Raw genomic sequence first — 144,179 nt, forward strand, 5'->3', positions numbered from 1 at the left:
TGAAATGGTCATTAATCATTGGTTCACAGCCACCCGATTGATTCGCTCAAGACACAGAATCATTAAGTAACAAAACACTGCTGTGTGTTGATCGTGTGGCTATGAGTGGCAAATTGGTTCTGCTCTGGCTAAAAATGAGCAAAATCAAACAATATTCTAAGATAACACAATTTTTAACTGCTCTATAAAATCATTATCACACTTCTACTCATTCCGCTCATGTTTTGTTAAATTGCTTAACTAAGGTCTATTATATAAATATGAGACACAATCTTATACAGGGTCATTTTTGTCCTGATATCTTGAATTTTAGGGAACTGCCTCATCACCAGTGTTGGGGAGTAATTTGTCTACATGTAACAGTGCTAAGTAATTTAAATAGAAAATAAAAGTAGCTACCCCGTTACAGTTACTGAGAAAAAAATGTGTAATTAAATCACAGTAGCTACTTATGAAAATGTTAACGATTACAAAGGTTTCTGAAAAGAATAGGATATGTTGAATAATGTGTGTTGCTTTGCCTGTTTTTGATGTGCACGTCTGCACGATGCCTGCGATTTAAAGGCCGTTTTGTTACTCTGACTCTTGTTTAAATTTGCAGCCATGGCGAGTGACAATGCGTTCCTTCCAGGAAGTTCCAGAGCTGGAAATGTAAAAATAATTTCATTCAGATATCTGTATTTAACCTCAGAACAATATCTTATAATATATTTTTTTGGTGGCTGCATGTGCTTTAAAATTAAATTAGTAGGCTATCCACAAGTTTCTTACGCCCCATGAGGCCTTGCGTCAAAAGTGGGCGCGTCTTCCGGTTCGAGTAAGCGCGACTTGACATGCTTGACACTCGTTCATTCAGCAGTTGACAGTCATTCAAGTTATAGCGATCCAAACTAGCTAACGATGTGGGAACATAACCTCAACGAAATTAAAAAGGGTGAAATAACAGTGTTGGTTGGAAGAATTATAATAACATTATTAATAGCTACTCATCAAGGCAACACAGGCTGGTCCTGAGTTTAGGTGTAACATCAGTAGCGAACAGCCAATCACATGCTGATAGAGCTCGTTCAGATTAATAATCCTCCGGGGTCCTTGAACACCTGCTGTAAGAACACCCAGAACCCAAAACAAACCACTGTGACCCCTCCAACACTGATTGCTTATAAATGTTCACACAAACCTATTAAAATAATGAAATATTTAATTAATAAACTTTTTTTATGACAGAAATAACATGCAGCCTGATAGATTTAATTACTTTATTATAAACACTTTAATAATCTCTCCTCTCCTTTCAGAGCCCGTGGGGGGTTTGGAGGGTTTGGTGCTTTATCGGGGAGCAGGACAATGTCCCGTCTTGGAGAGTGGTGGCTAGCCAGCCTAATGAGACAGAACAGGCTAAATTCCTTTCAGGATAAATCTCTCGATGTGTCCAAATAGCCCTATCTTATTAAATTATAAACATTTTTGCTAATGTGTTAAAAGGTTTTTTATAAATGTATTTCATAATGTACACTTGTGATGCTTATAGCAAAGACTATTAATAAGGATGAGTTGTGTGCGTGTGCGAAACAGATGATGAATACAAATGTCAAGGTTTGTGTGAACAAAAGCAATCAGTGTTGGAGGGGTCACAGTGGTTTGTTTTGGGTTCTGGGTGTTCTTACAGCAGGTGTTCAAGGACCCCGGAGGATTATTAATCTGAACGAGATCACAGCATCTGTTCATTCTCATGTGTTTACTAATGACACGTACACAAGCACCATTTCATTTAATGAAGTGTGAAAACATCATCAGGGACTCAAAATATACTGGTCATCTCATGGCCTTTTATCATTAGATGGTAGATGGTTTTAATGGAAATGCTGCAATAAGGGATGAGTCATGTCATTTTGTTTACTAGTTTGTAATAATATTAATACTGTTTACATATTTTGTCTCCTTTATTCCACATAATTAGCCTATCTCTTCCCTTTTTTCTGTCCCTCACATCAGTTTTTAACAGTCATCTTCCTCTGCAAACATCAAAGCTCCTGATCAAACACTGGAACATGTATCAGGTGGAGTAGTATCTTATATTTACAAGACTTTTTTTAAATCCAACAAAAGAGCAATAAAGAGGTCGGTCAAGACAGTGTTTCACTCTATAAATATAAAACTATATTCTACCAGTTTTAACGTACCAACTCAACTATCAGGGAATATCAGGGACTTGGCCTATCTTCTGAATATGCTTAAATATGCTTATATATACAGGGGTTGGACAAAAAAACTGAAACACCTGGTTTTACTATACACAATAATTTGTTAGAATGGTGAGGGCCTCATTTTGCATCCAAATACAGCACCAATTGACAGATAGAAGTCCTTCACAGTGACCAGAGGGAATATGAGCCGTTCCTCTTCCAGAACAGTGTCCAGGTCACTATATAATGCTGGTGGACTCACTTCTCCAAAACACCTCAATAATATTCAGATCTGGTGACTGTCAGACCATGGGAGATGTTCAACGTCACTTTCATCTTCATCAAACCCTTCTGTCACAAGTCTTGCTGTGTGTGTTGGTGCATGATCATGCTGATACACGGTTTGAGCATCAGGGGCTCATGATCCTCCAGAAGGGTTTGGTAGTCCTCGGCAGTGTCGTGTCCATCAAATACAATCAGGATTGTCATGATATTGGAGCTCAAACCATCACTGATCCACCCGTGCTTCACTCTGAAGATTGGCCGCCAGGCATATAGATGTGAAACCTCCAACATTGGCCAGTGTTTCAGTTTCATTGTCCAACCCCTGTATATATATATAAATGTTTATTATCCAAACCCATAATAACAAAGAAAATGCATTCTTAGAAGTCAGTTATTGTTACCATATTAATAAATATCATACTAAAATGCGACCACCGACTCCCATGATGCACTGGAAATTAAACAAGTCTCTCACCCTCAAAGTATTTATGTTGATTTATAAATCCCTTTAATAATATCAGGTTAACACTGACCTCTACTGGTCACGGTAGTTATCGCATATAATTTGTCTTTCTATGTTGCCTATAGAGGGCGCACATTGACCGATAATGTCTGTTCATCACTCCTCATGTGGTTTTTGACAACTTGCAGAGAGCGTGTCAGACTCAGCACAAAACCTGTTATTTCCCGTTGTAAAGAGTCGTTTCTAAACAACTGTTTGTATGTTTTCATTTGCTCATCTATCTATCTATCTATCTATCTATCTATCTATCTATCTATCTATCTATCTATCTATCTATCTATCTATCTATCTATCTATCTATCTATCTATCTATCTATCTATCTATCTATCTATCATTATTATTATTATTATTATTATTATTATTATTATTATTATTATTACGGACATTTGATCTGAAAACAGGCCTTCCTGCTTCTGATGCTGCTAATCACAACCAGTTTACAGGTCAATGTTTAACTTCTGTCACACCTGGTTTGTCCTCTGCATGTCTCACAAGGACATTTAACACAAAGCAGTCTGTGTTTACTCGCATACTACAGATATCGAGACACACACACACACACACACACCGATACTTCATTTGGGTAACCTTGACAATCAGATTACTGAAACAAAATATTTCTATGTTCCTCTTACTGGACACCACAGATCCAGTAATAGGAGCTGAGGAATGTGGTTTCTCCTCGAATACAAAAACACATAGACAACATGAGGAGTTCACAGGAAACCCCAGGTCATTTAGGAAAATATCTGATCACAGAAGATATTGAATACATCTGGTGAAAATACATGGTCAGCCTCAGAGTGGAACATCTGAGAGAGAGAGAGAAAGAGAAAGAGAGAGAGAGAGAGAGAGAGAGAGAGAGAGAGAGAGAGAGAGAGAGAGAGAGAGAGAGAGAGAGAGAGAGAGGGAGAGGGAGAGGGGGAGAAAGGGAGAGGGAGAGAGAGAAACTTTATGACTCATTTCCCACGTAGCAATTTTGCTGGGCTGGTGCTAGTCAGGATGAGATAATCTCTGGAGTCAGTTTGTTTGTAACAGACTCCTGCTCTGGAGTTTAACACACGGCAGGAGTGATGTAGTCTCAATTACATCATGTGTCTGGCATCTCCAAATAATCACAGAAACTGGATTTGATTCTACGGAGCCCTCCCTGGTCCCACTTTGTCAAAAAAAAAAAAACTCATTATAAATATCTTGTGGCCTCAAGATAGTACGTGGTGGCCTCAAGATACTAACTGGTGGCCTCAAGATAATATCTGGTTGCCTCAAGATAGTAATGGTGGCTTAAAGATAATATCTGGTGGCCTCAAGATAATAATGGTGGCCTCAAGATAATATCTGGTTGCCTCAAGATAGTAACTGGTGGCCTCAAGATAGTATCTGGTTGCCTCAGATAATAACTGGTGGCCTCAAGATAATATCTGGTGGCCTCAAGATAGTATCTGGTTGCCTCAGATAATATCTGGTGGCCTCAAGATAATCTCTTGTTGCCTCAAGATAGTAACTGGTGGCTTAAAGATAATATCTGGTGGCCTCAAGATAGTAACTGTATCTACTATTCTAACTGCATCTACTCCGTATTGAGGATACTAACTCCTCAATACGGAGCCCCCCTAGTCCCACTTTGGCAAAAAAAAAAAAAAAAAAAAAAAAAAAATCATTATAAATATGTAACTCGTGGCCTCAAGATAGTATCTCTATACCTCCGTTATATGACTGATAGACACGAACGGTTTGACCTAAAAATATCAAAATTGAAAATACTGTGGAAACAAAAACACCTACATCTTGGATACCCTTGAGGCAAGCTAAAACATACCAAAAATTAATTTCAAAGTGAACTGTCCCTTTAAGTTGTAGAACTGGGATACATGTCAATCACACTTTAAATAGACTACATACTAATTGGCAATTAATATATAATTTTTTTACAAGTTGATATTTTACAAATAAATAAAAAGCTTATATTAAACCTTTCTCTTGCTAGTTTATATATCATATATATATAAACTAGTCATTTAAACTGGTGAGATGAACGCATTTCACAATCAATTGTCAACTCACAGCAGGATTAGAGAAAGAAAATGAACAGACAAATCTGTAAAAACATACATTTTATTGAGGACATCTGATACTTTACAGAGATGTGTTATTAACATTACATAAGATTTCCTCTTCTGGAATCCAGACATGTAGTATCAACATACAAAATTGCGGCAATATAAGAGGCATTTACGATACATGATATTTATATGCATATCTTTATATTTGTCTTCTGAAGAGGATTTGAGATGGATATTTCAAATAAACTCATGGTAAGACTGCAGAGCTCCTCCTTACAAGCATAAGATTTTAGCAAAAAATAATGAACCTTTAACCCATAATTAAACAATGATGGAATAAAACATGAAATCTAACCTGAAAAAAAAACCCCTACAATTTCATACACACAATTCAGCATTTGTTCAAAAAGAAAAATAACGGACAAACAAACTCAAAGTCAATTGATACACAAGGCTCTTACAAAACAGAACAGTACAAAACAATAAAACACAACGTCAATGTTGAGAAAAGGAAAACTTCAAACTTGGTCCTATAGCTTTTGCATTTAAAAAAAAACAAACAATGTTCCCCTGTGTAATCCAGCTATATATCCATACCAGCCAAGCTCAGTCCGAGATGCCATACTTTTGCACTAAAGGTCCATTCACCACATTCCACAAAATCCTGCCAAAGCATCTGTGCTTTACAACATATACCACAATCAATGAACCTTGTAAGAAGTACAAGCTCACAAAACATGGCAAGCAATATAAAGGTTAATACAGTATTTTATTTTACACGGTTATTTCTATTAGTGAAAAGATAAAGCTTTGCTTTACATTGCAAACATGCATACGATCACAAACGTGCATGTGTGTGTGTGTGTGTGTGTGTGTGTTTCGGGGCTCTGGCTGCACCGGGACAACTAAATGCTCCCAGAATTGGTTGCCATTTAAGATGAAACCTTTTCTCATCCCTCTCATTTAACTAGTTCCCCAATTTCATCCTCAGCACAGACCATGTGCTTTAAAGGGATACTCCACTTTTTTTGGAAATAGGCTCATTTTACAACTCCCCCAAAGTTAAATAGTCAAGTTTAACCGTTTTTGAATCCATTCAGCCGATTTTCGGATATTTAGAAGAATATCAGTTACCAGACAGTTTCTGGTCTCATTGACTTCCATAGTAGGAAAAAAAAATACTATGGAAGTCAATGAGACCAGAACTGATATTCTTCTAAATATCAGAAAATCGGCTGAATGGATTCAAAAACGGTTAAACTCAACTATTTATCTCTGGGGGAGTTGTAAAATGAGCCTATTTCCAAAAAAAGTGAAGAATCCATTTAAAAATATTCTTCTAGATGCAGAGTTTACATAAACTAAACCCATAATCCACCCCAAACTGAGCATTTTGTCATTTCCTCGCGCTCATGTTGTTCCAAACCCATAGCCAGATGTGCTTTTTCCCCCAATGGAACACAAAAGAGAACTTTTGAAGGATCTTCATGCAGCTCTTTTCCATACAAAGTCTGTAGTGACTATAGTGAGCTACATTCCAAGCTATAAAGCGGTAAAGCAATGATTTGACATGCAACCTTGATATGACATGAACATTAAAGGGGATTATGACAATAGGTTTGCACCAGACACAATTACTAAACTAATGATCAACAGCATAAGGGTTTGAAACAAATCGGTGCAAGAAAACAATGACAGATTTTTCTTTTTAGAGTGAACTATTGCTTTAATAAACTCAAAAGAAATCCAAACTCGTATATCCTGTCTGACCTCAGCTAGAGTCCTGAAAATGAGAGTATTTAGGTGTTAGTCTTTGGCATGGTATTAGAAAAGCCATTTCAGATTAATCTACAGGAATCTAAATCTATAATTGACAACTATATAACATAAATGCTTACTTGTGCAGAAATAAAAGAAAATATCCCTTAGTGCATTGCTTGGTGAAAAGGAATCCTCTTACAAATCTAGTTAACGGGTCAAACCTTTGACCTTCATTTTACACGCCCAAAGTTGTCATTAGTGCTGATCTAGAACAAGTTTTTCCATCGGCAATGACTGGATGAAAATGGGGCGCTGATCTTAAATTAGCTCTGCAATTCTTCAGACACTGTATCAGCTGGTGTGTCTTGGGAATGGCGGTGAATTTTAACCATACGAAATGTCTCAACGTATGAGGGTGCAGTGTGGAAGTAGAGTGTTTTTAAGACGACCAAGCTGCCCAATGACATCCACGCTATTCCCCTCACGGTGAAGCCAACAGCAAGAGTATAGAGGACTTATTAAGGAGTGTCCATAACGATCAGCGCGACTCGTTGGGTAACCCAGCCCTCTTCAAACCTGTGCTCCAAACCCAGACTCGACAAATCTAGATTTAGCTCACATTTAGCGGGGAACACAGCAGATCCAGTCCAGTTGAGTCTAGATTTGTTCAGAGGCGACAGGTTCCGATCCAGCCGATCCGTGAAGAGATCACTATAAGACTTGTGTGCGTGTAACTGTCGTAACCTGTTCTGTTTATAAAAGAACTTTTATAAAGAAAAGAGCAGAAAAGGTTTTACATGAGCAAAAAAAACTAAACGACAACAAAAAAAGCTGCAAAACAGTTGCAGCCATAAAAACAAACAGCAATTAACAATAATAATCCACAAAAATATCATTGAGTATTAACATAAGGGAGGGAAAGTATCCAGTTGTGTCCCTTCTTCAGGTGAAGCGGCTCCCTCAGAGGGTTTGGCACAAGAGTCTGATCAGAGAGCGAGAGTAGAATATGCTCTACACATCCCTCTCGACTCGTCTCTGCCGCACTGAAAGAGAAAACGGAGACGTGTTGGTAATCGGATACGGTCACAGTCCTCTATCAACATGCCGTGAGAACATGCTGTGAGATGCGTGAAACTTTAATGAGATCTGCTCATTTAAGAGGCTTGATAAATCAAAGGTGTGTTAGTCAATCCTTTATCCTGTTTCAGAGCTACACAAGATTACCCAATTCAGCCAAAAAAAAAAAAATGCTGTCATGAACAATCAGGTCCCCCTTGGGTCTGCACTAGGATCCATGGTATAGTCGATTCAAATTGTGTCAGGTTTGCTATCCGGTCTCTTTCACAGTGCGCTAGCACTACTTTAGCCTGCTTTGGCTTGTATAAAAGTGTTTACTTTTTTTTATTGTTTCGCATTTTAGTATCGACATCTTTCCAGATGTTTAAAGGGTTAGTTCACCCAAAAATAAAAATTAAGTCATTAATTACTCACCCCCATGCTGTACCAACCCCGTAAGACCTTTGTTCGTCTTCGGAGCACAAATGAAGATATTTTTGATTAAATTTGAGAGCTGTCTCACTACCACATTGGCTGCCTAAAGGACTGGCTCTTGAAGGCCCAGAAAGTCAATGAAGAAAATGTTTAAATATCCCATGTGACTACAGTGGCTCAACTATAAGTTTATCAAGCGACGAGAATACATTTTGTGCGAAAAAACACAAAAACGCAAAACAACTATAAGTTTATCAAGCGAAGAGAATACTTTTTGTGCGAAAAAACAAACAAAAATAACGAATTTATTCGACTATTCCTTTTCTTCATTGTTGGCCTGAAACGAGACTTCCTTAGATTTCCACGACGCATGCGCGAGAACTGAACTGAAGTAGTTGAAGGACATCGCAATTCTCGCGCATGCGTCGTGGAAATCTAAGGAAGTCTCGTTTCAGTCTCGTAAAGGAATAGTCGAATAAAGTCGTTATTTTTGTTTGTTTTTTCGCACAAAAAGTATTCTCGTCGCTTGATACTTATAGTTGAGCCACTATAGTTGTAAACTCTGTCATGGGGAATACACGCATGCATTTGTTGACAAGCTATACCCTCGAACTCTGCAGAAGGAAGGAGTTCTCACATCTTGGGCAGACTCCAGTGTTGCGTGTGAAATGTCTTCATCCCAGGTACATTGGGATATATTTCAGCATGTCTTATGAATATAGTGTCATATTTATTAAATTTTTTTTCAAACGTCAAAAGATCGGGTAGCTCAGCGTCTTTATAGTAACGTTAGCCTATAGACCTTATTCAGAGCAGCGCCATGACCGGTATGAAAGTGAGGCTGTGAGGGATAGACTTACCATGTTTCCAATGGCATCCGCTGTAAAAAGCTGAATACACTCCTAGATTACTTTGTCGGGAGTTTTTTGTCAACTAAAATTTCTTGGAAAGATATTTTTCGAGTGCTTCATGAGCAGAACAAAACAGAAACACATTAAATAATAGTACAGCCCATTGAAGAGATGCATGTCTATCCCTCACAGCCTCACTTTCATTCTCATTAAAAATCAAAGATGGCGCTGCCGTGAATAAGGCGTATTGGCTACTGTTTTACATAATGGATATGATAATTCAATTCAATGTTTGCTGGTAGATAATAGCCATGTCGTCAATATTATAATATCAAGCTACCATAGATGAATCTGCAAATTTGAAAAATCGAGCCTGAGGCAAGACACTTTCACCAGAAAAACAAGGCCCTGTTTACACGAGAACGCTCGCAGGTGAATACGTAAAAATATTTAATCAGATGTGCCTTTCGTTTACATGGCGACAGCGTTTTTGGGACTTACAAAGGCAAAAGAGTGAAACCACCCTCCAGAGTAGAAATCTTAAAAACGTTCCACCGTTGCGTTCCTGTGTAAAGGGTAAAAACACAAGTCGGCTTGACAGTGAAGGTTGTACGCAGGCGTGCGGACTTGGTATTGTTGTGTGGCAGTGCTCCACATTACCACCTAGTTGCCTGGAGTGTATACTACATTGTATTTCACACACTTTTGCGTCACCATATGCACACGGTTTTCCCACCCAAAACGTTCGTCTAAACACAGAATAAAAAGTGATAACGCAACGCCACTTTCGCGTTTTCTCTTCAGAATTGTTTCCGTGTAAACATAGCCTTAGTAACAAACATGACTTATCAGCCTGCAGACATAGGATAGTTATCCTGATCGATTATTTTGTTCGTCTAATCATGTATTATTTACTTGCAAGAATGCAGCCCCTACCAAACTCAATAATCAGTATAGAGAGCCTAAGTCCCGCCCCTCCGCTTCCGGCTCATGGCACCTTATTTCGTAAAAAAAATATGTGTGGCAGTCAATGGCGAGAGACAACTTATCTTTTTATTCCGTCTGAACTGTGCCCTGAATTACACATATGATGTTTGTCAATTTAAAAATAATTCTGAAAGTCAAAAACGTCACCGTTTGTCATAAAACAGAAGAGTAACTTTTAGCTTTATGTGAAAATCGCTCAATGAACTACATCTCCCGGGAAGCGAAACAACGAGCAAGATCCGCTGCTTGTGTGTGTGCAGTCTGGTACAAAACACTCAGGCATGACGGCGTAACATTATGATTATAACGTAAGACTATAGAAACAATGACAGACATTAGCCTCAGTAAAGTTAGCTTCATTCATTGAGAGAAAATGTGCACCTTTGGGGTTTGTAGTCTTTGTAATTACGTATTTTCACAGTCTTATACCTCAACGGTTTCACATCAAACGGCGACTTTCTTTGCTTTAAAATGTATCTTTTAAATTTACAAACATCATATGTGCAATTCAATGTACCTGGGATTTCAAACGAGATCAAAATATTTGTTGTCTCTCGCCATCGACTACCATTCAATATTTTTCCGAAATAAGGTCCCATGGTGGTCGACCGGAAGGGGAGGGACTTAGGCTTTCTATACTTTCACGTCTCGAGCTGCCCTCGAGAGTCTGGATCTGAGAGTCCGTTTACAGAATGCATGTTGCAGTCAAAATTATCCAATTAGATTTCCGACTGCTACGCAATGTCCGGGAGTCAGGACACACGTTTTAAATCAGATTGATGGGTGATGTATAAAGGTACTTTTCATCCCCCCAAAAATCAAACATAAAGTTTATAAACCAGCTATGACAATTATTTTTGGATTTTAAGTCCCAATTGGTAAGCACATTTCATGCTAATCTCTACATGGTCCTGTCTGAGCGGGCGATTCTTGGAGAGGATAAGCAGCAAAGTGGACCAGACTATGCTGAAAATCAGATAACTGCAGTCTGCATACACAAGACTACTGCTCTGAACTGTAGCATATTAGTGTTCTTATGCATTTACACAAGTGGATCGTGTGTTTGGTTAATCAGTGTTGTTCACATCTGTATATAAGGTCTGAATTCACAACAGTGAGGATCTGATACCTTATCACACTGTACAATGTACAGGTGGGTCAAACAAACTCACATAACGTCTAATATGTGCTGTTAGCATTCATGCCAAAGGGTAAATGTCAAACCCATGCACTCACACATAATACCTAATTGAAATAGAGCTCGGTGCATGACATCATCTCACGCACGTGTAAAGCACACTGTGTGTGCGTGGTATCATTATAAGACTGGCGAACAGGAGACAGATCCAGACTTCATCCAGGAAACAGAGAAAGGAAGAGAAAGTCCCATGAATAAAATACCAATTTAAAGCCCCTTAACTTTACTTCACTATATTACTATTAAATCCTAATCTAGTCATAACAAACTATTTATCGTTGGAAAGGTCTAAGACTCCTAAAAAGATATTTTAGGTCTGTTTTTTTCTTACAAATTATGAATGAACAGTAATATATGAATATATGACAAGAGTGCGCCTCAAATAAATCGACGTCATTACAGGAGTTTCTGACCTTTGTCACAAAGGTCGATGCACACACTTTTAATAATCGAAACTGGCTTTTAGTGCTAAAAGTTCATAATAAAACATAATTAGTATTTGTCAATAAAAAAAGATAAAATTATATTTTAAAAAGTAAGGTAAGAAGTCCTCTAAAAAGTAAAATATATTATACATATATACATTTATTTATTTAATTATTATCATATAATATTTTAGTAGTTATCATAAATCAGGTATCATTTGAAAGCTTACGAACTCAGAATTCATCCTGTGAAAACCGTTTTGAAATTGGACGTTGCGTTACCATAGAAACGGTATTTTTTATTAGGCCCCTCCCCTTTTGGGCATCATCTTTCATAATTTATTATAAAATCTTTTCTAATCTTGACAAAACACATATTATCAGAAAGTTCTGAGTCTCAAGGTTCCATATTTAGTGACAGGATAGATAGTTTAGGATAGAAATGTATTAATTTGTTATGGAAAAAAGCATACAATTAAATTCAATGGAATTCAATGGCACCCGGTGGCTATTTTTGGTACTACGCCTTAACAAAATCTCATGGGAACTTCAATTTTTGTGATATCAACTTCAAATTTGGAACACAACTTGGTTAGATATTAGCTTTCATTTTATAGTAAAACATATTTTGTAAAATATATATTTCATATTAAAAAAAATATATTAATAAAGTATATTTGATTTACTGTAAATTATAACTTACATAAGTTTTTCATAACTTAATTTTTTGAAGTGCTTTCAATTTAGTAATAATCTGCTGATTGTTTTCTTTAAAACAAGACCAAACTTAGGTCTATATTCCAAAGCATTCTTGAATTACAACCATTTGAGTTTGTTCTTTGTATAGTGCATTTTAATGCCAATTTTCAAAAAGGGGGGACAGGTAAAGGGTTAAAGGACCTTATTCTACAGTTTTGTAGTGGTTAGACCGATATTTTGCATTGGACGATAACTTTCTGGACCCGTTTACACCTGGTATTAAGATGTGTTTTGGTCAATAGGATCACAAGTAGATAAAAGAAACACATTCCCTTTTAGAACAGGTGTTTTAATCCGTCTTGTCTGCTTTCAACCACTTCTGTCCTAATTTCTTCAAAGATGAATAAGTAAATTACAGATGTGCATCAGTAATGAACTCGTGTCCTTGTTCTTAACCAACAAGTTTCTTAACCAAGTCTCACTGTTTTCCATCTTAGAACCACTTCAAGGCTTTACCATGGTAATAGCAGATTTTGTGAGCAGAGTTCTGAGAAAGCAATATTGCATTGCAGAATGGCAAATGCCCAATGACTCATAGCAAGCCCCTCCTCCCAGTGTATCCGTCCATCAGTGTATATGTGTAACAGGTCATGTTCTCACCCAGGTCGTTGTTTTTTGTGATTGCAGCAGCGGCGCGGGATCTGGGACCCTGCTGGGTAAACTGGTACCCAAACTTCACGACGGTTGTATTTTGCTCCAGCATCTTGGCGATCTCCATCTCTGTCGACGTGCCGAGCTGCTGCCGCTGAAAGCCAACATCACACACATTCTATTAGATGTGCTTATGTAAGCCCACACTCGCAGACATTTCACTATGACTAATGTTCGCATTCATTTTGCATAGTGGCTGAAAATAGCAAAGTTTCAACAACAATTTAGTACCCACACCAGTGTAGTGGCCTACTAAACACTAAATCCTGTTTTATTTTTCTAATGAACTACAAGCTCAGGTTTGGAATTAACTACAAGCCGGTCTCTTTGAATCCATCGTCTACTTTTGTTGAAAGTTGACTAAAGTTTTGTCGCTCGAGTTGTCTTCGCTGATACGGAGAATGGCGGCGAACACACAAACCTGCCAGACATAGCCAGGCGAGCGTGAATGCTCTGCACTGGTAGCACCTGTCTGACAGTCTGCAGAGTAGAAAATAGTTGGCTGGCTTTAGAAAAGGATGTGGTTGTGTCCGTGTGGTGGTACCTGGTTGTCAATCTTGATCTCGGAGAGCGTGTCATTGTCCCGCAGAGCTTCTACCAGAGCCTGAACTCCTGCACCAGTGATGAAATTAGACTCCAGATTCAAACTCCTTAGCGTCTTATTCTCTCGTAGCATGTCTGAGAAGGCCTGGGGTGAACAGAGAAACACACATGGAAGAGATGCGGTTCTCTTGTTAAGCTATGATCATATTAGTTTATCAGAATGTCACTTGGTTCAAATTCTTGTTGCTTATGCTGGATAGTCTATATATTACACATAAAATATGTTTTGATTGAATGCGATCATCACTTCAAGATGCGTTTCATTTAAGGGTGAATAATTACTTGAAACACCAGTAACTACAGCTATAAGGAATGACCTTGTAATGTATTATTTTGAGTTCAATATTCACTAAACTGGTTATACACAATTTTCAGAGGTTTAACAAATCGTGAGCTTAGAATTATAAGGTTCTATCTCCACTTTTGGTCGAAATTGAGTTTTTGACATAATCTGATCCATTAGGTGTTTATTAATGCCTGTGTGGTCTTATTTTTGTAAAAAAAAAGATTAATAGATAAAGCTATAATAGAAAATTTTACTACATTACAGTTTTGCCAGGTGGGATGTAAAAACTTTGATGCTCAATATCTCAGAACTACCCTAAACGGAGATAGAACCTTATAATTCTAAGCTCACGAAATGCTGCCTATTTGAAATGAATTGTTTGGCGAATGAAAGCACCAGCAATGATGGAGAAACAACATCAGACATTCAGCACTGGACTGTACATGGAAGAGTCAATGCACAATGCTTCAAGGTCTATCCAATCTCAACCTAGAACACACAAACATCTCAAGCGAATGAATGATGTCCCTAACCACGGCAACAGGGTCATTGCTCCTGGTGGCAGCCAGACTGAACTTCTTCACATGAGTGTTCCTCTCCATGGCTTTGGCTAACTCCTTTAGAGTCGGGATTGGAATGTTCTGGAACAAAAGAGAAAGGAAACATTAAAACAGGACAACTAAATGTTGACACTTGTATGTTGTATAGACTTCAGGTTATACAACATACTCTCCATTTTGGGGGTTTGGAGTTAATGTGTGCCATATGTAAATTTATATAACCAAATAACATTCCTCCCAGTGAAAGAGATAACCAAAATGATAAGCCATAATTTAATTAAAAGGAAAAATGTTGGGCTGGGAGCAGTAAAAGAATATTTATTGCAGTTGTGGTTTGTGTGTCTGTTTATTGCATAGTTATTTAATAGCAAATATTTTAAAGATTTTAAAGACTTTAAAGCAGCTAAACCAAATGGGTTTTATATTTAAGTAAGTCCAACAGAGTCCGAAATTCTGAGACCACTAAAAATGCTTGCATAAATTAGATTATCAATTCATTTAAGAGAAAAAGTGTTGTAGTATTCTCAGCATATTTGGAGCATGTCCAGTCCTTAAGTGGAAGCAAGAAAACCAGGTCGTCTTTACAAATGAGTCTTTTTAATTTTTACATTTAATTAGTGACCAGTAAATAATGCACAATATTATCAATATTTTTTAAATGTATTTTATGCATTTTTATTTCCAATCTTAAATAACTTTTTTTTTTAAATCCCAGATTGTCAATGTGGCATCAGATGTTTGGACTAAATTATTTAGCTGGTAATATAAATGCAATTTTTATTTAGCCATTCAATTTCATAAGGTTTTTTTGTAAGGGGGCCTCAATTTAAAGGGATAGTTCACTTTGAAATTAATTTTTGGTATGTTTTAGCTTACCTCAAGGGCATTCAAGATGTAGGTGTCTTTGTTTCCACAGTAGTTTCAATTTTGATATTTTTAGGTCAAACTGTTCTTGTCTGTCAGTCATATAATGGTGGTCTATGGGGTCTTCCTCAAAGAGCATGCACAGAGAAGTCCAAATTAAACGTGACTTAATGACTCATAAATTAAGTACACATTGATGGCTGTAATTACAAGAGGTAAAATGGAAAAAAAATCGTGTTTTAGGCCATCAATGTGTACTTACATTTACGAGTCATCAATTCATGTTTAATTTGGACTTCTCTGTGCATGCTCTTTGAGGTGGTGACCATAGACCTCCATTATATGACCGACAGACAAGAACGGTTTGACCTAAAAATATCAAAATTGAAAATACTTTGGAAACAAAGACACCTACATCTTGGATGTCCTTGAGGTAAGCTAAAACATGTCAAAAAATAATTTCAAAGTGAACTATCCCTTTAACATATAGAGTGGTGCAGGTATGACATCACTTAATGGGCCAAAACGTGGAAGCTGAGTTAGCATTTTAGCACTTCCGGTTTCATCGTCCCAAAATCATTTTTTTTTTTTTTAAATGGGTTTTGGTTAAATGGCTGAAATAAGGTCTGAGGTGAACGTAAGCTCAGGACACTTTCACATTTTATTTTACGACATAAAATACAACTCATTTGTGAATTTTTAAGCTGTTAAGTGTCTTGAAAAAGGCGGTTGCTAACAAGTAGCTAAATGAGACTACAGAAGCTGTCGAGTGGGAGTAAACGCCATCAGGACGAACAGGTAAACTCAGGCCGATTATAATTGTACACTTATAAACAATTCCAACTCAAACTTTGTGGGAAAATGTTTTTACATAAAAACTGAAAGAGTTATCGGAAGCTTAATGATGGTGACGTTGCATTCGTGGGACCGTGGTGTATTTTGTTTATAGCCTACCTTTAGCTTTTTACTTCTGGCAGCTGCATTTAGGATTCAAAATTCATAAAAGTTGTGTTCATCTGTGAGAATTATCTTGATGGACAAAATGTGCAAGTATCATAAACTTTTGTTGATCGCAGTGCTCGTTTTTTGCGATAATCCAAAAGCCTCCTGCACCACTCTATTCTGTGCGCTAAACTGATTCGTATTACCTTTATGTTGTTGAGATTAACTTCGGTCAGTGAGGAATCATTGGACTTTATTCGCTGTAGAGTTTCCTCCACGTTTGTAGGGTTCGGTGGTTCATCGAAAACTGGCTTTACCTTTTCTCCTTTAATAACATCTATGACAGAAACACAAAAATCAACAAATGAGCCATCACTAGGTATGTTTGCAAGCACTCATTTTCATCAATCCAATCTAATTTCAGATTCTGAAAGTTCTGTTTATATGAACATAATTGCATAGGTATTTTTGAATCAGATTTAAATAGCAGATTATACAAGTAAAAAAAAAGCAGACGAAAGAATTTACATGTCATTACATTTCCACATTACTATGGAAATAACATTGTTTACATGAAGGCTTTTTAGTTCAACTGAGTGATCAATCCCATCATAAACAGATTTTTACACAGCCATTTCACAAACTAGTTTTTATATAGTTATCGTCTCATTTTTTGTCAGTGAAAAAAATGACGGAAATTATTTGTCAACGTAATTAGCACTGCACAAATGCAGCTACCGTCACATATACTAGGCATTTACAACTCATTTCATAATTAACATTCTGAAAGATATAAAGCATTGAAAAGAAAATGAATAGAATATCTGTAGAAAGATGACATCAACTTATCACCAATACATCAACAATAGAATAAACTCACTGTTATAACCGTCTTTGCAGGAGCTGTCATAACTCTGCGTGCTCGTCACCAGTGTGTTCACTCCAAGAATAGCTAGACAACACAACACAAAACTGTAATTATAAAATATACACAAACAACAAGTGCTTGAAAGAGCCTGTGATAGGATTAAAATATTATAACATTGTATGAAGTATTGTAATTCGCAATGCAATTAAAAATAAATGCTCGAACACTTATTTCACCACTATTTTCTATGTTTGTATGCATGTTACAGCATGAAACCACTTTCACATTCCTGATTTTCAACACAGCTGACCAAAACATGTTCATCACATGTTTATAATGAAACCAGACAGAGACAATCTCTCAAAGCAGCGTGCTAAAAGAGGCTGAATGTTTGCTGTTGTATTCTGGAGCTGTGATGGATGCATTGTGGGCGTTCATACCCACAGAATCACAGAGGAAATTTATTCTAGAGAGAGTGATAGAAAACCACTAGACACCACAGAGCTATTCATTCAGTATTCATTAGAGCAATAAAACAAACCCTAGTGATATTAGCATTCGCATGTTGATCTCCCATCATCCCTCTATTTACCTGCCAGGTCATGCAGTTCTGTGTCAGTAGCACTGGACAGTGCCTCTTCCAATTCCGGGTCAAGGGTCGTGACTTCCTCTTTAAGCAACTCGATTGGTTTCTGTTTGGGAATCCATACTTTTCCTGTAGAATGAAAAGACAAAAAGTGATTAGTAAATTGTATGGCTTGTTTCTTGAATTAAATTGAAAACTTGTGACCAAGTTTGTCATGACATTTAAGCAAACTATTCCATGTACGTAGTTTCTTAATAAATAAAATTTTTTAAATGGGCCGTACACAGCGCGTTATTCGCCAGCATTTTTCAATGCGTTTTTTGTGTTCACATCCAAGCGATTTTTGGTGACGTTGAGCCGAGGGAATATGCATATTCATTCTCTGAGATTAGATGGCGCCAATTTGCTCTGCATTACCACTCCATATCAGTTCGTTCATCAAGATGTTTGTAGTCGCTGTCGCGTTTGTCATATTGTTCTTTATGTTCTAACACCAACGAGACGACCAGCAGCTTTACATTCATCTTGCCTTGCGACCTAGGCAAGGCGACGCTACTTGGCGCATATCTTCTTTGCCGTTGCATACTTGTGCTTGGCAAGACCGTTTTGTGTTTGAGTGCGCCCAAGTTGTTTTTTACTGTAACTTCGGAAGCTCCAAACACGTGAGCAAAAGCGCCAATCTCATTGTTCGGATAGTTGTTGACGCAGCACGTCAAACTAGAAAAACAGGAACCCGAGGCGTTTAAAAAAAAATTACGCTTTTACATGTGCCGTTTTTACGCGTCGGTGTGCACATTCATATTGGCGCCCTTTGTTTAGTTACGAGGCGTTAAATTGTCCCCGTGAAATCAAAATTGAACCTATTTACTTTGTTAGCGCATATTACTAGTCTTGTGGTGAACAATTAATCCGTGCAAGTGAATATATATTAAAAAAATGTTTTACCTTAGTAATCTTTAATCAAAATCTGAAAAGTTACTTCCGGTCTGGAACGGTTTCTTTTTCTGATGACGTAGGTTTCACAGTTTGGGTGGGGAAACGCTTAACCACTCCCCTCAAACCGTTAGTTTGCTATGAGCGAGAGATGGAGAGGAGGAGCGCTAGAGTAAAACCCTGCCCTCTGTTCAATATTCCGTTTCACTTGGAAATACGTCACAGCACTGGAGAAAAATCGTTTGCAACTTCCGGTTCACGGGGACTTTAAACGTCGGCGAATATCGCGCACGAAATTTGTCCCTGCGTGAACAGGCCTTTAGATGTTGAGAATGTCACGTCACAGGACATGTCAAGGTATAATGTTATTTTGAGACATGGTTTCTAACAGTTAAGGGGCTTTCACACAGGACGCGGTATGCGCTGCGCGGCGCTATGAAACCCATTCATTTCAATGGCTTGCGTCGCGCGAAGACGTTTTGTTGCTGCGTCGACAAAAGCGCAAGCGCAGCGGTGCGCACCATTGACTTGCTCGCGAGCATGCCGCGGTCAAAGTTCAAAATAGGTTAACTTTTGCCGCTGCGCTCTGTGACGATTATCAGCGCGGCCAATAGAAACAGGACATGGAAACAAACACGGAAATCAAAATGGATGAACAGCTTGTACTGTCGGAATTTCCTGAGCTGTACGATACAATTTTGACATCGTCAGAAAAGCTGTGTCATGCAGACATATTGCCATTCAAGTTGGCTTGTCAGGTGTGTTTTAATAGTATAATTTCTTCGTTTGTTATTTAAATAAATGTTTTATTCTAAAAAAGAACTGAGCTCATGATTCGTGTGTTGATTTCGATGTTATATGTGTAGATGCACACACATATATACATACATATACACTCACCGGCCACTTTATTAGGTACACCTGTCCAACTGCGCGTTAACACTTAATTTCTAAGCAGCCAATCACATGGCGGCAACTCAGTGCATTTAGGCATGTAGACATGGTCAAGACAATCTCCTGCAGTTCAAACCGAGCATCAGTATGGGGAAGAAAGGTGATTTGAGTGACTTTGAACGTGGCATGATTGTTGGTGCCAGAAGGGCTGGTCTGAGTATTTCAGAAACTGCTAATCTACTGGGATTTTCACGCACAACCATCTCTAGGGTTTACAGAGAATGGTCCGAAAAAGAAAAAAACATCCAGTGAGCGGCAGTTCTGTGGGCGGAAATGCCTTGTTGATGCCAGAGGTCAGAGGAGAATGGCCAGACTGGTTCGAGCTGATAGAAGGGCAACAGTGACTCAAATAACCACCCGTTACAACCAAGGTGGGCAGAAGAGCATCTCTGAACGCACAGTACGTCGAACTTTGAGGCAGATGGGCTACAGCAGCAGAAGACCACACCGGGTGCCACTCCTTTCAGCTAAGAACAGGAAACTGAGGCTACAATTTGCACAAGCTCATCAAAATTGGACAATAGAAGATTGGAAAAACGTTGCCTGGTCTGATGAGTCTCGATTTCTGCTGCGACATTCGGATGGTAGGGTCAGAATTTGGCGTCTACAACATGAAAGCATGGATCCATCCTGCCTTGTATCAACGGTTCAGGCTGGTGGTGGTGGTGTCATGGTGTGGGGAATATTTTCTTGGCACTCTTTGGACCCCTTGGTACCAATTGAGCATCGTTGCAACGCCACAGCCTACCTGAGTATTGTTGCTGACCATGTCCATCCCTTTATGACCACAATGTACCCAACTTCTGATGGCTACTTTCAGCAGGATAATGCGCCATGTCATAAAGCTGGAATCATCTCAGACTGGTTTCTTGAACATGACAATGAGTTCGCTGTACTCAAATGGCCTCCACAGTCACCAGATCTCAATCCAATAGAGCATCTTTGGGATGTGGTGGAACGGGAGATTCGCATCATGGATGTGCAGCCGACAAATCTGCGGCAACTGTGTGATGCCATCATGTCAATATGGACCAAACTCCCTGAGGAATGCTTCCAGCACCTTGTTGAATCTATGCCACGAAGAATTGAGGCAGTTCTGAACGCAAAAGGGGGTCCAACCCGTTACTAGCATGGGGTACCTAATAAAGTGGCCGGTGAGTGTATATATATACATACAGGGGTTGGACAATGAAACTGAAACACTGGCCAATGTTGGAGGTTTCACATCTATATGCCTGGCGGACAATCTTCAGAGTGAAGCACGGGTGGATCAGTGATGGTTTGAGCTCCAATATTATGACAATCCTGATTGTATTTGATGGACACGACACTGCCGAGGACTACCAAACCCTTCTGGAGGATCATGAGCACCTGATGCTCAAACCGTGTATCAGCATGATCATGCACCAACACACACAGCAAGACTTGTGACAGAAGGGTTTGATGAAGATGAAAGTGACGTTGAACATCTCCCATGGTCTGACAGTCACCAGATCTGAATATTATTGAGGTGTTTTGGAGGAGCGAGTCCACCAGCATCATATAGTGACCTGGACACTGTTCTGGAAGAGGAACGGCTCATAATCCCTCTGGTCACTGTGAAGGACTTCTATCTGTCAATTGGTGCTGTATTTGGATGCAAAATGAGGCCCTCACCATTCTAACAAATTATTGTGTAGTAAAACCAGGTGTTTCAGTTTTTTTTGTCCAACCCCTGTATATATATATATATAATATCATACGGCATGGCGCAGCGCAAATCACGTTGTATCTGAAGGGCAACGCTCAACCCAGCGGCCAGCGCAGCGCATACCACGTCCTGTGTGAAAGCCCCTTTAGACTATTTTTTATGCCAGGTTCTGATTGCACAATTTTTTTGTCTGTTACGATAGTCACGGTGTCAGATTTTTGACTCCTAAAATCTTGTCGTGGACATGTCCGACTACACGTTGCTTTCCGACCAGTCATCGCGAGCCATCTCACACGCACACATTCACTCTTACACTTATATGCTTGTTCACTCTTGACAAAAACCGACATGGAGGACCAAAATTTTTTTTTTCTAAACATGCTAGTCTTTTTATCGTGAAGCATCGCAGACGCGACATAGGTTGTCCCGACACCCGTTGCCGTTTACGAATCCGCATGACACCCTACGTCAAACGGATCGGGATAAAATAGTGTAATCTGAAACAGGCATTAATGTCACTCACATAAATACATTAAGATTCAACTTATATTTTAAAAAGTTTCGGTTCGGTGAGATGTTTTTAAATGTTAGTGAAATAAGTTGTATGTTCAACAATGCTGCAAAATACAGTAAAAACAGTATTACTATGTAAAATATTTTTAATTCTAGATAACAGTTTTCTATTTTAATATACTTTGAAACATAATTTTTTAATTTTCCACTTAAACATTTGTTTAAGTTTAATAAATACTAGAACTCAGCCTCTTCCTACCATAAAATAAAATTATTTCTTCGCAGCTCAGCCAAAACATTAAAAAGTGAACAACCCTTTACTACATTGATTATTGCCAAAAGACTACATCACTACCAAAGAAGACCACAGCAGAAAGAGAGGGTTAGTGGTCAAACATAATGTCCAGCTATATAAATGGCTAACATTTATGAACGACAGATATAGACGGCGTACAGCAGGCCTATCATGATAACTCACCGCTTGACCTCAACCCAACTCCAGTCAGACTATCTGACTCTCTGACACTGATAATGAGTTTGGGTAATATGATGCTGGTCTTGTGATGAGCTCTTTCTTTCTGGACAGTGAAAAACACACTCTACGCTCTTTATTCAGGACATGTGACTGCTGAGAGGGAGAGAGGATGTTCTGCTAAGCTGATTCAGCTCGTGTTTCAATAAAACCCCACATATGAATTAAACTTTTCTCATAGAATATAAAGACTACAGGAAATTCATTATTCAATGTCCATCAAAATTTGTTCCACTCCTCAGCGCATTACAACATGGAATATTCCAACTCATGCTGATTCTGAGACACATTTAAAGGAACAGTTTCCCCCCCCCAAAAAAATTAACAACCTGTCATCATTAGTCGCTTGAACCACTTTTTAATGGCCCTGGTCACTATCTGCTTACATTGTATGTAAAAGAGCAGCGTTAACCTTTCTGAAACATCTCTTTTCATGCCCTATTAAAAAAAAAAAAAAAAAAAATAGAGATTGTTCTTTCTTTCCTTTAATGCCATTCTAGATTCTACGGATATGTTTATGGCAAGAGCCAGGTATAGTTATTGGAAAAAATAAAATGTTTAGGATTAGTTTTTTTCTAAAATCTTTAAAACTAACTCTGGATTATACTCAAAAGTATCCTTCAAGGTTGTTAATCGATTTTATGCTATTGTTGAAGCGGACAGTCCATATTATATCAAATATTTTTTTAATAGAGGTCTTCCTGGAAAGAAAAAAACTACATTACCCATGATTATGCTGAAAAAATCTCCAATAATCAGAGAACCACAACAAGTAAATCGAGCCAAAAGAGCACTTTAGCACCCACTTAATCCCATGAAGAACTGTGAATGATGTAAAATCCTATGCTCTCAAACTACATACAGTAATGATGCGAAATATGCATGCAAATATTTAAGTACACAATCATGTACCTTTGTCTTTTTGTCCAATTTTCAAATACTTTTTTGCTTCAAATCAAAGTTTGTAATATTGTGGTTTACAACAAGTGAATTCAGACCCCTACGGGTCTTAAAAAACTTTCTGAACCAAGGCCACTGAAAAAGTGAAAAGGCATTGTTGCACTCTAAAAATAATAAGAGGTTTGAAACATGGCATATTTAATTTATTGCTGAAGTATTCCTTTAAGTACCCATGAAATGATGATTCTAGACCTTCATGTATGACAGAATATTTCCAACAGTCATAAAAGCAGCTGGCAGCTCAGAAACCTCTCATTACACACAGCTCTAGGACTAGAACTATCTACTTAGTACACATTCGTAGTTTCTTTCCCCTCCATAAAGGACGGCAACAGTACGTCACTCAGGCCTGTGAGGTTTGGAAACACACACCATGCAGTTCAAAGATACTTTTTTTTCTTATTCTCCTGTTTTATTCCATATAGCCAGGCTGTGCATTACAGCGATTTTACCACTTTTAAGGGGTGCTGTTAGGCACAGGATGGATTATTGTTTAGTTTTTTTTAGTTTTTAGTTTGTTTGGTTCTCTAGAGCTCCTAACAGGAACAGGCTGAGGATCCTAAGACCTTTTTCACTGCTCTGGACACAAGAACAGGCTTTGTGTTTGAGGTGTGGCTGAATTCCAAACACATGTTATCAGTGCAAAAAAATTATTAATGTGAACCAGGAAATAAAACAAAAGAACACTGATTGAGAATAACTATTTGCAGAGTCACTACTGGGGAAATTATAGACTGCTGAGTTCTAAAAGAGTATTTTTGCCATTAACAGATGATTTCATGTGTTCAGAGGATATCTACCATACACACAGTCAACTACAATAACATGTTTGATAATATTCAGTTATTTCCAATGACAGATATATACAGTATAATGTTTTCTATGTCCTACACACATACACAAAGTCAATGCCTTCAAGGCTCTGTGATTTAAATGAACAACACAAGTTAAAACCGTACTGGTGGAACAGGGGGGAGAAGTGAAAACAGCAGGACAGGTTAGATCACTCCTCAACTATTTTAACAAGAACAAATTAAAACATGCTTCATGCTTGAAATTAGCGAATTCTCTTCTGCTGTAGTAATGGAGAATGTGCTCTTGTATTGTTATGATCTCTTCATGTCAATGCAGTAAAGCAGGACTGGGTTATTCAATGTGACACAGACACAGTATAACATTAGCAGCACAGCTTCTCTTAGTAACCTACTTACTCATTCCTAGGTCACCTTTATCTGGGCTCCTCTCTTTTTTTTTTGCTTTTGTTTAAGAAGCCCTGATCATCAACCAATAGGCTTGCATTTGACTAACCTACACTACACTACACTACCATTAAAAATTTAGCAGTCAGTAAGATTTGTTTTTCTAAAAGAAACTACTCTTATAATTATTATTATAAATTTTTTGGCATGGATGCCTTATTTTGAATATCAATTTAAAAAAGTTAGAGTAAAGATTTATAATGTTAGAAAACAGGGTCGTCAGTTTGTGATTTATAATTATTAAGATTATTTTCACATACCCTGCTGTGTATGATTGAACATAGCTGTTCCTCAATTTGTGTTTTCCATTTGAACGGTCAGCGTATGAGGCGCTGCTGCTTGCGCTGGGACTATAACGTTAGGCTTTAACTTCAATTTGTAAGAAATTATTCTCTAATCGGTTGCATATAATGTCGTGAATATATCCCACGAATGCATACTGTAGTCCCTTTTGTCTTGCTCTCTCAGATATTTCACTTAAAATATATTTCACTTGTTCGCCGAAAATTACTAATTATCTCATTGGGAATGTCTGACACCAGGTGCATCCACACACTATAATAGATGGGCCAGCCGCGAAAGCTTGACAGGCGTAGCAACAGTAACTAGGGAGGGCGGGGCTTAGCAAAGGGTCAATTAGGCCGATTCTAGCCCCGATTCACCCCTTCCGACAATCTTGAGGATATATGCTTTGTATGCTTTATTTTAGCAGCTTCCAAATTATTTATCCCATCTATGAAAGTTGGGGGGGAAAGTTGTACACCTTACACAAAAATTAATAAAACATGTCCATTTACTAGCAGAGCATTCATTTAGTTTGCTATTAATAAGATATCTAGCGCTAAAATCTGTTGTTTTTTAAATCAAGCAGAGGCTTTGCGCAGTCGCACACAATCTTCACTCGGACGCGCGCTTCAATCTATCGCAGTTGCGGAGACTATTCTGCACAGTTTGACCAACGGGAAGAAGGCGCATACCAGGTCGCCGGATGATGTTGCTAAGAACTTGCAATGTATAACTATCAGACCGGCCCTCACAGCCTCGAAAAGCTATCGTCCCACCGGAAAAAGTCCAGACTCTCCGGATTGCCACTCCGCTACTGACCGGGAGCCACAGTATCACTTGTGCTCGCGCATGCAGCCGTCTCACTGTAGTGTTTGTCTCATGGCAGCTGTAGCTTCTTTGCTACGTGCGTGAGGAGAAACACAGATGTCCATTGGGAGACTAGAAGCATGCGTTGCACACACCAACATAAAATGCGTCTCATACAAACTGGAACGCGGTCATTCATAAAAGTATCGATACTAATCAATGTAGGTATCGTGAGGTTTTTAATTTCCGAGAATCGCGAAACTTTTGAAGTATAGGTCCACCGTGCAACACTATTCCAGGATAACAAAAATTAGGTGCTTTAGGATGCAACTCTTATTTCATGTACTAGATCTACTGACTAACGTCACTCATCCCACAACTACCATATTGTTCATACACATTTCCAGACCTGTTCAGTACAGTAATGTTGCTTCCTACGATCTTACTGTAACACTAATATAGTTCAGTCTAGTTTACTAACCATTTTCATTATCACACTATACATTCACCTACTATGTTGAAACTGCTAATTGTGAAAGACACACGAATAGTTAGTTAAATGCCTTATGCTAGATAACACCACAAATGTAAAGTTATCATGGTACGAGCTGGAGCATTAGTTCAATGTCAAGCTGATAAAAGTAGCCTATTATTGTAACGTCGCAGTGGGAGTTTACATGAGTTTCCAGCATGTTGTGTGATGCTTTCTCCAGTGTGTAGAAAGTCTCAGTGTGGCCGGTACCATGAGTGCTCGCTCTTGTGTTCGAGCACGCGCAAGAACACGAGCACTCTTGTAAAAATTGGTTACAATCTGGAACATCACCGATAGAGGTCGCTAATAAAATACATATAGCACCTTTAAAGGAATAGTTCACCAAAACAAATTTAAATGATTCCATAATTTTTCTTACACAAACCCATCGTTTCACTAGATAGTTATACACCTAGGATGGCTTGAGGGCAAGTAAATTTTTATGTGATCATTTTCATTTTGGGGGGGGATTGGAACCATTCCTATAAGTGAACTGGTTGCTTAAAACTGCTGGTTTCTCAGAAGAAATCACATATGTTAGAGGCTATGGAGTGCAATAAAGTCCTCAGCATTAAGGCATCCAAAACAACAGCAACATGAGGGTATTTACACTGGGCATTGGGACACGTGCGTTATCTGTAAAAGCATCTGCTTACATGTAAACTGTATTCCTTCCAAACTGATCTTTCAGCATACAGTTGGTTTGGGAGCCTAACGAAAACCATGTGTGCATTCATAATACTCCCTACAGTTTTTAAATCCAAAACAGCTACGTTTTAAACTTAGAGTCGTGGTTTATTCTGAACTGCACAGACAATGATTCTGAATCTGAAGGCCAGATATGAACAGAGCAGTTCTGTACTGGATCTGAAGGAGCATCTTTGTTAAGCAGACCTCACACAGAGAAAAGAGGGAAAGCTTTATTTAAGCCCTTTATTTAGCAGTTGTTTTGTTCTTTTCATATAAAACACTGTGGTTCAGAGAAAAGCCTACAACACAAAACCAGTCAGAACCAGAAGAGAGGAGCTCAGTGGGTCTCTTGGGCTCAGCTGTGACGCTGGGCTGATCTTGGCTGACCTCTACCTCCCAAACTACTTCCTGTCCTTTCCCGACCCAATCACAGTGTCCTCCCCTGTGGACCAGTACAGTCGAGTCTTTCTGCTAAGGCTGTCGCAGCCAGCTGTACTCTGAAGGCTCCAGCAGGACAGGACAGCAAACAGAGGAAATCCATGCCGTCAAGTTTTCCATTCCAATTCACTATCAAGTCAAGTAACAGATATGGCCACAGAGGTGGATCCCATGATGCCTCAACAACAAACTTTGTGTCTCATGTGTACCCTCTCTGACAACATTACCATGGAAATATACAAAGAAAGAGATAGGCGTCTCTCCCAAGTACTGTGTATCTCTTAAATTCTCTCTCTGTTGCTAAGGGCCATTTAGATTTCATCCCAGAGGAATTCCAGCACTTCCTGTTTCCTCATTTGTCCTCAGACATTGTGATTGAACAAACAATCTCAAATTCCAAACTAGAAGTTGTGAAATCACTTGTTCTTTAATTGTCGATGATCAGGTTTAAGGAATTTTATGCAGATACAAGGTGAAAAAGGCCGTGAACATATTACAATAACCATTTGTTGTACAATAACTGGTTGTTACTAATAAACACTACCACTATCAAACATTGGAGGGGGAAAAACAAACAAACTCTTATGCTCACCAAAGCTGCATTTAGATGATTAGAAATATAGTAAAACAATAATATTGTGAAATAAATAAATTTTTGTATGTTTCTTTTTGAAAATATAATTTAGCCTTGAGTGTCAAATGATCCTTCAGATATCTAATTTTCTTATTTGGTGTTAAAAAAAATTAATAATTGCTTAATACTTTTTTGGTAAGCAAAATACTTCTTTTAGAATTCTTGAAGAGTTGAAACCACATTTATTTGAAAAAAAAATTGAAACAATACCTTTAGCATTAAAGACATGCAATATGTAATTTATTCAGCCGCTAGGGGTGGCTAACCTAGTTACAATAACAAAGATGTAGGTTGATGATGCAAAATTCCAGTGGAATTATGGAACTTGCCGTCAAGCCAATGGATCTAATGATGCTTATGGGTGAGTGAATACTTTTTATTTTTTTTCATGACTGTGGTATGAAGTAGGGTGTGATGCTAATAAGAGACAGTCAGATATCAGTGCCACACGCGAGTCCCAGGGATATAAAGGAATAATAACATTTAATTCTACCTTCTAAATGTTGTATTAATACTCACAGGTCAGCGCGATTTCACTTGCTCTACACTATCACACTAAACTGCATTTGAGTGTGGTGAAAGTTTATAATGTTATTCTGTGTGTTATTTGGTAGCTGTATGCTACAAGCAGTACAGTACTAGAAACCCGGACTTGAGTAAAAGTGCAAGTGCTCTATCAAAAAGTGACTTGAGTGGAAGTTGAAGTGCTCTTTAAGCACCACACTTAAGAAGTACTAAAGTATTCAACATTTTTTGTACTTAAGTATTGCAAGTAGTTTATTTTAAAAGTCACTTCTTAAGTACTAAAAGTAAAAGTACAAGTATTGTGTCATGTAATTATTAAAGAAAGCAGTCAAAAGTTTGAACTAGCAATCAAATAAGGTGCTTTGGCGGGATACAAATTTGCTTTGGCGGCCGCCAAAAAAAAAAAAAATGTCATTGCAGGACAACCCCTGCATTAGTTGTCAATGTGTGTGTCAATCAATACCATTACCCTATAAAACTGGCGAGTGATTTAGGCAGCATGAAAGCTAACTTGCAAAGAATGATTCGTAAAATTTTTATAATTGTAACGAGTAACTAGCAAAACATTAAAAAAAAAAATATCGAAGTAAAAGTATTAAATTCATCGAAAATATCTACTGAAGTAAAAGTAGAAGTATGAGAAAAACATGCTCTAGTAGAGTACAGATACAGCATTTTAGTACTTAAGTACAATACTTAAGTAGTTCTACTTTGTTACTATACATCTCTGGCAGTAAGCCAGATCAACATTAGAATGACATACAGATCATATTCTAACATTTCATCATGTTGAACTATATAACATCGATTAGTTTTATGTACATTTGCTCATCTGTCTTATAAAGTACATGCAAGAGTCACTGTCATGTCAAAGTTTGTCACGGACGTGGAGCTTTTGGCATCTTCGAAAACGCCACGCTGATATTGATCCTTGTTTTAGTTCTCCTTTTTTCCTCAAAGTCTGCTTGCAAAAATGGGAATTTCTCTGAAATTAAAAATCTTTTGGGGTATTGTAAGTACACAACTACAGGGAATATAGTTGTATATATAGTTTTGGATATTTTATAAATATAGTTTTGGATATTTTATTACAAAATACTTACATATTGTACCTTTAATTTTATGGCATGAAAAAAAAAAAAAATCCACATCATAGATCTTACTGACCCAAAACTTTTGAATGGTATACAATTTCTCCAAATAAGTATTTTTGTCCTGCACAATTTTGCTTTGTTTTACACACACACACACACACACAAAAAAATAATCCTTACAACAAGGCCAAGACTAATTTGTCAAAGGTGGACAATGAACAGGTGACTTAAATGTGTACAAAAGCTTTATAAACTGTTGTTTGTGTTTCTACTGTATCCGTGTTTCGGATGAGAGACTTTAAACAGAGGTCCTGACTCTCTGTGGTCATGGATGTCCTCAGAGAATGGGTGTAACCCCGGCATCGTGGCCTAACTTGCCGAATTGGCCTCTATCCACCATCATAGCCTCATAATCATCCCCATAAAAATACTGAATGGCTTCATCAGTCCGTCTCCTCTCCTTCAGTAAGCTGGTGACTATCTGGCTCACTATGGCTGCCGTCTTGTCATCCATGAGGATGCTGCTCATTGGTGGTGGTTGAGGAGATTCCCCCTTCAATATAAAGCACTTTGAGTGCAGAGAGAAGCGCTATATATATGTAACAAATTATTACTGTAGACACTTAATTTAATGAACATTCAGTGACCCAAAGAACATTACGTATTGCAAATGAACCATGACTAACAGGACAAGGGTGTGTGTGTCAGTGATTTTTACAGGTCTGAGCTGTAAACAACTGAATTTGAATTCATTGCAACACTAATATACACACTACTGTTGACACTAATGCTAAAAGCGTAGTGTTTTAAACCATTACAGGCTAATCTGGTGTGTGTGTAATAAGATATTGAACCCATCTGAGATGGATTTAGCAGACGATGCCAGGGTGGGAACCACATACTCTAAAGATCTTTATATTTCATCCTGACAGCCCAGAAAATGGCTGGAAACATCCCCAGTCATAAAGTCATATACTCAAATCAATCAGCTGACAAAGACCACAGGTGACCAATACATTCATTAACATTATCTCCATGGTTTGTTGTATTTGAAAATGGCTATAAAGTGTTCAGGAAAAACATTTCTCAGGTAAATAATACTGCTATTTAGTAACCGGTTTACTGAGTTTAGTAGGGTTTTCTGCTGAAATACTGATTTTCCGCAGAACCGGTTTGTCATCTCAATAGAATAAGAAGCAATACCAGTTTCACATACAAAACACACACACTGCCATTTATACAGGAGGTGTTCTACATTATTTTAAATAGGATTCCAAACAATAAAAAGGCTTAAAGTGGCCATTGAAGCAGTCAGTCAAGTCAACATTTAGTAACTTTCACCTCTAATCAGAAATTACATACATGTAATAATTTAAAGCAAAAAAAAACAACATGTTTTGTTATAGCATTTGTAGCAAATCTTTACAGTACTACTATTTTTGTAGATCTCTTGCGCCGATCTAAAACGTGATATGCAGGGTTGGATTTTAGAATTATTTTGTTAATTTTAGTTCCTTTAAACAACCTTTACAAATTCTCCACACCTCTCATGTGTATCTTATATATCTGCTGAATCAGGCTAGTTATCTTACAACCTTTGGCTAATATTTCCTCATGCTGTATATATTTTAGACACACAGTTTTATTGTTTCGACACTTAACGCACCCGCGATAACATGAAACTGATGATGAATTCTTAAAGTAGGCCCACATCTTGTTGAAATGTGATCAATTTGTGTGATTTGCCCAGTTAAGAGATTAACAGTCGAGTCACAGGAAATTATCATCAAATCATTCATTGACTGATTGAATGGAAGACACCTAGCAAGAACAAACAACTTAAGTTGGGCTGGGCACAACAAGAGAGGTGAGTAAACTCACATGAATCTAAATTTAGGACGTACCATATAAACTAGAGTTTTTATTAAATAAAGCTAAGTAATAACTACACACTAACCTTAAAGTGCTATTATGTTATTTTAAAGGCTTCCAATTTTGTTTTGGAGGTCTCCCACAACAGGATGGCATGTAAAAAACTGTTTCATTTGTTCATCACAACATTTTTCAATTATTCTCAAATGACAAATCAGTCACTGTATATCCCTTCTTTCTGCAAGCTACTCTGCTCTGATTGGCCAGATGGTCTGTTGTGATTGGTCTACCGCTTATACATGTCAGAAGCCAAACGCCTATAACCAAAACTAAACTTCAGCTCTGTTCGTGATTTGTGTGAATGAAAATGCAGTTTGGGGCTCTGACAGTAGGTGGCGTTTATAGAAAAGCAGAAACACCCTGGTTACTCCAAGACACAAAACGGAGAAGAACGGAAGTCGAACACTGTTTTTAAACAGCCATTCATTTTTATGTATTCACTATAATGTTTCTCAATCAACACCCAATACAGGAGTACAGAGAATGAGAGCCTATTCCGGATTCTTCCTCTGCTATTCACGGTCATTTAGCAAAACTTAAGAGCACCACCAATTCTTAGTTTGATGGTTCTGCGGGCATGTGACCAAAAGCACAAATGCTATAGAGTGCCGAAGTGATGACGTCACTTTGTAGGACAACTTGGAAGCTAGCGGCGCATGGGTTCCGTCGGTCGAAAAGCTATGCATTTTCCCCATAGACTTTTGGAAAATCGCAAAAAATAAGATCCGTCTTTAACAAAGGGTTGTGACCCTCACACGTTTTGTTTAGCAAGATAATCTTTACAAGTTAATCCAAAATTTATAGATTTTGAAGCCTGTATAAAAGATTTTAAAAAACACAATCAGACACAATAAAGTTTAAAAAACCACAAGCAGGTTATAACTGTGTGTTCTATGTCATAGATCAAAACGTGAAAATATTTAGAGGTTTTGTTCACCACAGACCTTATTTCAGGCGATTTAGCAAAAACCCATTCAAGCGAAGGGAACCCGGAGTGCTAAAATGCGAATCGCTTCCGCGTTTTGCCTTACAGAGTGACGTCGTAACTTCGGCACTCTATTGGCTGGCCAGTTTTCTTAACACAGCAAAGACAGAGGCAGAGTAACAGCCGTTCATTCAAATTAAGATGTTTATCACAGAATCGTCGCACCAAATATTCGTCATGGTGTGAACAGGCCTTAAATCTACAGGGGTTGGACAAAAAAACTGAAACACCTGGTTTTACTACACAATAATTTGTTAGAATGGTGAGGGCCTCATTTTGCATCCAAATACAGCACCAATTGACAGATAGAAGTCCTTCACAGTGACCAGAGGGATTATGAGCCGTTCCTCTTCCAGAACAGTGTCCAGGTCACTATATGATGCTGGTGGACTCGCTCCTCCAAAACACCTCAATAATATTCAGATCTGGTGACTGTCAGACCATGGGAGATGTTCAACGTCACTTTCATCTTCATCAAACCCTTCTGTCACAAGTCTTGCTGTGTGTTTTGGTGCATGATCATGCTGTTACACGGTTTCAGCATCAGGTGCTCATGATCCTCCAGAAGGGTTTGGTAGTCCTCGGCAGTGTCGTGTCCATCAAATACAATCAGGATTGTCATGATATTGGAGCTCAAACCATCACTGATCCACCCGTGCTTCACTCTGAAGATTGTCCGCCAGGCATATAGATGTGAAACCTCCAACATTGGCCAGTGTTTCAGTTTCATTGTCCAACCCCTGTACATGCACATACTTAGACACTATAATTTATTATTAAACATCTGTCTCTCTCAACACTATCGGCATCATGGAGCTGTGAATGAGTGCATGTATCTCAGCAGCTTCAGTAGATAAAAAGCAGTGTGCATTTACTAAATGGGGCATTCACGTGCCAAGCCAACATGTTAATACACACACAGACAATCCCACAAACACATACAGATATCGGGCATCCAAGCCTCAGTGTGTGTGGTTATGTACTGTAAGTACAGACAGTATTAACTAATCATACATGCAGAGATAGCAGAATTTAAATCACTACAGGAGCTGATACAGCACTCTCACTAACACACACACACACACACACACACAGCAGGAGGATATGGAAGAGCCAAGGCCCCGATATTCTTCAAACCAAATAAAAGAAACAAATGTGGTGTGATATAAATTCAAACTATCAGGGCAAAACTTTCGAGTTCATTTGCTTTCTTAACTGTTGTTTTCTTACTGCTGTAACTTTTACGGTGCGTTTATTTTGATCTTGAGAGGAAAGTGTGCAGCAGATTTACATATTCATCTAAACGCAGCTCTCACCAGTGCAGGCGGCGTCGAGATAGAGTACTGTATATTCCTGAAGCGATTTCAAACTTTTTTTTACCCCCAAGCAAATAACCTTGTCCTGAGTATATCAGGGCTTTCACACACGTGCAGTGAGTCACAATAACAACCAGGCTCTAAAAGCTTCAGCAAAACTTGACCAACACTGAGCCCAAAACATAGAATAACCCCTTACGGTCCCCTAACCAATCATCTCAATGGCTGGATCTAAATAAGCCTAAATACTCCCCAATATAGCACTATAGTAGACGAAACACACTGGGAGATTAGTAGTATGTCCAAATTCACAAAAAGTTCCTGGATGACCTACTACTTCTGGTGATATTCTGAAGTGCGCATTCAGCAGGCAGTTTACTATCCCAAGAGACCAGGGGAGAGGAGTTGTGAATGGGAGTGAAGAGGGAGGAGGTCACATGACAACATGACGAATGTAGTACATTCATACTATACAGAACATACTGTGTGACTGTTTAAACATAAAAATATGTACTTTTTTCAAAATAAGAACCCAATCAGAGTGTATGTGATTTTGGATGCAGCATTATTAGAACCGGTTTACTCAAAGTAATGAAAATGTTATTTATTAACACTAAACCTGTATAACTTTTCCTTTTCATATAAACAAAAAAGGACAGTGATGTATATGGTCAAGCTCCAAAAGGACAAATAAACATATAGACATATCATAACCAGGGTCACTTTAAAAGGGACATATCATGCAAAATCCACTTTTTTAGCCCTTAAATGCATTTTGTTGTATATTTGGAGTGTTTATAAGTACAGAAAAGATGAAATTATTCTCTTCAGGTGCTTCGTTTATATCATTATATTCTGTTTTGGTAATATTTTTCAACCTGTTCAGATTTTTATCACATCATCGTATTTGCAGCGGAACTGACAAATAAGGACATTGACTACCGGCCCAACACTTCAAGCAATCCGCCATTATTATTTCTCGCTCTGATTTTGTAGTCCAAGCTCAATGATGCAGAAGTTACAAGAGGGCAAGTCAAAATGTTCGGTTCTTGGATGTAGTGACCGGAAGCACTTCAAGGATCCCCACTTCAACAACCTCCACCAGTATACAAAAGGGTTTGCCGATCGACTTCGTCTGAATGAGGGGTAAATTCCTTCTATCATTTAGCTGCTGTGTTTTCTGATGCTTTTCTACACGCAAGTTATTATATCATTATTAATACAGATTTTTAGTGGTAAGATTGGACCGTAGTCATTTATCTTGTCAGTGTGCTTGTTTTAACAAGAGAAATAGTCGACTTTCACTAATAACACAACATAGTTAACTTAACGTTACATACCCCTGCATCCATATGAAGACATTCTACAGGTTCGTCGTCATCTTTTTCGTCGTCGTCTTTTTCAATTCACTCGCTCTGGCTCGAATATGTAAGGCTTGATGGACAAGTCTTCCGTTGTTGACATTTTGTTAACGAGTGACTAAAAATGTTCTTTGAAGCTATAGTACATAATCGTATATCTCTAATCAAACTACAATAATGGCCGAACGCGGGGAGTTGAACCGAGTGTGAACTCAGCGACCTGGAGAGCGTTTTTATTCCATTTTATTTAAAGGGGCCGCTTTGAAACAGGTCGCTCACAGACGCACATCAGAAAAGGGGTAGAAAAGGGGCCTGTGGAGCTATAATAATGAGGAATTCAGACCCAAGCATTGCAGTTATGCTTTATATAGACCACAAATGTATGATTTATAAGTAAAAATGAATGATTTAAAAGCATGATATGTACCCTTTAAGGCAAGCCACCAATGTTACTGTAGCAAAAAATAAATGTAAAGCTGCGATACAATGGGTCATATTTTGGTAACGCTTCTTTTTACAGTCCTGTTATTATAGTAATTGCATTTACTAACCTAGCCCTAACCCATGTACTTATTTTATATTAGCTAGTACTTTCTCACTTTAAGTACACATAAGTACTGTACTGTAAAAGGAAGTGTTACCCATTTTTTCAAAGGAGAAGAGGCTTCAGTACACAGAATAAACTGCTTTAGTTAGGAAACAGCTTATTTAATCGACAGCATAACATTATTTTCTAACATTATTTATAGTCTTTAAACATTATTTTGTATTGATCTTTTTTAAATTTACACCAAAAAAATGTTGTTTTATGAGAGAAGACAGACAATTAGGATTCAGTGTACAGCATTTCTCAGTCATTTTTATGATTTCATATGATTTATGAAATTGTCGCAAAATTCTGACAGAAATTAAATGATGACTGAACAATTCAGATCTTCAATGAAACAGATTCTTTTAAACCCTCAACTGTACCGAGTCATACAAACTCTGATTCTAAGAAACTCTACTAATAAGTTAATGCAGCAAATCTTCAAGACCTGGACCCTTATGGATATTTCACGAGTGGCATTTCTGATAAAGTAATGTTTATTGCTGTATCAAAAATCAGACTGATATCAAACACGTCTCATCTCATTCTTGTACCTTTCCTTTCTCCGGTGAAGGGGACGCAATCTTCACGGTCTTTATGGTCCATAGCTTCCTTCTCCAGATACTGCAGGAGTTTGTCACGGTTAAAACCACCGGTGGCCCGTTTTGTGGTCTGGTCCTTCTGCCTGAGTCCGGCTGGCAGTAGAGCATTCTGGGTAATGGATTCAGAACAGATGTACCAATTATAGTATGGAACAGAAATGTACAGAATTTTTTTTGTTTACTGACACATATTTGCTTAATAGGGAAAGAAAACAACAACAACTGCTGAGATATTTTTGCTGAAGAGTGTTTGGCTCTTGTGTTTGGGAGCAAACTTGAACTCTGTTTATTCGTAAACAAACAGATAGAGAGTTGTTTATCAGAGGTCTTAACAGAAACTCCAGAAAGGCAGAATTACACCGTTTGGAAAATGGCTATTTTCACAAGTTTGATAAACAAATGATTTCTCAACACTATCACAGCAGTGCAAACATATGACCACACCCATATTCACAATAACATTATTGTGAATTACATCACCACCATGTTACTGGCAATTTACCAGAAATGAAAGGCTGATTGTTTGTGTCTGATTTTTTCTAAGCTTTTTTGCTCTGCGTGCATACAACATCAAATTATTAAATTCCCAACTTTAGGACTGATTTTCCACACAAGTGCTTCAGGAAGGGATAATACATTTTCAAAAATGAACATTCTGTCATTATTTACTCAACTTGTAGCTTTCTTCTGTGGAACAAGATATTTTGAGAAATGTCTCAGTGTTTTTCAAGTCAATGGTCACCAAAACTGATACCAACGTTCTTCAAAATATCTTCTTTAAGCTATGTTCCACAAAGGATGAAAAGGTCATTCAGATTTTGGGGTGATAAACATTAATAACTGATCCCTTTGTTTTGAGCAGTGCAATCAAATTCTGGTATATCTCCATCCACTGCTGTAACAATGATGTAGACATCAACACAAATGCATGGAAATATATATGGAGTTCATAATTTTGACTCTAGTGCTGAAGCCATCAAACATGTCCAAAATCAAATTAAAGTGTCATGAACTCAATCTTTATGATTTGCTATATGAAATGTGGCCATTCAAACAAACACTTATTTCTGTCCGGATGTGAACTATGACCCACGTTGCAAGTTGCACGTTGCTAAATGGGTAACGCTTCCTTTTACAGTACAGTACTTGCAGTGTACTTACCTAGAAAGTACAGTCCTGGCTAATATAAGGTAAGTACATGGAACATGGGTAGGTTCAGGGTTAGTACTAGTTATTACCTAGTAATTGTAGTTACTAAAATAAGTACATAGTATTTACATGGGTAACTGGACTGTAAAAGGAAGTGTTACCGTTAAATGAAGTTTAGATAGATTTTGTCAAACTGTCTGAAAGAGTGAATAAAAGTGTCTCACCTCTGGGTCGATCTCATCTAGAGCACTCTCCAGCTGCTTGAGCTCCTCCTCTGAAAGCTTGTCCAAAATCTCATCCTCATCGATCTCCTTATACTTCTCCAGATCTTTCTTAAAAGGAAGAGCCATGATTCACACTGTCCGTCAGAGAAAGACTGTGGTCCAGTTTGATTGAGTGTCTGCAAACAGAAAAACATGTTATTCAGTTAACTAACTATATAAATGTCAACAGTTCAACTAATGTGCACAGCAAGATATTCTTCAAACTGTTATCATGATAGAAGACCTGAGAAAGAAAACTGATCGTAAAAGACTGACGTCTGGTGTAGCGCCCGTTGTGGCAACTCTGAGAGTTACACATTTTGGAGCGCAACAATGCAGAACAATTCATGATGTTGACTAACTAATGAAATATTAATTTAATAAATATGCAAATGTCCTCCCATCAGAATAAAGGCTTTTTCGCATGCAATGAACTATGTATGCTAAATACATATTTATTGCTGTTAAAATCTCCAGTATATGGTTCTCCCATAACAAACTGTGGTAGTAGCAAGCAAAAGTCGCTCACTATAATATTTCGTTGGACCGCCTTTAGCTTTGATTACAGAATGCATTCGTCATAGTTGAATTCATTTTTGTCAGAGATTTTGTATTGACTACAGAAGATCTGCTCGTTCTACTTCAGTACATCGTAAAGACTTTCAATGGGGTTAAGGTCAGGACTCTGAGGTGGCTAAATCATGCTCACTGATCCACTCTTTTACAATTTGAGCCCGATGAATCTTGGCATTGTCATCCTGGATTATGGCCATGGGATACATCATCCGAAATAAAAGAAATAAAAAGCTACAGTGCATCAGTTACGGGTTAAATAATTGTTGCCAAACATATAATAATACGAAAACAAATCACTGAAATAACGACCCAATTATAGACTTTTGAGTATTTGCTTGTTTAAATACAAACAGCGACTTTTTTATTTTTGGCCAAGCAGTGTATTATTAACAAATAACACATAACATTAATATTATATTAAACCATAACATTTTAGTAATGAGTTCCAGAAGGTTTAAAATCCTTTAGTGTTAAGGTGGATTAGATCATTTTTGCTTTGTTCTGTTGCGTAACGCCTCCAGATTTAATTTTGTACTTCATTTTTTACAATTTCCATACACTGCGCTCCACCAGAAGTTGAAGCGGACACTAAAGGGGCTGTCACACACTACAAATGCAGGAGACAAGAACTACTTACAGACTTACATTACATAACTCAATTTACAAACACAAGCAGATTTTTCCACTAATCAATGAGCGAGAGAGAGAGCGAGTTTACTGAACTGATAATACGTGTCCTCGGTGTGATATCCGGCAAATGTTCCCCATGTAAGCCTCCCCCTCATGACCTTTAACCTCAGGCTAGAACTTAATTTTCTTAACTCTCATTCCCATATGGAAACACCTTGACCTTTGAACTTCACTCCCATGCAGAACTGCACCATCTCCAAATTCCTCAGCTACTTCATCAGGCTATTTCAGTGAAGATATGAGTCATCATTGCTAAATGGAACATAAGTCAAAAAGTCTTGATTTTGGGTTGTGAATTGTGATTAAGGTTATGGTTTTAGACAGGGAACCCTAAATAAAGCCTTGCCAGCTCAAGTCAGCCATCAGACCCATAAAACATGAGGAAATTCCAGCAGCCACAAATATAGCAGGAATAACTGATATAATTTATTCATCAATTCATGAATAAATAGTCATTTTTGCCCATGACTCAGAGACTAAAAACAGGGCATCCTAAAGAAAAAATGATATGTTGCCAAAGTATATAATAACAAACCCTGGGGCATACCACATCACAAGATTATAGTTTGTTCACAGACCCTGCAATTACAGAATTTCTTCGTTTCAATTACAACTCATTTACTTGAGCTCTTGACTGAGTAATGAAACTAAACCTACAGTAGCAGTCAACGTTGTTGAAGAGTTTAGAGTAAATGTGTCATTGGGAATGAAACGCTGTATTAATGTTGGACGGAGCTGTATTTAACCGGCGCTGGTGCCAAAGCTGTGAGAGAATTCAAGCTCGACATCAATGCATCAAACAACTAACATTTTAAAATCAGTGCAACTATTGCATTGAGCCAAATGCAAGAACAAATCACAGCAAGACTTTATGTACAACTCAGTCTAACTTATGAGTGCTTAATGGAGAAGTAAAGACTTTCGCTAATGCTAAGAAAACCAGTGGTAAATCCGGTAAAAGACCATTGGGCTTCTCAGCAGGATTGGTGTCAGCTTATTCACCTCATCTTAAGACTGTGTTAAGACCCTCACAAGGTCAACGTCCATAATGTTCACATTAACTCTCAATTAAGCAAGCAAAAGCTGCATTAAGGACATTACATACTAGCAGCAGCTGACCGAAGAGCTCCCCACTCACAATTTTTCTTGTTACTGTAGGAGACAAAGGAACAGTTGAACCAGGGGTTAATGTGGCTTAATGGCTAAAACTGGAACAAATTCAGGATCCCTTTTGACCCCTCAGATCAAACCAGCCAAGATCCTTAACCACAAGCTTCTTTCCATTTCCTCAACACCTCCAAATCCAAAATGACTCAAAGTGAGGATACTCATAATTAACCAGTTAACCGACAGTAAGAATATTGATCGATTAATACTATCGGTAAAACGGTTTAAAAAGTAATTTTTCAAGAAAGATTTGCTGCATGGTTAAAAATATATATGCTATACATATAAAATTCAGGTTTTGAGAGTCCATTTGAACCCATTTTAAACCAGTCACATTTTATTATTATATATTAGCTTATGTAAAATACCAGTAAATAAAGGAAAATCATCAACATCATCCTTTCAAATATGCTTGGAGAAAAGTGTAACTTTTAGTTTGGTTGCCTTTTTTAGGCTGAGATCACTTGAATTGTTTACTAATAACAGTGGAAACTACTTAAATGGCTCTACTTAAATGGGTCAAATAGAATTGGTCATACAGATAATGTTTACTTTTATAAAATAAAGAAAACAACCAACCACTTTCTGCCACCTCAGTTTCCTTTTAGTGAACTTCACGAAGCACGTCACAAATGATCCAAACTCAGCATATAGGCTGCTACTCGTCGTCGTATAATTTTTTTCCCTTCCGTTTTGTTAATCGGTTAATTAAGTGAAATACATGTTGCATAGTTATTCCTGTGACAATGAATCCTCACTTATTATTCAAACTTATTTGAATTTAAAGGGTCATGAAACCGCCCTCTTTTCAGCTCATGTCTAGTTCACAATCTTTTTGAAAAATGCAATTTAAATGGGTGTGGATGGCTGTGAAAAGAAGGGAGGTATGGGAGTGGGTATGGCCATCACTGTCATCGCCAATAGAGAGCCCAAGTCCCGCCCCTCCGCTTCCGGCTCATGGGACCTTATTTCGGAAAAAATATGTATGGTAGTCAATGGCGAGAGACAACTTATCTTTTTATTCCGTCTGAACTGTGCCCTGAATTACACATATGATGTTTGTCAATTTAAAAGATAATTCTGCAAGTCGAAAACGTCGCCATTTGTCATAAAACAGAAGAGTAACTTTTAGTTGTATGTGAAAATCGCTCAATGAACTACATCTCCCGGGAAGCGAAACGAGATCCTCTGCTCATGTGTGTGCAGTCTGGTATAAAACACTCAGGTATGACGGCGTAACGTTACGATTATACCGTAAGACTATAGAAACAATGACAATTAGCCTCAGCAAAGTTAGCTTCATTCATTGAGAGAAAATGTGCGCCTTTGGGGTTTGTAGTCTTTGTAATTACGTATTTTCACAGTCTTATACCTCAACGGTTTCACATCAAACTGTGACTTTCTTTACTTTAAAATGTATCTTATAAATTGACAAAGATCATATGTGCAATTCAGGGCACAATTCAAACAAGATCAAAATATTTGTTGTCTCTCGCCATTGACTACCATACAATTTTTTCCGAAATAAGGTCCCATGGTGGTCGACCGGAAGGGGAGGGACTTAGGCTCTCTATGTCCCATGCATATCGACTGTCACTAAAAAGCAGTGGCAAAATGTGAAGAAATGATAGATTTTTTTATATAGCTGGCTAAGTTAAAGTCTTATGAAAGACACTGACACTTTATTATTGTCCTTTCAAATGTAGAATGCCCTGCTACTATATTAGCCTACAGTAATCGTAATTCTATTTAAAACATATTAATGTAGGCTACATGTACAATTATGTCATTATAAAATATATAGTGGTTTATATACCAATAAATGCATTCAAAAATTATTAATTTTCTGCTTAAAAAAATCGTTCTGTGCATAGCCTAGATCTACGCGCCCCATGAACCTTCATAATAAAGAGAGCTCTGCGGAGGTGGATGACTTCTCATTTTAGACACACACACACACCTCTGAAGGGATAGAAAAGTCCTTGGGACTTGGTAGAGCATCACTCACAACTTGAATTTGTTGTCAACAAGGCAAGAAGTCCACCATTCTCCACTTTTCGCAGCTCTCTCTTGAAAATGTTTGCGGCACACACTACAGTTTAGGTCATAGACTCTTTAGATGTGTCCGTGGTTGTATTGCAGGGAAACCTATTCAACCCACTTCCTCTCTCATCTACTAGGCGATTACGGTATGTTAGTTATTCTCTGTGATGGTCCATCAGACAAACCTCATCAACGCCTCTTAATCCGGCACACAGACAAAATACAGACGAAGCCAGTCCTGCTCTTTAAGTGCATTATGGGACAAATCCATAATAAGGATTGAAAAGACACAGGGTAAAAGGTCAGAACCACGACACAGACGAACAGTTCTGGAGCTCAAATTCAGACACTTCCTCCAGATTATTATTTTTTTTTTTATCAGCTCAAATCTTGAAAATACATAACCACATAATTACATAACCTTTACTTAATGTTTCTTTCAAAGTCACATTGTCTTTATTTACAGACAACATTTCTATTGTTTTGATGTCTATTGTTGTAGAGTTGTAGGTAACACTCCACAGTCCACACGAAACCTTGCATTGCGATTTATTAAAATATATTTAGCGATTTATTAAAGAATCCTTATTAGGTTAAAATAATTTGATGCAAATAAGTTCCTGAGGCACATTAAATTGTATCATTCAAGTAATTTACTTTCGCCCTACAATGATCTTAGTTTGGAGTTTATCAAACTGAACATCTAAAATGGCACAAGCAATTTGAGTTTCCAACTGTCCTTTTTTTTTTTATCAAAATAAACCATGAAAAAAGCTTGCAGAAAATACAGTTTTGTGAGAATCATCCTTCAACCTGAAAGTTTACTTTGCTGGATGTAATTTTCAGCATCATTACTCCAGTCTTCAGTGTCACATGATCCTTCAGAAAGATTTATGATCAATGTTGGAAACAGCTGTGCTGCTTAATATTTTGTTATAACCTGTGATACTTTTTTCTGGATTCTTTGATGAATAAAAAAAGAACAGCATTTATTTTAAATATAAATCTTTTGTAACAATATACACTATCATTCAGAATTTTGGGATCTGTATTTTTCTCTTTCTTTAAAAAAAAAAAAATTGAATACTTATTCAGTTAAAAATATTTTTTTTTTTTATTCTGATTTCTGAAGGATCATGTGACACTAAAGACTTGAGTAATGGCTGATGATAAATCAGCTTTGATCACAGAAATACATTTTATTTTCAAGTATATTACAATAGAAAACCATTATTTTAAATTGTAATATAGGCCTACATTTTTTCAGTATTTTTGATCAAATTATGACAGGCTTGATGATCATCAAAAAGAGACTTAGACCGGTTGACCACAAACTTATAGGGTATATCATTAACTTACAGGTGTCAATATTGGTTCCTTATTCACTCAAAACTCAAAAGAGGAAATGTGAGATCATTTCCTTGATTACTCTAGAAAGGGGAAAAAAAAGCTAAAATTAGCTTCTGACAGTGACAACATTGAGAATCTTTTCTTTGGTTCTTTCTCATCAAGCCCTTCCTCTGAGAGACAGAGGCTGAGGCTTATGGAACCCAGATGGAGGGTGTGGGTTTTGAAATGTTTATTGTGTAAGAGGTACATCTAGCAAAGCAATCATTACTTTAGACAAGTGTTCTTTAAAGTGCCATTTCAGGAAGAGAAAAATCCATTACAAACAAATGTTCAGCCTTCAATAAGGATGGATGGATGGATGGATGGATGGACGGACGGGCGGACGGACAGTTAGATGGATAGATGGATAGTTTTTATTAATAAAAACTATGACATAAAAAGACAATGGAGCTCTTTAATTCCTCCATCAGCATCTCTCAAAGCAGCACATGTTTGTTTGGGAACCGTTTTCATTCTCTTACTTTCAATAATGTCTTTACAGAAAGTGAACTATAGTGTGTTATAGTATGCATTAAATCCCATGAGTCAGTTATGTAAAACCACGCAGAGTCACGCCCCGGGTGAAGACCACACCCGTTATAACGAGACACAAGGGCTCACATACTGTACAGCTGTGCTCGCTCTGTGCCAGACAGCTAAATAATACTAATAGTAATAATAATCACGTTATACTATAAACATACAATTAAGCAACAGCCATGACCTGCGCGAGACCACATCATGATCAGCGCGTGCACGCTATAGCGTCTACAATATGCTTTTAAGCATTCACGTTATCATTATACACAATCATGTACAGTAGCCTACATGGACAATAATACAAAACTCCATTTACACAGCTCCTTTTTAAAAACGATCAAAACGCCCGAAAGTCCTAAATTATGAATTAGGATGTAGTAGTAATCATATTTTAAATTTACATTGCGAAATTAAATTGAGGTAACGTTATGTTGTAATACAACTACGAGAAACCATACTGAATCAAAATTGTGTGTATTTTTTACAGTAACGTTACATGTATTATTTAACTTACTATGCCCATCTCACATATGGTCTCAAGTGTTACCTTGATAAAATCAGTGAAGCATTTGTTAATTAGTTTTGATCATGTATCCGTTTCAACATATTACGAAGTATAGATCAGGGCGCTATGCTGATAAGATCATTTGATAGTTTTGGATCATTGTAATATTAATATCATAAACTGTTGGCCCATCTGCTCACGCTCATACGGATATATATCAGCGCTCGAGCGCTTAGCCAGCTAACTCTTGAACCACACAAACCTCTACATTTGTGAACTCCACCTAGACATAACCCTCCCGGTGAGAGAGGAGGAAGCATATTTCTTACCTTAGAAAAATTCCTGCAAGTGTTGTACTCTTTATTGACCTATTCTTGGTCGGAAAGCAAAGAAATTCCCGCACCCGTCTTCACTGTCTCAGCCCAAGGGCGGTAACACAGGAAACCAGACACTAGAATTGCCCTAATGATTGACATCCCCAACAGCTAATCGGAATGTAAGAGTACGCCCATAAAGCATTGTTCCCGCCTACCAGAAGCACGCAACCAATCAGAGATTGTAGACTTGTAGAGGTACAAAGGACCATGGAATATGAAGTCCACTGATGCCGTCATTGTTTGTCTATGGTTTTTGTGCGATTGTGTCGCTATTTAAATTGAAGAATTTATTTATTAATTATTTAATTATTTAAGTATTTAATTATTTATTTATTTAATTATTTTCATTATAGTGTACAGTTGGTTTTTTATTAATTAGTAACCATTAGAAGGTAGGCCATTATTGTTATTAAATGAGAATGTCTCGTGGGCTCAAGTTCAGATCTCAATCTTTTTTTTTCTTTTCTTTTTTGAGTGTCCTATATGCATATATGCATTCCTTTATTTAAGAAATGAAACGTACAAATCATTCCTTTACAAAGAATAAGATAGCCTACTCGTTAAGACCTGCAGTCAAACTGGTAAGTTCAGTGCTGTGTGAATGACATGTCACACTTTATCCAACTGAAAAAAAAAAAAAAAGTCCTCTCTCTGTTGCCAATAGTAGCCAATAGAGATGCATGAAGCACAGAGCTAATTATGGTCATTATAATCAATGAAATCATTGTTTAGTATTGGTATGAAAATGCCATTGTGTTTGTGAATGATGTTATAGATGGTAACTTTTTTCTTTCTTAGACAAATATAATTTAAACTGTAAATTCTGTTAATTGAAACTGTTAAACTGTTAATTCAAAGGACATTGATATACAAGAATGACACTTACAAACTTTACCAAATTGAATTAATGATTGTAGCCTACTTTAGTTGACAATAAATGTAATAATAGACATTGCTTTTTTCAAATTGATGCTTTGAAATCTAAATTGTTTTTTGATTATAACAGAGGATTGTGTGCATTGTCCATAGAAAAACACATTTTAAATGTATTAAATGTCCCATTTTCCCAAATGTCAAAAAGACTCGCTTTAAAATAATTTAATATAGATACATCCGGTCGCTGACTTTCTTAGAAAAAGATTCAAATTGGACATAGACCCTTGTGTATTTTATGAGATGGCTGATGAGACTCTGAACAACCCCCCCCACCCCCCACCCCCCCCCCCCCCCCGTGTCCATATCCCTACTCTCACCACCTTGCCACACATCCTCTTTTATATGGATAATGTAGATTCATCAGTATCAGATTTAGTCAATATGATTATTCTTATGGGTAAATATCGTATTAATTTCAGTAAGTGTAGATGTTCTCCTTCCTTTGTTTGGTTTAAAAAAAAATATTTAAAAAAATTTTTTTACCTCACTGAAAAATATCAAATCTTCTAAAATCGCAAGAAAAATGTGTATTGACATATCTAGTACTATTGATTTTGATTAATCTCCCCTTGTGTGCCGCTCCAAATGTTAATTTTATTCTTCCCTCTGACTTATTTTTTATTTTTATTTTTTTTTTGCTTGCTTGCTTGCTTAATATTTTTTGTATATTGACAACATTTGTATATATGATATGTATATACAGAAGTCAGTATTCAACCACAAAGTTTTTTGTTGGTCAATGCGGTGAATGCGTGACCAACTGGAACCTGTTGTGAAATCTGTGTGGGAAAACCTTTGGTCCTGCACGCAAAACATGTTTTTTTTTTTTTCCATGACTGGAATTTGCCTGCAAAAATGTGTAGTGGTAAATGTGACCGCATGTCGGCATGAAACAGAAATGTGCCATTCAACAACACTCGTTCCGACTTTCGTGGACTTCGAAGGATGCAGCTTCTGAATTGGAACACAGCTTGCAAGTGTTTAGGGTGCCATTTGGGACAGAGCCTTTGGTGTGAAACAGCCTCTAGAATTGTGATGGATCTGCCATGAGCCTTAGCAAATCACAACTAAAAAATGAGTCCATCGCCACAAAACAGGGAGCAAAGTGGTCTTCAATTGTGACAGTTTGGTTTAATCTTGAATACCCAAGATAAAAATCATCAAGCCTCATCAGAGAAAAAAAAGGCAACAGTTTAAAAAAAATCAAACAAATAGAATTCCATTCAAATTACATCACAGTATTCCAAAAATGGCATAATTGGTCTTGAGCTGCTCAAACTGACAAAGGACAAAATTCAACACCACTTTTCCTAAAGTACAACAACTCCCTCAAACAAAACATACACAGAATTTATAAGAGGTGGCCAGCACCATGAAAACAAAAAAGAAGAAACAAAACCATACAAATTTTCACAACAATAACAGACAGCACAAATCCTGGAATGAACACAATACATTTAGTAAATAAATTTAGAGCCATGGATAGATTTGAGTTAATGCAAAATGATTATATTAAACAAAAATCACATTGATCAAGAATCACATTTCAGTGTCCCCTCTAATACATCAAAGTTGGCAAGTCTCATTTCCTTTAGAATTCCCAAGAGATCAACTTCCTGTCTAAATCTCTTGGCTGGCCCATTCTGTAAAAAAAAAATATTTTCAAGATTTGTTATCACAGCATTTTTTCTTTTGTCAAATCAACTTAAATAATTTATTTAGTTCAGATAACTTATTATTTTGAGTTTCTGATGATTAATTCAATCTCCTTCATTGTCACTTTTTCCAGTTTAACCAGGTTACTTCATTTTTTAAGTTAAACCAACAATATTTTTCACAGTGCATGTACTAAGCATCTCAATTACAAAATGAACTAACTAGCTTTGTTTTTATAAATCACATTTTAGTCAAAGATGAATGGTTTTAATTTTTAACTGGTTCAATGTTTTACCCTGCCTTAAGTCAAATAACTGAGCCCTGACACATTCAATGACAAATAAAGATTAAACCAAACCAATATAGTAATGTCCTTTTATTTATTGATCAAATGCAAATCTTTTTTTTTATTAGAGAATTCCCACCGGTTTCCCCGCAACTCTCTCGTCTTGCATGCACTGTTGTCTCTCCTTTTATCCTGAAAATTGTGTTCAACTAACAAACTACATTGAGTTAGAGGATATTGATTTGTAACATAAACCAAACATTTTTAAGCTGATTACTCAAAAAAAGTTGCTTCATTTTGAGCCCTCAAACAAATTAATCTTATGCTTACTATTTCAGTTAAAATCTAGAATTATCATAGCACATGCAATATATAACTTATTTAGCATGTTAAAGAACAAGAGGGTCACTAATCCTAGTGGCTTGCTTGGGGACATGTAGCCTAATTCAATATTCAACAATAGGCTATTATTGATTTGCCTGTATGGCCATTATATGAGAACTGAACTGAGCTGAACCATGACATCAGGGTTTTCTCAAGAGTGGATTTTTACAGTTTATGGTCAGGACCGAGATATGAATTAGGCTGTGTGGTCCGAACAAAAGAAATGGTGCAGAAAGGAGTGCACAGTCAGGGAGAACTGACTTAAAATGTCTAAATATTGTTAATAAGTCCACAAAGTAAATCCAAGACAATCCATAAAGTAATTTCATACTGTAACTCCAGATTGTTCACACAACACATAAAACACAGAGGAACAGAGCAAATTGAATACCCTGTGGAAACAAGACACAGGAGAAAACAACGACACATACAATGGTGGAAAAACTGAAAATGAATCACAATGAGGACCTCTAGTGGTCTTAATAAAGCAATGACATATGATACAACGGTGGAAAAAAACTGAAAATGAAACACAAAGAGGACCTCTAGTGGCCAAAACAAGGCCAAAGTCCTGACGTCCCAACACGTCAAAGACCCCTTACACGTCCCAAATTTTGTAAAGGGTTGCAAAAATCGCAAATATCATAGAAAATAAATAGAAAATACAACTTAAAGCTTTATGATCGTCTTTCTCCTTTCCACCAAATGGCACAATTAAATCAACTGTTAAGTCAGTATTGTTAGGCACTCATTTTCAGAGAATCTACACAAAATTTGGGGTTGGTAATATTTTTTTTAATGTTTCTGAAAGAAGTCTCTTCACTCACCAAGGCTGCAATTATTTCATTAAAAACACAGTAAAACAAAGCAATATTGTGAAATATTATTACAATTTGAATTAATGTGTTCTATTTTAATATATATATATAAATATATATTTGATCAATTTAATGCTCCTTGCTGAATAAAAGTAATTATGTCTTAAAAACAACAACAACAACAACAACAACAACAACAACAAAACTTACTGACCTCAAACTTTTGAACTGTAGGCTATATTTACAATATTTAAGAATTCTCCACAAAATGTTTATACAAAAAATCTATTTCATGCAAAAAATAAACAAATAAATATAATTTAAAAAAATAACAACAATAATAGAAGTAAAAATCATAAAGACATATTTTACTGTCCATATGGTTAAAATTCTGTGGTTGACTTCTACTCCATAATATTAACTAAATTCAGTGTTGAAGGTTATTTTTTTTTCCCTTGATCTTGCCTTGATGACCCTGTAATCACAAATACATTAAATGTAAGAGGCTTTTGTGTATATATATATTTCCAGTGCTTATACTTTATTAAAAGGGCTTTTATTTTATAAAGTGTTACAGGAGCTTTGGGTTTACAAACCTTCAACCGGATGTTGATCGTTATTTACAACCGGTGAAAATGGCGGACATGGACGAGCTTTTCGGTAGTGATGGCGATAGTGACAATGAGCAACGAGGTAGTTTTTACACTTGCATTATTGCACTAATCATTGAAAATGTGTTTCATTTATGTGTTAAGTATATATATCTCAGCAGAGCTCTCGTTTAGCGGTATATGCAGACAGCTGTAAGACGGTCATTTCTCATCACAGATTTAATTTATTTATCGCTAACGTTATATGGTTATATATCAGATCAGGTAACGTTAACGTTATTATCTTCACAAAATAACGAATAAGAATAAAGAAGTAGCTATTTGAAAATGTTTTGATCTATTTAAAAAAAAAAAAGTAGTAACTTTAGTCTTTTCAAATACATCTATTTTCTATGTAGGCCTATTATACATTTAGAAATATAAATTATAATAGGGTAGATGGTCATTTGTTCCTCATCAAAATATTTATTGTAAATTGCATAAACAAGTGCAAAAATTTGACTTGAATAAAACCTCTTTCACGATGTGTAACGTTATGTTGCTTATTTTTTTTCCATTTGAAATGAAATGTCATGATCATTATACAACTGTCTTGATATGATTATATATATATATAATAGTCGCTTCTCTGTTTATAATTTATGTTTTTGAAAAACATTTCACATTAAAGTTATAATGGTCCAACCAAGCGATATCAGACAAGTCCCCTCATATGATCTCCCGTCAATATAAATCTCAAAAACCGTGTCTTTTAAATATCAAATAATTTAAAATAATAATATAATATGTCGTACAACATAGTTTGTGTGACAAAAAGCCAAGCTTAGTTCAGGTTTCAAAATGTCAAACCAAGATATTTATTAAAATATGATATTTGTAAAAAACAACAACAACAACAAAAAAACATTTATTTAATCGAAGACACTCTTATGGCATTGACGAATTAATTAAAATGAATAAACAGTTACTATTTGTACAATTAGCTTAGTTTAATTTGGAAAAATTCCTCATTATGCAGCTCTTTTTGGCATGTGAAATGTTTCTGAAGGACTTGTTTATGGTCTGTGTTCCATATTGAAGCTGTAAGTCAATTTGGATAAAAGCATATTAGCATAAAAGCAAAATTAAAGCAATTTAATACATTTGAGTATGCTTTAATGTGTTTCTTCCAGCGTCCGTCTCTGGATCTGGCTCTGGCTCTGAATCGGAGCATGAGAGACCCAGATCTGCCAGCAATGCCTCTGGCAGCGAGAGTGACAGGGATCATGATGATGATGAGGATGAAGATGGAGGAAAGCCAAGCAATAAAGAGCTGTTTGGAGACGACAGTGAAGACGAGCGCGGGAGCCAGCACAGCGGCAGCCAACACAGCGGCAGCCAACACAGCGGAAGCCAGCGCAGCGGCAGCCCGTCAGAGCGATCGGGCAACCAATCAGAAGCGAGCATGCGTTCGGATAACGAGCACAGTGGGTCAGAGGGCCATCACGAGGAGGACGGCGATGATGATGACAGGGGCCACAGGTCAGATGTAGCGAGTCCAGTCTCAGGAGCAGGAAGCCACAGGTCTGACAGAGGAAGTGCAAGTCCAGTGTCAGAGGCGGGCAGCCCACGCTCAGAAGCTGGAAGTGGTCATTCAGATCCTGGCACACCTCATTCAGATGGAGAGGGGTCAGGGAAAGATGTCCATTCCGGAGATGAGAAGTGGGGCGGGGATGGAAAAAGTGACCAATCAGAGGACGAGGACAAACCGCAGAACTCGGATGATGAAAGAGACCATTCTGATGATGAAAGGGAAAGACAAAAATCAGGTGTGATATATTCGCGACTTTTTTCCAAACGAGTTCAACACAAACTGGATTTTATTTGTAATTAGTCCATATGCTGCCTACACATGCTATCGTGTATCGAAATTTCCTACTTCCCACTTCTGAAGTCATGATTACAAGCTTGTCGCGTTCAAGTGCTTTGTTGTCAGAAAGAACAGGAACAATGGAAGACACCTGGTAAATTATTGCCAATTTATTGGGAAAATTTGATAAAAGCCAAAATTATATTTAGCATCCCATTTCCATTGTCAACCATATAAACAGTCCCCACGCTATCTACAGTATAGTCAGTTTTTTGACGAATCGGTCAAATACAGGCTATTTTTGCCGTGTACAATACAATATGCTTCAAATGATTTGATTGAAAGTTAATTTAGATCACACTCAATTGCTTATATGAAAAAGTGCTTATGTGAAACCGTTTCAATCTGACTGAGCAATCAATATGATTAATAACAGTTCATTTAAAGGGTTAGTTCACCCAAAAATGTTTGGTTGTTCCAAACCTCTATGTGTTTATTTGTTCTGTTGAACGCAAAGGAAGATATTTGGAAGAATGTTTTAATCAAACAGATCTCATTCCCCATTGACTACCATACACTAGTATGTATTTTTTCCTACTATGGAAGTCAATGGGGATTGAGATCTGTTTGATTAAAACATTCTTCCAAATATCTTCCTTTGTGTATAGCAGAACAAATAAACACATAGAGGTTTGGAACAACATGAGGGTGAGTAAATACTGACAGAATTTTCATTTTTGGTATTTGTGTCAAAAACAAAACCTGAAATCTGTTTTCATCTGATATTTTTAATGTTTATACTAACAAATCTTTCTGATGTGATCATTCATTTCAGAGTCTATCAAGGGCAGTGACAGTGAAGAGGATTTCACACGCAAGAAAAAGAAAAAAATCGCTTCTGACTCTGACTCGGATTCTGACCGTGATTCGCAGAGGGGTGAGTGACAGACACTTGCTGTGATGAAACGCAGTGTCAGACACACACACAGCAGCTCTGCTAAAATCTGTGTTTGTGTGCGTGTAGGTAAGAAGCCTGCAGCAAATGATCTGTTCGGGGAAGCAGATGATATTTCATCTGACAGCGACGCCGAGAAACCTCTCACACCTGGGCAACCAATGGTGAGACATTTACACGCACAACACTAAAATAAATGAATTAGCTGAATAACTAACTATATATTTTCTCAAGTCAAGCTACCTTTCTTAGGGGGTTTGAAATATAATTAAACAGTAAGTTTTAAAGTAAAAAGTCCTCAAAACAGTTACAGAAGACAAGTAAACAGCCAGCAATACAATACAAACAAAGAAACTAATTGCAAACAAAACTTACAAAAATACAACAACAAAAATTCTAATGAAATAAACAGTGCTTTGTTTTTCAGGAAGATGTACTAACAGTGTACTAACAAATTAAGACAGTCATAAATATTACTATTGTAATTTTCTAAAATGAATATACGTATTTATTCATTCAATGTATTTATTTAGTTTACTGCACAATAGTACATTATTACTATTGTAATATATTTCTTTATTGATTTTCACACCATATTCACCCTCTCTAACACCTAGAATTAATCGGGTTATATTTTACTTTATTTTCAGTAGGTAATACTTTATTTTATGGTTACGTAAATCCACGTAAGTATGCACTTGCTATACTAATAACAGTAAATTATGCATAATTACAAGTGACTAATCCTAACCCTATAGTATACTAAATATTACTCTCTACTTATTTGTGTAATTACACTGTAACAATATCACCTGAAAATAAACTGCAACCCTTCAATATGCAAATTACTAATCAATTGAATGAATCTGAACTGATTAAATAGGATGGTGAGGACGGTCTGGAGGGAGATCATCCCGAGGAGGAGCCGGCTCCAGAGACGAGGATCGAAGTGGAGATTCCCAAAGTCAGCACGGATCTGGGCAGTGAGCTCTACTTTGTCAAGTTGCCCAACTTTCTCAGTGTGGAGCCCAGGTGTGTGAATGTCTCCTGGAGAACTGAAGGAGTTTTTAAATGCTCCATCCTTACAATCCCAGTCAGTCAGCAGTTCGTCTCATCTCTCACTGTCTCTCCACAGGCCGTTTGACCCTCAATACTATGAGGATGAGTTTGAGGATGAGGAGATGTTGGATGAGGAAGGACGGACCCGTCTCAAGCTGAAGGTGGAGAACACCATCAGGTGGCGCTCAAGGCGCGATGAGGAGGGCATCGAAGTCAAGGAGAGCAACGCAAGGATTGTTAAATGGTCAGACGGCAGGTGAGGAGATGCATGCAGAATTCGGTGCTGGAAAACTACACAGAATAAAATAAGAGCAGAAATCTGGAAATCAGCATCACTCTTTCTCTTTCTGCAGCATGTCTCTGCACCTGGGGAATGAGGTGTTTGATGTGTATAAAGCTCCACTGCAGGGTGACCACAACCACCTGTTCATCCGCCAGGGCACAGGACTGCAGGGTCAGGCTGTGTTCAAGACCAAACTCACCTTCAGGTGCGTCACACACACACACACGGTTATAGGCTGCATCTGAAAGCTTAGACAGCTGACTTGTTGCCTTTACTGCCATATCAGAAAATGACCTTGCAGGCGCATGAAGGACAGTACCTCACTAAACTAATTTCGGACAGACTTCTGAGGCAACATAGCGGTTTACTACGGACCCCCCCTAGTCCCACTTTGGCAAAAAAAAAATTATTATAACTATCTTGTGGCCTCAAGATAGTAACTCGTGGCATCAAGATACTATCTCGTGGCCTCAATATACTAACTCGTGGCCTCAAGATAGTAACTCGTGGCCTCAAGATAGTAACTCGTGGCCTCAAGATAGTAACTCGTGGCCTCAAGATACTATCTCGTGGCCTCAAAATACTAACTCGTGGCCTCAAGATACTATCTCGTGGCCTCAATATACTAACTCGTGGCCTCAAGATAGTAACTCGTGGCCTCAAGATAGTAACTCGTGGCCTCAAGATACTATCTCGTGGCCTCAATATACTAACTCGTGGCCTCAAGATACTATTTCGTGGCCTCAAGATAGTAACTCGTGGCCTCAAGATACTATCTCGTGGCCTCAAGATACTATCTCGTGGCCTCAATATACTAACTCGTGGCCTCAAGATACTATTTCATGGCCTCAAGATAGTAACTCGTGGCCTCAAGATAGAGTTAGTATCTTGAGGCCAGGAGTTACTATCTTGAGGCCAGGAGTTAGTATCTTGAGGCCAGGATTTAGTATCTTGAGGCCACAGGATAGTATCTTGAGGCCACGAGTTACTATCTTGAGGCCACGAGTTACTTTCTTGAGGCCACGAGTTACTATCTTGAGGCCACAGGATAGTATCTTGAGGCCACGAGTTACTATCTTGAGGCCACGAGTTACTATCTTGAGGCCACGAGTTACTATCTTGAGGCCACGAGTCACTATCTTGAGGCCACGAGTAACTATCTTGAGGCCACGAGTTACTATCTTGAGGTCTTGAGGCCACGAGTTACTATCTTGAGGCCACGAGTTACTATCTTGAGGCCACGAGTTACTATCTTGAGGCCACAAGTTACTATCTTGAGGCCACGAGATACTATCTTGAGGCCACGAGTTACTATCTTGAGGCCACGAGTTACTATCTTGAGGCCACGAGTTACTATCTTGAGGCCACGAGATAGTATATTGAGGCCACGAGATAGTATCAATTAATTTTTTTTGCCAAAATGGGACTAGAGGAGCTCCGTAGTTTACTGATCTACTACAACAAAATAAAGAGAGCTTTGGTGATAAATAAACAAATGTATAATCCCCTAATATTAATTTCTTGCTAGAAATGACATCAAAAGTGGAAAAAGTTTGTCAAAAATGGACATTTACATACAAACTGACCACCAACCGTAACTTTACGACACCATATTTCTCTTATGGAATGAAACGCACAGGATTATGGGGTATCAAAGGCAGCGAAGGATACATCTATGCTGCCTTCAATAATCAAATAATGATATTTCAGTATGTGTCTTGTTGCCTTCCTGCTTGCAGTGGCAACATTTTTCAGCTTTTGGGCACAGCCATACTATTGGTAGTGATGATATATCACTGGTTGGACGCTAGGTGGTGCTATTGGGTAATTTGTGCCAACTAGTGTAACAGGATCGCATGTTTTTGTAGGCCACAACCTGGACTCAAGTTAGCACTTTAGCACTTCTGGTTTCATCATCCAAGTCCTCATCGTCCTTTAGTGACAGTTTCACTCACTGTCATAAGCTGGTATTCTCTGTTACCATGATAACCGCTTGCGCATCTGCATTGAATTTACATTTTGTGGATGAAAAGTACCTCTACACAGGAGAGGCTGCATGATGGCAAAAAAAAAAAAAACCCTATACATTATTTAGTGCTATTCTATTTATATAGGAACTGTTGTTTTTTTTTTCAAGTGAGTCTCAATCATGATGTTCCTCTATTTAAAGGGATACTCCACTTTTTTTGAAAATAGGCTCTTTTTACAACTCCCCCAGAGTTAAACAGTTGAGTTTCACCGTTTTCAAATGCATTCAGACGATTTTCTGATATTTAGAAGAATATCAGTAACCAGGTATTTTCTGGTCTCATTGACTTCCATAGTAGGAAAAAAATATACTATGGAAGTCAATGAGACCAGAAACTGTCTGGTTACTGATATTCTTCTAAATATCAGAAAATCGGCTGAATGGATTCGAAAACGGTGAAACTCAACTGTTTAACTCTGGGGGAGTGGTAAAATGAGCCTATTTCCAAAAAAAGTGGAGTATTCCTTTAAGACAGTATAACATTTCATACTGGAATGATCTCTCAAATGATATAACCAGTATTGCAAGCAACTTAAACTTATTGCAATTTAAACTTATTTTACGTTTTTAATTATTTTTTTTATTCAAGTTTGAGTATAGCGCCTGAAAACAAAGCCCAAACAAATTCCTCCATTGAAAAGAAAGCCTTTTTGTTTACATATAATTTATAATATTCCCAGGATAAAACCTGTTTCATTGAAAGATCTTTTTGTTTAGTTTCTAAAGAGTTTTTGCAGAACTTTTGTCAAAGCCTCATCTTTAAGCCTTTTTTTGTTGTGTGATATTTTTAAAAGAACAAATTTCCTATGCTCAAGTAATATGCATTTGCAATAATTCTAAGATTAGTTAATTTATTAAAAGCATATCACACTTAATATGTATTTCTACACGTAGCTGACATGAATGTTTGTTTGTAGACCTCACTCCACAGACAGCGCCACACACAGGAAAATGACCCTCTCTCTTGCTGACCGCTGCTCAAAGACACAGAAGATCCGAATTCTGCCCATGGCTGGCAGAGACCCAGAGTCCCAGAGAAATGAGATGATCAAGGTAAAACAAACACACACAAACTTCAACTCGGCAAAGAGATTTGACTTTAGACCAAGACTGATGAAAAAAATTCATATCCACACAGAAATGCTGTGTTTTCAGAGGGAGGTTATTTCACAACATGTATCCTCCTTAATAAAAAGCTCATCTTTCTGAAACCCTGGAGTTTTAGGAGGAAACGAGTTCATAGAAATGTCCTCCTAGGGAGTTTAAGCATCATGTTTTGAATCTTAAGGCCCCGATATACTTCAAGCTAAGTCGAAGAACAAACTGGTGTGATGTCATTTCAAAATCAGGCCAAAACAAAGTTTCTCACTTTCCGGAAAAGTTTGCTCTGCCTGGTAAACACCATCGAACCATCAGATGCTTTCTCAATGGCTGTTTTCTCACTGCTGTCATTTTTTCTGCGTGTTTGTTGTTGTTTGAAAGGGAATTCACATATTACATATTCATCTAAACGTCCGGATGTTCGCTAACACTATACCATTGGTCACGTTTTTTCGAACTTCTTTTTACTCCTAAGGGAGGAACGAAAAAGAACTTGGCCTTGACTGAGTATATCGGGGCCTTTAAGGACAACATTACACACAATGACTACGCTCTTGTCATTTCATTTCAGAAAATCTCATTGTTAAAATCTGATAAGCTATTGCATAAGACAGCTATAACATAACAGAGTCTGCGAAGACCTGGCCATCTCGGCTCACAACATGTCTTCTCTCACACTCTAGCACACACACAAACACACACAGCAGATCTTGGCAGCAGCAGGTTATGCACGTATGATTTGAGCTGTCTTATCTAAACAGATTGTCTGACAACTGAAGTGGAGTACTGTAAATGTTTTATCTATTTCCTTATTTAACTTCCTACTTTTAATGTCCAAAGAGCCATATTTCATATCAGATGAATGACGATAAGTTAGACACCATTAGACCATAGTCTTTGATGTGTCTTAAATGAAGAGCTATAAAAGGATTTCAGATTTTATTGAAAGTGATTTTGAGAGATAATTACCATGCATAAACGCCTGGACCTGTTTTTTCAACTGGCCTGAATTTACATTGTGTGTGTGTGTATATATATATATATATATATATATATATATATATATATTTACTACCCTTCAAACTTTTGGAGTCCGTAAGATTTTTTTTTTTTCAATATAAATACTTTTATTCAGTGAGGGTGCATTAAATTTTAACTTAAAAAATGCCAGTAAAGACTTTTATTTTGTTACAAAAGATTTGTATTTCAAATAAATACTGTTCTTTTTTAATTTTCTAACTTAAAAAATGCCAGTAAAGACTTTTATTTTGTTACAAAAGATTTGTATTTCAAATAAATACTTTTCTTTTTTAATTTTCTTTTTTTTTTAAATCTCGATTTCCTAAACAATATTAAGCAGCACTCCTTAACAGCATATCAGAAAGATTTCTGAAGGTCATGTGACTCTGAGGACTCGAGTAATGACTGCTGAAAAATCTTAATAAATTGCATTTAAAAAAATATTGAAGTAAAAACTGTTCTTTTGAATTGTGAAGACGTTTTTACCATATTTTAAATCAAATATAAATTTAAATCAAATCATAAGAAAATTCTTTTTTTAACAGTAGAGTACAATACAAATTCAATACAATATACAAATAGAATACATTCCAGGTGACATCAACGGCATTTATGATTTTAGTGTTTGAATGTAAAAGTTTAGTATCTGAAAAACCCCAGCAATCTCTGTAAAATGATTGTATTAAAAAGAGAATCTTGATTGTCTGCAAATTCATGGGAAAGTTGTTGCGCTTCTCTGGTGAAAAGTGTGGGATCCTGGATTGAAAATGCAATAAATTAAAATAGTTTTTAAATCCAATAAGGTTTAGTTCTTAAATCCTTTTTCATTACTCAGATAAAATGTATCTATGTTTATCTCCTCTTTGACTGATAAACTAGGAAGGGGATGTGTTCGTTCAGTGTAATCCTGCAGTGACATCAGTTTCTTTTTCTCTCTCTGCGCAGAAAGAAGAGGAGAGATTACGTGCATCTATCCGCCGTGAGTCCCAGCAGAGGCGCATGAGAGAGAAACAGCATCAGCGAGGTCTGAACGCCGGCTACCTGGAGCCAGATCGCTATGATGAGGATGAGGAGGCTGACGAATCCATCAGCTTAGCCGCCATCAAGAGCAAATATAAGGGTGGTGGAGGTCTGAGGGGTAAGGTGGAAAATATTACACATTGGCCATTGTGTATGAAATGCTCAAACATTTTCAGATTGTACACTGTAAAAAATGTCAGACCTCTCCAACTCAAAAATTTCTATTGACTGGTCACATCTGAATTTTATCTATTGTGGCAACAGTCTTTTAACATGGGCTCCATTAGAAATATGTTGATCCAATGGAAAAATGTATTTTACCAAACCGTGTTGTTGGTCCAATTAAATGTTGAAAATGTTCTCACTGTCCCAAAAGAAAAGATGTATGAAACACAAAACATAACAACAATGAATACATTCAATAGTGCCTTTAGTGTTTAAAACTATATGTATCTATTTTATATTTATGTAAGTTAGTCGTGTGCGCTGCCATGGAATAACACTGACAAGTCATCTCTATACAGTCTGCCTAAGTTACATTAGCTAATCTAACGTTACTGGCTTGATCAATCACACATGAAAGTAATCAGACTAACTTACGGTGCGATATTTCAAAATATATACTGCAATTGAGTGTGTATAAACCATAAACAGTGACGTGTCGAGGTGTCTCTCTTTTACTGTCTATGGTCTCTCCTACTGTTTGAAAAATGCGGACCTGTGATTTCAAGATAAAGATTGATTAAATTGTATAAAATTATATTATCCACACAGCTAACATGTAGTTTATCCACATTGTGAGCACGAAATGGACACTTTGGTCAGCGCTTGATTTCGGCCCTCCAAAACCATCCAACATGCTGTATATTTGGAAATAGTTTTTGGTTGACGGAATTTCTGTGCATCACTAATCATTTCCATATGCTTGTAGCCATTCAGACCTGTAAACCTCTTTTTTTTTTTTGAGGAACAACCCTTTACGCCAACTAAACAAACAACTCCGAATTGCATCTGCTCCAATAGTGTGAAAATGAGCACCTATATAGGAAGTAGGTCAGTTGAAATGGCCTCTGAACTGCGGTGGGGTGCTGTGTCCGTCCTCTATATTGTATTCCATCGCTTCCCTGTGGTTCAGTGTTTCTGCACAACAGATTCTTTGAGTGAGATTGAGACCTGCTGCGATCAGCGAGAACATTTTGTACAGCAACAACAGCTAGTGTTCCCAAAACAGTACGTCTCACACTCTTTCTCACCGACAGTAACCGTCACACCCGTTAGCCGATTACCTGCCGACTCCTTAATACTGCATTATGTCGGAGTCCAACTGAGATTTAGATTAGTTTGTTAAGTTTGGTTTGTTTGTGCCAGTAAGAGGTATTTACTGAAAGAACATCTCTCTGGAATGCTTGAAAATGTGTCTTGAAATCTGAGCTGTGCTAAAATGTTTGTTTGTGGGTCATAGAGGAGCGTGCCAGAATCTATTCGTCAGACAGCGATGAAGGTTCCGATGAAGACAAGGCCCAGCGGCTGATGAAGGCCAAGAGACTGGACAGTGATGAGGTGAAACTTTCTTCTTTTGAAGCTTGAACATTTTGGTGTGGACTTAAAAAATGAAAAAAATGTGTTTGTTCCAAAGATGACTGAAAGTCATGAGGTTGAGTAAATGACAGAATTTTCAATTTTGGGTGAACTGACCCTTTAAAATGAATCACAATATTTGAATCTTTCGCCATGATTCTTGTTTCTTTGGTAACTGAATCCTGCATAAAGGGTTTGTTCACCCAAAAATGAAAAGGATGTCATTAATGACTTTAATGTCGTTCCAAGTCGTAAGACCTCCGTTCATCTTCGGAACACAGTTTAAGATATTTTAGATTTAGTCCGAGAGTTTTCTGTCCCTCCATTAAAAATATGTACAGTATACTGTCCTTGTCCAGAAAGGATATAAAGAGGTCATCAAAGTAGTCCATGTGACATCAGTGGCTTAGTTAGAATGTTTTGAAGCATCGAAAAAACATTTTGGTCCAAAAATTTTATTCAGCATTGTATTCAAAGGTTTATAGGCTATTTCAAAGGTTTATAGGCTAGCCAATCATAACAGAGGTCATTTACATATAGAAGTCTTAAAGATATATTATCAAAACAGTTGGAAAACTTAGGACTTATCTCTAAGACACCTTGACTAACACCATAAATGCACTTTAGGGAATTAAAAATGTTTACTTATCTTTTTTTTCAGGAGGGAGAGAACTCTGGAAAGCGAAAGGCAGAGGAAGATGATGAATCTGCAGCTGCTAAGAAACCCAAAAAATATGTCATCAGTGATGAAGAAGAGGAGGAGGAGGTGGGGGAGGTGGAGGAGGTAGAGGAGGTGGAGGATGTGGAGGAAGACGAGTGATTTTTTTTTTTTTTATATATAGATTTTTTTTATGGTTTTGTGGTTGTTTAATCACAATAAAGTAGGTGGTTAATCCATGAAATAAAATCTGCAGTGATTTGTATATTTTATAAGGATTGAAGATGCTCATCATTACAACAAAACAATAAAGCGCAATAACCTCGATGTGGCCTGCTTGTGGTTTATTAAATGTGTATCTGAAATATTACACTGTAATATGTTTAATGTTCTTTTTATAATAAAATCACTGTTCTGAAAGTTTGACTCCTGAACTGTAAAACTTATGAAAGACAAAAAAGGTTGAGGAACGCTGCTCTACTCGACAATGACGGAACTTCACTTTTTTTGTCCATCGGTTCAGTGTTTTATTTTATTTTCCTGAAAATAAAGATGAAACGGTAAGGACTCTCTGTATGCGTTGGGCATTTCAAATATGCGAAATATGTTGTAAAAAATTGCTGCGGAAATCTTACATTTCATTTAAACCTTCACATGCCAAAATATATTACAAAGTGTACCTCTGGGGGCAATAAAATACAGATTTTCAATATTAAAGTACATTTCGAGTAAGTGCAAAATGTGTGTTTTTTTTTTAAATGTATCTTGGACAATTTAATGTCCAAGCAAAATAGGAAATATTAGAATGTATTAAAATGTATAAATATTTTATAATCTATAATAGAAATATGTTAATTGTGTGGGTGCATTTTAATTTGATACGATGTTCCCTCTCACTAGTCTATCGAGGAGTTGTTTACCCAGGTGATTTAGTCGTGCTTGCGTAAAATACTTGATATTCATTCCACAGCACTCTCCTCCGTTCGTCTGCACACAGAGGAATCCCCATTTCATCTTAATTTTGCCTCAGGGTTGTACTGAACTTATGAAATCATATGAACGCACGTAAGCGTACATTGCGCCTGCACTCGTGCTGCTTCATCAGTTAACACACACGCACGCACACACCCACGTTTCTCACAGATGCTGACGGGTGTTTTTTGTTGTTCAGGTGTGTCAAGTCCACAGCTGCGTCAGTCACATAATAACAATGTTTAACATGTATAGTAAGTCCAAAATAATGTCTATTTGTCGTGGAGGAGGGGGAGGATGATGTGGAGGAAGACGAGTGATTGTTGTGTGAAATGGGTGTATGTGTGCACTGTGCAGGCAGCTGAAGGTGCAGGCAGCTCTCTCTCTCTCTCTCTCTCTCTCTCTCTCTCTCTCTCTCTCTCTCTCTCTCTCTCTCTCTCTCTCTCTCTCTCTCTCTGCAGTAGTGTTATGTAATTGTGTGGCAGCAGTGGTTGGCCATTGACACAGACTGGGGAGAGGTGGGGGTTCAGACTTCTGCAACATTGCCTCACCGTCTCCTTCCAGCTTCACTGTGACCAGTGCTGCATTTGAGAGATGTATTCAAAACTTTACTGCATACTGTGCAGATACTGTGTGAAACAGGCAACAATCATCAAGTGAGGGAAAATGAATAGTTTATTGCTAATTTTCTTAGCCGATAGGCTACTGCCTACTGCTAATTTATTTAGCATTATTTACAGAATGGAGTTGCATTTTTAATTTGGGAATGATTTTTGTAGGCTATGTGTGAAGTAGATAGGCCTACTGCTTGCAGGGTGATACATGAGGTGCAGCACATAGGTTTGAGCGATTATTGTTTAAACATTTGACGACAGAAATGCCACCATTGACCAATCAGAAACAAGTATTCCAGTGTATATTTTATTCTCGTTGATTTATTGAGTTTCTATGGTATTTTCGTTCTATACAAAGAATGCTCTTTTGGATTTCATTTATAATACAATCACTGATCTAAAAAGAAAGGTGAACTTCACACATTTTTAAAAAAATAAATAGAGATGAAATAAATATATTTTGGATGAACATACTGGATGTTTTCCCTTTTTTTACACCATTCTTTGTAAACCCCAGAAATGGTTGTGCGTGAACTGAGCAGATTGTGAAATACTCAGACCGGCCCGTCTGGTACCAACAACCATGCCAAGTTCAAAATTGCTTAAATCACCTTTCTTTCCCATTCTGACATTCAGATTCATATTTCATCTTTATTTAAAAAGAAAATGTGTGAAGTTTTATATACTCACCTAAAGAAACACCTGTTCAATTTCTCATTAATGCAATTATCTAATCAACCAATCACAGGGCAGTTGCTTCAATGCATTTAAGGGTGTGGTCCTGGTCAAGACAATCTCCTGAACTCCAAACTGAATGTTATGGGAAAGAAAGGTAATTTAAGCCATTTTGAACGTGGCATGCACAACCATTTCTAGGGTTTACAAAGAATGGCGTGAAAAAGGAAATATGCGGCAGTCCTGTGGGCGAAAAATGCCTTGTTGACGCTAGAGATCAGAGGAGAATGGGCCGACTGATTCAAGCTGATAGAAGAGTAACTTTGACTGAAATATTCACTCTTTACAACCGAGGTATGCAGCAAAGCATTTGCGAAGCCACAACTCACACAACCTTGAGGCGGATGGGTTTCAACAGCAGAAGACCCCACCGGGTAACACTCATTCCCACTCCAAATAGGAAAAATAGGCTACAATTTGCTAGAACTCACCAAAATTGGACAGTTGAAGACTGGAAAAATGTTTCCTGGTCTGATGAGTCTCGATTTCTGTTGAGACATTCAGATGGAAGAGTCAGAATTTGGCATAAACAGAATGAGAACATGGATCCATCATGCCTTGTTACCATTGTGCAGGCTGGTGGTGGTGGTGTAATGGTGTGGGGGATGTTTTCTTGACACACTTAAGGCCCCTTAGTGCCAATTGGGCATCATTTAAATGCCACGGCCTACCTGAGCATTGTTTCTGACACTGTCCATCCCTTTATGGCCACCATGTAGGCTACCCATCCTCTGATGGCTACTTCCAGCAGGATAATGCACCATGTCACAAAGCTCGAATCATTTCAAATTGGTTTCTTGAACATGACAATGAGTTCACTGTACTAAAATGGCCCCCACAGTTACCAGATCTCAACCCAATAGAGCGTCTTTGGGATGTGGTGGAACGGGAGCTTCGTGCCCTGGGTGTGTATCCCACAAATCTCCATCAACTGCAAGTTGCTAATATGGGCCAACAGTTCTAAAGAATGCTATCTGCACCTTGTTGAATCAATGCCACGTAAAATTGAGGCAGTTCTGAAGGCGAAAGTGGGTCAAACGCAGTATAGTGTTCCTTAAAATCCTTAGGTGGATGTGTATACTGTGTTTAAAAAAGGGACATTTCCAAGGACAGGTTCAACTGGAAAAGGCCACCAGAAATGGAGACTACAGAGGAACAGGGACAGGGGTCATCTTAGAAAAGAATGTTAAAAACAAGATGCTCTATAAAACCCAGAGAGAGCTAACCATTAGCATTACAATTTATATGAACATCTGGTGCAAGAAACCCCCCTATGATACATTTTGAATTCTACCGTGTTTGCTTAAGTATTCTATCTTTTGGATGGCAATCAATGAAAGGATTATGATTTTTCCCCATTTTAAGGATTTAGTTATGACATCTACCAGCAGGGGCCAATGGGCTCATGATAGAAAGCCAAACCTTGACCCCTTGACACCAAACACTACGGTGTCTCCATTATCGTACACAATGAATCGCTTGATTCAGAATGGCATATAGCATTAAACTCTTGCCATTTCTGCCATATAAATATTAGATATATTTGTAAGCTATCAACGAATGAGCCAGATAAGAAGACCCCAGGAACATTCATCTGCTAACACAACACACACATGATCTCAATCTATTGTGGATTCCAGGGTTATTATGCCACACACACATTCATTACTTGAAAAAATGTAGCCTAAAAAAAAGGACAGCGGTGTGTAAGGCACCTGAGTCAACTCTTTAAATGCTGAAGGTGGCTGCTTATTTGTCTGTATATATGCCCGTGGTTATTTGCCTTGGTTATGATTTTGATGAATTGCTGCTGGCACAATCACTTGAAAATGTAAGCAAACATCACATATTAACTAAAATTATGTTTACCATCTGCTTTCTGTTTATGGCAGGCGGTAAGTAAATAAGGTACAATCTATAATTAGTATTTTGCATTATTGAAAAGAATGACGTAAAATGCCTAATGTAGCACTAAAAGCAAGTGTGTGTGGGAATTGGTTAAAACTGTGGGTGGTTTGTGAATAAAACGTGAGGTTTTTGTGCTAAAATATGGACTTAAGTACCACAACTGTGTGAATTCACCTCTGAATGTATTCTCAGGCCTATAATTTGGCCCACAGTCTAATTATTACTTGAACGCAATGAACTCATATTGAACTATATATATTGATTTTATAGTTCACCATCTGATCCATTTAGCCACAAAACTTAGTATTTGATGCATTAGTGTCCAAAGTCATTTTATGAGAGAAAAGAAAAACTTGCTTTTGTCCAGTGTGTCTTCAATGTGTTTTTGCAAAAGTGCTAAATATATGTAATTGGACCTAATCTCTTGTATCATGAGAGGTTCGCTCAGCCTCGAGTAGTTCTCTGCTTCCAGGCCTTCTTGGAAAGTCATATGAGCTCTGTGTAGACGCACAAATGTTCCTCATCCGTCTTGTTTTCCCTTTTTTTCCCTCCCTCAAGCTTCTGGGGAAAGTCTAATCAGGAAGCAACATAAGAGCCCATTAATGCTGGAAACATCTCACATGTTTTTCTGCTGAATCCCATTCAAAGTCGTATTAAGAATATTCCGGCATATCCCCTTCCAACCATAAATGGTGTTCCATTACCTGACACTTAAAAGTGGATGATGATTTTTTTAAAAATGCAATCCTTCTGTTAGCTTTGTAGCAACCAAACTGTGGAGGATAAACAAACCATGCTAGCCTTTGTTTCTGATAAGAGACTGTGGTGCTTTTGTTTGATTGCACTTTCTTTACTCTTCAAACTCGGTGCAACCTCTAACCTTATTAATATAACTATTATCTTATCACATTTTTCTCCTCTTTGACTTTGTGTGTTTTGGGTCTGGTTGTAAAAGGTCAGAGTCTTCCCATCCCTGCAATAATACCAGTACCACACCAATTGACTTAAGCTTGCTGCCTGTAAAGTCGCTGATTGATATCTTGGTGATTTGGTTCAGAGGGTTCAGAGGGTTACTATTCAAGGACAACATCATAATGTGCGTCAGAAACTGAGCACTTTATAAGACTGACTTATCAGCTTTACCTGGAGGGTCACACTTGGTTAATGTTAGTGCACTTTCAGAGAAATGGGCGTAATCACTGTGGATATGACCTGTACATGATTCAAACATGATTTCTACTCAATTAGAATTGAGACCAAACAGTGTCCAAAATGTTTTTGTTGGGTTGATGTGAGGAATATTCCACATACTATGTTGTAGATTTATGGAGACAGTTTTTTTTATTGAAGACAGCAATGTTTTGACAGATGTATGCACATAATTTACATTAACAGAGTATCAGACTATCATTTTTACAATTACATTTCAACAATTTTATACTTATTTCATTGAAATTACTGTCATATTTGGCTTGTGTTAAATTTGACCCCTGAATTAAAGGGATAGTTCATCCAAAAGTGTACATTCTGTTATGTTGCACCAAACCTGCATGACTTTATTTCATCCAGAACACATGCTGCTCTGAAGAAAATTGAACAACATTGGAGCCATAATTTCATTGTACACTGTACATTTTAGGTGCTAATATGTACATTTTAGGTGCTGATGTGTACATTTTAGGTGCTAATATGTACATTTTACTGTAGGTCCTAATATGTACATTTTAGGTAATATGTAGGCTACATTTTAGGTGCTAATATGTACATTTTTAAGTGTTAATATGTACATTTTAGGTGCTAATATGTACATTTTTAAGTGTTAATATGTACATTTCAGGAGCTAATATGTCCATTTTACTGTAGGTCCTATTATGTACATTTTAGGTGCTAATATGTACATTTTAGGTGCTAAGGTGTACATTTTAGATGCTTATATGTACATTTTTAAGTGTTAATATGTACAGGCCTAATATGTCCATTTTACTGTAGGTCCTAATATGTACATTTTAGGTGCTAATATGTACATTTTTAAGTGTTAATGTACATTTCAGGAGCTAATATGTCCATTTTACTGTAGGTCCTATTATGTACATTTTAGGTGCTAATATGTACATTTTAGGTGTTAATATGTACATTTTAAGTGCCAATATATACATTTTAGGTGCTAAAATGTACATTTTTAAATGCTTATATGTCCATTTCAGGAGCTAATATGTCCATTTTACTGTAGGTGTCATATTCAAGTCTGTGTTCCCCTGTCTCCTCTCATGTTTTCAGTTCCCCATTAGTTTGATTAGTCTTCCCAGGTGTTTCTTGTTAACCACACCCCCTTGTTATCTTGTCTAGCTAGTTTTCCCCTGTATTTATACCCCTGTAGTTTAGTTGTTCCTTGTCAGTCGTTGATGTTCCTGTCTTGCTGTTCCGTGTTCCTGCTCTTGGTTTCTGGTTAAGTTACATGTTTGTATTTTATTAAATAAGTTCTGCACATGGATTCTCTCTGCACTTCATTCCTTGCCCAATGTGACAGTAGGTTCTATTATGTACATTTTAGGTGTTAATATGCACATTTTAGGTGCTAATATGTACATTTTTAAGTGTTAATATGTACATTTCAGGAGCTAATATGTCCATTTTACTGTAGGTCCTATTATGTACATTTTAGGTGCTAATATGTACATTTTAGGTGCTAAGGTGTACATTTTAGATGCTTATATGTACATTTTTAAGTGTTAATATGTACAGGCCTAATATGTCCATTTTACTGTAGGTCCTAATATGTACATTTTAGGTGCTAATATGTACATTTTTAAGTGTTAATGTACATTTCAGGAGCTAATATGTCCATTTTACTGTAGGTCCTATTATGTACATTTTAGGTGCTAATATGTACATTTTAGGTGTTAATATGTACATTTTAAGTGCCAATATATACATTTTAGGTGCTAATATGTACATTTTTAAATGCTTATATGTCCATTTCAGGAGCTAATATGTCCATTTTACTGTAGGTGTCATATTCAAGTCTGTGTTCCCCTGTCTCCTCTCATGTTTTCAGTTCCCCATTAGTTTGATTAGTCTTCCCAGGTGTTTCTTGTTAACCACACCCCCTTGTTATCTTGTCTAGCTAGTTTTCCCCTGTATTTATACCCCTGTAGTTTAGTTGTTCCTTGTCAGTCGTTGATGTTCCTGTCTTGCTGTTCCGTGTTCCTGCTCTTGGTTTCTGGTTAAGTTACATGTTTGTATTTTATTAAATAAGTTCTGCACATGGATTCTCTCTGCACTTCATTCCTTGCCCAACGTGACAGTAGGTTCTATTATGTACATTTTAGGTGTTAATATGCACATTTTAGGTGCTAATATGTACATTTTTAAATGTTAATATGTACATTTTAGGAGCTAATATGTCCATTTTACTGTAGGTCCTAAACATTTTAGCTAATATGTATAAATTTTAGGTACTAATATGTACATTTTAGGTGTTAACATGTACCACTAAGGCACCAATATGCAGCCTTTAGGTACAAAAGTGTACCTTTTGAAAAGGTACAGCCCCAGTGACCGCTTTTTTACCTTTTTTTCTGGAAAAAAAGAGGAAAAAGAACGAAAGAGGAAAACACAAAGAGGAAAAAGAAAACCAAATAAACACCTAGGCATTTCTCAAAATATCTTCCTTTATGTTCCACAGAGCTTATTTCTGTCGCAGAATAAAAATGAAAAAAGTAATCGTGACTATTTGTCTAACATTTCTGACCTTTTTTTCACAATTGGAAGTTTATTTCTGACTTTTCTGACTTTTGTATCTTGCAATTCTTACTTTTTTTTAAATCTCAATTGTAGATATAAACTTCATATGAAGAGTTCAGATGCAAAAGCCTCTAAGTGCCAGCGTCAGTTGTAGCCCACTGTTTCATTACCCTCAATAATATTGAAGGTAAAAATGGCCTGATTTGTACACAAACACTTAAATTACACTTTTACTTATTTTTATAATAATAATGTTATATGGTGGCTGCATAAAAACTTGCCAGATTTTTTCAAACAACATGCATTAAATATTAAAAAACATTAAAAATTATATTGAATATGTAATATGGTGCATATATTTGGCAAAATGCATCTCTAGAGTTATTTTTTCTAGCTGACTAACAGCTCAACGGGTTTGTAAAATGAGAATTAGTTTTTGAATATGAGAATATTTTTACCAGGCCATAAAAAGTAGCCAACATTTTTAAAAGTTTCTTCGTCATCTTCAGGTCGCAATTTATTTCGTATCACACAGCATGCACATTTTCATGCGTGCAAGGAGAACAAAAGACTCGCTTGTGGAAAGTGAGCGGATGCGATCATGCGAGAACGTTAGGTGCACTGGTGCGACCTAGGAAAAATTTTGGTCTCACCATTACAAATTTTGGTCGCACTCCAGAGCCCTGAAGCACATTATCAGATTCTAAGATTGTGTTCAGAAGTTTATTTATTTAAATGAGAAACGATTTATTGAGTTATTATTGAAGTATTTATGTATTTGGATGAAACTAATCAAAACAATTGAGTTTAATGCTCTAAATACATTATACTTAGGCTACATTTATAATTTATACACTGGGATAGCTACCAAATATCACCTTATTAGATCTTCCCATAAGCCAAATGCACACTACAAACTAATTTTCTGTGCAAATCTTCGCAAAAACAGCTGCAAGCTCTTCCTCAATGTTTTTCTGTTGGGATACCGTTGAGAATCAACTTGCTCATTACAATGCATTTGCTGGAGAACAGAAGTGCAGAATCATAGCTCAGGGGGAATGAGCTGGCAACTGACACAATGCAGGCCAATAATCTTCTTGACCTCGTTGGATAAATCCAGTAGGGTATAAATTAACTTAATTCAAAATATATTCAAGATGAATTCTCTGAAAACAAGTCTAGGGGCCAGATTTACTAGCTAGCGCCAACGCCACCCTCTTTTTGGCATTAAAAAACAACAGTCAGGATGTACTTAAGACACACCGTGAAAAATTTGTGCTGAAAAGGCATGGGCACGGTTATTTTTGTGGCTGACCTTTTTGCATATGTATTTGTAGGAGTTTCAGATGCAAAATATATGGGAGGAGAGTATTTAAATGAATCACGCAAGGTGATATACTAAGGTTTGCACTAGTCAATTTACTGGTATTTGTGCCGTTATTTACGTCCCAAAAAACATGTCTTAAACCAGACGCTAATTTGCGCTGCACCCGGTAGATTGCGTTTGTCATTATGGAAATGATTCGGCTGCTTCTAAAGGATTTTGTGTCTCATTGTCAAAACGATCCCCATTCACACGGATCAGCGAAAACGACTAAAAACCTAAACGACTAAAAAGATTAAACACGTAATATGCATGATGTCATCCTCTTCAGAGATTCAAGTTTTCAAAAACTTTCTTTTAAGGCCCTGTTTACACGAGAACGCTCGCGGGTGAATACGTAAAAATATTTTTTCGGATGTGCCTTTGTTTACACGGCGATGGCGTTTTTGGGGCTTAAAAACGCAAAAAACTGAAACCACCCTCCAGAGTGGAAATCTTAAAAACGGTCCACCGTCACGTTCCTGTGTAAAGAGTAAAAACGCAAAAGTCTGCTTGACAGTGAAGGTTGTACGCAGGCGCGCGGACTTGGTGTTGTTGTGTGGCAGTGCTTCACATCGCCACCTAGCCGCCTGGAGTACATACTACATCAAATTTCACACACTTTTGCGTCACCATATGCACGCAGATTTCCCACCCATAATGCTCGTCTAAACGTAGATTAAAAAGTGATAACGCAAAGCCACTTTTGCATTTTCTCTTCAGATCGTTTCCGTGTAAACATAGCCTAAAAGTTTGCGTTTTCAGGCACCCAAAATGCTGTCGTCATGTAAACGAACGGCCAAAAAACGCATAAAAAGTTTTGCGTTTTTAGTTGAGAACTGTTTCGTGTAAACAGCCTCTATTTTGTGCAGTTTAGTAAATCTGCCTCTTCATATATGCAATTTTCACAAATGAAGCACTTACTAAAATCCTTTCTACTGAATCACCAAAATGCAAATACAGGGGTTGGACAAAAAAACTGAAACACCTGGTTTTACTACACAATAATTTGTTAGAATGGTGAGGGCCTCATTTTGCATCCAAATACAGCACCAATTGACAGATAGAAGTCCTTCACAGTGACCAGAGGGATTATGAGCCGTTCCTCTTCCAGAACAGTGTCCAGGTCACTATATGATGCTGGTGGACTCACTTCTCCAAAACACCTCAATAATATTCAGATCTGGTGACTGTCAGACCATGGGAGATGTTCAACGTCACTTTCATCTTCACCAAACCCTTCTGTCACAAGTCTTGCTGTGTGTGCTGGTGCATGATCATGCTGATACACGGTTTGAGCATCAGGTGCTCATGATCCTCCAGAAGGGTTTGGTAGTCCTCGGCAGTGTCGTGTCCATCAAATACAATCAGGATTGTCATGATATTGGAGCTCAAACCATCACTGATCCACCCGTGCTTCACTCTGAAGATTGGCCGCCAGGCACATAGATGTGAAACCTCCAACATTGGCCAGTGTTTCAGTTTCATTGTCCAACCCCTGTACAGTATATACAGTAGCACCTCAATGCAGAACATGAGATCCACGGGGAGGAGTCGGATCACGATCCAAGGGGTGGAGATGGGTAGGATTAGGGTTGGGTTTAGGGATTAGGGGTGGGTTTAGGGATCAGGGGGCGGAGTTGGGTAGGTTTAGGTGTATGTAAGGTGGGAGGAGTTGGATCTGGATCCGACTCCTCCCCATGGATTTCATGTTCCGCAGTGAGGACCATCTCAATATATATATATATATATATATATATATATATAGTTTACTGTTTCTCTACTTCATCTATTTTTCCCCTTTTTTTTCTTTAAAGAGATCTCATTTTTGATTTTTTTTTTTTCGAATATGCTGACAAAGATTCTCAGGGTGGTTCATATAACCTACACATCTGTGGAATCTGGTACCTAACTGTGATCAGCGCCCCTGACAGAACCATTAACTCGAGTCAAACAGTGAGAAACACATATCATCACTCTTTCCCCGCATCCCTCGTCTCTCCCAAACTCACGTCCGACTGGGAGATTAGGTAACTGGAGAAACAGAGAGAAAATTACACAAGAACCAAGTTGTGGAGCTTCTCTGTTAGAGAGGGAATAACTGGAAATGGACTGTTTTCCCATGCAACAGTCGGATCAGAGCAACCATGTGATCAGCCAGTCCAAATAAGAGCATAACATCGGTACAGATATCTGTGATGAGCGTTAATAATGTTTTACACCCACATCTCAATCATTCTGCATCATAATCATGCATGATAATTGAAATGAAACAGGGTCATTTATGACGCATTTAGTAGCTGTTAGTGTCCTTGGAGCAGCTGCAGTTCCTGATTTTCTCAGATGTGGTAGCAGTTGTCTTTTGTATAGAGAGCAGGAGTCAGTTCTACCTTTGCTACTGGCAGCCAAGGACTCGAGAAATTGATAACTGTGACTGACAGATAAACAAAGCTCTAGTTTTTTCTGTTTCCCTCTCATCTATTATTATACAATTTAAGTTCTTATAGTGTCTTTTGCAACTCATGTTAATAGGTAATAGGTCCTTGCAAAATGTCCCAACTAGCTTTCAAACAAACCATACTCCCTTGTAATAGCATAATTCGGATAATTAAACCTTGGGAGAATATGATTTTTTTGGTTCCTTAAAATTTTGGCATTTGTGAACAAATCACTATTTTTAGTCTGAATCACTATTTTCAGGGAATCAGTTGATCTGGCTTCATAAATCAGAAATGTATTCACAAATCAGACTGATGGTTGTAAACTTGATTCTACTGAATGATTTGTTGAATTGGTTACAGTGGTTATCAACTCGCTGGGCTGGAATTCTACGGAAGCAAAAGTAAAAAGAAAAAAAAGAAAGAAAATAAATGGGGGATTTGTCTATGGAGTTTCCTTTCAAATCAAACATACTGCATTTGAGAGTAAAACTTTTTTTTGCTATAAAAAAGATAGCAAAAAAGTATTCTAAAGGCTCAAAAATAAAGAAGTTGATAAAATTATTTGCAATGCATGTACATCTTTGAAAACCTTTATTTTTATTTGTGGATTTCAAACACTTTTCATCACAAATTGACAAATTTCTAGTCTAAATCTTGCTTGCAAGTTGAAAAATTTTGCTTGCGAGTTGAAAAGTTCTGCTTTTCATGCAGGTCATATGCTTGCAGGTCACTGCATGCGCTACCCTGGCAACTGCCATTTGAGTTAAAATAGCTATCTCCAGATCAAACACACTCAGGTTTGGCCAGTACATGGTAGGCTTAATCATTTAGATAACATATTAAACTCAGTAAAATACACACCAGATGAAAAGTTGGTCAGCGCCACCTCAATTGCATAAGTGTGTTTATATAAAAAAAACATTCAATGGCGTAATCTCCCCCCTCTTCTCTGCTGCAAGGGACATCTGTAATGAGAACCAGCTTTTAACGCTAATATAACTAATGTCCAACACACTGGTACTGGCTCTTGCGGAATAAAAGCTGATGACAGGCTGGTTGGACTGAACAGAGCCTGCTATTGTAGCTCTGAGCCTGGATTCAGATCTCTTTCATAACATGCAGGTGACCTCCAGCTTGACGGTTAGGCAGTTTAAAGGGCTGCTTTACTAGTTTTAACACTTAAAGGAAACTTTCCCGCATCTCATTTTGAACATCATCAGATCTATTAGGATTATAGGTTTACTGCAGGTAAATGTATCCAAACAGTGCTATAAAAAACTAGGAGTTAAAGTAAATGCATACAGAAATCTTATCTTAGCATGCTAAAAATAAATTGCATGCGAGAGAGGCACTCCTAGAACATCCAGACAAGACAGAACAACCAGCTTTACATCGGTAACACTTTACAATACGGGTGCACTAATATGCATTAATTCATGCTTAAAGGTGCACTGTGTGATTTTAAGCGGCATCTAGTGATGAGGTTGCAAATTGCAAACAACAGAAGTTATGATGGCCGACAACAAAAAATGTCGTCATCTAAGAAAGCAGAGAGTGGCCAGTTAATATTGCGATTATTATTGTTACTTGTTCATCATTGTGTCTATGTTTTATTCTCTGACTTTAGCTAGCTTTTTTGCACGAAGAACAACATGTCCATTTAGGGCTACTGTAGAAACATGTCTGCGCATTTTTATGCAAGGGAACCAGTGGTGTTTGAAGAGATAAATGTCTCATTCCAAGGTAATAAAAAACATAACGGTTCATTAAGTAAGGTCTTTATACACCAATGAAAACATAGTTATGTGATATTGCATTTCTGTCAACATTGAATAAATATCATCATGTATTATTTCCTTAAAGAGCCCCTATCATAGCATTTGAAATATTCCTATTTTTGTTTTGGGAGTTCCCAAAAACAGTTTAAAGTGCATGCAAGGATAAAAACACTTTATTTGTCTTATAATACGCATTTATTTTGCTCAACAACTCCCAAATGATTCGTTCGACGATTCATTTTCCCAAACACCTCCTTTGAGTGACACGAATCTGCGGTGATTGGTCAAATGACCAAGTCAATTGTTATTGGTAAACCGTAGGCAGAGATTGTCGGCAACGGAACACCCATCACCATTAATGGATTATAGCTTGTCAAGTGTTGTATACAGTCTATGAACAAACATGTCAGAAAAAGTGCACTTTCCACACGGTCCCTTACTCGCGTGTCCGTCAAGAGCGAGCTTTCCCGGCGAAACTCACATTGCGGCGGCTTTTGAGGGGCAGTGCTTATTATATAGAGCGAAGTCATATTTGGCTAAGTCGTTTAGGAAATAATTGCCATTTTTCAGTGAATGTCTGGTGAATACCAAAAACAAAACTAACTTTACCCCGCTTAGAAGCTGCGCGGAGTTTACACAACACAATATAACTATATTGTGCATGCTACAGAAAACATAACAGCAAACATTATTAATAATACTTACAGATTGTGATTCGGAGGAGGACAAACCTGATCCATATATAGTGGATACTGAGCCCTCCTTCGGGAACAACCGGCTTGCGAATCCACATTTGAATTTATGTATGTTTTTGAATGATTCGTCATTAAAATGATGAGAACGCAAGGTTCGGGCTATACTGTTGTGGTATCGTTGCAACTCTATCCACTGATTCTTCACATGCTCGTCCCTGGACAATGAAAACAAGTGGCTGAACTGTCTTTGCAATGTAGAACACAGCTTCTTCTCGACATGATGCGATTCAGCTGAAGTTTTTGAATGTGTTCTAGACTTCAAGTTCCGTCTGCGCGCGCAGTTGTTGGGAGCGGCCAACGACCTCTCTACGTCACGACGAAACAGCTAATGACTCGTTTCAAAAACAATTCATTTCATAGACTCAGAGTCGACTCTCACTTTTGAAAGACAATAACTTTATATACGGTGCACTTTCAGATATAAATCTTTGCAGGATGCTTTCATTCCCTTAGAGCTATATTCCACACTAGGTGAACAGTCATTTTCAAAAATCCATGATAGGGGCTCTTTAATAACAAATAGCATTATTGTGTGAATTAATGTATCAATTAACACAATGAGTCGAAGCTATATACTTCAACTTCCAGTTATCTACTTTTAATCATTAGCTAAACATTTGTAAACGTATCATTATGTTATTACTTTACTTTATTTTGGTTTTGACATCCACACTAAGCCATGGATTTTCCACTATGCCAGATGAAGTGCCGCAACCAGTACCTTGTTGTCCATGGCACAGGAATATGTCAGGTTAAGCTTGAGGTCTAGGATTCAAAAAGGTGGAACACTAATAACATGTAGCCAGGCCACTGCTATTTCGTAACAGTGTGTCCAGACTGGACAAAGACAGTAGAACCCATTATTATCAGTGATACTACACTGGATGCGGCGCAACGCTACATGACACAAATCCCTGACAGTAAACTGATGCCACATTCTATTTCTGATGTACTCCAAGCTCTTGTGCTGCTAATGTTATGAAGGACAAATGGACTTGTAATGGTCTGTCATGTCCAGTGTAGACAGCTGTTACGGCATGACGCGATAATGGTCAAGGTGAGTTTAAACATGGTGTAACAGTGGTCATTAGTTCAGATTCTGGTGTGCTGATATTTTTGTGCAGCCCAACTTCACATACTCTGACATTACATTCACTGCATGCGCAACTGCCCCACAGACCATGTCAAACCCATAACCATAAACATCATATAGAGTTAGATGCATTATTGGCCGCTGGGCGAAAGAAATGTGGCCGCCATCTTAAACCGGTCATAATCCTAATGTGTTGCATAGCAGCAGTAGATACCAGAGCACTGTGCAGTATATTCCTGCTCAAATCGGCAGACTATCACTCAGGAATTACTTTTCACAAGCAAGATTTAAGATTTAACATTACCATATACTATTGGTTGTTTTTTGTGAATAAAATATCCCATGTGTCCTGTATCATAGCTATATGCATGACCTTTGCAGCAAAAAAAAAAAAAAAAAAAACCCACGTGAAAATCAGTTCGGTATTCAGTGAAATATGATTAATTAAATCTGTATGACCGGTTTAAGATGGCGGCCCCACGGCTCGTCCATGCCAATAGGCAGTAGCGGTCGACTATCTCTATATGAGGTCTATGACCATAACAACATACTACTTAATTAGTTAATAGACATCTGCGTCAACAAGTAAATACCATAATCATACATTTGCAAATCATTAGCTAATTATTAATTAAAGCAGAGAACTGGAAGTTGAACTACATAGCTTTGACCAATTGTGGTAATTACATATTAATTGACACTATTAGTTAATACTATATGTTATTACGGAATTAATACATGATGACACATTTAAGTAATAGCAATTAATAATATATTACTTTATTTCTATCATATTACTCTATTAATTGTATAGACTCTTCATTAGTTGCTGATGCAGTCATCATTAATGGTTTAGTTCTTCATGAGTCATACATTAAAAGTCATACATCATACATTAATTTTATTATATTGTTGTCTTAGGTCAACTTATGACATTCGCTTGGTTTTTGCATTCAAAAACATCAAAATGAATAAGTAAAAGGCTATTTTCTACCCTAGTTTTGAGCACAGCTCAGAAATGCATGGTTTTTATGAGCGTCTCGCACTTGGAAGTAAACGCCCACTGCTGTGAGTGGAGAACAGTTTTGCATATTATAATGAGTTTCCACTCACCTCGTCGGTGTATGTGGGGAAAATTGTTTTGAAAACGTCCAATGTTGTAAAATGGCAACCGGAATGATTCGCCCATAAATGTTCGACCCAGAGTCCGTGTGTTGCACAATTCCTGTCAGATTCAATATAGACGGCACAGCACCGTTCTTTACTCTTAATCGGTCTGCAAATCCAGTCTTATTTACAAAACAAGACAAGGTTTTACCCTCATCAGCTGGAACATCATTAAAAATAAAGTTTATCCATGCAGTCCTATTGGAATCCAGGGGAAGCTTATGCAGCGACTGTCTTCTTCCACAACCAGGCACTGCACAATATTTTGTATTGCTCGGTAGCTCGATCCGGTTATCTCTTACACTTTGTCTTTGGCTAAAATGATTGTGGATGTTACTTCCTGAAAAAATGATGGAGCAGAGTTCGACCAACTGTCTATATGCATATGAATAAGTGGTTGCAAAGGGGGAGATATGACCAAATGATTTCAGGTCACACTTCAGTTTTGATTTGCCGGGTATTTTTTCCGCCTAATGCTTTATTACTAAGCATGTATGAGACACAAGTGCAGATTAACAGGTAGATGCCCCGTATCCACAAACTCATACTTCAATTTCTACAATGCCCAGCAGTATAAGTGGGTAAGTCCTGAATATATTACACCTGGGAATTATAAAGGAGTTTCATAGCCCATGGTCCAGTCCTGTTGGCATTGTCCCAAATGCAGCTCTTTCCAATTTCATGACAATATAAATGAACTCAGTGAAAGACGTCATCCTTACAACTTATCAATCATGCCTGACAAGGAAAAAACATTAAATACCTTGAAAGGTACATTAACATGCGAGGTACATCTCCATGCCCCAAAACTTCAGCCAACCATTTATTCTGCAGACCAACACTTTGGAGATCTGGCTGGGATCTGTCATTTGTTGTTATGCATCAACTGAGGAGATACTGGATAAAGTAGGTTGGCCGGAATCCACAGTGTTACTTGTTGTGTTGTAGTTTTTTGCTGGTGAGAGACCATGTTCTCCTACAATGGAATGCCATAGATAAAATGGTGTTTTCCAGAAGTACTACTTTACTGTTTAGTGTTGAGAACAGCTCATGTTTTCTAAATGGACACTAGGTTAAATTATGTCATACTGTTGTATTGACTCTAACTGTGACTGAACCATTACTTTGCCTGATGTGTTATGAATGCCAACTAGGTGTACAGCTAAAAGCAGTTCCCTAAGAAAAGACACTCTACAAAATGCAAATATGTTTGACTTGATATAAAGTACAAGGCTACCATTAAGTTCATTAGATTAGACGTCATTAAACAGTATTATTCATTTAGTCAGATTTAATCTGAAATGTTGGATGTGCTAACAGGCCAAATGCTGTTACTCAAATTAACCCTTTCTCCTTGATGCTCCTTCACTCTTGCCATTTCAGTTTCACACCATCTGCCATTTAGCCTCCCCCTCATTATCTGTCTGTCTCTGTCTGTCCTTATGGAGCACCCTTCTAGCAAACACCAGAGCAGCTATAAATAGAAGCCAGCTTTTAAAGCCCCCATGTCTCTCTGTTTTTCTTTCTCTCTCTCTCTCTTTGATATTGCCTCATAGATAGCAGATGACATTGAGTTTTCCACCCCAAATGGATCACGCTGCTCCTAAATGATATAATGTCAGTCTGTGACCTGATAACGCGTGCATTTCAGTGGAAGCATTAACGCCAGGCCTGTTTCAGTCAAGTCACTCTGAACTGAATAGAAATAGAAACTCATAGAAACTTAATGGTGATTGCATTCTTCCTGGCTATGTTCATTATACAATCATTATACAACAAGTACTGCATACTTCATATTTTACGTATATTTTCTGTTCATCAACCCAGGTTGATAAATTGAAAGAATGACAAAGAGATCTAAGAGTCAAGAGTTACAGGTTTGTAATAGTGTGTAATACTAGACATATAAAAGCCTGTCCTTTTATGCTGTCATACAGATGCAAAAATTAGAGAGCCTGCATGGCAAGCCTTTTTAACTTTTAATAATTTCCAGGATATGAATTCTTGATAACAATTATATTTTCATTAGTTAAAATAATAGTTATTGATATCAGGAATTAGATTTCTTCTAGTTGATATCAGGAATAACATTTCTAGTAACAACCCAACAAACAAATTTAGGTTCTGGGAACGTTAGTTTTTGGTTCCTAGAACGTTCCTAGAACTTTCCCTTAAGGTTGAGGGAACGTTCCCGGAACATTCTCCTTGCGTTATTAAAAATGGAACGTTCCTATAACGTTCTTGTTTGGTTCCCAAAAAATAACCTCATGTTTGCTTAATTCTTGATATCAACATTTACATTTTCACTGGTTAAAATGAGAATTCTTGATATCAACAATTGCATTTGAAGTAGTAAAAATTATAATTGTTGATATCTGTAAGTGTATTTTCACTAGTGAAATGTCACCATAGGCTGCCATTCAAAACCAATTGTTGATATCAAGAATTGATTTCTTACTAGCTGAAATACCGAAAAAAAACCTAAAAGTAAAAACCTTTATTTTTGATATCAAGAATTTCCTGATATCAAAAATAAAGGTTTTTACTAGTAATAATTGTATTTCTGACATGTGAAATTGGTATTTCAACTAGTAAGAAATCAATTCTTGATATCAACAATTGAAGTAACAATGTTCATTTTTGATATCATGAATGTGATTGTTAGTAGTAAGAAAGCCATTTTAGATATCTGAAATGCATTTTCAGATTTCAAAAATGAAAATTTTACTAGTAGCAATTGAATTGTTGATACACTGTAAAAAAAATTTTTTTTCATGATTTGTAATCACAACATTTTTTCTTTTGTCAAATCAGCTTAAATTATCTATGTGGTTCAGATAACATAATATTTTGAGTTTCTAATGATTAAATCAACCTCCTTCATTGTATTCACTCAATTTTTCCATTTCAATGAACTTAAAATTTTAAGGCAGTCAGGTTACTTCGTTTTTTAAGTTAAACCAACAATATTTATGATCACATTTTTTTTCTTTTGTCAAATCAACTTAAGTTATTTATGTGGTTCAGATAAGATAATATTTTGAGTTTTTAATGATTAAATCAATCTTCATTGTATTCACTCAATTTTTCCATTTCAATGAACTTAAAATTTTAAGTTAAAAGTTAAACCAACAATATTTTTTTTACAGTGATATCAAGAATAGACATTTCAGCTAGTGACAATTAAATTATTGATATCAGGAATTCACATTTTTACAAGTAACAATGTAATTATTGATATCAGAAATGATATTTCTAGTAAAAAATCAATTCTTGATATCAACAATTTATTTTGAATGGCAGCCTATGGTGACATTTTTACAGATACCAGCAATTAAATTGTTGATATCAAGAATTCATATCCTGGAAATGAATAAAAGTTCAAACGGCTTGCCAGAGCCTGTCACAGATGCATGTTATATTCAGATTAGCTAAACTCCATGATTACAATTACTCTCCTCTCTATTAGAGACTTAAAAGGATAGTTCACCCAAAAATTTCAATTAGCCCATAATTTACTCACCCTGAAACCATCCTAGGTGTGTATGATCTTCCTCTTTCAGACGAACATTGTCATTATGTTGTGCGTCAAGTTAATTTTTTAAACCGCCTTTTAACCTTAATTTGTTTAACCCCAATTTTTAGCACTATAATCATGAATACATTCACTTTGATAAACAACGACATCCAGCCATTCACTCCCATTATCAAGCTTGGAAGAGCCAGCAGGACATTTTTTAATATAACTCCGATTCGTCTGAAAGAAGAATATCTTATACACCTAATTTTCGGGTAAACCATCCCTTTAAGTGTATTCTGACTGAGGTTAACCATTGTTTACTTCATTTTCATATCTGAATACAAGCAAACCTCAACCACCAAAATGTTTTAGTTTTCTGGCTATTTCTCATATGTCAGGCTTTACAGGGTTAGTACAGGTAAAATAAATAAATAAATAAATAAATAAATAAATAAATAAATAAATAAATAAATAAATAAATAAAAGGAATATAATGCTATATAATGCACCAAGTCCTGTTATTGTCTGGCCCCTCCCCTCTTTTACTAGCCAGTCAGAACAATTCCCATCTATTTTCTTATCAAAAGTGCTGTTTTACTTGATAATACACTCTAAAAAACGATTCGTTGGCTGAACAACCATTACTTATAAAAGTAATTGGATCAAACATAAAAAATTAAGTATTCATAACTTTTCAACGTTTACTTAAAATATATAGTGTGTGTAACACAAAAATATAAGTTACTAGGTGCACTTAAATGTATGTATAAATAAAATGAAAAATACATAAGGCATGTCAACTTAAGTCAAAATTAAGTAAATCTAGCATATCATTTTAAGTAACTATATTAGCCACGTGATATGCAATTTCCCGTGATGCCTATCCAGACAAAAATTTTAAGCCATTTTATTTCACAGCACATGTGAAGACGTTGAGAAGAGGTAAGCTTATTTTTTGTACTTAGGCCTACACATGATCATTTATTGCATTTTTGGTCAAGAAATTTACTTTTAGCCTAACTGAATTTCAGAGTTGCTACAAATTGTGCATCAACAATTAGAAACGTGTTACTTACGAATGTAAACGTTTTTAGTCTACATGTTAATGAATGAAATAAGTGTTTTGCACGCGAGTATTTGAAGAGTATATTGTGTTTTTTCAAAATATATGACCATGATGTTGGCTTATGCATTAATGGTGTGTTCACACAGAACGTGAATTTAATTACTTGCGATAGCAGATTACATTCATAGTCAATGCAAAGACGCGAAGACGCATCATTCGCGCCGGGCGTCGCGAATTGGGTGACTCGTTTGCCGCGAAAGTCTTCCTCGGTAGAAAAATTTGAACTTGAGCGGGCTGCGGAAGATTCAAGCATCTAACTAGACGCGACGTGTTTGACGCGTTCGGTTACCAATTCGGACGGCGCTTTCTCCCCCACGGATAGCCTAGATTATAGGCCTACTTTATTAGCGAGTTGTTTTTGGATAAAACAAATGTACCTTGCATATTTACAAATTCCCATATTCTCTATCTATACATGGATTGTGGGGAAGGGGGCTTTGGGCGCGGGTTAACGTTAACATAAATATTACATTCAAAAACACATTGCCTACAGCTCCGTGTGCACAATTTATCATTAAATAATGGCAATCTTGATTCTAGCACAATATTATTCCTAAATGACAGCGACATTCAGTAAATTAAACCTTCAAAATTATTATCAAAATAAGTAAATACCCTTTAAACAAAAGTTTAGCTTCAAATAAAGATTGTAGATCTACTGTTTTGCAGTAGTTACTGAAGAGATTCGTTCAAAACCTCTGGACAAAAGTCATTAATTAACTTCTGTTTTGTTTAAATTAATAGATATTAATAGACACATTTTTATATTTATAGGCATTTAATAATGGACTAATTTGTTACATTTAATTGTTTTTTATTGATTTTTGAAAAAAAATAAATATATAAGCCTATATATCTTCTGCCCACCAAGCCTTCTTTGATCCAAGAAAAAACTGTAATATTGTGACTATTATTATTATTATTTTAACAACTATTTTCTATTTTAATATATTTTAAGATGCAATTTAAAAGTTTTGGGTAAAAAATAAATAATAAAGTGAAATGCTTTATTGTGTGTGATTTGCATGTTTAATTTATTTTAAGACATGTAAGCTGAAGATCTAAAATAAGTTAAAATGGTTGGTTCAACTGATTTAATTGTCTTATTTTTATATATAAATGAGCTTAAATGTTAAGTAAACAGAACTAAGATTTGTTTTGATCTCACATGGCCTGCACTGTGTTGGATTTACTTAAAAGATATATGCACCATTTTTGCGTCATACTTTTTAAGTAATCCGTAATCATTTAATTAAGTAAATTTTTAACTTGGTATAATTTTACATAAAATAAACTTAAATATTTGAGTTCACGTGACATTCTTTACTTAAAAATATATGTAACGTGATGCATACATTTTTAAGTAAAGAATGTTGCGTGAACTCAAATAATTAAGTACAAATAACAAAGATTTTCTTGTTAATTTTAAGTAAAATTATTCCAAGTTGGGATTACTTAAAAAGTATGATGCAAAAATGGTGCATATATATTTTAAGTAAATCCAACACATCATTTTTTAGAGTGTACGCCACGTTACTGGAGTACAATTGTTTCTGCATTTGGGTTCACAGAATGCTGTTTGCACCTTAAGTGTGCATGAGTTTCATTTGTTATGTAAAAGATTGGTGTATTTCTCAAGTGGGTGAAAAAATCTTGCTATGCTGATCACACTCACCATAGATATTTTCGAGAGAGAGAGGGAGAGAGAGAGAGAGAGAGAGAGAGACATGGGTGGACAGTTAAACAGAAGAATGTCTCAGAGTATGGAGCACCCCTGTGAGAAGAACACCTGATCACACACACACACACACCCTACTCAGCAGAAACACACAAAAGAGCGCTTAAACACACTCATTATTCCATGACATCATGCAGAACATGCGTAATAAAAAACACATGGAAAGATCGTACTTACACCCTAAAGACCAATTCAGCTGTCCTCGAGAGAAATAAGAGTGGAGTCTTATACGCAAGGAGTAAAGAGTGAGATCTGTTTGTTTGTTCTTATGAATTATCTGGAGATGGTTGTTAAGCCCTATTCGGATGGGACTAGTTTTACCTGAGGAGGGCAGGCACTTTATTTATTTTAAAGTGTTGGCCATTTGGACTGCTCAGTGGTTGCAATCCCATCTCAATCACTACATGAAGTTGTCTGCTAATAATTCTTACAAAAAAAAAAAAAGTAAAAATAACACTTTTTGTTTCTGTCATCATGTCAAGAAACAAGCCTGTGATTTCCATTATTACGAAATCACTACACCTTCAGCAAACTTATTCAGCCATAAAGACCTTTTTGTAACTATACAGAAGAAAAGGAGGATTACAATGTTGGAAACAAAAGGATGACGGACTGTTTATGAATCAGTCACAATGCAATTCATGGTTTTCAAAGAGGCTGAAGGATGGAGGACTTAAAAACTATATATTTGCACGACAGCAACCCACAGCTCATGAATAGATGCAAAGCACTGTAGCTCATTTCCCACGTGAATAGTATGCTTCCATAGGACTCTCTAAGGCCCAACAGCCAGTTTAATTGTAACGTGTCAGAGAGAGGGGAGAGAATAGTGAAAATGATCTTTAAAATGTTAATTTTTACTTGTTTGGCAATTTTTTTTTGATTAATAATATAATTGTTTAACCCTCAAACACATACCTCGGGTCTTTAGCGGCCCAGGATATACGCTCCTCCTTATTCTTATTTTAAAGTTAGACATATTACTCTGATTACTCAATCAATTAATTATAAACAATATAAAAAGACATTGTTTTATAAAAGAATCCCTGTTTTCCCATTAATTTTTTTTTGTAAAGATTGTATTGGGTCGCTAACAACACGAGTTTTGTAATAGTGTAAGTATATATTTTTTTTTGCACAACAATAATTAAATCTGATGACCGTATAAGTGCAATTCACCTTTATTTCAAAAGGATGAAGTGACGTTTCACTCATAATACAGCAGGCAGAAAACAAAAGAATAGGAAGTATCATCAGCAAAACTTGAAATGGCTCAGCGATTTACTGCAGAGCAAATACTGAGCAAAATCAAATATTACAATCACTGTCACTTGACGGTGGATCTGGTGAAGAAGCGGTCAGCCATATGCTTTATTTTATTCTTCTGTAATTGTTAATATCAGAGATTTAAATTATCCAGACAGGTAGAGATACATCCGTGTTAGAAATAGATCTGGGTCGGATCTAAAGACCTGAATACTGTAAAAAATGATTTTAACGGTAAAAGACTGTAAAAATGCTACAGTGCAAAACTGTTAATTGTTAAGGGGGCCCTAAAAAGGCGGATATTGACGTATGGTCAAAAGACGTCCCAAGACGTCAGTTATATGACTTTTTGGGATGAGACTGTATTAGCAGGAGAGGATGCTGGCTGTACAAATCTGATGGAGCATTACACACTATGGGCAGTAAAGCTGCAGGTTGGAGATATATGTATGTGAAGGAAAGTAAGGAAAGAGGAAAGTAGGGAGAAGACTGATAAAGATTGGACGATCTTATTGTCATACGGAAGTAGATTTGACTGATAAAGGATGTGATATAGAAGGAAAAACCACTGATTGCTCTTTAACAAAGAATTCATTTAATGACAGCAAGCTGTTGGAGTGTGGGTATGTGGACAAACTGCATTTCACCCTTTACCCCAAAATTGGATTGGATACTGTTATCTAGCTCTTCTAGATGTAGGTACCCGTGTAGACAATTATGGGGTTTTCAAATTCTATGGTGTTTTCTTTCACTTTTTTATTTTCCTTATTTTTGTATTTCATTTATTCTTTTACTTATTTTTGTATTCTGCTTACCTTTATAAAAGAAAATTTCTGTTTTGTTTTTGTTTTCGAGATATGAAAAAGGGGTGGAGTGTAAGGGAAATTTTAAACTGAATATTAATCTAACCATGGTTTATCAGTTGACCTCATTTATCCGCTAAATCTCTGAGACAATGTACTAAGACATTTTGTACTTTAGAGATGTGTGTGTGTCAAACACCTGATTGTGTGTAAATAACAAATATGATAAATGGAACCAGACAGATGACTAAGTTCGATCCTGACATCTATTAAGTAATCATTTAAAGAAAGTCTCCTCTACCTAGTAACAGAAGAGGCAGTAAGTGAAGAACCAATCATATTATCTTTCATATTATCTTTTCTTTTTATGTATCTTTTCTTTTGGAACATATGCTTGTGTGTTTTATAAACATAGATGTTTTCTTGTTTTAGACAGAGATGATTTATACAATAGATGTGCCTTTTCAGTAAATGCTGTGTCAGGGAAATTGCAAATAGGACAGACAGGCCAGGTCAAAAGGACATAAAATTCTGCCCGGTAACAATAACTAACTTAGGCACAAGACAAATCGCGAGACACGTGTGATTAAGGGGAACTGAAACTAAGTAAGACTTATGACTTTCGAGATCTTCATTGTCCTTTAATTATTATTTAAGATCTAGGTACAAAAATTTCCACAACAATATATATATATATATATATATATATATATATGTTTGAATTATCCTGTAAACCCAAGTGCTTGAGTCCAGTTAGTGTCCATCTTGTACCATGAGTACCATGACCCGAAGGGGGATTTTTTAGAATTATTATAAAATAAGTTTTACACGCTAAAAAACTATCCATCAGATGGCAGAAAGCATGTGTAAGATTATTTACTACAGGTTTGTCAGCAAATACTGGCTAGCCGCCAACCGTCAACAGGGTGCGAATTTTGAAAAGACAATAAAACGGGTGTAGGCAACACTGATTTTTGTCGTTTTTGTCTGAACTGACAGCACTCCAAATGTACAAAAAAATTAGCTCAATCTTAAAATTGACCGGAGTTCTCCTTTAAAGCAAAATGGTTTTAAAGCCCGAGGATTTTTTTTAGGTTCTACAGAACTTTTTAATAATTCTCCATTTTAAGAACAAACTTTAAACCGTACCTAAAGAACATCAACAATGTTTAATCAACCCAAAGAGCCAATAACCAACTCAAGTTAAGCATAAACACAAAGTACCAAGAGGTGATTGACAGAGTGATGTAAGAAGGCTTAGGCCAATGTAGAAAAGATTATGTAATGGGAGGTTATGAAATATCCTCCATTAATTTTTTGTGTCCTGTATGTCTTGTTCTGTCAGAGAAATTGGGTGATTGTTTTAGCCAATGCCAAAATGATGTCCATCCATGTCTTTCCTTTAACTCAAATCTGTATAATAATCAAGCAACTACACTTCTCAAATTCCGCCAGACTCAGGTTAAGGCAGTGCTGAGGAAAATTCTGCATCTTTCCATTTCCAGAACTGATCATGCCTTCTATGAATTTCACATTGTGACTATATCCTCCTTTGAACATTCTGATGTGTAACGTTTATCCTGTCTACTACTGTAACTCTCATTAAATTATTAATAAAGTATATTAGTAGATTGGTCTTATAAGTTTTAAAGTTACTCAGTAGAATATCTTTTGGAGAAGCATCACAATAAAGAGTTAGCAGATATTAAGCAGACAGTTTACTAATACTCTAAAGAGAGTTAGTTGACATGTATTTGCAAAGTTATATTCAGCAGAATGTCCAAAAGGGACCATCAAAATAAAGTGTTACCAATCTTTTTAGTTACAACCAATACTTGGCCTTCTACTTGGATGAAACTGACACTCTTCCCAGCCTCTTTTTCAGAAGACAGACACATTCTGTCCCTGTATCCATTCTCTACTGACCACAACCTGCTTGTTAGTTTATCAAACCCTTATGGACAACACCACTTTTCCAGAGTTCCTTGATCGAGATGCTTTAGTTCAAATATTTATAAACTAACCTGCAATCACCAAGTGATATACTATGATTATCTGCCTATTCTTTCCTCTACTGTCATGCATCCAAAGTCTACAGGAGCAATCCTATGAGATTTTTAAGTAGGCCACATATCCAAATAGTCCAGAGCTTTGTGATGTCAGCCTTTCTTATGGCTAACAATGCATGTGTTGCAAAATCAGAAGGTTATTGAGCCCATAATATCATGTTGGACGTCAGGCAGTACAGCATGAGTCAGCTCAAACAATGGTGCAACACTCTTTTAACTTAAAGTTTCCTAGAAGTGTGCTTCAGATGATGCCATCGCACCCAGTAGTCTAAAGTTTAGTGATGATTAACAAGAGTTATGCAACTTTTTCAGAGAGTGTTGTTTCAGAAAACAACACCCCTGATAGAGGCAACACAGTATCATGAGTGATTACAATCAGTGTGAATCAGGGGAAACTGTATTCCATGCTTTTGCATAAACACTTTCATATGAGAGCCAGAACAACCTCTTTGTCAGACATACACTGTTACACATAAAACAATCACCTCAGGTCAGAGTGACACAACTATTTCCTATGCTATTTTTTTTTTTTTTTGTTAAACATATAGGAATACATATACAACTGTGTTCAAATGCATTAATACGTTGCATGCATGGTTTTAAAAAAATCACATTTGCCATGCATTAAATGCAAGTGAAAAATGTCTTTTTTTGAATAAGCCATTTTTTATGAATATAGAAACTACTTTATTTTTATTAATTTAAATGTATTTATTATATATATATATATACTGATAAATATATATATATACTGATTTATTTATTTATTTTTGAATAGGAAAAAAAATCACATAGATGGTTACACATATACTGATTAATCTATGATGACAGTGATTTCTGGAAACAGTTTAGGGTCAGTATGGTACCATATTTCAAAGAGCTGTCAGTGTATAAAATTCATTTGGCAGTACTTTCAACCGGCCTCACAACTGCAGACCACGTGTAACCAAACCAACTTAGGACCTCCACCTCCAGCATCGCAGCTGTTGTAACACTCGGTTCGCATAACATAATCGATTTGCAAAGAATTTCTGCGCAAACTGTCAAAAAACCATCTAAGGGAAGCTCATATTTATGGGGGTCTCAACCTGACTGCAGTTCATCGTCTTAACCGAATTGACTAGGCAAATGCTCACACTCGATGGCGTCTGGCACTTTATAGCACTGGCGCACCCAGACCCTCCAACACAATAAAACTTCACATTTTAGAGTGACCTTTTATTGTGGCCAGCCTAAGGCACACCTGTGCAAAAATCATACTGTCCAGTATCTTGATATGATATACCTGTGAGGTGAATCGAATATCTCGGCAAAGGATACATGCTCACTAACACAGTTAGACAGATTTGTGAACAATATTTTATAGAGAAATAGGCCTTTTGTGTACATTGAAAATTGAAAAATAATGCCTTGGCATCTAGCTGAAATAAAACATGTTTAAGTTTTTTTTATATGTATTTTAATTGTAACCGGCAAGCTATTGTAATTGTAATATCCACCCAATATTGAGAGATATGTATCCTGGTTAGAGGGATTCAGGTTTCTGTAACTCAGATAGACGTGACCAGAAAAGGATGAAGTCCAATTCATGAGCAGCTAAAAATAGATCACATTCCATGTCCTGTCTACCCATTATTGATCAGTTCATTTATGACTCTAATGGCGCAGGCTGAGAGCAAGAGAGAGAGAGACACAGTTTATGTCATGAGCGGCAGTTATTGTGTAATCTAGCACAGTAGTGAAGTTCCAAAGAGTCATTTTGGAATCACCAATCTTACAATTAACTGCCAGATTACATAAGTAGCCACTCACCTTTCAGTGCTCTCAACGCTTTCTCCATCCCGTTGTCAATCCCACGATGCACTGCACAAGCGTAAAGCTCGACTTTCATAGGAATTAATTGAAAACACTCTGCTCGGCTCCGCTTGCTTCACGCCACTGGACACGCAGCGTTAGGCACATTTTTCTGGTTGCATTCCAGTAGAAACTAGCCACGCTTGTTGCTGTGACTTTTCTTTTGGCGAACGTTTATTTTGATGGCACTGAGAACGCCAGCCAGAGCCTCATCCTGTCTTAATACTTACATACTGTAAAATATAGACAGTTTACAAAAAGGTGTCAGTGTGTGGTTGATGTCCAGTGTTGCTTGCTGAGAAGAAATACATGGTTATGCTTTGAACTAGGAGCTAAATTAGTTCCTCCGAAAGGAACTAAAATCGTTCCTAGTCACTGCGGTACAAACATGCCCAAAATGGTACTTCCACCAGTGGTTCTAGGAACTATGAAAAAGTTCCTGCAAAAGCCCTTTAAGCTGGAGTTGAAGCTGCTTCCTTGAGCCCTTCCACTGCAGAGAACAAGCCAAATATATTTAGGCTGCACGGTGAATAAGTAGGTCAAGTGCAGATGAGGAACACCTGTGTCTGATTGCAGTAATTGGCGTGGAGAGATTGTTCTGAGAACTGTGTATTCACTCAAAAAAATTATATGTTGGCTTTAATTAATTTTAATTTGTCAACAGGTTCCACATAACTGGATTACGTTAAGAAAACATAATTTGTTCATGTAACTTCAACATAATGGAATTATGTCATTTTCAATGACCCAATTTAAAGGATTAGTTCACTTTTGAAAAAACTTTTGCTGATAATTTACTCACCCCTATATCATCCAAGATGTCCATGTCTTTCTTTCCTCATCGAAAAGAAATTAAGGTTTTTGATGAAAACATTACAGGATTTTTCTCCATATAATGGACTTCAATGGGAACCAGACGGTCCAAGGTCCAAAAGACAGTTAATAACAGTTTCAGATGCAGCTTCAAATGTCTTTAAACGACACCAGACGATGAATAAGGGTTTTATCATGCGAAACGATCGGTTATATCAAAACTTATTCCAAAAATGTAACTTTTCTAAGGACAACTGCTAGCCTTGCTCTATTCCGTGAGGCGCGTTTGTAACGTCACGTAATACGTAATTACGTTCAAAAGGTCACGGGTGACATAGCCGGAAGTACAGAATCAAAATCGTTGTTTTACCTTTTAATTCATTTTTTTGTAAACGCCGTTTGAGTTAGTTTGCACTATGCGTTCAACTTGTAAACACTGACTCTGTACTTCCGGCTACATCGCCCGTGACCTTTTGAACGTAATTACGTATTACGTGACGTTACAAACGCGCCTCACAGAATAGAGCAAGGCTAGCATTTGTCCTTAGAAAAGTTACATTTTTGGAATAAGCTTTGAAATAACCGATCGTTTCGCATGATAAGACCCTTATTCATCGTCTGGTGTCGTTTAAAGACATTTGAAGCTGCATCTGAAACTGTTATTAACTGTCTTTTGGACCTTGGACCGTCTGGTTCCCATTGAAGTCCATTATATGGAGAAAAATCCTGTAATGTTTTCATCAAAAACCTTAATTTCTTTTCGACTGAGGAAAGAAAGGCATGGACATCTTGGATGACATGGGGGTGAGTAAATTATCAGCAAAAGTTTTTTTCAAAAGTGAACTAATCCTTTAAGTAGTTTCAACGTGAATTTTTAAAGGCTTCCTGACATGATTCAAAGACATTTTATTATATTCATTCATCCATTTATATTCTATTTGATTCAGTGACATTTAATTAAATTGATAGGCTTTAGCTAGCTATTTGCTAGCAGAAGCACATATGCTGTGTCGCTGCGACGACACGGTGAACTGTCCGCATCTTGTCACGGTTGGTAAATCCTATGTCTACTTCTCGTCTCGTGTTTCTGTTATTGTTGTGTGTGTGTGCGCTGATGGAGGGGCGTGCCGCTCTATCAGCGCTCATCAGCAATCATCACCACCAGCTGCAGTTAATCTTCTTGTGTATATTTTCTCATCAACTTCTCATCTCCTTTGTCAGATCGTTGTTTGTGGTTCCCGGTGTGTTGTCTCCTGTCTCGCTCATTCGTGTTCAGCTCTGGCCCTTGTTCTCTGTCATTTGGATATTGTTCGTCGTTGGATTCACCACCACCTTCACCACAGCACTCTGCACCGGACCATCGGATCCCCTGCGTCACTATCTCTGCCTGTTTATGGACTGTCTCTGTGTGTTCGTCAATCTTATAATTAAAAGAGTTTAACTGCAATTGCTTCCTTGATTCTATCATGACAGAACGATCTGACCAAAGCATGGAAGCAGCGGAAGACTCGCAACGATCTCTGAACGAGTTTGTGGGAAGCTGTCTACAACGGATGGACACACAGGAGAAGAACCTCAACGACACAGCTCGCGCTGTACAGGCATTAGTGACGCAGGTGTCTGGGCTCACCCAACAGATTCAACACCTTCGTCTTCCCACTGCGCCACCCGCACCGCTGATTCCTCCAACACCACCACCAGCGGACCCATCCCAGTCAGAGCCTCGCCTTCCTACTCCAGAGCCTTACGCAGGTGAAGAGAATTTTTGTCGAGCATTTCTGACCAGATGTACTATGCATTTCTCTCTGCAACCCAGGACGTTCCGCGAGGAGGCAACCAAGGTGGCGTTTGTATTGACGCTTCTGACTGGGAGAGCGGCGCTATGGGGGGCAGCGGTGTGGGAGAGCCAAGACGACTGCTGTTCCTCGTTCCAAAAACTCTCCGATGAGATGCGGCGAGTGTTCGATCGGGCCGCATCAGGAAGAGAGGCTGCCAGGGTGTTGACGGAACTACGTCAGGGTGACAGATCAGTATCAGACTTTTCCATCGAGTTCCGAACCCTGGCAGCCGAGAGCAAATGGAACGAGGAGGCGCAGTGGGACATGTTCCTGCATGGGTTGGCTGACCGCATCCAGAAGGAGATCTACGCCCTGGACCTGCCCACCAAGCTAAATGATCTCATCGCGTTGGCGTTAAGAGTGGATGCACGTCTTTCTCGAGTCAAGAGCCGAGGTCAACACGATCGTTTCTCTGGAGGCATCGAGGGGCAGCGTTCAGGAGGCGAGGGAGCGGTCAGCCCTACCTACGATCACGAGCCCATGCAGGTGGGTCGAGCCCGGCTTTCCCGGGAGGAGAAGGAGAGGCGGAGATCCCTGGGCCTTTGTCTGTACTGTGGTGGAGCGGGACATTTGGCGTTTCATTGTCCGTTAAAAGGCCCAGCCCGACAGTAAGAATGAGGCTACTGTCGGGTGGGATCTCTGCCGAGAAGACCTCATCGACATCAACCTTCCTCCCGGTAAGGCTCCGATGGTCAACTCACCTCCACGATTGTCGAGCACTACTGGACTCTGGGGCGGAAGGTAATTTCATGGACCATTCATTTGCTAAGAAACTTCATATTCCCCTCAAACCCCTCGCACACCAGATTCATGTACACGCTCTCAACGGCCAAAGACTCCCCACTATCTCATGGATCACCGAAGACATCACCCTCATCACTTCAGGCAATCATTCAGAGACTATTTCCTTTTACATTCTGGACACTCCATTAGCCCCTATCGTTCTTGGTCACCCATGGCTCACCCGTCACAACCCCAAAATAGACTGGCAATTCAAATCAGTAGCATCATGGAGCAGTTTTTGTCATAAGTCTTGTCTTGTGTCTGCTTGTCCGTCTGTCTCTTCTCGTGTGTTACAGGAGGAAACAGTGGATTTATCAAACGTGCCCACGGAGTATCGGGAGCTGAAGGAAGTGTTCAGTAAGTCTCGGGCTGATTCTCTTCCTCCGCATCGTCCCTATGACTGTGCTATAGACTTATTGCCAGGTACGTCTCCGCCTAAGGGCAAATTATATTCACTCTCGGTCCCTGAGAGAGAGGTCATGGAGAAATATATTTCTGATTCTCTAGCAACGGGATTCATCCGCCCTTCCTCATCTCCAGCGGGGGCGGGGTTCTTTTTTGTGGGGAAGAAGGATGGATCGTTGCGACCTTGTATTGATTACCGGGGGCTGAACAACATCACGGTGAAGAATACTTATCCTTTGCCGTTGATGTCTTCAGCTTTCGAGAGGTTGCAAGGAGCATCCATTTTCACAAAACTGGATTTAAGGAATGCTTATCATTTGGTCCGCATCAGGGAGGGGGATGAATGGAAGACTGCATTTAACACCCCTAGGGGGCACTTTGAATATTTGGTCATGCCTTTCGGCTTGTCCAATAGCCCAGCGGTCTTCCAGGCACTTGTCAATGACGTGTTGCGAGACATGGTCGACCAATTCATTTATGTCTACCTGGATGACATATTGATTTTTTCTTCGTCTCTCCAGGAACATGTGCAACACGTTCGACAAGTGCTTCAGAGGTTGTTAGAGAATGGGCTTTTTGTCAAGGCGGAGAAATGCGTTTTTCATGCACAGTCTGTTCCCTTTCTAGGTCACATCATCTCGGTTGACGGAGTGCGCATGGATCCCGACAAGGTTAAGGCTGTGGTAGATTGGCCAAGTCCAGATTCCCGTAAGGCCCTACTGAGGTTTCTGGGGTTCGCCAATTTTTACCGGCGTTTTATTCGCAACTTCAGCCGCCTAGCCGCGCCTCTGACTGCCTTGACCTCCCCCAGAACGACGTTCAGGTGGTCAGACGCAGCGGAAGCTGCGTTTGCCAAACTGAAGGGGCGCTTTGTTTCGGCCCCCATCCTGATAACCCCTGATCCATCACGTCAGTTCGTGGTGGAGGTCGACGCGTCAGAGGTGGGGGTAGGTGCGGTGTTATCTCAGCGCTCTCCTTCAGACGAGAAGATGCATCCTTGCGCGTTTTTTTCGCACCGTTTATCCCCCGCTGAAAGCAATTATGACATTGGCAACAGAGAATTGTTGGCGGTCAAGTTAGCGTTGGAAGAGTGGCGTCACTGGTTAGAAGGGTCGGGGGTACCTTTTATCGTCTGGACCGACCACAAGAATCTGGAATACATTCGCACTGCTAAAAGACTCAATTCAAGGCAGGCTCGGTGGGCTCTTTTTTTCGGACGTTTTGACTTTACACTCTCGTACCGCCCGGGTTCCAAAAACATCAAACCCGATTCTTTATCGCGCATTTTTGACCGTTCCGATCGCCCGTCTACTCCCGAGTGCATTTTACCAGAGAATCTATTCATCTCTACACTCACATGGGAGGTCGAATCGAAGGTCAAGAAGGCCTTAGAAGGGGTAACGCCTCCGACTCGTTGCCCATCGAACCGTTTGTTCGTGCCGGAGAGTTTACGGTCCAGCGTCATCCAGTGGGGTCATTGTTCCAATGTGGCTTGTCATCCAGGAGTCAGTCGTACCATGTTTTTGGTTAAGCAACGATTCTGGTGGCCTCTCATGTCTCGTGACGTTCGAAATTTTGTATTGGCTTGTTCAGTTTGTGCCACAGGCAAGACTTCCAATCGACCCCCAGATGGGTTGCTTCAACCGCTGCCGGTGCCTTCGAGACCCTGGTCCCACATCGCGCTAGATTTTATCACCGCCCTCCCACCCTCCCAGGGTCACACGGTAGTTTTGACCGTGGTGGACCGATTCTCGAAGGCGGCCCATTTTATTCCCTTGCCCAAATTACCTTCAGCCAAGGAAACAGCGGTGAGTGTCATTGACCACGTCTTTCGGCTTCATGGCCTCCCGACAGACGTGGTCTCTGACAGAGGACCCCAATTTGTGTCCAAATTTTGGCGAGAGTTTTGTAGACTGCTGGGGGCGACTGTCAGTCTCTCATCTGGGTTCCATCCCCAGAGCAATGGTCAAACTGAACGAGCCAACCAGGATTTGGAGAGAACGTTGCGATGTTTAGTGTCCAAGAATCCCTCTTCCTGGAGCCAGCAATTGTCTATGGTGGAGTACGCCCACAACACGTTGCCAGTGTCATCCACGGGCCTATCACCATTTGAGTGTAGTGTAGGTTACCAGCCACCTATCTTTCCTAGTCTGGAATCCGAAGTCGCGGTCCCCTCCGCCCACGCCTTCGTCCAGCGGTGTCGCCGCACTTGGACTAGAGCCCGTGAGACTCTACTCCAAGTGGGGGCGCGCACCAAGGTCAAAGCCGATCGCCACCGGCGGAAGCCTCCCGTATACGTCGTCGGTTCTAAAGTGTGGCTTTCAACTAAGGACATTCCACTCCGTTCCATTTCGAATAAACTTGCACCCAAATTCATTGGCCCGTTTGCTGTCACCAAAATCATTAGTCCGGTGACAGTCCGTCTGAATCTTCCTCCAGTGTACAGGAGGATTCATCCCGTTTTTCACGTTTCCAAAATCAAACCCGTCTTTTATGCTCGCATTAATCCGCCAGTCCCGGTTCCCCCCCCGCCGCGTCTCGTAGATGGGGAACCCTCTTATTCGGTCAATCGTGTGCTGGACTCGAGACGGAGGGGGCGCGGATTCCAGTACCTGGTGGACTGGGAAGGTTACGGTCCGGAGGAGAGAAGTTGGGTACCGGCCAGAGACATCCTGGATCACTCCCTTATCGATGATTACAATCGGCAGGTAAGGGAGTCTGGGAACGCCAGGAGGCGTTCCTAGGGAAGGGGGTACTGTCACGGTTGGTAAATCCTATGTCTACTTCTCGTCTCGTGTTTCTGTTATTGTTGTGTGTGTGTGCGCTGATGGAGGGGCGTGCCGCTCTATCAGCGCTCATCAGCAATCATCACCACCAGCTGCAGTTAATCTTCTTGTGTATATTTTCTCATCAACTTCTCATCTCCTTTGTCAGATCGTTGTTTGTGGTTCCCGGTGTGTTGTCTCCTGTCTCGCTCATTCGTGTTCAGCTCTGGCCCTTGTTCTCTGTCATTTGGATATTGTTCGTCGTTGGATTCACCACCACCTTCACCACAGCACTCTGCACCGGACCATCGGATCCCCTGCGTCACTATCTCTGCCTGTTTATGGACTGTCTCTGTGTGTTCGTCAATCTTATAATTAAAAGAGTTTAACTGCAATTGCTTCCTTGATTCTATCATGACACATCTTTTTCTGTTTGAACTAAATAAAAGCCTGCCAGTCCCAGTCTTCTTCCTTCCACAGAAGTTGAACCTGAACTTTACCACACTAGTGCCGAAAAGGAAGAAGAATCCCGCCGCCATCATGCAGTGCCCGCCAGCATCACTATTTCCGGATATCATACAAACCCTCGCCGGCCTTCATCAAGAACAACATCAGGCCCTGCTGGCTGTAAAGGGGGACCAGGAACAGAAAAGGAGGTATGTAAAGGAGGATCCCAGGGCCTGGTTACGGGAGAGTAGTCTTGCAGCAGAATTTTGGAAACACTGCAGCCTATTTAAGGAAGGTATTTAAGTAGGCCTAATTCAGTGAACTAAGCAAATTGTATGGTCCTTATGGCACTTATACATGTATGGTACTTATATGGTATGTGGATACACATCACTTGAATACTTCCGTTGTGAAACTGGGCTGACAAGGCGAGGAGGACTGTAAGAATGTTGGATGTTGATTTAGGAACATGCTCTACTTGACATCACGTTAACTGCAACACTACTAACAGTCAAAAAGCAAAAGCTCAGATCACTACATGAGGTTGAATGAAAAGGAAGAAAACAAATGACCTACTGAACCTGTTTGTTATTCTGAGTGTAAAATAGAACATCCAGAGGACCTTCAGGAGAACGTAACAGTGTCATAAAGTCACAGAGAAGAAGAAATGAAAGAGAGACAGGGGAGCAATAGAGAGCTAATAACTACTTTGGGTTTCTGCACTTCAAAAGGCTGAAACCAAGAAAACAACCAAGCACAGCAGGTGCATGTGCATGACATTCACATATTTACACGCATGGTACAAAATCTCGAGTATTTTCAGAACTAGTCAAAGTTCAGTGTGACACTTTCTTTTTTTCTTTTCTTTAACACTTCCTTGTCAAAGTGCTTTTTAATTTATTTATTTATTTATTTTTTACTATTTATTCCATATGTAAGTGGCATTCACCAGAATAAGTAGGCTACTCTCAGCAGGTAGCTGAGATTACACAACACATGGCAAACTCGCTGAGGGGAACACCAAGAAAACACTACCTAAGAACTAGATCAAGTCACTACTAAACAATTAAAGTGCGTGTTAGACAATTTTGTGCATATTGTCTTTTCTAAAATTTCCAACACTTTTCTTGTAAGAAACCATAAATACCTGGGCAATTTAATTGCATTATGTACTTTCTGAGGCAGCTGTTCAGTTAGTTATTGTTGAATGTTGTTCCACCAATGACAATGTGTTTAATTCTAACAGATACTTACTGGAAAGACTGGAGTAGATCTATAATATCTGATAATTTCTATAGGTTAAATGAAATTGATGGGGCAGGATTTGGTTTAATTTATGTCATGTCAACTCTCTGAATATGTCAATGTTAGCCGAATTGCTACTGACAAAAGAGACAGACACACTGCTGGGAGCGTGTAGATATACTGCTGGTACATATATAAATCCTGTAACAGATCTAAACAAGTGGAGCTGTAGGAGGTAGAGGAACTTTGTTGTAAACTTGTGTTGAGCTACGTTAATCAATGGTCATATAGCCAATAATTATTCAATACTTTTAATTGTTAGAAAAAAAATACATACAGGATGGAAATTGATGGGTATTGCTGGATTTTGGATAGGCTTCATTATTCAAATTTTAATCTTACATATATACAGACTACAGGAAACCAAACTAACCTTGACCTTAAAGGGTTAGCTCACCTAAAAATTATTATCCTATAATTTACTTGCACTCAAGCCATCCATATGACTTGAAAAAGTGACAAAAAATAATAAAAAGTTATACAAAAAATACACTCTCACAAGTTTGTGAATAGAGCCTGAGATTTTAAAGCTCCAAAAGGGCATCAATCCATCATAAAGCATGATGTATTGATGAATGCCGAAGCGCATAACACTGGTCACGAATTAGAGCTAAGCTTACGCTACTCCTACATCCTACCTCAGGTCAGAGGACACCATTCCTCCAGTACTAAACTCACATATGGCCGTAACCAAGCCAGTGATTATAGTTTATAAACTTTAGTTATAAAGTTATTAAAAAAGTTAGAATGTTATTCACTTCAGAAGGCATTTATTAACCCCCTGGATATGGATTACATTTATGATGGATGGATGCCCTTTTGCCTCTTTCAAGAGGCTCTTTCCACTCCTATTATCAAGCTTGGAAGAGCCAGGATATTTTTTTTTTTTTAAATATAACTTTGACTGTATTTGGCTGAAAGAAGGAAGTCATATACATCTAGGATGGTTTGAGGGTGAGTTTAATAAGATTTCAATTTTCCGTGTAATTAACTTTTACCTAACCGTCTCAAACCTAAATGCCTAAAACTTTCCATAAGCCTAAAATTAGCTGCCAAATTCACAAAATTTGAACTGCTCATCCCAACCACAGTGACTCTGAACACACGTTTGCATTTCAGTTCAGCTTTGTTTCGCATTAAAGAACAAAAGACCATCACAAAAGCATGACAGAACAGAACACACTGTTCTAGGCCCATTTCTACATGTCAATAATTGGTTTAATCTATACCACACTTGTTCCCATTTGTCCATTGTTAATGTGGCTTAAAGAATCAAAATCTATACAAACTATTGATGCACACCAGGCTCTCCATAGACAACTCTGAATACCAGGCTATGACCCAGTCACACATTGTTCAGGGCAGTGAAACATTCCTTTAATGGATGGCAGACAGACGTGACGGTAGTGTTTACTGCACAGCCCACTGAGTTCATTACAATCTGCCCTGTTCTGAGAGCACCTAAGCCTAAGGCAATGTTACGCATTAGCTAAATTAAAAGTTTTGTTCATGGACAACTAATGGACATGTTAACAGTAAACTATGTTAAATGGAAAAAAAAAAAAAGATTACAAATTAAGACTTTTTTCAGAGGACAATTTTTTTATTATTCAGAAGTTGTCCGTTCTCATGAGACTACTCAAATTATGCTTGATTATAAGAATATACAGCTATAATAAAGTAACACAACTCTGGTCATTTGATCTTGGGTGAATTTGACAAAAAAAAAAAAAAATTGAAATCTCTGACTTTTGATTTCGGACTTTGATATTTCGGCATCTGAGCAATATTCATTCAAGTCAGCAAAACCTCAGCCAGCAAACCACTCTGGGTAATCAGTTATACTTGAGTTTGTTTTCCTACAGCGTGTACATCTGATTGTATTGGCAATAAAATGGGTCTAAAAAATGAAGGACAGACCATGGAAGCTGGGTAAAAGAGCAATGCTGTCCTGACAGTGATAAAGAAAGAGAATTATGTAACCGGCCCACTGGCGAGCGCTCCATGGTGCAGTTACCACGGCAATGCTGCAAGCATCACCCATAATTACGTACAGGTTTCAAGCTCAAATAGAAAGGCTGATCCTAAATCACAAATATAACAACACACAAAACCTTCTATTTATTTCTCTCTTACAGACTTACAGACAAAATACATAAATGTTAATAATGTGATCCATCTCACACCATAAAAACATTTAGGTGTACAAGTTGACCTTAAGTGTAGGTGGAACAGCGAACCAGCTAAGTTTTACTTGAGAACAGCATGACTATAGTCCACAAGCTTAAACAGCATTAAACCAGCTCTAGCCAACCTAAACCAGCCTGGACCAACATGGGATTTGTGCTGGTTTATCCTGGATTTTTCAGCAGTGAACACCAGCATTTTTGATCATTTTCACAAAACATTCATTGTGCCTAGAATATTTTGGACTTGAATATAAATATGCAATTTGCAAAAAGGAGAAAGAAAATAACAAATCCTCAGCTTTAAAAAAAAAATTGGTTTGGTTTTATTCAAGCTCCATGCACTTTATTGATCAACACTTGAATGTGGCTTGACATGTGGGAACATTTCAAAAGAAAAGCAATATTTTGAACAAAAAGCTGAGAAAATTGCTTTTTTTGAAAAAACTTTTCAAATGCTTTTTATTCAGCTTGTTGTTGGTGGAGTCACCAACCTGCAACCTCTGCCTGAAGAGAGGGACCCTGGAGGACATCCTCAGCTGCTGTTCGAAGGCACTGGAGGGGTGCTACTGGTGGTGCCATGACCAAGTCCTGAAGACTATAGCAAATACCATCAGCTGTGGAATTGGCCACTGCAAGTGCCTCCACCCAGTTAAGAAGAACACCATTGCTTTCATCCGGGCTGGGGAGAAGCCATCAGTAGCTGCCAGGGCCCCCTCACCTGGCCTGCTAGCAACAGCACATGACTGGGGGAGTTGAAAGTTGACCTGGAGAGGCAACTGAAATTCCTAGAAACTGCCGCCACTACAACGCTGCGGCCTGACATGCTACTCATCTCAGAGAGAAAAGGGCAAAATATGCTGAGCTAGTGGAGGAGTGCGGGAACAATGGGTGGTGAGCACGATGTGAGCTCATTGAGGTGGGATGCAGAGGGTTTTCTGGCCAGTCTCTCTGCAGGGCCTACAATATCCTGGGCATCATAGTGGCCAATAAGCGAAGGGCTTTTAAAGAGGTCACTGAGTCCGCAGAAGTTGCCTCAAGGTGGATGTGGATAAGGAGAGGAGAACCATGGGTGGGGTAGAGCTACCTGGACACAAGTTGGGGCCTGATCAACCCCACCTGGATGCTTGAAAGACTCAAAACACTCTGTGATCCCAGGTAACATCACTGATGATGTGTCCAGGTTGCATCAAGTTGATGTATGTAATAAGTATCTCTTGTTTCTGTGCCTTTTTTGCCTGTGTTTTGATCCGGAAATACTCTTTCAGAAAGTGCATAAAAGCCATATAAAATTCCATATAAGAGTGAAAACACGGAAAGTTGGGAAATTCTGTCAATGGCAGGGAAGATTTCAAATAAAATCCGTACAGCAATAAAACAGTTGTAAGTAAGTGTATGTGATTTAGCTGCAGAAGCTAAGCTAGCTTATGGTGTCAGAATCGCATGCAGTGCTGTCTGGTAAACACTCACAACAACCGCAAACCAAATCAGGAGTCTGAAGGGAACAGAAGAAGATCCCTGTCAAGTGTTCCCTGCTCAAAAATCCAGCATTGCTGGACACCATGCTGGTTTGCTAGTTGGCTGATCCCCAGCATGGAAAGTGGGAGTGCTGGTGGACCAGACAGTTTGGTTTGAGAACAGCACTATACCAGATCTAACTAACCAAAAACCAACCTGGAATTCATGCTGGGTCATGCTAAATCTTACAGCAGGGTTCGCTCTCCTAATCTCTGAAAGGGGATTGTCCAAAGGCTGAAGGACCTGGACTGGCTACCTCTAATTCCTGTTTATGTATTGCACGGTTAGTGAGTGCAAATCTGGTTACATCACAGAAAACCCAGATTCTGCTGTATCCCAAACTGCACTCGGCGCAAGGACATGTTTTGACAGCAATGTCTGTCCCCAGGCAGACAACAGTGTTACATAAAATAACCCAGTATGTAGCCAACAACTATTTCTTACAATTCACTGGCCCCAGTTTCTGTCCAAACTAAAAGAGACATTACCTCTGACCCCAGATCTGTCCTTATTAGAGTCTCACCATCAATATTATAGGCTCAGACAGCTAATCCCTGACCCAAACCGGCCCTTACACAATTATCCTCTGTTCTCAAAAATCCAGAATTTTGAATGTCACCAAAGGATCTGGTCCACTTTGCAGCTCATTCTGGTAAAGAGCCATCCATTAAGACAGGAAAAGACTGACTGACATACATACGATAAATGTTCAATTTAGGTGCAATGGGCTATATGCACGAATAAGTTCTGCATTTGACGCAAGGATGCTCAACAGTTTCCGGTTGGGGAGATTAAAGCGGGGGAAAACCGAGGAAAACGGGATTATGGCAGAGTCTTCAAAATTTACGGTCCTCCCGTCTTTGAAACAAAACGTTCATACGTTTAGATGTAATTTTATATATAGTTATGTTTATTTAATATAATTTTAAAAAGAAGCATAAACACTACGAGGGGTGTCTGTTTTATCTGTTTTTGTGACTAACGTTTCTTTAGTATAACCATGGAGTTTAAAATTCAATATAAATTCTCGGTATTGCATTGGACTCTACGATCGGCCGAAGTTATCGAGCATCCTTAAACTTTCACCGGAAATACCGCCGTGCATAGAGCCCATAGTATATGGACACTGAAAACAAAGTTGAAACATGCTCTCAATTATATCTTATTCATTTTCTACTAAGGCTGTTTTCACACCTGTAGATCGTTTGCTTAGTTCTGAAACAGGGATTGCAATTTTTACAATGTGTTCGACTTTCACAAGGCAACGTTTCTAAAGGCACCAAAATTTGTTAATCCAAGTTAAGTGCAAATAAACTGTCCTCTCACTGGTCAGAGGAGACCTGTTATGTTCTGGGATTCTGCTTATTGCAGTCAGTCGTCATGATGGAACAGCTGTGTGGAATTATTGAGGCTTTCTTTGTAGCTGTCATTATATTGCTTTATCATTTTGAGTAGTAATCTGGGCTTCCTCTGTATTTTGTTCTGAAATTTAGTCCAACCAAATTTCACTTAGGTATTTCGCTTCATCTTTGCTAACCCATGATTGATTTTTAGAGGCATTAGCAAAACAAACACTGCATGTCTTCTTGCATTTGGATACAGTCTGTTTGATTGTCCATTGAGTTGGATTGCTTTCTCACCACAAACAAACTGCTCCATTATATGTTTTAGAGTGGGCCAAGACCACTTTTTTGTGCTTATCCAAGCATGATTTCTGTGTTCATAGGCCTATATGCCTAAATTAACCGAACTAAAAGAGAAAATGCACCAGGTTCCGGAACAAATGCTCCAAACAAGCCAGGTGTGAAAATGACAAAATGCCGACAAGTGCCTCAAATTAAATTCTAAATTTCATTTAAAGATTTGATAACATAAACCTTGATAAGGTTGTCAAATTCAATGGCTAAATCTATGTAGAAGACATGTATCTTAAAATTTCCCACTGGACTGGTCAACCCTCAACCAGTCAGGGGTGCGTTTCCCGTACAACGATGTAACTCGCTGCACCACTACCATAGTACGATGCATCATTGGAGAAATCAACTAGCTAGTCGCGATTGTTTCCCGAAACCCATTGTCGCAAAGTATTGTTCAACCACGTTGGTTTCGCACGTGGTAGAGTAATAATTACTTGTAATGAAACTGTTTGAGATGCAATTAACGCTAGATTAGACAGACATCCCAGATAGCAAACTGACATTGAATCAACGTGGAAATATGACATCGAAACAACGTTGATCTGACATTGTTTTGCTCATCGAATTAACGTTGAACCAACGTCAGACGCGTCATTCTTTCAAAACTAACGGAAAATCAACTTGAAATCAACGCGTTGTTTCAACGTTATGAAAGCAAACCAATTTTCGATTTTCATTTAGCTTTGAAGAATGCCGCGTCTAACGTTGGTTCAACGTTAATTCGATGAGCAAAATCAACGTTGTTTCAATATCATGAGAGACGTCGTTTCCACGTTGATTCAATGTCAGTTTGCTGTCTGGGATGTAATCTGAGGACTATTTCAAATTGTTTTCAGTTATTTAGCTTTATTACCAGACTCAATATTTGGCTTGTTCTTACATAGCAGAGCACGTTCGCACTTGTGCACACTTCAAACACGGTACTTCATATCTTTTGACAAACTACAAGACGTAAATTACATTTGTATGTATTCTAAATAAAAGTACTGTACTGAATGTCAGCTTGCTTATTTTGCTCAAGATAAGGACTTATTACGTCCAAATGTGTTGCGATATAGAAACGATGCCTCTAACCACAGGTCGAGAGCTGTCGTTCAAACCACACAACTTTGCGCAGCTGTTTGCGAATGTCCGTTGGAGCGATGGTTTCGGGAAACACCGATTGAATTATGCTGATAACGACGGAACTTGCGACCATAGTTGGCTAACGATGCTTTCGGGAATCGCAGATTGGAACTTACTATTTTTAGAAATCGTATGCCCTTTTTTCAACTAATCTGTTGTTTGTCAGTTGCAGAAGCTCCATGATACTCAATAAAAACACATATGCAAACTTGTATGTTTACATGTTTTCTCTAAAATTTTAGTAAACTGTTCCATTTTAAAATTTAGATTTTTCAGAATATTACTTCATATGTCAAACTTTACAGTGCCAATCCTGGTTGAAGAAATTGATTTTGGTATGTTAGCCCATTAAAGCTCTGAGATGTTCTAGTGGGTCCAGACATTTGAACCAAAATGATTCTATTTGGTCGGTAATGTATCATGACAAAACTTTCACCAGAGAAGAAAAAAAATTCTATCTGTTGCATTCATCATGCCTGCTGCTACATACACCATGCAGATCGGAACATATTGATAAATGACACTGACACAATATGTCAGTGACCTTTGCTCTAGATATGGGGAGAAAGACACATTAGAGGTTTTTTTCTTCACTCATCCTTTGACCTCCTTAAAAAGTATGCCAAAACACTTACATTCAAGGAAGTTCTGTCTTATTCTTGGGGAACTATCAATCAGTCAAAGTCTGTGTTCTTGTGAACCTGTAATGTGTCATTCATTATCAGCGGCCGCGTGATTTGAAAGATAAACACTTTAAGACTGAAACATTGACTCAAATCCTATATATTAGCATATTTGGATACGGGATGTGATCATGAATTTTTGTCTGAGAAGGAGAGGAACACACTACGTGCACTCATTCCAAGTCTTTGCAGTTAAAGATTCATTCACTGCTGAAAGCTTTGTGTTCCCTAATGCCTAATTATCTTAAACGAGGTTTTGAATCACTGACAGCAGTCTGAATTGTAATGAGGGGCTGGTGATGCAGCCTCTGCAAATGAATGATTCACCGACGTCATCAAGGTCCCGAAAGGTCAAACTATTTCTGAAGTCCCTCATGTCATTTTGAACCTGTAAGATTTTATTTCTGTACTACAAATTGAAAAATGTAATTTATGATAAAAACTCCATACTACATTCAATTTCACCTACTAAATTTTTTGGCACTTTATCATATTGAATTTCTTTGTGTAACTATTTTAGTTTATTCTTAGCTAAAAATTCTTAATTCTTTCAAAAATATATGTGCTCATTACTGTATAATTACTTCGTTCAAGTAATAGAGTATTCTCGTGAGTGTATAATACGCCATTGAAAATACATACGGGTAAGGGGTTCTAACATCGGTCGCCAGATTGCCCCTCCATCTTGAAAGTATTAGCCAAAGAGGGACATACCCGTAAGAAACTATTAGTCTCAGAATATGTCAGTTCCATTCACTTCTGTTTTTGATGACAGTAGCTAATAATTCCTCACTTTTACACTTTTATCCACTAATAGGGCCTACTAACTGACTACAGTTTTACTCAAGGAATATTGTACTTGTGGTATTTTGTCAGAGGTGATACATTTTTGTAAGTTTTGTCATGATGTGGCCTATATGGAAAGATAAACATTAGCATTCAGCTAACATTGTGCTAATTTTTAAACCACTCAGATTAGCAAATGGAATTGCAAATGTAATGATTTTTTCATGGTTTCTTGTTAAACATAAACCTAAATTATAATATATAACACGAAACAGGGCAAACTTCAATCTTGCAACTTTTTTTTAGATTACAGCATAGTTTGAAAAGAGTCATTTTAATTTAACCAGCTTGTAGCTCGGCAAACTATAGCTTGCCCAACTTACCAAAATGTGTGTGATAACTAAAGGAATCAAGATTACCTGGTTTTATTTTGTCACAGACTCATAAGCAGGGTGACAGTGACTGGATTCAGTGCTAGAAACTCAAATCCAAATGGTAATAAGACTAACAGACACATGTCACAGGCCCACTGCCAACCATTTTGAGCCTTTTATTTTGATAACATCACACCCTTGATGCAAGCATCTGTTAGTGGAAATGTTGACCTCATGGAGATACAAAAGTTGACACATGCATGCAGAGCTCATGGCATGACAAGAATGGAGAGAAAAATAGACAGATGATTTCCCACTGGACTGGTCAACCCTCAACCAGTCAGGGGTGCGTTTCCCGTACAACGATGTAACTCGCTGCACCACTACCATAGTACGATGCATCATTGGAGAAATCAACTAGCTAGTCGCGATTGTTTCCCGAAACCCATTGTCGCAAAGTATTGTTCAACCACGTTGGTTTCGCACGTGGTAGAGTAATAATTACTTGTAATGAAACTGTTTGAGATGCAATTAACGCTAGATTAGACAGACATCCCAGATAGCAAACTGACATTGAATCAACGTGGAAATATGACATCGAAACAACGTTGATCTGACATTGTTTTGCTCATCGAATTAACGTTGAACCAACGTCAGACGCGTCATTCTTTCAAAACTAACGGAAAATCAACTTGAAATCAACGCGTTGTTTCAACGTTATGAAAGCAAACCAATTTTCGATTTTCATTTAGCTTTGAAGAATGCCGCGTCTAACGTTGGTTCAACGTTAATTCGATGAGCAAAATCAACGTTGTTTCAATATCATGAGAGACGTCGTTTCCACGTTGATTCAATGTCAGTTTGCTGTCTGGGATGTAATCTGAGGACTATTTCAAATTGTTTTCAGTTATTTAGCTTTATTACCAGACTCAATATTTGGCTTGTTCTTACATAGCAGAGCACGTTCGCACTTGTGCACACTTCAAACACGGTACTTCATATCTTTTGACAAACTACAAGACGTAAATTACATTTGTATGTATTCTAAATAAAAGTACTGTACTGAATGTCAGCTTGCTTATTTTGCTCAAGATAAGGACTTATTACGTCCAAATGTGTTGCGATATAGAAACGATGCCTCTAACCACAGGTCGAGAGCTGTCGTTCAAACCACACAACTTTGCGCAGCTGTTTGCGAATGTCCGTTGGAGCGATGGTTTCGGGAAACACCGATTGAATTATGCTGATAACGACGGAACTTGCGACCATAGTTGGCTAACGATGCTTTCGGGAATCGCAGATTGGAACTTACTATTTTTAGAAATCGTATGCCCTTTTTTCAACTAATCTGTTGTTTGTCAGTTGCAGAAGCTCCATGATACTCAATAAAAACACATATGCAAACTTGTATGTTTACATGTTTTCTCTAAAATTTTAGTAAACTGTTCCATTTTAAAATTTAGATTTTTCAGAATATTACTTCATATGTCAAACTTTACAGTGCCAATCCTGGTTGAAGAAATTGATTTTGGTATGTTAGCCCATTAAAGCTCTGAGATGTTCTAGTGGGTCCAGACATTTGAACCAAAATGATTCTATTTGGTCGGTAATGTATCATGACAAAACTTTCACCAGAGAAGAAAAAAAATTCTATCTGTTGCATTCATCATGCCTGCTGCTACATACACCATGCAGATCGGAACATATTGATAAATGACACTGACACAATATGTCAGTGACCTTTGCTCTAGATATGGGGAGAAAGACACATTAGAGGTTTTTTTCTTCACTCATCCTTTGACCTCCTTAAAAAGTATGCCAAAACACTTACATTCAAGGAAGTTCTGTCTTATTCTTGGGGAACTATCAATCAGTCAAAGTCTGTGTTCTTGTGAACCTGTAATGTGTCATTCATTATCAGCGGCCGCGTGATTTGAAAGATAAACACTTTAAGACTGAAACATTGACTCAAATCCTATATATTAGCATATTTGGATACGGGATGTGATCATGAATTTTTGTCTGAGAAGGAGAGGAACACACTACGTGCACTCATTCCAAGTCTTTGCAGTTAAAGATTCATTCACTGCTGAAAGCTTTGTGTTCCCTAATGCCTAATTATCTTAAACGAGGTTTTGAATCACTGACAGCAGTCTGAATTGTAATGAGGGGCTGGTGATGCAGCCTCTGCAAATGAATGATTCACCGACGTCATCAAGGTCCCGAAAGGTCAAACTATTTCTGAAGTCCCTCATGTCATTTTGAACCTGTAAGATTTTATTTCTGTACTACAAATTGAAAAATGTAATTTATGATAAAAACTCCATACTACATTCAATTTCACCTACTAAATTTTTTGGCACTTTATCATATTGAATTTCTTTGTGTAACTATTTTAGTTTATTCTTAGCTAAAAATTCTTAATTCTTTCAAAAATATATGTGCTCATTACTGTATAATTACTTCGTTCAAGTAATAGAGTATTCTCGTGAGTGTATAATACGCCATTGAAAATACATACGGGTAAGGGGTTCTAACATCGGTCGCCAGATTGCCCCTCCATCTTGAAAGTATTAGCCAAAGAGGGACATACCCGTAAGAAACTATTAGTCTCAGAATATGTCAGTTCCATTCACTTCTGTTTTTGATGACAGTAGCTAATAATTCCTCACTTTTACACTTTTATCCACTAATAGGGCCTACTAACTGACTACAGTTTTACTCAAGGAATATTGTACTTGTGGTATTTTGTCAGAGGTGATACATTTTTGTAAGTTTTGTCATGATGTGGCCTATATGGAAAGATAAACATTAGCATTCAGCTAACATTGTGCTAATTTTTAAACCACTCAGATTAGCAAATGGAATTGCAAATGTAATGATTTTTTCATGGTTTCTTGTTAAACATAAACCTAAATTATAATATATAACACGAAACAGGGCAAACTTCAATCTTGCAACTTTTTTTTAGATTACAGCATAGTTTGAAAAGAGTCATTTTAATTTAACCAGCTTGTAGCTCGGCAAACTATAGCTTGCCCAACTTACCAAAATGTGTGTGATAACTAAAGGAATCAAGATTACCTGGTTTTATTTTGTCACAGACTCATAAGCAGGGTGACAGTGACTGGATTCAGTGCTAGAAACTCAAATCCAAATGGTAATAAGACTAACAGACACATGTCACAGGCCCACTGCCAACCATTTTGAGCCTTTTATTTTGATAACATCACACCCTTGATGCAAGCATCTGTTAGTGGAAATGTTGACCTCATGGAGATACAAAAGTTGACACATGCATGCAGAGCTCATGGCATGACAAGAATGGAGAGAAAAATAGACAGATGATTAGCGAGGGATAGAGAGAGGAAAAGAGATAGATTTCTGCAACATGACACACAAACCCCCACATATAACCTGTAACTTTATCACACCCAAGTATTTCTCTCCTGTAAACATCCAAACGTGGCATACGTTCAGCCCCCTCTGAGGACACACAGCCCCTGTGATCAACAAAATAACAGCACCAGTCTCAGAGTTGGAACCTACAAAAACGTATTGAGTGTATTGTACACAATCCGATTTTTTTTACGGTACTGAATAGTTGTCACATGAATTACCAGTGTGTTTCTATGATATGGTTCTGGGCTAAAGGAGCACCGGGGTAAAAGGCACTTTTGATTTTATTTCGCCCCAAAAATATCCACTTTTCAAGATGCATTGATTCAAGAAAAATTGATTCTGCTATCTACCATTCAATGTGTTTTTTAAAAATGTTGTAGGTTAAGTAAGATTCGCTACAATTATTGAATATATTTTGAAACAAAGGTCTTCTTAATTGTTGACAGTTTTCTTCAAGGCAATAAAAGCTACAGTTTGCAATAATGGATGAATATGTAAAAGTATGGTAAAACTAAAGTATTTTGTTTAAATAATGTGTGTTTTTTTTGCCCCACTAACATTTTAACAGCCTAATTATATTTGTATATTTTTAAATGTTAGAATTAATAGGATCCTTTGCGTCACTACTGTATAGTGTATCACAATCATTTGTATTCTAATACTTAAAGTCAACATGAACCAAATTCACATGCCAAACATAAAGTACAGTATTACCAACTAGTGAAACTCCAGGAACTGACTGAAATTTAATCATAAAAAGTGGTCTCTTTATGACATGTGGTTTGAATTGAAGGATTAAAGGATAAGTGCACTTGGTAACTTCAGCCAATTAGGTAAGATAACATAGAACAACCTGTTTTATTTCCTATTGGAATAATTAATCAATCACAATAGGGCCATGGGCATGTATTTAAGTAAGTAAATAGGGTCATTTTTTATTTAATTTATGATTCTAATGTTGTCTGCAAGTACTGTGTTAGATTAATTTATTGTGTGCTCTAAATGTTAGTCATGCAATATGAAACACATATAAGGTGTGGCTGTTAAATGAATGATTAGTCGGAATCTTTTAGAACAGAACAATCAGCTGAAATAATATTTTGCCAATGGTGAACTCCTGTTTCTAAAACTTCTCATAATTCCTCATTTTATTTGACTCACCTCTAACTCAAACACCCATGAAACTGCTGCTGTCTACAAAAAAGGAAAATATAATGCTCCTAGTTTGCTTATGTGCACTGAACACACAGTAGTTTAAATGACAGAAAGATAAATGGGTAGAAAGTAATAGAAATAAGGAGGGACTGAAGGATCAAGAGAGATGCATGTAGAGTGACCTGTAAAGGACTAGAGTTGGAGCTGAATAACAGAACCATACACAGAAGAAGCCCCGCCCCCTTCTCTCTTAGCCTATAACAGCCCACTATGGAGGAGTTCAGAAACAGATGAGTGTTCATCCACAACACAACTACTCTAGGCACCCTCTGGCTGTCTCAGTCGACCTGCTCTTAACCTCTGTCTGCTGGATACTGTTTTTTTGGATACTTTTACATGGATTACTGACTCGAAATGTTCTCCCAGCAGATGTTGGATGAATTCAGCCATGGTAAGTTACCTGTTCTTACCTGACTTCTCTTGCTGAACTATACTGCTTAATTTATGATTATTACTAATGCAGTGAGCTGACTAACTTTCAGAGACCTTTCTCCTGGCGCCCTTATTCTCTCTTTGGGGACATGTAATATAGACACTGAATGTTCGGGATTTATGATGACAGGTTGGGAAAAGGGCCCAGAAAATAGGGTACACACGGACAGCTTCAGGATTTAAGAGTGACATGAAGGTCCTGGCATGGTTCAGTTGTGCATAGCGAAACTTTAAAACTCTCATTATCAGAAGTGCGTCAGTGACCCCTAAACCTGCACAGTTACAATTTACAGCACAGCTTCATCTGAACATCATTAAGTAGCCGATAGAGTTGGTCATTGTAATGTAATTATACGAGTGCTTTATCCCTAATACAACTCTAGACAGCATGTGAAGACAAACAGTAAACAGAGTGTGTGATGCGGGCACTCGGCGAGGAGATTCGTGAGAGGGTGTAGGAGGCTTAGTAGACTGTAAAAACTAGCTCACTGGATTATGTAAACTATAGATCACAGAACATTCCTATACGACTTTATTGTTTTGATCAGTAGTTGCTCAGTGACGTCTGTGACAACTAAGATCAATATCTTTCCAGGATGGAGCTGTCACCCGAAGGTTATGTCATTAACTGTGATGGTGTCAGTGTTGTAGTGGTCACCAAGTGGTTAATGATCTGGCCTGCTTACACAATAGTTGCAGGTTGATGCCAAGTAGTGGTGACCCAGGAACTATAGAGGGCTATTGTGCCCTTGATAAGTGGCTCTGGATTGCCCCCAAGGGAACTACTGTACTGGAAGTTGTTTTGCATAAAAAAGTATGTTAAATGGTGTGTAAATGTTTAAAACATTACACATTTATTTTGATTTTGTGATAATCTCTGCTGTGTAATGTCTCAGCTCTTTGTATAAAGCTCTTTGTATTTCATAAGTAAATTATATTGTGGACTACTATTTTAAAAAAGAAAGTCTGAACTGTATGATGTGAAAGAGTAAAACAAGATGGATGAAGTTCGCTACTCCTGTCTTGTGTAGTTTGTCACTGCTTACACAACTTTTTATCACAGTAATTTCTTGCTGCTGTCCTGACAAATTGGCGACGGGAATTAGCCATTTTTCTGACTAGCATTGGTCAGGATGATGGCTGTTGCTGACGTACCTTTCACAAGTTTTTTCTGCCTTGCCCCGGTGAGCCAGCTACGCCGTTTAACCCATGGTAGTGGATTTCTGAAAATTGTCTACAGGTTATTGATGCCATAGGGGATACTTTGCCGGACTAAAGATGGAGAGCTGTACTGCTTCATTGCCTTGACACAGAGGGTCAACAGCTTTTCTTATCATTGCCCACAGGTACAACATATAAGGATGGAGAGGATGCATTGAAAGCCTAGCCTGACTTCGTCATACTCATATTCTAGTCAGAATGTGATTCTGATACTGCTCCGTAGGGCTTTGATTATGAGGCATGTCTTAACCAAACCAGGGAAAAAAAACCCCTCTGTTCGGTAGACCTACATCCAATCAGAGCAACGCAGTAAGTCAAATACTTTGCATAGCACAGTTTTCAACTATAGAACTTGTGTTGCTTCTTTTACTTACTCCTCCATGAGTGCGACCAAAGGAGAAACCACAACGACCACAGGCGTTTCATTATGTCCCATCTTCTTAGCGACCATCGGAGCCAGTTGATAAGTTACACTTTTCCTGAAACAAAAATGAATGCGCTGTAAATTTATTTTACAACAGATGCGACAGCGGAATCTATACATCTCAATTCTCCAGCTGCAGTCATCTTTGAGGGAAACCAGTTAAGCGCTCTTTGATAACGTGATGATTACGTCCCTGCAGATCATCTGTCCATCATCGTATAAAGCCCGCCCTGGCAATCTGATTGGCCCGTTAATTTTTTGACTGATCATAATTTCTCCTCAATGGACCGAGTCCAGACCGAACTTCCCGACCAAAAAATGTTGTGAGCGGGGTTCGGGCTGGCATCCAGGCTATTGAAAGCCTTCTTCGAGCCAAAAGCTGACACAAGCTGAACGCCACGCTACGCCTTCCATAAACGCAGTGAGGCTCCTCACAAGACAGTTTTACAGTACGTTGTTGCTTTGCGAGAGCTTGTTGTTTCATGTGAGTTTGGTCGGATGAAATGATTTACAGTCAGTTTGTAGAGAATGTGTTTAGCCCACCGATACGTAAGAGACTTTTACTAGAAACTGATCTCACACTGGACAGAGCTGTTACGACAGGCTAAGTCCATTTCAAATTCCTGCCAAGTTAAAAACTGTCACATGCACCTCTTAATTCTGCTCAGGTGGGAAAGAGGAAGTCATGCTTTTGATGTGGACCGGAGACACTTAGCTAACACTGTGAACTGCCAGACTGCAACATGCAGGAAGTGTAAAAACATTTGATTTCATGCTAAACCGATCAGCCAGTCAAACAAGCGCAAGATCTGTGAAATTAAATTGCCAGAAATTACTCTACTGTACACAGAATATTCAGCCCATACTCCTATTACAAGCACAGTGACTACATCTACTTCTGACTCACAGACTTGTGTGGTGGATTTGGTGGTTGAATTGTGCTATCGCAACCCAAGGCCAGGCTTGTGACGTATACAAAAGCCAAAATTCCAGTGGTTGGATGATTGTCAGATTGTTGAAACATTTCCCTTCATGACAGTTCCTGCTACGTTTTCCTCCAGTGCCAGTCTTTTGGTACACTATTGCTGAGTCAACTGGGTTTGGATGTGCTAAAAACCTAATACATTGTGTAAAGCTGGATGAAACTGTCACCTGTGCAGCATCTTCCACTCTCTGTTTGTATTGCTGTGTCAGAGGAATTAAATTATTTGCAAGCAGTTGGCGTGATGGAACGCATTGACGCCTTTGCATGGGTGTCAACATTTGTCGTTACACAGAAAAAGTCAAGTAAAATTAGGATGTGCGATGACCTTAGAGAGCAAAATAAAGCAGTGATTATGGACTCTTTTCCATTGCCAGACATAGATGAACTACTCTCTGCACTACGGTTCTACTGTTTTCTTTACCATCGACCTGACTACCAAGTACCACTGCATGAGGACAGTCATGACCTCACAGCCTTTGTTACTCACAACGGACTGTTTCGTTTATGTGTTCCTTATGGATTTCAGAAGATGATGACCATTCTCCTGACTGGCTTGTCAGGGGTTGAAAATTACTTTGACAACTTTATCTTCCATGGATCTGACATGTCTGTGCATGACAAAGTGGTCTTAGAAGCTGCTGGCTTGCAACTTATAAACCCAAGTGTAATTTCTGGCAAACAAGCCTGCTGTCCTGTTTCAGGGGAAGGTCTTCTTCCTGATGAATCACGTGTACAGGCGATTCAAAATGCTTCTCCTGCAGATAAAGCCGTTGCTCCAGCTCCTGTTGATGGGGAGTTTGTCGCTTTTCTTTCTACTGCCTGTAATTCTCTTTCTGCTGCTGATGTTGATTCATGTGCTTCTTGTCCTGGCTTAATTAAACTTTGTACACAGATTTCCAATGGTTGGCCTCCTACACTCAAGGGGCTGGACGCTGAGTTATTGCGGTACTAATAAACTCTGTTTGGAACTGTCTATTAAGGACAGCTCCATCTTCCGAGGCTCACGGCTTATTGTACCTGCTGCTCTTCGATCTGTGCTGGTGTTCTTAGAGCACGAAGAACGTCAGAGAGAGGTGAGGACCAAATAACGGCTTTGCGATCTCTATTAATGGCCAGAGATGGATGCTCAGGTTCTTGGTGCTTTATATTCTTGCTCCTAAAACCGGTCTAAAACGGGCAAGTCACATCCTTCTCCTCTCCAGTCAGTGCCGCTACCAGATGAACCATGGCAGAAAGTGGCTGTAGAGTTGGTATTTATCCAACTACAGGTTTGCTATAACCTCAACTGAATATTACAGCAAATGGCATGAGGTCTCCTTTACTCACACTGTCACTTGGGATTCTGTGGTTTTGTTTCTGTCATCCATCTTCAGCCACCATGGAAATCCATTAATTATTTTTGGTGACAACTGTTTTCAGTTTACATCTACTGCTTTTGCTACTTTTCTGGAAGGAAGGAATATTCGTCACCATCGTTGCTCTCTCTACTCCCTGGCAGCTAATAGTGCTGTAGAGAGGTTCAACTGTGTGCTCAAACACACCATCCAAATCAGCCATGGAAACCTGTGGTAACTGACTTCTTGTAGGTGTACTGTGCCACTCCACAATCTTCAACTGGTACTTCACCCTTTCAGCCCTTCTATGGCAGGCAAATGCACCCGTCAACTGGCATGACTGTTCGCCGAAGGTTTACTCAGCTGCAACAAATGAAAATGCACACTGATGCTAAGCGAGGTGCTCTCACTCCTTGTTTCCAGTAGGGGGATGTACTGGGGGTACGGACCCCCTTGCACGTTCCTAAGGAGCACAGAAAGTTTCTTAGTGATGGAAAGACATGGAATGCTTCTCATCTCACTGCATTTCCATGCATACTAACAATTTTGCCTGAAAACACTGCTCACCATACATGCACTCATACGACCTAAACATGATGTTCGAAAGCAGTTGGTAAGTTATGTAACTTAAATCTGATGTACGGATGTGTTTGCATTGTTGATGCATAAGTAAATAATAAAAAAATGTGTTTATAAATAAATTATATTGTGGACTACTACTTTAAAAAGCACGCCTGAACTGTTGTGTATTGTGTAATAATTTGTGAGAATGGAAGTGAAAGAGTAAAACAAGATGAAATATAGCTGCGAGCATCGATTGCGGGCCCAAGCCGGTGGCACCGCAACCCTGGTGCCTTTAGTTACTTATTTTACTTTCATGACGTAAAATCACTAAAAGCCTTTTTTCCGCTTGAAAAAAAATAGTCCCTGACCATGAACAGCAACAACGTTCCAATGTGTAATATGCATGAAAGCTCAAATAAAAACAAATAGGAACCGCAGTGTTGCGGAGTGATAAATAGAACCATTGGGTGAAAGCATCATAGCCATGTTTTATCATGAATAAAGCACAGCTATTGACCAATCAATCAGAATCAAGGATTGGAACTAACTGTATTATAATGCTGCTTACCAACTCCTGACAGACTCCACTGTATAAAGTGATCTAAACTAGATAGCAAATCTCACCTGCCTCATTTTGTTTTTTTGTCGCTAAATATTATCGCCCAACTCTTTATATAAAGTTGGATGTATAAGTATGCAATATATACAGTAGGATACACCTGCGCAAGGTGGTATGCTATTTAACATATCTAATCTGCTTAATTGTTTGTATTGAAAAGATTGTATTGTCACTAAATGTAAACTATATAATCTGTTAAATGTGACCATAAGGTATGAAGATATTATAAATAGTTATATTATGATTTTCTGTTAAGCTGCCTTGACACAATGTATATTGTAAAAAGCACTATACAAATAAATTTGACTTGACTTGACATAATTGGTTTATAAACAGCACATTAACAAGTCATTTTATAAAATCTGTTTCAAAAAATAACAATAATATATGTATATGTGTATATGTGTGTGTTAAAGAGTAACAGTTATATGGGTTTTACATGGTTATGGTCTCTAGGGTGTTTCTAGGCAGAGTCCTTAACATGGCTGGATTTTTCAGTGCAAGTCCAGGAGATCGTATCCACAAAAATATAATTATTCAAACTACTTACAAAATTAATTAACAGGATTTGTGTAATATTATTGATGTCCATGACATAATAAATATAAGGATAAGTTCACATTTTTTGTCTGGCAGTCTCCAAAGGTGAAAAAGAAAAACCCCATTTGTGATTTGAAATGCTGTCATTTTATAAATGATAAATGTTTGCTTGTGAAAGTGGATTATGAGCATCTGTTTGTTTAAGACAGTCTGGTGACTTAGAGGGTCATAAACCTCAATGTTTGATGTGTGTGAGTGAATGACACACCTCAGCTGTTACCCAACACCTACTGTTCTCCTTCCACATGCTGTAGACCCAAAGTCCACAAAGTCACACCACTGGCTTATGTTTATTTTTATTCAAATGCTTCCCTCTACAATCGCAACGGTTTCCATAGGTCATGCATGTGTTATGTGGGTTGATTTGAGCTTCTAGACTGCCTGACATACAAGACATTTGCTGTGAAACTGGGCTGTGTGAAACTCTTCCATCATAAAATTTTAATAAGGGGTAACACTATATGTCTCAGAGTTACACAACATTGCTCCAGGGTAACCTTTTAATAATTCCACAACCTTATATTAGACTTAAGCCACAATCTTGGAGGCCTATAATGTGGCACATACTGAAACATATCATTCAGTCGGTAATGGAGGTAGAATGTGCAGAAAGACCAACAATAGATTTCTACATATTGGACCAAACATAGAGGGCATAATATGTTATTTTTTTTGGTACACAATTTTGTTATTATCTCTTGGACCATATGGCACTGAAGGATAGTACACCCAATTAAAATTGTCGTCTTGTAGAATGTCCAAGCTGCTCTTTTCCATTCAATGAAATAGTGTCTGCTCTCAAGCTCCAAAAAGGGAAATCTTCAGTGAATAAATGACTTAAAGTTTAATCTTATCCCCACACAGCTGCAGTTTCGGAATAATTGGAATATACCACAATGGTTTCATGGGCTATTTTTTGTCTTTTTTACTGGTTAATGAAATCCATATCTATATGGCATTATTGTGTGGAAAGGAGCAGCATGCACATTTTACTAGAATATAGGCTCCCTAAAGCTCAGCATAGGTCTACATATTTCAAGCAATACCGGTTTTAATAAATTACCATTTTCATTTTTTTTAAATTTTTTTATTAACTATTTTAAATAGTTTATGGCAGACATTCTTAAAAAAAATCATTACAAGAATACTTTATGAATATGTATGTATAATGAGAATGTATCTTAAAATAATGTTTTTATCCTGTCACTTAGGAGTAGTAGGCTATAGCCTAAATACATTGTGATATAATCTGTGATGAGTAGGGCACACACATTGGGCTGAGTGTTGCGCAGTCGCAGTGCGGCATAGACGCGAGCACATGGGGATTCACATGCGCGCGTATCTCCTGATGCTGCACCGCATCCATCCATCCATTCATCCATCACTGGCGCAGGACATGCAGTCCTGATTATTCTGTTGGAGTCCATGCAGCTCAACTTTGCTGCATGTAATGTGTTTACACTGTATTCGTTAGCGTTTCAGTCTGGAGCCTAGTGGGCATCAGATGGCTTTTGGACAACTCTGGTACATGTTACTACACCATCATGCGTCGTGCGCTCAGACCTCTTCTTATAGCCATATGAAGACATTGTGCTAATATTAAAACGTGCATTCTGGAAACAAGCGAGGCGAAACAGGGAGGGAGCAACTAATCGACCCGACTGCAGTGAGTATAGCTGGGCAGCTGGAACAGAACATGCTGTCTGCATCAGATAAGAACCTTTAAAAAGATAAGATAAGATTTTTTAAAAATATATATTTTTTAGCATTGTTTTTTAATAGTTTTGTTGTTGATATTATTACTCGTAAAATTTTAAAGGGCTGTTTATGTGATGGTGTTGTTGAACATGTGAAAAGGAAATAAGGATCTAAACAAATAGGCTAACTTTTAACTTTTAAATTCAGTAAGTTACCCTGAAAGTTCAAGATGCATCCCAAAATAATTACATCACCCCAGACCCAGGGCTATTCGGGCAGCAAGCAGCTTAATGGCAATAAATCTTGAATGATGGGAACATTGAGATCTGAAATAGTCTGCCCCTACTGGCAGATCCAATGTCAGCAGGGATTTATTCATTGATGATTACATGACGTTGCCAGAGCGCCGGCGCAGTGAAGCGTTTTTAATTGTTAAAAGTTACTATATTTATTGTTATTAACTTGACACACTATACGTTATTTAAAATATATAAGACTCAAGTTTCAGTATTTGACCTCTATTGTATTCTGAGAACTTATAGTGACAGTTATGTCTTAATTTGTGTCAGGAGTTGTGTAATTAAGACGAAACCTACCGACCTCAGGACAGAACAGAACGACCCTGCTTTAGCAACCATGAGAAAACGTAAACGTCAGGATCTGGAATTAAACTGTCTTAAAACAGGAAATAGGCTAAGTTTAATAACCAAATTCTGTAATAAAACCAGCCTAAAGCTCTATCAAAAATAGCCCAAAACCAGCATGACCCTATGCAAATATCAAAACTCAACATATGTGCCACACCCATAATACATATTTTAAAGTCTTTGTTTTGTGTTATACATAATTTGAACTTAAAAATCACTAGGCCTATTCTTATAAGAACTTAAAAGGGCCGTCTCTCGCAAAAAAATATACCTTGTATCATTGGTAGAATGTAAAGCATTTCCATACAATTACAGTTTATGTCAAAACTTTATATTGTGGGGGGAAAAAATAAACCCGTGGCAACAGTTTACAAAAGCCCAGTTGGCACTTGGCATACAAGGGAAACCATTTGGTAATAGTTTTAATGGTTAAATGTGGTTTGTAATGGTATTTGTAGTTTTGTTGAAATCATTAGCACTTCTGTGATTGTTTCTATTGTTTGTTTTTAGCAACACCCTACAGCAAGACCTGAATTTAGAGCTTAACTTCTCATGAGGTTAATTTAATTAAACTTAATTTGAGTAAACTTAAATTATATGACAATAACAGTAATTTAATTGTTTTTTTTTTAAATCTTTTCCGGTAGTATAAAAAGCAGGATAAATATAAACAATCAAAAAATAAAAAAATAAGCTGAAATATAGTGAATTTGTGACAATGAATTTTGAGAAATGTTTAAAACATTTAAAACAAATAAAAAAATTGGTTTTAAAACAAATACAAAGAAGTATTTGTATGAGCTGTTGCAATATTAAGCTTAAGCTTGGCGTTTTTTGCGCTTTATAGATGCTGTGGTTATTCCAGTGAGTTTCAGTTTAATGATTTGGACTCAAGCTTGAAAACGCCGAGGTTCCCATAGCAATAAAATAAGCAGTATGATTGCAGAGAGCATTCAATGCCCATGCGTAGTAACTACGCTTCATAGATCAGCAACACGCCATACAGATAGAAATAGAAGCGCACAGTGCGCATGCGTGGCAGCGCTAAGTGCCTCAACAACACTACCGCTTCACACAGCACTCTGCGAGGAGAGCGCGCTGGTAGCGCATACAAACCTTAACCAAGAACGGTTAGGGATAAAATATACATGACACCCGTGAGAAGAGTGAGTACTTATTTTATGTCTTTATTATGTGTGAGCGTGTCTGGGGTGTAAATATGGCTACTCTAACAGGTTAAAGGGTTTATTTTAACGGCAAAAGGCGGTGCGATGGTTTTCCGCGGCACAATAACCTTCTTTGTTCAGGTAGCTAACACGTTGAAGCGCCTTAAAAGCATCAATATTTTACACTCACATCATTAGAACACACTGTTTACTCCTACACGAGCCATTAATATGCGGCGTTAACGTTGTATTTCACCATTAGCTGGTTTATTAATCTGTTCAATATTTGTTTTTAATGTGAATTGGTGTTTACTTGAATGCTGTCGCTATTTCGTTGTGTGTTTTATTATAACTTCAGTTTAATACTGTTTTATATAAAGGAGTCTTCTTGATTTTATTAGGTTATTAATTCTGTTTTACAGTTTTTTTAATTGTAGTATTTCGTCTCTGAGCCGGTGTTCAGTTTTAGCTTTAGCATGTAGCATGTGGCAGTAAAATGGAGGACCGATAATGACCTATAAAAACACATCCTGATTGACTAAACTTTACTGAACCGCAATAAAAGCAAACCACTTCTGTACAACACAGTATACGTTTTCCTTGTTGTTGTATTTTGTTTCTAAAACCCTCACACCTCAACCACATCCTTATCTACTTTAATGTTGAATTGTTAATATATGTAACGTTAGGTATTCCTGGAAAATCATAATACTTACTTTTTGAGTGTTAAATGTGTCCGTAAACACTGTCATGGAATGTCCTTAATGGAGTTTATGTGGTGGGTCCATAACAGAAACATGTTTAGAGGGATTATGAATATAATTTAAAACACACTTTCACTTCGTCATTGTTTAAATATGAATTCTATGTGTTGGTTTAATGTTAGAACAGGACTGAATCAGAATTTGTTGGCTCCCTTATTCAGTTAACAAAATGGTTGGCAGCCGGTCGGCCATAATTTCCCTCACACACTACTGCAACGTGGCTGAATCACCCCCAACCTTTGTGTCTTCAGACACAGGCCGGGGCCCGTGTTAATCCATTACACGTGTGTTACAGATCACTGTGGTTACTGCAGTCTGGGGTGGAGAAATAGGAACCCATGACATCAGATACTGTAGACGCGTCAGAGATGGGGTTCATGAACAATCACACAAACAGGAAACTTTGCTCAAGACGAGGGCTGTCATTTTACCGGAGGAAATTCATTCAGAAAGTTCAGATCTGAATAAGCAGTGCTTTGTATTGTACTCGTGGTCTTGGCGTTTTATTTTCAGACAAGCTTTTTAAATTCCCTTCAGTATCGTTCGATCTCAGAACATGGATCGGATAAATTCATTTTTCAATGTCTCCTCCATAGAAAAGGGAAATCCTATTTGCAAAGTGCTAATAAGGATTGTAATTGTAAACAACTTTGAGTTTTGGTCTTCTGATATATGGTAAATTGTTGCTAATTGGTTGTTTTTTTTCTCTCTCTGTTTTTCAGGGTATCCCAGTGTAAAATGGAGGATAGTTTTGATTGCGACTGCGGTGAGCTGGAGCCGCCTGATCATTGAGAAGGAAACGTCTCACTGAGATCACAACCCTTTTGCTTTCCACACATCAGGTGCTCAAAACAGGATAAGAAAAAAGTAGATTTAACACCATTTAGTTGGACCGCTAATAATGCTGCTACTCAGGGCCAGTCATACACTGAAAATTTCTGCACTGTGACGATGGTTTTATAGTTAGTGACTTTAATTATTTCGGTTGCTTTCAAAGATATTTCATTGGCCTCCAAATTCATTCCATTGTACCCTATTAAACATAGAAATAAACAAAAAATCTCCAATAAACCTAGTAAAAAGCTGCTAAAAAGTGTTGTGTATGATGACAACATATCTTGGCAACATATCCAAATCAGTTCCCAGCATCTCCCAAAATACGCCGTTACAGTCGGTCGGGGAAAGCGCTCCAGTCTTTGGGTGCTTGAGTGCTCGTCACGTGTTTTTAGGTTTGTCTTTCTCATCTAGCTCTAGTAGTTGCAAGTCAAGATCAGTGCATATCAGATAAATCAGAAATCTTTCCAGCTATAACATCTGCAAAGAGCTGCTTTTCTAGACAGCAAAATGGCAGAGAAATTTGAGAGCCTTATGAACATTCACGGCTTCGACCTGGGCCCTCGCTACATGGACCTGAAGCCGCTGGGCTACGGGGGAAACGGACTGGTCTTTTCCGCTGTCGACACCGATTGTGACAAGAGGGTCGCTGTGAAAAAGATAGTCTTGACCGACCCTCAGAGTGTCAAACATGCACTACGTGAAATCAAGATCATCCGCAGACTCGATCACGACAACATCGTGAAGGTGTTCGAAACCCTCGGGCCCAGTGGCAGGAGACTTGCGGAGGACGTGAGCTCTCTGACGGAAGTCAACTCCGTGTACATCGTACAGGAGTACATGGAAACCGACCTCTGTAAAGTACTGGAACAGGGCTTGTTGTCCGAGGACCATGCACGGCTGTTCATGTACCAACTGCTGCGAGGACTCAAATACATTCATTCGGCAAACGTGCTTCACCGTGACCTGAAGCCCGCCAACCTCTTCGTCAACACAGAGGACTTGGTGCTGAAAATTGGGGACTTTGGACTTGCCCGCATCATGGACCCACACTATTCCCATAAGGTATTTAAAAAAAATTCACTTTCATGTTTATCTCTTTCAGTGTTTGGAGTCTGTTCCATCTCATTGAAACCCATCCAGATGGCATCTTGTATGGCTTAGCTATGAATGAGCTTTAATTCCATTCACTGATTCGTTGTTTCACTGGAAGTAAATAGTAGTGCGACAGTCCTTGAAATGACACCAACTTCCTGTTTCTCTGAATCCCTTTCCAATACGTTAACTTCCACTGCAGTTTCCTCATATCTGGTTATTTGTGTCTTGTGTGTATTGAAAGGAACAGACAGGAACACTACAGAAATATTATTAAAAGAATGATACAGCTGTACCTTTATGGAATCAGAGTGGAATGTCCACTATTTCTTCACTTCCTGAATGTAGTTATGTAGGGGTAATTTCACTGATGTTGGAGGTTGTGGCTGGATTAAAGCATACACGTGTCTTAAATTTGTATTCATTTCTTCTCTATGGGCTCACAAGATCATATGCCAGCCAGATCTCCTCTCACACATGTACTCAGAGTCTAGTTGTAGCCTACTAGGCTTCATTAACCTAATATGAAGGTAATAATGAACTGTTTTGTACAAACACTTAAATCACACTTTTATTTATTTTTATAATAAGAAGATCATATGAAATATAAACATTTAAATGGTGGCTGTCATAAAAACTTGCCATATTTATTCAAATATGCATTAAATATTGAAGAACATTAAGATTATAATGCATATGTAATATGGTGTATATATTTAGCAAAATGCTTCTCTGGAGTTATTTTTTTTAGTTGACTAACGAGTTTATGTGGGTTTTCTGAGATAAATATATATGACGATACATGACATTGATTACAAGCTGTTTAACTGACGTCTTTCCACGGTTGAAACGCTGACTTGAAAAGTTGTACTCTTATCTTTTAACACACTTTTCAGATGCTCATTCATGTTTATTTTGCGCTGTTACTGGTATTATTAACCCAGAAGAGAGATCTGCGCTGCTGTTTTCTTGAGCTGCGCCAGAGCGATCTCACGCCACAGCGCCAAAACGTTATTCATGTTTTTGAATTTCTAAAGAAAATGGGCGTAATTTGAAAATTGAGACTTTGTTTCATATCAATAGTAACAAAGGACAAAGATTATTGCGAATTTATTTATTTATTATTATTTTTTTGGATGCGTGCAGCCGCAATACAATGTCCCATTCATTCAAATGAAACAGGATGACTAATCGATTCTTGAGATTTAAGAATCGATATCGGTTCGTAAAAATGAGAATCGATTAATATCGAGAAATCGATATTTATTACCCAGCCCTAGAATATATCACACCTGTCATAAAAACAAGTTTTTATTACAGTCACTGTTTAAATATTTATATTTAAATCTTGAGTTTAATTTATGTAATAAATAAATTTTTAAATAAAATTTTCAGTTTATGGCTAAAATAAACCTTTAATTTCAGTGTTGGTGTCTCAGTGAAAACATGGTTTTGGTTCATCAGTAGTTGGAGAATTCTGCAGTAATCGTATTATGAAAAACTTGATGCATCCATGTTCTTTTCTCACGGTTTTCTTGTCATTTGAGTTCATTTTTAGTACACTTGCACTGTAATTTAGCCAGCTCAATCATTTTAAATTCAAATGAGCCCAATGAATGAGTGTGAAAGTCTTCTGTGTATGATTTATGTCCCTTATTTTCTAATCTTGTGAGAAATTTGTTTCCTCTTTGCTCCAGAAATGGTTATCTTGACTTTGATAGCTGAACTTTTTAACCCGTTTCTTAAAGTGCTCAAATACTGTTTTTCAAACACACGCAGGTATAAGGAAAAACAGCAGATTCTGATTAAGGATTTGAAATGACTGAATTCCAATTAAAAGTGGCACATGTAATACATTTACATATCCCATACATTGTCTGAGTATAACCAAAATCTTAGGTTCATTTGGATATTCATGGTTCTGGTTAGATTCCCAGTAAAATATCATTTTTTTTTTTTTTGTAGAAGAAGCCAGAAAAGATGTTGAGAAGCAAACTTTCTCACACTTCTTTTGGTTGCATCCATTCCTCCTTTTGTCTTTCTCTCGATTTTTCTCTTTGCTGCATTGGGTATTGTTAAAGTGCTGTGCTCATCTCACTTTTGCTGACCTGTTTAAGCTGTTTTGTGCATTGATAGATGGAGAAAGAGAAGAGTGTGTGTGTGTTGCCTTTGCGAAATGACCCTTTGCAGTCAGCACTTCAGTTGTGGAGGTTTGTGGGAAGCACGGTCTCAACACTGGACGTGACCGTTGTGGATAAAAGTTGCACCGCAAAAGACTGAGTCTACACTGGACTTGACAAAGCGACCACTCCAAATTCATATGGCCTTGTCAGACAGCAAGTGCTTGGCGTACGTCAGAAAAAGAATTAGAATTACGCTTCAGTTTATTGTTGTCGGCTATTTGTTGCTGCGCACCAGTTCCAGTCTAGACAGCATCACTGATTATAATGTGTTCTATTGTCTGGACACCTTTTTCGCAGCGTTCGCGTCTGCTGTATACACAGTGTCAGCCATTCCAGTCTCTAGTTTATGTTCTTTTTTAAAATGTTTATTCTTACACACGTCAATTGACCTGGACATCAAATGTTATGGGATGGTAGAGCAGAGGGAAGAGCACCACGATTAATCGTTACAAGGTTGTGTTCTTGATTTGGACACCTATGCTATGTTGTTCCTAAATGACAATAATTCGGCTATGACTATTAAACCTTTGACAAGTACGATTACAGGTGAACATTCAAATCTGTGTTTGTGTAGCCACTGACCCCGATAGAGCAGTTGTCATCAAACTTTAAGTATGAAATGACTTTACAAAGTCTTTTCAGACACACACAGTATCATTAGGCTATTTTTGTGTTGCAATGTAAAAGTTTAGAAAAGATACAAGTTTATAGTTTGGATTGGACAAACACTGATGTCTATGGTAGTGATCAAAGTAGAGTAAATCCCCAATTGAAAGTAGCTTGATGCTTCAAACAAAGATTGTATCACATCAGTCATTGTCATTAAAGCAATGTAATGCAGGAGTTTTGTTGAATGCTAATTCGTCCGGTAATTAACCAAGTGAAGTATTTGAGTGAGTCATTGAATCATTCATTCAAAACAACTATTAAATGTTTTTAATTAAAAAAAAAATGTAAGAATTTGTAAGAATCTCTTAACTAAATTGTGTGTTTTGTTGTCTTTTTAGAATCACATGCAGAGGAATTGATCTCCTTTTTAATTTACCCAAAACCGTGCAGTTGTAGCAGGGGATGAAATTTAGTGAACCAAGTTTTTCTCTTCATCCAACGAAAGGGTCCTTTGGCATTAAAAAAAAAACATACAAAGAAGTCAGTTTTGAAAATTGCCAGCATCCAACCTTCCATGTTTCTTTCCATGGAAATTGGGTCAGTTTTTGAAAAGCTAACTGAGATTTTGCTGCAAGCTATAATTCAAACAGGCAGTTTAAGTTCTAAACATAAGCAAAGCTCTCTGGCTGTTTAAGTGCTAAATATAAGCAAAGCTCTTTGGCTAAAAAACAAAAAACAGTTTCGAGCATGGCAGTACTAGCCAGAGCTGGAGAAAGTGTAATTAAGAAATGTTTGAAGGAGGTTTCTCAGACCTTTAGAGATGACTGGAAGCTCTGACTTGAACCCTCCCACATTCAGAATGTGCATTGTGTATGGAAGAAAGTAATGTGATGTGTTTGGATTATTATTGGCTGCATCAGAGGCAAATTATTTCTTAATTGGCACATAGCCCTATTTTCTCACTCTTTTGATAGTTCTTTGTTACGCTATCATGAGCTTTGTGCCAAACTAGGGATCGCTGATATGGATTTTAAAAAGTCCACTGCCGACACTTAGTTATCGGCCATACAGAACTTATCGGCTGATGCTGAGTATCAAATAATTCTAGATATCGACAGAAATTTTGGTTGACCACTATTCCAAACCATAGGCTGGACTACCTAAATGGGCAACTACCTTCAAACAATATCCATGTTTGAGTAGCCTAATTCCAAACTTTGCGAGGCAGATGACGACAATGTGATCAAATACAAACTTGTTAAACGCTCCACAGCGCCACCCAGTGCATATAATTATAATTGCGAGTTCTTGGAATTTATCATGGATTCACTACGTTTACGGACAGCGAAGCAACTTTGTAAAGTTCGAATAGTCTTTTATTTTTTGATTAATAATTATAGATCGAATATTCGTGCACACCCCTAGTTTAAACCAGTATATCGTCCAACACTAGTCTGGAGTCGGTCTTGCACTGAATATTCAACAACTGCAGTCTTTTACATACAAGTCTTAAAGGTACAGTAACCAATATCCTGTTTACTAAGGTTAAAAAAACTGTTTTCTGATGCAAAAAAGAAAAAAAAAACGTAATTAAGATTAGGTAGACCTTGGAGAAACAAAATATGAAGTGTTGAAGTGAACACTTAAGTATTGTGAGAAGGGTCCTGTATTAAAGGGCAGCTGCTTGTTTTTAGAGGGTCTTTTTATGCTCTGCTCTAGAAATCCGACCCAGTCTGAGGAATGTTTGGAATTCACGTGCGGATCAACCCCCTACTTCCCTTCTCCCTCTCCTCTCTTCTCTGTCTGTTTTTGGCTGAGCGCTCTGGATTCTGGTCTTCTTCCAAGTCCTGCTTTTGATGTTTGCTTGTGTCATTGGGTTCAGACTTGTTCTTCCTCTTCTCTGCAGCTGTTTGAGGTTTTCGTTTTTGTCAGTTTACCAAAGGCTGTCTTCTATCTGTTCATTGTGCGCATGTTAAATGTGCTGTGAAAAGAGACTGTTCCTTGTACACAGGGGACTTTTAGAGGCATAAATTGGGCCCAGTGTTTTTCACTCCTCTCAGCACTTTCTGACATTGACTCATTTTACACGCTGAACTCCTTCAACAGACTTGAATTTGACCTACTTTTGTGGTCTCCGATGATCTCAGTACTGAAAAAAAAATACACTCTGCTTTCTAACATGAAAGGTCAAAGTGATGTGTTCTTTTTTTTATGTATAAGGGATAAAAATGTGAGACCCTTTTCCATCAAGCTGTGTGATTTAAAGTATTGCAAACAGTTCCCATAATTGTGAGTTTTAGTAATAGTTGCCCTAGCAAATTACAATAAATATGAGTCGAGGTGCGATTGGGGTTTGTCAATTCTGTCTGACATCTAATCTTCCTGCTGTTTGGTTAGGAGCCCATCTCATGGCCTGCATGAGTCATCTGCCGCCTCACGCCACCAGCGAGGGTGGATTCAGTTTAAATTCAAATGAGTTGCCTAAAATGTGTCATGACTAGCTTGGCTTGACTTTCTTCATTTAAGCAGAAATTTGTATTGCATTCACCCTCTTAGACTCTGCTCTTGTCACTTCCTGAATAAGCTTTAGGGGTGTAACCATATATCATGTCACAATATATCGCAATACAAAAATGCACAATATGTAGGCTATCATGGATTATGACTATGCATTGTGTATCGTTCAACTAAAATAAAAAGTCCTGTGAGAAAAAAATCAAGTTTACTGAGTTTTAAGTCCAAGCCCATTCATTTCCACCGTCAATGTTACATCAAATTTAGCATTTTAATCAACAGTAAAATCAATTATTAAAATATCATTGGAGTATTGGAAAAAATATGGTATTGTAATCATATTATAAATAAGAAAATTATTTTAATTGTGTATATATATTTAAAACTATAATAATTTAAATGTGTATGTTTGTAGAAATAGATATGCAGTCTAAATGGTTAACTTAATCTGAATGAATTATTTTACAAATTTGTTTATATGAATGATTCAATCAATGACTCACTCAGGCCATCCTTAAAAATATTTTGGTTTGCAGTAACAGCAATTTTTTTTTTTTAAAAGGGTCGGTAGGTAGGTCTATATTTTTTTTCCAAGATTCAGTGTAAAAAAAAAGGTACAATTTTGGAGATGGTGATCGTGAATTTAAAAAAAAAAATGCATATTGTGACGTCACTGACTGGGTCTTCAAACTGTGCATCCGCCGCTAGGTGTTAATGCAAAATACGACCAGTTACATTTTAGGCTAGTCACAAAATGTATAAAATATCTATTTGTTATGCATATATACATGAGATAAGCAAAAACAAGTACAAACACATGGTCAAACAAAGAATACAATTAAACAAAGATACAAATTAGCCTATATAGGCTACACAGTGCTTTAATTTCAGGAAGGTCTAAAATTAGTTAAGTCTGTCGCTCTCTCTGAAAAGAAATTTAATTTAGCTAGTAATCAAATGTAAAATGACACTGCATAGTTTATCATAGTTAGATTAATGCTTATTAAAGTTTAAGTTATTCATTCAAGAGCTGTGAGTGATTTTTATCTGCCTTTTGTTGTTTGATTCGCATTGGCTCAATCGTCACGTTTATTAGACTACTGCCCCTTTAAGACCGAATGCAGAACTCTACTGTAATAGATGACTGATGCACCATCGTTTTCTCCCAACTATTTACGTTCAATTAAGACATAAACTGTGTTTATGTATATTTGATGGTTTAGATGCGCACATGAAGCCCAAAATGAGGCGATAGCCTACTTTTCTTGTCTCGTTTTAGTGCATTTCGGAGCGCGCGTCGTGAACAACGTCTCTTGCGCAGACTTTTGTGCTTTTAATGGCTCTTTTAATGATTGCACGCGTCCGCAGTTTAGCAACAGTACAGACTGCATTTTACAACAATCACAGATCGTGCTGATTCTGACGGTAGCCTACGTTTGGGTTTTAGGAAGAAATGACAGCGCAACGCTGTGAAGGGAAGGAAGTTGCGCTGGACAGAATGCGTCTGTAATGGTTTCATCTCAAATATCTTCTTTTTATAATCTTTGAAAGCGGAAATCTAAAATACAATTAGAATAATATCCCAGATCTAAACTAAAGTGTAACCACGTTTTGTCCTCATTGTCATTGACAGCAGGGCTGTCGTGCTGTGCGCGCTGTGGCTCCGGGTGAGAGATCGCTCTCTCTTCTGGACTGCGAATAGCAAAATTGCATCACAGACAAATTGTTTAATATTTTTATTATATATAGAAATGGTTGATATTCAGCCCCGTTGCCCTTTTAAAACCGGGTACCAAGCGGGAACACTGAAACGAGCGAACGTACAAGCCATATAGTGACACGCAACGTTAAACCAATGGTGTAAACATAATCTGATGAATATGACGCCACGGGTTTTTATTTAAGAAAGAACGTAGCCTACGTTTGTAGGGTATGTAGACACAAGCAACTTTCACAATACTAACTAAAATATAATTAATATTTTTTTATTGAATTTGAATTAGTCGTTTGAAGAGTAAAAAAAAAATCGGTCGGTCTGAACGCAGGTTACAACCGGCAAGTTGGTCGGACAAAAAGGAAAAAAAAATAAAAAATTGGGTCGGCCCTAAATTGACAGGGTCGGTCGGGTTACGGCAAACAAGAATATTTTTAAGGGTGGCCTCATAAATCTTTTTTTCAATACTGGAGGAATTGGTGTTTTTAAACGAATCTCTTGAATGAATGATTAAATTACATATATATTGCCACTTGTCACCACCTGGTTGCGTAACAATGTAGCTAGTTGACACAATCGTTACTTGAAGTGCCAAGTTACTTTCCAAAGGTGATTTACTCCATTTTGATGGCTTACATACTTCTGTAATAATATGAATATTTGTAGCACAGAAGTAACAATACTGTGTTCATTGTTGAAAAGACTAGCTGCTTTATACCTATACATCATGTTCTCTGGTTCAGCGGCAGAGCCAATGCAGGTTTGAATGTTCCAGTGTGATTTTTGTCAAAGGTTTAATAGACAGATGAATTGTCATTTAGGAATGATCATTTGAATAATTTGTTGTTTGAACCGAGATTGTGAATTATTTACTTTTTGCTTTTCTCCTCTATAAACGATTCTCAGTGGATATTTATAGTTAAGCCAGAGTCTCAGTTTCGCACTTCACTATCTCTGAAACACATGGTTCATAAATCACAGCCTGAAGCTGTTTTACGATTTTTGTTTTATTTCGATTAATGTAAAAAATCTAAAATCTAGTTTTGCCGTTACAGCCGATTGGTTTTCTCTTTAGCATGCGTGTTTTTAAGTCTAATCCTTTACCAGGATCTTTCTTTCACACAGTCTTTAAGTAGAATGTGATCTGAATGTTCGTAATCTGCTCTCATTGCATTATGCAACCTTGCGCATGACCTTTGACGCAAAAACCATGACTGTGACAATTGTTTAGTAATCTTTTTAGTTGGTGTTCTTCCAGGCATCTGTGCTGTTTTGAGAGGGAGTGAAAGGTCACTAAGGTCTGTTTGAGATGTAAAATGATGGTCTTGTCTGTCCGTATTTGTTGGTCCAGAGAAGGCTTTTCAATGGCTAATTGTGTACGTGGTCTGCTGTAATCCGTTTTTAAGAGCTTGACCGATACCTTGCAAAACAATACATGACCATGGATTTAGACAGAAATAGCCCTTGCAGTGAAGTGAACTGTGAATTCATATATGGCCTCAATCACCTTCTTTTTTTTTTTCTTTTTGGGCCATTGGCTGGACTCTGACTCTGTGTAAGGATGTTAAATTATATATATGTTATATATAAATATATAATCATATATATATATATATATATAGCAATTAGGCTAACATTTTGTCCGAGCATCTTGTAAATTAGGCTACAGTACATGTTTTGTTTAGTGGTCTGTTCAGTAGGGTTGGGTATCGTTTGAATTTGAACGATTCTGATTCCGATTCCTTGTTTCGATTCCGGTTCCTAACGATTCTCGATTCCGGTTCTTTTAAGAGGCAGGGTCAAAACCTCAAGTTTAGCTAACCTTGCTAACCAACTAACTCCTTCTGTAAAAATACTCCTTTTGTCACAAATTTTGCATTTTGCCGAGATTTCGTTATTTTTAGAAAAGTGAAGCCACTCTTTGGATTGCCGACGTAAGGTACTCATGTTCGACTCGCGCGGTTATGCCAACACTTCCGGTAGACGCTTCTTCGTTGGTGTTCAGCGGTTTCTTCTTCCGCTCGGCGGACTGTGAATATCGAAACTAGGAATCGAAATTTTAACTTTTGAACGATTCCGGAAAAAACGAAAAGTTAGTCTCGGTTCCAATCGATACTCGATTCTCGATACCCAACCCTACTGTTCAGAATTGTGAGAATTGTGAACTCTGCTTGAAACTACAACAAATAAATTTTGATTCTCAATTTATACAGAATTGTGCTGCTCTAATGAACAGTGACCCAGTGGTGCAGGCTAATGTCAATGACTTGTCTGTCTGTCTGCCAATGTGTTGGGCACGAGATGGATTATCCTGGTTCTTTGTCTAGAGGGACTGCTGATCTGTCTGTCTGTCCATTTATGTTGTCCTTGAGTCATTATCATTCTGTGTTTCCTTTAGAACTATAGGCCAGAAGTATACAATGGTTAGTTTGGCAAAGCCTTGGTCCTGTTGAGCAAAAATGTCAATTGTTGGGTCACTGTGATGGTTACAAACCATAGTACTCAAGGGGGACAGTAGTTGCACTCAAATCTCTGTGCCATTAGAGATTGTTATATAGATGCATGTTGAGAGCGTGTTTGAGATTTCTGTCATAATGGTAGCTGACCTGAAAGGGACAAAAAACAACTTACCAAAGACAATTTAAGGAACAATTTACACTAGAACAATTTACACTATAGTGACCCATAATGCATTAATATGTTTTGCAATATAACAATAGGCCTGACTGTAGCATAGCTTGAAACTGACTGAAAATGAAATGTTAATGTAGTTATAAGCCTTTTCATTTGAAGGGTAGCCTAGATGTGAAACTGGGCCATGGCTGCTTTACTCAGGAAATGTCTGGTAAAAACCGAGTGTTTTATAGTGCATGACCCCGTCGATGAACAAGATGAGACATGAGGAACATGAATTAACTGCTCATTTTGTGGGTTTTTCTTTTGTTTGTTTGTTTTTTCATAAATAGTTACAGTTTCTACAAACTTTTGAAGGATTTTTGTTCAGTGTTATTTCCAAGGGTCTTTGTTTTGACACTGACGTTGGTTATGTCTTTCCATAGGGGCATCTGTCTGAGGGACTGGTCACTAAATGGTATCGTTCTCCTCGTCTGCTCCTTTCCCCAAATAACTACACCAAAGCCATTGACATGTGGGCCGCTGGGTGCATCTTTGCTGAAATGCTGACTGGAAAAACACTCTTTGCAGGTATTAAACATTGTCTCTGTGTGAATGTATTCTGCCTAATTGTTTTAGTTCTTGGTGACTATCTTCTATTATCTTGCACACACAATGATCAGGTAGTTGAAGGTCTTTTCCTGTGGCCATGTATTAAAATTAATCAGGACAACTTGTTTTTTGTTTTTGTTTTTTTTCTTTCTTGCGTTGTAGTTAAGAGAGAGGAGCTCTTTCTGTGAACTCAAACTTTTTGGAAACTGGGACAGAACTGTTGGTTTTGGTGTATTCTAGTCTTGGCTTAGGAAATATCTGACAATTTTAAAATTATGATTTCCTGGCCCTCAAAAGTTATTGAAATTAAATAAAATTGTAAAATATCATGGAAATGTCCCTATTGAATATACTAGTATCAGTCTCTCAGCTCAGTCTCTATAGATGTATTTTTACAAGTCTGTTTCCAATAATCCTTAACAACTGGAAAGGTCATGGAATTTCATTATTGAAATGAAGGTTGAAATTAGCCATAAGTCTTGGCAAACATGCACAACAAGACCAGTTTTTTGAGTTTACAAGTTGTGTCAAATATTGACTGAGCATTTGCTTTGACATTTTGACAGTTTATCTGAATTAAACATTTGTGTGTGCGCAGGAGCTCACGAGCTGGAACAGATGCAGCTGATTCTGGAATCCATTCCGGTCGTCCATGAAGAAGACCGACTGGAGCTTCAAAGTGTAATACCCGTCTTTATCAGGAACGACATGTCAGAACCACACACGCCGCTTGCCAAGTTACTGCCTGGTGTCAGCCCTGAGGGTAAGTCGAAGAAGCATATTTTCGGAATGCATGCAATTCATAGAAACAATTTATGGACGCTTAAATTCCTGGGAACTTGAATACCACTCTCCCTTCCCATGACCCATTTTTTTTTTTTTAGCAATCCATAGCATTCTCTATGATTTTAGAAAATGATCTCAGGTCTGCAACGGTTGATGCTAAGCCACATTGGATTGGTAAAGGAAAGCTAAATGGCAAGCTAAATCTGATGTATTATTGTTCATTTGTTTATGGCAGCCTTGGATTTCTTGGAGAAGATCTTGACCTTTAACCCCATGGACCGACTCACAGCGGAAGAGGCTCTTGCTCACCCATACATGAGCGATTACTCATTCCCATTAGACGAACCAGTGTCATCGCACCCCTTCCACATTGAGGATGAGGTGGATGACATCTTGCTCATGGATGAGAGCCACAGTCACATCTACAACTGGGACAGGTGAGCTCACGCTTAATGGAGAATTACCAGCATCATTCTATGAGACTTGACCTTCGGTAAGAGCAGAGTAAGTGTAAGCAAAGCCTATTTAAGGAAAGTCAGTTCTCCTGGCCGTCATCTTTCCAGTGGCAAGATTGCTTCTGGGCATATTTCAGTACAGCTTCTACACAATTGAAAGATTAAAAGCAGAAGTCTCCAAAACTGTTCGTCAAGCTACCCAGATCAATTTACGTTTGTTACATTTGTTGTTCTTTTTCCCACTGTAGGTACCATGACAGTCAGTTCTCTGATCAGGACTGGCACCTGCACAGCACCCATGAAGTGGAAGATGTGCAGCGTGATCCTCGAGCTATGTCAGACGGCACAGACGAGGAGGAGGTCCAGATCGACCCTCGGAAATACATGGATGGAGAGTGCGAAAAGTTCCTAGAGGATCCATCATTCGACCTCCTCTCAGAGCACTCGTGGCAAGAGGAAGATCACCACGAGAACAAGTACTGCGACCAAGAGTGCAGCTACACATGCAACTACAAAGCGGTTTCCCCATCCTACCTGGATAATCTGATCTGGAGGGACAGTGAAGTGAACCACTACTACGAGCCCAAACTCATCATCAACCTCTCTAACTGGAAAGAACAACAGAGCAAAGAGAAGTTTGACAAAAAGGGCAAGAGCAAGTGTGAGAAGAACGGACTGGTCAAGGCCCAGATCGCCCTGCAGGAAGCGTCTCAGAACCACAGCGTGGCCGAGAAGGACCGTGAACAAGAAAAACACCAGAACCACAACCAGGGCTTCGACTTTGACTCGTTTATCGCCAGCACCATCAAACTGAGCCTCCAGCCGGAATCCGGTGACGTCGACCTCCTAAATGAGTTAAACACCTCAGTTTCCCAACTGGACACTCGTGCTCCTTGCGGCTCCATGTCCAAGTCCATCAGTCAGGAAAAAGAAGAGAAGTGTCTAGTCAACCTGGCACAGCTTGGTGTTCGGACACCCTGTCCTTGGGAAAGTTTCACGGACACCGGCGTTGCCGAGAGCAGCCTGATCGACGAGGCTTGCTGGGATGTCCGCAAAGACGAGCAGCTCCAGAAGGAGAACAGCAGCTGCCAGAGCAGTTACCTAGACCGGCTCTTCAGCAAGCGGGAGGAGGCCGAGTCCGAGATCCCGGAGCCCGTCGAGGTGCCTGCTCCGGAGGGTGACTTCATATCCTGTGGCGGCGAGATAGTCTTTAACATGCAGCTGGAGTCTCTGGCCATTCCGGGGTTCGAAGGAGCGGCTGACATTCCTCTGAAGTCCATCCAGGCCACGCTAACGCCCTCTGCTGTTAAGCGCTCCCCACAAATCGCCCATAAAACCTACAGCAGCATTTTCAAGCATTTGAATTAAAAAAAAAAAAACCCTCCCCGTTCAAGCAGAGTCCAGCTTATTTTTTATAGAGTTATGTATTTCTGTACTTGAATCATTTATCTTTTTACATATGGTTACTTTTTAAGGAAACTTTTTCTTTTTTTAAAATTTGTGGATTAAATGTTAATGAATTCAGTTCGTAAGTTCATCCAAAGTGCTGGACTGTTTTCCTACATATGAGACTTTTTTTTTTTTTTTGCCCTCTAATTTTCAGTTCCAACTCTGAAATATATATATATATATATATATATATATGTATGTATATATATATATATATATATATATATATATGTATATGTATATGTATATATATATATATGCATGTGTGTGTGTGTATATATATATATATATATATATATATATATATGTGTGTGTATATGTATATATATATATATATGTGTGTGTATATATATATATATATGCATGTGTGTGTATATATATATATATATATATATACACACATGAAATTAACGGCATGACATTTGCACACAGTGTACTGTAGATTCAGAAACAGGTTAGGGAAAGACAGAGGAACAACTGTTTAGTAGAGAAATAGATGGTTTATTCATTGCAAGCAAAGGAATAGAGAAAAAGAGGGTGGAATAATGCACTAAGTGGGAGGTGCTGCCACTGACATCATAATGTGACCTTCTGACTGACAGCCAATAGGACAGACATAAGCAGTGCGTCTTGGCCTTTCTCTTCCTTTTTTTGTTTATTAACTAAGGCTAATGTATTTATTTGACCTTTTCCACCTCATTTCCATTTAAAAGCCTTTTGTCATTTTGTTCATACTGTAAACTTCCTCAAACGTGATGCCAGCACAGCAAGCGTCGGCCGTAGGCTTGCGATGCGATAACTAAGTTCGTAAAGGCGTTATCTACCTCAAGGTAACAGCAGAAGGTTCCGTCTCCCAACTGTAGTGCTTTAAAGAAACACTTGCCCTCTCAACTATGTAGTGCACAGCGATTTCTATTTTTCATTTTGCATTTGCCATAGTGAAGTGTTAAGATCATTTATTTATTTTTAGCAGATGTGATATTTATTTTAAGAACGTTGTAATTTTTCAATGTGAGGCATTGGACTTCCATTCTGGTCTGTTTTGGCACTCTGTGTTCGTTTAGCCGTGGATGATCGTTCATCCGTTTGAGTTGTACAGAAATTCATGACGCTCTCCCAAGTTCCAGCGTTTGTTTTCATAAGGATTCACCATAAGAATTTTTTTTTTTTTTTAACTTGTAGGTGCTTTGTACGAGTGGAATACTGCTTTGCGGCATTTTACGCGCCTAAAAGTCTTAATTTTGTTTTCTTTTTTTTATATATATATATTTACGTACATATTGTTAGAAATTGTGCATGGAAGAAAACCAATGGAAGGTACATTTAAAATGAAGTTAATGGTGAAGTAAATTGTAAGTCATTAATTTTATTTTAATTGTATGTTTTTATTAAAGTATTTTTTTTCCAAGCGAGCATGATTGAATTAGATTCAGATATAGCATGTAGAACACTTAAAAGATTTTTTTTTTCATTGTTTTTTGTTTTGTTTTTGTTAATTTTTGCCTTTTAATTGCTGGTTTCGATTCTGTTATCATTGGTTCCACTGTAAAATAACATCAATAAAATGGCCAGCAAGTGTATGACTGTAATCTTGTCTCGTTTATTTTTTATTTTTTAATACGTGGACAGAAATATGTGAATATTTTTGGTTTTAGAGGAGGGTTTTCCCTCTGTTCTTGTGCAACTAACTGGTCATTATTTACTGTGGGTATGTTTCATGAGCCTTAGTCACTAGTACCAGCAACTATCACATGTGCTCTTTCATGATATAGGTATTATGCGCAGGGTCATTGAGTAAAAAAAAAAAAAATCTTGGTCATAAATATTGTTCAAATACAAATTATGGACCTGGTACCTCCAGTTCAGAGAAATCAAAAGTACCAGAAGCAGGTTAAGCCAACATGCTATAAAAGAGATGCTGTAAAACTAAACACATTAGCTTAAGTAAGATTATAAGCAATACCAATGACTTTATATCAAGTTGTCTTGTACAATTTTGAGCTCTGATAAGTTGTTGATGGTGGGCTAGGACCTTTTACAATGAACCAGTTCAAATGACCAAAAACATTTATTTAAATAATGAAAGACTTGGTTGTTTTCCTGTAGCTAAATGGATTTCTTCAGTTAGATTATAAGATTGCAAACTTAAATGTCCACATATTTCACAGACATATCACAAGATGACATTTACTGCTCCGTTAATGAAGAGCTCTGATGCAAAAGATATGAGACACAATCATTTTTAGGTTTTCAGGAGGAGTTGCTCTTATAATGATTGATTATTAGCAATGGATGTTTTAAAGGAGTAGTTCAAAAAAAAAACTTTGGCTGATAATTTACTCACCCCCATGACATCCAAGATGTCCATGTCTTTCTTTCCTCAGTTGAAAAGAAATTAAGGGTTTTGATGAAAACATTCCAGGATTTTCTCCATATAATGGACTTCATTGGGAACCAAATGGTTCATGGATGACAGGGGTGAGTAAATGATCAGCAAAAGTTTGTTTTTTTAAAAAAGTGAACTATTTCTTTAAGAGTCTGCTCTGATGCTAGGATGGAATCCTGTGACCCTGAGGCAGAGAAACTCCCTTCACTGATGGGGTGGTTTCATTTCTGAAATGGTTTCATTTCTCACTCAATTTGTGCTACAGACATGTATGCAAATATTGGGGATTGTTTTGAAGAGGTGTGATCATATCACTTTTCTAAGTAATTTGAATGGCAATTTTTTTGCATGGTGGAAAGATAGGTTTACTTTAAAGAGGTCAGAATTTCGTAGAGTCTTTGGACTGTTGACTCTGGCCAGTAAGGAACCACCTGGCAACTGCATGACAATGGCCGTCCAAAACAACCTTAGCAAACAGCAACATGCTTCATAAGTTCACCATCACACCTGAGAATGTGAAAAACTATTAAGCTTTCTAATTTCAAATGAACACAATATGCTCCAATAAAATCTGAGTTGCTTGTAAGATCTAAAGGGGGATGGTTCCCAAGAAGAGCCTTTCAGCCTTATGCCCGGTTCCTTAGGAACATCAGCCAAAACATGCGTGTGGTTACCATGTCCACACAGCCTTGAGGGAGTTATGTTCTTCTACGCACACACATTAATCAGTTGGTTTCATTAGGATGTTGACATGAATTCCAGTCCAGAGAGAGACGGGTTTCATGCCCTCAGAACATACTACACTAAGCCTGGGTGTGTAGGGAAAATGGTTAACATTTACAAAGGAGATTTTTACATTTACTTAAGATATTGTGTTGCACTGACATTTCAGTGGCACTTTAAAGTGAAAAAAAAAATACAATTTTGAAAATAAATCGAGAAGCAACCCTGTTTCTTGAGGGTTATTCGGCAGAGTTTAGGTAATTTTATACAACAATGATGTACTCAAAACGTGAAAAACTTTCCTTTGCATTTTTCGCGTAAAGACGAATTGAAAAATTGTCAAACCGACCCCCATTCATACGGATCTGCAAAGAAGTAAAAAACTTCTAAAAAGTAATAACGCTGTAGTAATAATAAATAAAGTAATAATGCTGTATTATGCATGCCAGGCCAGTAGTTGGCGGTGTCACTTTGTAGAAACACTACATGACTACAGACTGAACCATATAGACATGGCAAACCCGTCTGCCTTCTAGTGGCTGTGGCATGAGAAATCTGAATCATTCCCTTCAGAAACTTGGAGAGGCGGAGAGTGTGAGTAGGAGCTGTCCATGAGCTAGGAGCAGGAGAAACTTTTGCTAGGTATTCTGATTAATTATTTTGTCATTTTGCCTCCACCTTTCCTCGATTGCCCGCGAGCTTCTCTGTGCGACCGAGAGTCACATGGGTATGACGCAATCATTAGCCTACTTTAACTAAAACTGCTTCTACGGGGCCATAACATAAGCTACAGGGTAATGGAGCATTTTATACATTGTCGTGTTTCTTTAGAAATAAATGAAGGACAAATGGGGTCTTCAAACGCCTCAGATGTAAAGTTATCCGCTGTCAAAGTGACGCCAAAATGAATGGGAGTCAATGGAAATGCTAACGCAAGTGAAGTTCTGCTACAAGACGGCAGCTCCCGCGAGGCTTTAACTTCCGGTCGATGGATTACCCCCTTGGACTGAACATGTAATGGAGTGTTTCCCAACTCTGTTCCTGGCGGCACACCAACACTGCACGTATTCTTTGTCTCCCTAATCAAGCACACCTGATTCAACTCATCAGCTCATTAACCCATCTGATTATGAGCTGATGAGTTGAATCAGGTGTGTTTGATAAGGGAGACATAGGATACGTGCAGTGTTGGTGTGCCGCCAGGAACAGGGTTTGGAAACACTGATGTAATGCATGCGTATGACATCACTATTTTCACAAATTCACGTTTTTGTAGTTTACACGGAGACGATAATGTATCGTTTTCAAAAATGTTCACTTTGAACGGTTGCGAATTCAGGGCCCCAAATGCGCTGTCAATTTTATACGTTTTTAGTTGATATCTGTCAAGTAAACGGCCCCTTAGCTCCAAACCTCATCAAATACACCAAAACCAGCTAATCAAGTTGGTCAGGATTACTTGGAAATAACACATAGGTGTGTTGGAGAAGGGTTCGTTGGAACTGACGTTGGAACTGAAGCCCACTAGGAGTAGGGTTATGCCTGGTCTAAATAATAATGGCGTTACTTAGCGAGACTAAAGTAGTAATATTAGGAGAATAAAGTAAAACTGTAATAAATTCGTAGCATTGGGATATTAAAGTAGAAATATAATAAGAATATATTTTTTAAAAGTAACCTCAAATGGGACATTCTTCTGAAATTCTGAACATGACATTGTGCAGTGAAGACTAAATCCACTTTATTGATAATAAACACTATCAACAGTCAAGCATATGAGCCTAGATGCATCTACATGCAACTTGCAATGTTTTGCATTGTCTTTAATCTTGGATTATGGACATATAGTGTACATAGTTACAACTTTATTAATTTTGATAATAAAAATTACTGTAGTAATTTGAATTTAATCTCAAAGCTTTTACTTTGTTCTTGTGAAAGGCTTCTTTATTTTAATATAGCACCAGTGTTGAAGTCAAGACCAGCTAATTTGAGTCCAATTAAGTCAAGACCAGGACCAAAGAAGGGTTGAGTCTGAGTCAAGCCCAAATCTACATGCTCCTGCGCCGGCCGCCCATCATAAAGTGGTAGGTCAATCGTACAAATTCATACGAATTGGCCAACTCGTAAAATATGTACGATTTAGCGAAAATTGTGTGAGGTCGTACGAATTGTTACGAAGTAGTACGAATTATTGCGAAGTAGCTATAGCTACTTCGTAACAATTCGTGCGACCTCACTCGATTCGTACGAAAAGGTCGTGAGATAGCAGGTCATTTTGCGCGGACCCTCGTGTGTTGTCATTTGCTGATTTGTTTAATTAGGTAATCCAATCAGACTAAAAAGCAACACAATTTACCAAAAAAAGTAAGGCAGGAAATATAAACCAGGAGCACTTGATCAGAACATCTAAAATTCGTACGACCTTATTCGTAGGTATACCTCGTAAAAATTTGTACGAATTGCCGTGAGATCGGGTTGAAATGACAACCTATACAGGCCTTTATATCAGTTCTCTCTTCTATTATTATTTTTTGGGCGGTTGAGCAACGTTCAGTGCTAATATAATAGTCCAATACTACTGGGACTTTTCACTGTTATCTCTTCACAATGGGATTTTGTGTTTCAGTGACGTCATGCACATGCGTATTGCATGTTCAGTCCGCGTAGTTTTTTCTTTACAAAGTGGCATCACCAACTACTGGCCTGGCATAATAAAGGTTTTTAATCATTTACGCAGATCAGGACTGGGATCGTTTTGAAAATGTTGTCATCTGTTCTCGAAAAACGCAAAGGTACATTTGCTTGTCACAATAAATTATTGATATGTTTTAGCTTACCTCAAGGGCATCCAAGATGTAGGTGTCTTTGTTTCCACAGTTTTTCAATTTTGACATTTTTCGGTCAAACCGTTGTTGTCTATCAGTGATACACTGGAGGTTAAGGGGGTCCACCCTGGGTTCACCTCAAAGAGCATGCACAGAGAAGTCAAAATTAAACATTATTGAATGTCTCGTAAATGTAAGTACACATTGATGGCCTACGACACGAAACGAGCGGTTTGTGTGAGAAAACGAACAGTATGTATATCATTTTTACCTTGTGTAATCACAGCCTTGTCAAACTGATCTGACGGCACGGGCACTTCGGTCTGCACATGATGCGCCGGAAGTGATCGCTTGCGCGCCTACGACACTTTGTTTATACAGAGATTTTGGAAGTTTTACCTTAAGTTTCACTAAACATTTTTATATATACAGGAAATCGCAATAGAAGATGATTTCGGTATATCTAAATATGTTTAGTAAAAGGTAAAACTTCTGAAATCTCCGTGTAAATATTGAGTGACATACACACGCAAGCAATCACTTCCGGCTTAACATTGAACCGATTCAGTTCGGTTCAGTTGGACATTGCACAACTGATTCAGATCACTTGGACGAGACTGTGATTACACGAGGTAAAAACGATATAAATACTGTTCGTTTTCTCACACAAACCGCTCGTTTCGTGTCTTAGGCCATCAATGTGTACTTACATTTACGAGTCATTAAATCATGTTTAATTTTGACTTCTCTGTGCATGCTCTTTGACATGGACCCCCATACCTGCATTATACGACTGACAGACAACAATGGTTTGACTGAAAAATGTTAAAATTGAAAATACTGTGGAAACAAAGACACCTACATCTTGGACGCCTTTGAGGTAAGCTAAAACATATCAAAAATGAATTTCAAAGTGAACTATCCCTTTAAACGTACCCTCAGTCTTGATTTGGTCTCGACTACAACACTGCATGGCACTAAAACACCGCCATAGTAAGTGGTACTTGACTGGAAAACATTTGCCTACATGATTTTGAGGCTGTTGATATGTAGTTTCTAATGGGTTCTGAGTGGTTTTTAGCATGTAGCTAACATTTTCTGGATGGTTGCTATAGGTGACATGTACATTTATCGGAAAAAAAACTTCCTCGGAAAAGAAATATCACAACCTCC

The 144,179-nt window shown here is 37.9% G+C and overlaps 3 protein-coding genes and 1 long non-coding RNA gene across 6 annotated transcripts; 2 read left to right on the forward strand and 2 right to left on the reverse strand.

Moving 5' to 3' along the window:
- Positions 1–5,096: 5,096 nt before the first annotated feature.
- tmod2 (tropomodulin 2) lies at positions 5,097–45,309 on the reverse strand. Its single transcript, XM_039681883.2, has 10 exons — positions 45,173–45,309; positions 37,895–38,070; positions 36,474–36,630; positions 17,897–18,019; positions 17,317–17,388; positions 16,643–16,773; positions 14,604–14,711; positions 13,726–13,869; positions 13,131–13,275; positions 5,097–7,862 (listed from the first exon to the last, which is right to left on the reverse strand). Exons 2-10 carry the CDS (start codon positions 38,018–38,020, stop codon positions 7,831–7,833), a joined length of 1,038 nt encoding a protein of 345 aa, XP_039537817.2. The 5' UTR covers positions 38,021–38,070; positions 45,173–45,309; the 3' UTR covers positions 5,097–7,830.
- A 4,571-nt stretch (positions 45,310–49,880) lies between these two features.
- Positions 49,881–61,790, forward strand: leo1 (LEO1 homolog, Paf1/RNA polymerase II complex component). The gene is made up of 11 exons (XM_039681880.2): positions 49,881–49,993; positions 51,084–51,719; positions 52,596–52,697; positions 52,785–52,879; positions 53,599–53,747; positions 53,851–54,030; positions 54,128–54,262; positions 57,004–57,139; positions 59,153–59,345; positions 60,690–60,787; positions 61,467–61,790. Exons 1-11 carry the CDS (start codon positions 49,936–49,938, stop codon positions 61,623–61,625), a joined length of 1,941 nt encoding a protein of 646 aa, XP_039537814.1. The 5' UTR covers positions 49,881–49,935; the 3' UTR covers positions 61,626–61,790.
- On the reverse strand, positions 58,633–60,693 carry LOC148977305 (uncharacterized). The gene is made up of 2 exons (XR_016169856.1): positions 60,266–60,693; positions 58,633–59,591 (listed from the first exon to the last, which is right to left on the reverse strand). It is a non-coding gene; the product is annotated as an uncharacterized LOC148977305 (long non-coding RNA).
- Positions 61,791–111,990: 50,200 nt separating the features above from the next.
- On the forward strand, positions 111,991–137,018 carry mapk6 (mitogen-activated protein kinase 6). 3 transcript variants are annotated; one of them, XM_039681873.2, is made up of 6 exons: positions 111,991–112,142; positions 122,928–124,104; positions 134,214–134,358; positions 134,978–135,142; positions 135,401–135,602; positions 135,869–137,018. In XM_039681873.2, exons 2-6 carry the CDS (start codon positions 123,550–123,552, stop codon positions 136,986–136,988), a joined length of 2,187 nt encoding a protein of 728 aa, XP_039537807.2. In that variant the 5' UTR covers positions 111,991–112,142; positions 122,928–123,549; the 3' UTR covers positions 136,989–137,018. The 3 variants fall into 3 exon arrangements, with proteins under 3 accessions (XP_039537807.2, XP_039537808.2, XP_039537806.2); XM_039681874.2 differs by lacking the exon at positions 111,991–112,142 and adding an exon at positions 119,241–119,596; XM_039681872.2 differs by lacking the exon at positions 111,991–112,142 and adding an exon at positions 121,285–121,441.
- The last annotated feature ends 7,161 nt before the right edge of the window (positions 137,019–144,179 follow it).

Source organism: Pimephales promelas, chromosome 10 (assembly GCF_988280905.1).
Source record: "Pimephales promelas chromosome 10, fPimPro1.hap1.1, whole genome shotgun sequence".
Lineage (NCBI taxonomy): Eukaryota > Metazoa > Chordata > Actinopteri > Cypriniformes > Leuciscidae > Pimephales > Pimephales promelas.

What these genes read in the sequence shown, in the direction of transcription:
- tmod2 (XM_039681883.2), bottom strand. Translation starts at nt 38,020, where the DNA reads ATGGCTCTTCCTTTTAAGAAAGATCTGGAGAAGTATAAGGAGATCGAT. An exon ending in TAGATGAGATCGACCCAGAG is followed by an intron (nt 36,631 to 37,894) that starts GTGAGACACTTT and finishes TCCATTACCCAG; the next exon opens with AATGCTCTACTGCCAGCCGG. An exon ending in AGAACTGCATGACCTGGCAG is followed by an intron (nt 17,389 to 17,896) that starts GTAAATAGAGGG and finishes TGTGTTGTCTAG; the next exon opens with CTATTCTTGGAGTGAACACA.
- leo1 (XM_039681880.2), top strand. Translation starts at nt 49,936, where the DNA reads ATGGCGGACATGGACGAGCTTTTCGGTAGTGATGGCGATAGTGACAAT. An exon ending in TAGTGACAATGAGCAACGAG is followed by an intron (nt 49,994 to 51,083) that starts GTAGTTTTTACA and finishes TGTTTCTTCCAG; the next exon opens with CGTCCGTCTCTGGATCTGGC. An exon ending in GGGTGGTGGAGGTCTGAGGG is followed by an intron (nt 59,346 to 60,689) that starts GTAAGGTGGAAA and finishes TGTGGGTCATAG; the next exon opens with AGGAGCGTGCCAGAATCTAT.
- mapk6 (XM_039681873.2), top strand. Translation starts at nt 123,550, where the DNA reads ATGGCAGAGAAATTTGAGAGCCTTATGAACATTCACGGCTTCGACCTG. An exon ending in ACCCACACTATTCCCATAAG is followed by an intron (nt 124,105 to 134,213) that starts GTATTTAAAAAA and finishes GTCTTTCCATAG; the next exon opens with GGGCATCTGTCTGAGGGACT. An exon ending in CACATCTACAACTGGGACAG is followed by an intron (nt 135,603 to 135,868) that starts GTGAGCTCACGC and finishes TTCCCACTGTAG; the next exon opens with GTACCATGACAGTCAGTTCT.